This window comes from Siphateles boraxobius, unplaced genomic scaffold (genome assembly GCF_051911475.1).
Source record: "Siphateles boraxobius isolate OS27281-9 unplaced genomic scaffold, OSU_SipBor_1 7, whole genome shotgun sequence".
Classification (NCBI taxonomy): Eukaryota; Metazoa; Chordata; class Actinopteri; order Cypriniformes; family Leuciscidae; genus Siphateles; species Siphateles boraxobius.
In genome coordinates, this window is record NW_027509197.1 from 29,259,274 (window position 1) to 29,385,464 (window position 126,191).

General features: G+C 37.5%; 1 protein-coding gene, 2 long non-coding RNA genes and 1 pseudogene across 9 annotated transcripts in view; 2 read left to right on the forward strand and 2 right to left on the reverse strand.

The window, feature by feature from the left end:
- LOC143724035 (uncharacterized) overlaps nucleotides 1-498 on the forward strand; it is a 1,450-nt gene extending 952 nt beyond the window's left edge. For all 4 annotated transcript variants that reach the window (XR_013197278.1, XR_013197276.1, XR_013197275.1 and 1 more), the window contains exon 4: nucleotides 1-498. This exon is cut by the window's left edge. This is a non-coding gene — a long non-coding RNA (uncharacterized LOC143724035).
- A 28,364-nt stretch (nucleotides 499-28,862) lies between these two features.
- LOC143723650 (uncharacterized) lies at nucleotides 28,863-40,373 on the reverse strand. Its single transcript, XR_013197158.1, has 3 exons — nucleotides 40,297-40,373; nucleotides 29,410-29,504; nucleotides 28,863-28,915 (listed from the first exon to the last, which is right to left on the reverse strand). It is a non-coding gene; the product is annotated as an uncharacterized LOC143723650 (long non-coding RNA).
- Nucleotides 40,363-118,037, forward strand: gli2a (GLI family zinc finger 2a). 4 transcript variants are annotated; one of them, XM_077216322.1, is made up of 14 exons: nucleotides 40,363-40,769; nucleotides 56,279-56,400; nucleotides 84,335-84,437; nucleotides 92,452-92,654; nucleotides 95,385-95,561; nucleotides 105,065-105,266; nucleotides 105,384-105,585; nucleotides 107,457-107,567; nucleotides 108,904-109,032; nucleotides 111,207-111,356; nucleotides 112,337-112,501; nucleotides 112,623-112,904; nucleotides 114,123-114,459; nucleotides 114,573-118,037. In XM_077216322.1, the coding sequence occupies exons 2-14, from the start codon at nucleotides 56,286-56,288 to the stop codon at nucleotides 116,693-116,695; spliced, it is 4,299 nt and encodes a 1,432-aa protein (XP_077072437.1). In that variant the 5' UTR covers nucleotides 40,363-40,769; nucleotides 56,279-56,285; the 3' UTR covers nucleotides 116,696-118,037. The 4 variants fall into 4 exon arrangements, with proteins under 4 accessions (XP_077072437.1, XP_077072436.1, XP_077072438.1 ...); XM_077216321.1 differs by having other exon boundaries at nucleotides 40,479-40,769; nucleotides 95,382-95,561; XM_077216323.1 differs by lacking the exons at nucleotides 40,363-40,769; nucleotides 56,279-56,400; nucleotides 84,335-84,437 and adding an exon at nucleotides 88,320-88,803 and having other exon boundaries at nucleotides 95,382-95,561.
- Nucleotides 118,038-119,610: 1,573 nt separating this feature from the next.
- Nucleotides 119,611-120,659, reverse strand: LOC143723140 (general transcription factor II-I repeat domain-containing protein 2-like; annotated as a pseudogene).
- Nucleotides 120,660-126,191: the final 5,532 nt, after the last annotated feature.

Genomic DNA, 126,191 nt, shown 5'->3' on the forward strand with positions numbered 1-126,191 from the left:
TAAACTGCACTTCACCATATATTGATTGAATCACTATTTGCAGTGGTGGTGCCCATGTATGTGTGCGTGTGGTTAACTTTAGGCATCAGAGTTCAGAGCACGGTTGGTGAGTTTCACACTATTTCTGGACAGGTAACCTACCCTGACAGCAAACCAACATTTTTCTATTAATTCATATATCATTGCTGGTAACAGCCAACACCAGTCTGGGTCTTCCTCGTTTGCGGTCAAGCCTCTCTGCTTGTACTTACCATGCCCATGGGATGATGCTGATGCTGTTGATGATTTTATTTTTTATATGATGGCTCAATAAAGCATTGTTATCTTTTGTACGCAAAGCACGTCTCTGTATAGTTTCATCTTGGGTGCATAACCACGAACCTGTTTGCCTTATGTTAGAGATTCCGCAGTTAAGTATAAATATACATAAATCTTGGTGTGAGAGGCACCAGGTGGCGTAGTCGATTCGGTCCGGAGTCAGCCACGCTCGGGTCACATATAGATCGATCATTTAGCTTCAGTGTATCATCTGGAGCCGCAGGTATTAATTTTGTTTTGTCTGCATGTTTATATGAATCTCAAAGTGATGGCACCCATTGACTTCCATTAAATGAAGAGGACCTGCTAAAAATCTTGATTACTGTTCTAGTTTTCATTTAAATAATTTTCTAAAACAGCACATTGTGAGAGACGAGATCTATGGACTAAATATACTCCGCTCCCCAGTGTTTGATCCAAGATCCAAAAACAGAGCAGCAGCCACTGCAATGCAGGGGAAAAGGACAGGACAAGCAAACACTAGCTAATTGCTCTAACTTGGCTTTGACTCTGATTCCATTGGTGTGAGCTGTTTTTTCAGTGGTAAATAGATAATGTTCACATTGTTTGGGAAAGACCCATCAGTCATGCTTGAGAATCTGATTGAACCATTGCCATGAGGTAACTGAAGATGGGACAGTATCATACACTGAATTAGTTCTTTTGTCAAGGGATTTTTTTAACTATTGCTCAAGCCATTAAGAACACTTCTTATATAGCGTGTCTGTGCAGATGGATAACAAAACATGTATGTGCACAGGGCCGTCCATAGGGGCGGTGCAACGATACATCGCACCAGGCCCCACGATCAAGAGGTCCCCGTGGCGAAAGGACCGAGGGTGAAAGGAAAGCGATCGAGACCGAGGAGGGAACAACACAACATTTTTAGCATGCAGAACAACTGTTTTCAACTGATAATAAGAAATGTTTCTTGAGCACCAAATCAGATTTCTGAAGGATCATGTCACAATGAAGAATTCAGCTTTGCCATCACAGGAATAAATTACAATTTAAACTGTATTAAATTTATTATTAAATTGTAATATATCACAATATTACTGTATTTTACTTTATTTTTTATAGAATAAATGCAGTACTGGTGGGTAAGAGACTTCTTTCAAAACCATTATAAAATTTTTATATTGAAATTCTATATTGTATTGTATTGTATTATACCCTAAAGACACACATCTAAAATAAAGTACAGGATCAAACCTAGCAAAACAACGCAAAAGAAGTATTCATAAAAATGCACTGCCAGCTCCAAGGCTTCTACTTGGTCTTAAAGTCATAATATTACAGGACCAGCAACATTTCTTAATTTGCCCTGCAGCCAAGCAAAACGAAACTCTTAAATATAATTGATTATCCCCTTCAAAGTAGGAGGGATGAACTAAGACATTTCTAAAAGCGGCTATAATGGTTGCTACGCCCTTGCGTTCTCTACGTCCCAAACACACATGACAGAGCATCTCACATTACCAGAAGAGTGACGCTTTTCTGTTTCAAGACATGCACAAACATGTATGAAAGTCATGAACACATGCTCACACTTACATGTGCACACACGCACACCCACATACTTTGACAAGCTCCAGATGTGTCAGCATTGAATTACATCATTGAGATGTGATGGGTGACCTTTCAATGGACTTTGCTGCTCAAGCTGCGCTGGTTTCATCAAAGTTATGTGAGGAGAGCCATCAAACTGGATATAGACCAAAATGGCACTGAACATTACTGTCAATGGCTCATTCCCCAAGTGCTACTCGTTGTTGGGTTTTTGCCTTAGCAAACAATGAACCATCCATGGTGGATTGGTCTTTGTTTGAGATTTATGAGACTCATGAGACAGATCAAGGATTAAAGGAATTGGTCACCCAAAAATTAAAATTCTGTCATCTTCACTAAATAGACCATGGATCACTAAAATAGATTATGGCATTGGCTGTACATCAGCACAGATCAGACTCAAAGTTGTCAAATATGTGCTTGAAGGGTTCAATTAACACAGTGTCATGTGACTTTTACAAGCACAAGAGAATGAACCAACTTGGCTTTTGTTCACCTTTTTATCACAAAGACAGCATAAGTACCCTGAAGCTAAGAAATCAAAGGGAAAAGTAGTTATCCAAGGTTATGTGCTCTAAAAACAGGAATAGTGCTGCTGAAAACAAAACACGCTACATGCATGCACATGCATAAACACCCAGCAACACGGACACATGAAATAAATGCTACAAACACAGAGCAAGGGAAGGAATTCGAATACAAGGAAAGAATGTTTGTGGGATAAATACATTTTATCATTTTAATGGGCCTTTTACATGCAGCTGTGTTTAAAGACACTAAACAAAATTGAAAAATAAAGACTGTTTACAATGTTTCTACCCACTGTCATTGGTCGGCCAAACAGATAGCCCCGCCCACAAATCATCTCATTGGGTACACAGTGTATACAAATTTTGTATAATCAATCTACAAATAGCTTACTTACAGTTATCTCTGCATATTAAGCTGGGAGGAAAAAGTGTGTTAGCACTGAAAAACTTTTTAAGAAGCTATTTCATTTATTGCTGCACAGGAAACACTTATATGTATACTTAAGCAATTATTAAAGTAGCTTATCCCTTTAAAGTGCAACACCACAAGTGTGGGATAATCATAATGCCATTAGTTCTAGTTTGCTAACTTTAAATAAAGGGCATTGGTATAAACAGTTCATCACGGTTGCTTTCAGTTTAAGAAAATAAACCCTATACATTTCTATAGGCAATTTGTAAATCTTATAGACCTTAGGGTAGTGCCATATTTGATTGCATTAATGAAAACGAGGCTGTGAGGTACAGTGTGTTCAATGGGTTGGACTGTTGTTTACCAACATGCCAATTGTTCAGCTGATAAAACATCTTTCCAAAAGAACTTTCAGTAGACAAAAACTCCATAAAACCATTTCAAAAGTTGTAAACTTAGAAAATGACAAGATGTAGCATATTTATACAGTGCATGCTATTGTAAAGACTATCCCTCACAGCCTTGTTTTCATTCCTGTCAAACAAATAAATACGGCCCAACCCTGATCAAGGTCTATAGGAATTAAAAAAGAGACTTTATAGAAATCAATTTATTGTTTATTTTATGATAATGAACTTACAACTGTCATAGCATAAAACATGTATTTGGCATAAGGTCTATTCAGCTCCAGTGTCTTCATTTGGGTGCTTTTTTAAGCACTGCTGATAAGCAGTTCATCTAATAAATCAACTAAGATAGCATATTGTCAAATTTGATTCAATCAATTGAAAGCGCTGTGGGGTAAAACGGAGGCAGAATGGTTTGTTTTTACAGAGTAGCATTTGGCTCTCAACGGGACTTTGTTGTGTATTTTTGTAGCTGGTTTTTTTTCCACACGTGAGAAGGGTGTTAGACATTAAATATTTAACAGCTCTGGGCCATTTGCACTTGGCGTTTGACTGTGTTCTAGGTCCTGCTGTGCTTCTCTGCTCTCAGCGCTGACTGTGGTGAACCGCCACTCTGAGCTCCTGCCAGTGTGACTCAGTCAGGCTCTGCCCACAACCTCAGCTGCCACACAACACTCAACACAGAGTGCAGAATAGAAAATGATGTTGACTAATTAAAAATGCCTTGCTTTTAAAAATCACTTGCTTGAGCCCAGTGTTTTCTGAACAAATGACTAACATAACACATTGTTACTCTGTGCTAAACTTGGACAGGAGAAAGTATTTTGCCATCGTAAAAAAGATAATGATGAAGAGATCACCTTCAACAGGGGAACAGGACAGAGTTACTTCGAAATTACAATGTTAAAATCCATAGCATATCAATCTTATCTTAACTCCACATATTGTGAAGGGTCCAACAAGATGTGTTGAAACGTGCTTGTTCTGACGTGTTACTTCTGTTGTTCTGCTTAGCAACCTGCATCACACATGTTCACCCTGATAGAGATACATAAGCTACAGACTTGAAATGTCTTCAGAGATAAATTACAAACTTCTCTTGCTGAATTAATGAGCCATGAAAAGGTTTGACTGATCTGAACTGATGTTGATTTCATCCTGTTTCATGAGTATGAAATGCCAAAATGGCATATTTCATTTAATTCCTTTCAAATATTGTAAATTATGTGTTAAAGCAATTTTTTTACTGACAATGATGCATTAGCAAAACCATGAAAGTACTGAATATAAATAAACAATAAATAAAAAATAAAAAATAAAAATAAATATATATACACACACAGGTGAAACTTGAAAAATTCGAATATCGTACAAAAGTTATAATTTTGATTTTTATAGCTTACAGCTTATGAAAACCCCAAATTCAAAATCTCAGAAAATTAGAATATTGCATGAAATCAATCAATAAATAAAAAATTAAATACAGAAATGTCAGCCCTCTGAAAAGTATAATCATGCATATTTATATAGTTATATATACTAGGTATATTAGTTTCACCTTTTAATTTGAATTACTGGAATACATTAACTGTTGCACGATATTATATATATATATATATATATACACACACACACACTTTCATTATCTATTTATGAATATACGTTGTTCAAAAGTTTGGGATCAGTAAGATTTTTAATGTTTTAAAAAAAAAAGTATCTTATGCTTACCAAGATTGCATTTATTTGATTAAAAAAAAAATTTAAAAAAATTTGTAATATTGTGTACTATATTATTAACATTATTTGTAGAGCTGCATGCTTTACAGCTGAATTGAACTCTGTTTGCATTATTGAATCATTACTTTCCTCTTTATTCCTGTAAAGCTGCTTTGACTATCTCTACAAAGCGCTATATAAATAAAGGTAACCGTATGTACAACAGCTCTGGATTGACAATATTAATTTAAAGTCTTAGAAATTCTGTGGATTTTATTATGAAATTCAACAAAAATTCAACAAAAAATTTATTTGGGCGATTTTTAATATGGCGTGACAGCACAAAATAAACATGAGTAAACCAGATGTTGAAAGACCCATTAACTTACCGAAATGAATCCAATCTCATGTAATCACTCGATCAGTGATTCAACCGGGGAAAGACATCAATGAAACTGCTTGTAGGCATACAATGTAATTTAACGTTACATTTACCTCAAGAAAGCTATTTAATATCCATAAAGTCATTAGTTAGCAAGAAGAAAATAACATTAGAGAAGAGAATTTTGCTAATATGCACTGACATATTCATTATATTTTGACTTAACTTGTGATGTCTTATTTAATGTAATGTTTGAATAAATCTGTCATGAAGACAAGTCATTATGGTTTATTGTTGTTTAAATGTTCATATTTCCCCCAACAAATTGGAGTAAAAACAATTCAGTAATTATAAAGTTGATGCAGCCTCTCTCACAGCCAGTGTCATTGCAGAGGAGCAAACCCACCATAAGTTTACAAATACTAATGTTGTTGTGTCACGGAATGTAGTTTTAAGAGGGGTTTTTTTTAGGAGAGAATGTAGTTGATTAAACTTCAAATATGCAGTTTATTTATAAAGATCACTTCCAATACCTTTGGAATTCTAATCATTTCTTCCTATACCTTTTTAATGTGTACAATATAATCTTGGTAGAAACTAGTTAGATTAGTCAGCTGCAGTAACAACAGATTGCAAAACATGCCCTCGTCTTTAAAAACCATAAATAAACTACACAATGTAAAAGAAAATACTTATTCACCCTTGCTACATCAGACTTTCCAAATTTATGAGGGAAGTAAGATGAACATAATGAGAGTTTCACATGTGTAGCCAAATCTCAGAAAGTCTGAAATGAGTGAGAGTAAAATGACCATCTCAGAAGACATATATCAGCCTGTGTGTAATTCACACTCAGCCATTGACTCCACATCTGCTGTGCACTGGTTCTGGTAATGTTCCAGTTAGTGTAAGAAAAGTCGTATAGGACATCTTGTGGGGAAAAAACAAAACAAAAAAACAATCTGTTTATTGTCAATTAAGCTAGTCAAACAGCCAAGTATACTTCCCAGCATTCCAGCATAAAAACCAGGCAGCAGAGAAAAGTACATCGCAATTGTGGTGTCTACAAATGTTTGAGACGTATCCGAGGCTTTGAAGTTGTTTCCTGCTCTCAGGCAGTTCCCGTTCTTAAGGGCAATTTGGGTTTCAATCCAACAGGTCCAAATTCTTACTCCCCTTTCCCTCCTTCCTCTACCCAAATATCTTATTTTTTGCTCCTCACTTTACTGTAAAGTACTCCACAATCTCCCCAAACATGAGCAAAACCACCATCCATTGAACCAATTTGATAAATCACAGTTATTTATCGGAATTGGCTTTCAAAAATGTGCTTTTTTTTTCTTTTTATAGGCCACCGGCAACCTCACAGTCCAGTTACAGGAAACGCAACAACATGAAACCATTTTAAGATGTTTGACTCAATTGCAGAACGTAGAGTGTAAACCATCTGGTATATTCGATTATATTCTATAAACAGCAGAAACTTGCGTCTTGCCGTGTACTCATTAAAATGTCAAAGCAAAGTGGCATGTTTACGAGGTAATTTTCTGTTTACATGTTTAATAAAATACTGATGGCTGATTTCAGTCTGAGAACAGCTGCAGAGCAAATTTTGACTACTTAATCAGGAAAAACAATGTTGTGAAGACCAGTTATCAAAATAGTTATTAAAAATGTCTGACATGAGAATGTAAATTCTGCAGTACAGAGACAGAATGTGCCGGGATAGAAAGTGATTAAAGGAGTGAATGCAAAACTAGGTAGCAGGGACCATGATTGCATGGTAAGCCCTTTTTGGGTGCCTTTAATGTTTTGCAAAACAAGAAGGATGAACTGTATAGTTCATTTTCAGAGGGTGCGTCAGAGAGGAAGGACAGAACAGCACATGATGTTCCTACAGTCGGTGTTACAATTACAATCTCACTGTGCATTAAAATAGAAAGCCAAATTTAATGAGCAGATTCATAACCTTTCAATTAACCAACACGTGACTTATAGCTAATGAACTTGTTCTCAAGCACTTATCGGACTAAATTTGTTTTCCAAATGCTGTTTGATGGTTACAGTTATTAACATTGGATGCCTGTGATTTTATGTACTTATTTGAATGGGATTGGAATATCTGATGTTTTTATTAACATGGGGGTTGTCTGTGAGACCTTGATGTGGGTGTTACGGAAAGCCATGTGTTCTGGATGCGTGCGCCAACTGGACCCAATGAAACAAATGACACTTACAAGAAATAATTCGAAAAATTCACATGTAATTAAGAAAAGGAATTAAGGAGTTATATCATATCTGACACAGCCACTACAGATCCAATTTTCCATTGGATTCTCTTTAATCATTTCTTTTAATCATAAGGGAGAGTTTTAAACCACAAATTGTAAAAAAAAAAAAAAAAAAAAAACTACTGTACATCCACTATGAAGGCACACCAGGAAGCACAAAAATGTAGGATGAGTAATATCTAATAGAGCTTATTTTTTAAATATGATTAAATTAGAACGTAATTAGGACAAAAGATACTTCAATAGATTCACAATTGAAAGTATACCATTCAAACCTTTGAGATTGGTAAGATTTTGTAAGTGTTTTTGAAAGAACTCTCAGAATTTACCAATGCTGCATTTATTTGATCAGAAATACAGTAAAACTATTCAAAGCTGAATTTTCAGCAGCCATTACTCCACTAGCACAGCTCAATATTTTTGTTGAAACTGTGATAGATTTTTTTTTCAAGATTCTCTGATGAATAGAAAGTTCAAAAGAACATTTGAATAAAGAATATTTTACAAAAGAATATTTTAAGTCTTTACTGTCACTTTTGATCAATTTAATGCATCCTTGCTAAATAAAAATATGAATTTATTTTCTTACTTTAAAAAAAAAAATCTTTCTGACCCAAAACTTTTAAACAATAGTTTAGTTACAAAATGCAAACGGATGAAGGGATCAGTGCAAACACAGACAGGTGGAATGCAACAGTGTTAGAAAGATCAGCACTATATATTGCCAACTGTCTAATCAAAATATAGGATCAGAACTAACAGATTATGCATGGAGCATGTAAATTGTGTAACATAATAAAATGTCTAACCCTAAAACTAATAAAAGCGGTGCCAATAATATTAAAGTAAAATTTGTAAAATTAAGTAAATTGAACATTAATTATTTAAAAAAAACAATAATGTGATAAAAAAAGCAAGTAATCAATGCTCATGGCATTAATTTGGCATTATGGCATTAAATGCAGAAAAGCAGTGACGAGACCAAAAGTCATCAATCGACAAGTGTAAATAGACCAAACAAATATATGACAAAAATATATGACAAAAACAATACAAGAACGCCTCCTGTTAGAACAGCCCTCCAGTCTACATTTACATTTAATTGTATTAATTTAGCAGGTGCTTTTAACTTTTGAACGACAAAAGAAATATGTCATTGGAGCCAAAAATATTTGCAGAAGACTATGCTGCTACATCAGACAGATTAACAAACTGAATTGGAAAAAATAATTGATGTGGACTGCAGGCCAGTGATAGGCTGATTAAAAAAAACTAAATTCTGACCTAAATTTTAAATAATTTACATATCATCTAAGTCAATTAAAGTTTAAACGATTTACAGTCCTAATATAAATAGACTAAAAAGCATCATGTGCCACCCTAAACGGAGGCATCAATGAGAGATGAATGGCAGCTGCTTAGACTGATAAGAGCAGAGAGAAAAGGAGGGAAGCGGAGTGACTGCAGCGGGTGAGCTGGGGCCGGCCTGGCGTACGAGAGCCCCAGCTGCCCGGGTGTCAGGGTTAGTGGGACTTGGAAGCGGAGAGATAATCAGCTTTATTAGTGCTGCTAAAACCAATTTAGGAGCAGACTCAGGGGATCAGACGGGCCAGCTGTCCACACCACCCCCACTCACTTCTCATTTCCACCCCGTTTCAGTTCATTAAGTGGGGCGGGACAAAACACAACCCAAAACAACAGGTATTATAATTCAGTTGACACGCCTCAGTTCGTTCTTAATCATTTCATAATTAAGCAAGAACCCATTTATTGCATTCTTTCCACGAACAATTCTTGCACAATTATTATTACAAAATCATTACAATTAATAAAGCAGTTACATAACGAGAAAAATTGTGATTTTGTGAGCCAAAAACAATGAACAACAAAAAACAAATATATATTCAAGGATTTAACATTGCCTGTATGTTGATCATTGTAAACCCCAATCAATGTCCAAACAATATGTAGAGGCAACGCATGCATAACCAACAGTGAGTGTGATGACATCATCGCATTTCCTTGACTGGAGTCTTGTAATTACACATTGGAAAGCAAAGCGCAAGAAGAGGAAGAGGAGGGAGGAGTGATGATGGGGGGGGGGGGGGGGGGTTCGATGAACTCAGAATGAGGCCATAGTAGTCTTAGAAACAGAGGCTGAATTTCCGAGTCTCGTCACGAGGTTGCCCAGATAGACAACTTCTAGATAGAAAAAGTCTCACCTAAATCACTTTCCAGTCGGCAAGAGAAAGAGATCAGTCTTCCCCAACTCACTCTCAGCCACAAAACACTCCGACTGGGAATGAGAGCACTGTCTACCTGCAAGTGGAAGTGAGGTAATTAGCTAATGTAAATAAGTTTGCAAGAATTACATGCTGTCAAATACATGCAGGTAGCACTACCAAGCAGTGCAATTATTTTAGTAAATTTGGATTAAGGGAAAATAAATCTTGCAGCCTTCAAAAGAAAAGTATTAACTTTTAAACTACTGGCTTAAAAACGTATACACAGGGTCAGACAACAGTGGGTAAATGATGCACAGACTGATTAGTGTGCATAACCTGCCGCCACTCTCTAGATCAGCATACTGACACAATCAACTCATGACTAAAAGTGGAAAGCTCGTGCCCAAAAAGCTGCCTTTCAGACAGAGCGTGAATAGCCCTACTGAATTGAGTTTTCTTTCACATCTTCTTGCGTTTGAACAGACAAATTCACAAAGAAATATGTCAAAATGCACATAGGAGTGAGTATACTTCCTTGTGAAACATAGTCGGCTATGTCTTCAGTGAACAGAAACATTTTTGAAAGAAAACGTGTGTGTAACAGTGTTTTGGGTACGTGCAGCTCTTAAAGTGACAGCAGACTAATAACCCTACTACTTTTAAGTCCACAGATCAGCAACATTCACCATGGATTTAATGTAGTAACACTCACTGTAACCATGAAAGTTTGGCAGAAATAGTAAAATGCTTTAAAGAATCACACATCTTTTTCCAGCTCTTCAAAACTCAAATATTATCATATTTAAATGTTATTTTTAATGTGATGACCGAAGCATTATTTGTTCATCATCCAAAGATTACCCCCATTTATAAAACTAAAAGTTTCAAGATGGAGGAAAACTCACAATTATGTAAAAATATTTTTTCTTTTAATAAATAGTAAATTTCTCTGGCATTTCTTTCTTTTGCTGTATCGAAAATGTACCGAACCCTGACACCATTGTATCGTATCGACCGAACCGTGAATTTTGTGAACCGTTACACCCCTAGGATTTTTATTTAATTTATACAGTGAGTGTAATTTTACATTTGATTCTTTTATTCAATTTCTGTACGTGAAAATTTCGATGTTTAATGATATCTAAAAATTTAACCACAAGCCCAACCGGGCTAGGGTGACCACCCGTCCCACTTTGCGTTGTAGCGCACAGCATTTTCACCCCTTGTCCCGCACGTCGCATATTGAGAAAATTACCTGCATTTTCATCAGTCTGTTGGTTTTTAATTATCATAAAATTAAGAAAACGTGCATGCATTCTTTTGCCTTTTTAAGAAAGCATTTTATTTATTATTTTTGCGGCGTAGTTTTTCACCTACTGTATATTCAACAGCGCTTCGTCAGAAGTACAAATACAACAGCGGTTTTTAAAATCCTATCCAATGGTTGAAAGCAAAGGAGTAAACTCGGTCACTAGTAGGTTGTGACGGCTGTCGATCAAAATGTGTAGCAATGATTCCTTCCATGTGTTCCCTGTCAGAAAACAAATGGATAATTCAGTAAATTAAATTTAACAGAATTTATCAACTTGTTTCCTGTTGTGGTTGTCTTAATTCACATCCTTTCTAAAAAAAAAAAAATATGAACGTTTTTGGTTTAATACATTCTTAATAGACTGTCAGTGATCTAAATTCATGATGGTTTATATATTTTATTTGTTCATTATTTATTTGGACTTGGTCAGAACTGTTTCAAAAATAATGATCTGCATGATGCCTGCTGTCTTTGGGCTCAGTGATGTTGAATTTAAATGTCATGTAAAATAAAGACATGTTATTTTATATTGTGATGTAATGGTGTTTTATGTAAGGGACTAAAGAACAAATAATTTTTATTAGCTGAAAGGCAGAATACAAATGTTTTTATTAAGTTAGATAAACATTATATAACAGTTTCAGGTTATGTTTTAGTGTTGGTAACATATCCCCCATTGTCCCACATTTGGTTTGTTTGATGGTGGTCACCCTAACCGGGACAGTAGAAAAAAAATCCTTCTGAGAAAAGTTATCTTAAAAAAAAAGTTATAGTTTGCATTCCATTTGTATATTTATAGTCTAATGCCATTTGTTTCTAATACAATGATAAAAAAAATTCAGACAAAACCTAAAGATTTTGGAATATTTCTGAAATCTGATCAGAAACATAAAAATGAAATTAAAAAGATGTTTTATTATAATTAGACTTAAACATGAGAAACAGGTTTATTGACAATATGAAGCAAATAGCAGTTGCAGGAACCTTTAAAGGTAAATGTCTATGAGTAATGATGAACGGAGATACTGACAGTCTTTTCTGTTTAGATGGTTGAGGATGTCGTGGATGATGGAGCGGAGGATGGTGGAAGCACACACCAGTGCGGGAAGAGAGGTAAGTGATTGCAGGAAGATGAAAACGACGACGACGACCACGAAGAACTGGAAGAGACTAGGAGACACACTCTGGGAGATGAAGATACTTTGCCAATGATGCATGGAAGGTATAATATATATATACAGTGATAAATGACAATGAGGTGAGTCCTTACTCATGTACGAGACCAGACAAAGTGCCAGAGTGAGGTGTGTGCTTATAAGTGTTTGTTGGTGATGGTGTGCAGGTGCTGGTGATTAATACTCAGGTAATTGTGATTGGATGGTGATGGAGCCTGGCTGATCCCTGATACCATGTGGAAGCTAAAAGCCTTAGTTTTATTGATACGTGTTTGGGTGACCTCATGTAGTATATCCTGACTTTTGCCATCCTAAGCTCTTGTCTACCTGCATAGCGTGTCAGCCTGCACGTATGTGTGTGTGTGAGGGAAAACACAGCTCCCTCAAGTCTGCTTGAGCCAAATCCAACTTAATCTACTCTTGAACAGTTGTTTAAATAATGCCCATTAACATTAAATGGGCTGCTGAATGGGGGGGCATTTACCTCACACAAAAACAGACAGTGTGGCCTAGAGGGACGCCCAGAGCAGCAATTAATTTGAACAAGAAAGCAGTCATTCTCCACGCTTGTTATCCAATTCTATTCATATCAGCTGAGGAGAGCCGATAATATCTGTCTGCTGGCTGTCCATTGTTTGTTCAGAAATGTGCCATCTGATGATATGAATTCCATTAAAATTCATCCCACAATATATATGTACCAATGTCAGAAATAAATGTGGGCTTGGGGATAAAATGCGACTAAAATTAACAAAAATACGCCCAAATTCAAGATAAGGAGGCAAAATAAATAAATAAATACCTTGTACTATTACTTACGACTGCAGTAATGTGAAATGAGAATTAATTTTAAAAAAAAAGGTGTTGATTGCAATATTACATTTAGATCTGCTCACATTGAATGAAAGATTTCTTTACGTTTTTTGCAACATTGAGTATTATAACAAATCACCCAACATTGAGTATACCAAAAATTTCTGATTTACTGGGATTTTCATGCATATCTATCTCAAGGGTTCACAGATTATGGTCCGAAAAATAGAAAATACCCAGTGAGCTCCAGTTCTGTGGGAGAAAATGCCTTGTTGATGCCAGAGGAGAATGGCTAGACTAGTATGAGCTGATAAAAAAGGCAACAGTAATTCAAATAACAACCGAGGTCTGCAGAAGAGCATCTCTGAACTACATGAAAGCATGGATCCATCCTGTCCTGCATCAACGGTTTAGACTGGTGGTGTAATTGTGTGAGGGATATTTCCTTGGCACAGTTTGGGTCCCTTAGTTCAAACTGAGTGTAAGTGATGGCCAAATTGTCTGAATTTACAAGGTCATTATCAATTTATTTGTACAGCTATTTTGAAGGACTTTTATTTTGATACGGCCTTAATGTGTGCCATCATGGGTGTTTAAAGCGCGCTCTGTTTCCGCTATGTGCATGTGCGCAAACTTCTGTGAAGGACGCAGCTTGTATACACAACGGTTTTCTCTCCCCATGAAGTTTTTGTGCATCCCACTTGAGGGTTATAAGGTAACTAAGTTTAATGTTTATCATTTTTGTAATTGTATCGTTTTATTGTGATGTTGGTTAACGGGTTTGAGTGATACAGTGTTTGTTTGTATTGTTTGTTTTGCTGTAGCTCTTACGGTGTCTTCATGAGTGTCACGAATAAAACGCCAATGGAAACATCAGTTTAAGGAGTACTTGACCATCATTCCAGTGGGGTAGCTAAAGTAAGAGCTTGAACATTCGTCGTTCGAGTCTGCTGTGTTAATGACTGGTGTCCATGCCGAAGGGTCTGTGATAAGTGGATGTTCACGGGCAGCAGGTCGATTTCCGATGGTCAAATGTGGTTAGTTTATGGATAACTACGGCTGAAAACGAGGATTAAACTTACACTACGGATTGAGAAAGACTGTGTTCTTCTTCAGGTGACATTTATCCTTTGACGCACTTCTACAGCAGTAAAAGGACATTAAGCTTAAAACAGAGGTTTGAAATGTTTAAAGCATTTTGAAAGACCAAATAATTTATTGTGTTTGAAGAAGTGATATATATATATATATATATATATATATATATATATATATATATATATATATATACATACATACATACACACACAAGTTTTGAAAGGAAATATTTGTCTTTAAAAAAGGGTTGTTTTAAAAACACAAAAACACTTGGTATTAATGTTTGAGGCTACATGATTACGGTTTGTGAATTTGAATAACTTTTTAACTGTGCTGAACATTTTTTACTGCGTGTGTTAATCTGGTAATTTTAAAATGATTGAGTCAAATTGTTCTTTTGATAATGTTGAATGTGAAGGGCTGATTAATAGTCTCCAACACGATATTGAAACCCTTAATAATGAGTATCAAACATCAACAGAGAGTTTAAAGCGACAACAGATAATAGAGACAATTGAGGCTAAAGAACAATCTTTGAGTGAACTTAAACGTAAACTCCGAGAAGATTTAGCAGAATCTCAAGGTCCCCGACATTCCATTCGTCCACAAAATCCCACAGAAAAAATGCTTGCATTTCAAAAAGATGAAATTCAGAAGAAAGAAAGAAAGATAATTTCCATGTACGAACAATGAAAAATGTTGGCACGAAAGGCTAGAGATCAACTCAAGTCTGATATTACTGAGAGCCAGCTAGCAACTCTTATTGATACCTTGGAAGAGGAAAAGGAGAAAGTTAAGCGTATCTATGTTGAAGTTCGAAATTATGTCACGCCATCTACTGAATTGAGACGTCGTATTGATGCTTGTGAGGCGGTGACAACAGAAATAATAAAAGTTGCTTATGAAAGAATATCAGGCATTGATGAATTCGATGTAGAACAAGTAAAACATCGCTTAAAAGATTTACTTGAATCTAGCCATGCTCGTTCTATGGCTCCACTGTTTCTCGAATTAGCCATAAGTTTAGTGCTCAATTAAGTCATCGTACTGCATCTTCATGTGTAGCATCAAAACATGCTGAAGCAGCCGCAGAATTGGCGGCTAAGGAAGTAGAGTACAAAATGTTAATGGAGGAAAATAAACGGAAGGAGAAAATTCAAGAATTGCAAGAAAGGCAAGAAAGAACCTTAGATGCTCAAAAATGTGAACTAGAGCAGTTACAGGCAGAAAATGATTTAAAAGTAGCACAGGCAAGGTTCGAGGCCTATAATCGGATAGCAGTGCAAGAAGTTGCTGATCCTTTAACAAACCATGTTATCAGAGAACAACATTGCCTACCTCCAAGCCTTTCTAGCCAACCTGCTAATTATATATCTCAATCTCAAAATTAGCTGCTTTTTCTTGTTCAAGCCTTACAAGACAGTATAAATTTGAACAGATTGCCAGCTCCAGAGCCCTTTGTGTTTAATGGTGATCCAATTCAGTATGTTGAGTGGAAGGCTTCCTTCATGTCCTTGATTGATCGAAAGAGTATATCTGCTGCTGACAAACTGTATTATCTAAAAAGGTATGTGGGTGGATCGGCACGCAAAACCTTGGATGGTACCTTCTACAGGAGTGACGACGAAGCTTATAAGGAAGCCTGGAGTAAATTGGATCAAAGGTATGGTCAACCATTTGTGATTCAACGTGCTTTTCGCCAGAAGCTTGCAAATTGGCCAAAAATTCAATCAAAGGATGCTATTGGACTTAGAGAATTTTCGGATTTTCTTAATGCCTGCCAAGATGCCATACCTCATGTTGCAAGTCTACAAATCTTAAATGACTGTGACGAAAACCAAAAGTTAGTTCAAAAACTACCTGAATGGGCTGCTTCACGTTGGAATCGACAAGTTACACAAGCCTTGAGAGACAATAATGATTTTCCTGACTTTAAGACCTTTACAGCATTCGTTTCATTAGAAGCAGAGATTGGTTGTAATCCAGTCACGTCATCTAATGCTCTCAGTTTAACATCTGTTAACAAATAAAATCTCAGAGAGTCTAAAGGAAATAAGCCTAATGTCCTTAATACTCAGACTGATTTGGGTTTTAATAGAACAAAGATCATCAAGAAAACTGTCAAACCTTCCTGTGTATTTTGTCAAGATCCTAAACATCAGCTCTATGATTGTTCCAAACTGATGACCAAGACACTAGCAGAACGACGGGCATACATAAAGGAAAATAATCTGTTATGGATGTTTGAAAACTGGCCATAGAGCAAGAGACTGTCGTCATCGTCATTCTTGTAACTCATGTAAAAGGAAACATCCTACTTGCCTTCATGATGATAACTTCACCAAAAGAGAAAGGCTAGTTCCATTAACGGCATCTGCTCCAAGGTCAGAAGATGAGTCAACAGCTGTTCTGTCTCTGAGTGTGGCCGGAAAGGGATCATCTTATACATCGATGGTTGTGCCAGTATGGTTATCAAGCAACAATGCAAGTACGGAAAAACTAGTTTATGCCTTGCTCGATTCACAGAGTGATACAACCTTTATCGACCAAGAAGTTAGCAATGTCTTCCAAGTAGATAAACTTCCTGCCAAGTTAAAACTGACCACTATGACTGGAAAGGATACCATAGTGAAGAGTGAAAGGATTTCAGGACTTCGTGTAAGGGGTTATAGTTCTGCCACTTATATTGAACTCCCCCCTGTCTATACTAAAGACTGTATTCCTGTCAACCATGCACATATACCTACGTGTGAAACCGCTTGACTTTGGAATCATCTTTCTGCAATTGTTGAAGAGATACCTTCTTTGAAGGACTGTGAAGCTGGTCTTTTGATTGGCTATAATTGTGCTAGAGCACTGGCACCAAGACAAGTGATTTTAGGAGAGAACGATGAACCTTATGCTGTCAAGACTGATTTGGGTTGGAGCATTGTTGGACCTTCATTACCCAGGCTTGACTCTTCAGGTATCACTAGTCTCTGTCATAGACTTTCTGTTAAAGAAATTCCTCCGTTGACTCCAGAAGATGCCATAGGCATTTTAGAATCTGATTTTAAGGATGCTAATGATGATGACAAAACTCTTTCCCAAGATGACATCACCTTTTTGAACAAGTTAAGTGATGGTATAAGGAGAAAGTTCTGGACACTATGAAATGCCTCTACCTTTTAAAGAGACCTAATTTGGCAGACAACAGACAACTTGCTCTTGTGAGACTTAACCATCTAAAGAGAAAATTGTTAAAGGACCAAAGGTACAAAGAGCATTATGTTTAATTTATGGAGGAGGTCATTGACAGAGGAGAGGCAGAGGAAGTTAAGGATGGAGGGAGTGAAGGTGGAAAATGGTATGTTCCTCATCGCGGTGTTTATCACCCGAAAAAAACAGACAAGCTGAGAGTTGTTTTCGATTGTTCTGCGAGGTATGACAGAATGAGTTTAAATGATCATCTCCTTCAAGGACCCGATTTGATGAACAATTTGATCGGGGTTCTTCTCAGATTTCGCCAGCACCCTGTTGCCTTAATATGTGATATTGAGAAAATGTTTCATCAGTTCCACATGCCCGAAGCAGACAGAGACTTTCTGCGTTTCTTGTGGTGGAAAAATGGAGGCTTGAAAGAACAACCTCGAGAGTACAGAATGCAGTTCATCTCTTTGGAGTGTCTTCATCTCCAGGATGTGTGAACTACGGATTGAAGCATTTTGCTGAAGGTAACAAGGATCAGTACCCTTTGGGATTTCAGTTTGTAATGAATGATTTCTATGTAGATGATGGTGTTACAAGTGTACAAACAACAGAGGATGCAATTCAACTTGCTCAAGAAGCACGGGACCTTTGTGCCATTGGTGGCCATAGACTTCACAAATTTGTGTCCAAGTATAATGCTGTGCTGGAAAGTATTCATCCCTCAGAACGAGCAATAAATGTAAAATAACCTGATCTCTCATTTGATTCCTTGACAGAGCGAACATTGGGGATTCAGTGGAACATGGAACTTGATTGTTTTAAGTTTGATATTTCTCTCAAGGAACAGCCAGAAACTCGACATGGAATCTTATCTACGATTGCATCATTGTGTAACCCACTAGGTTTCTTAGCTCCATTCATTCTTCATGGAAAGAAAATACTTCAGGAAGTATGCAGACCTGGTATAGGTTGGGATGAGACACTGAGAAATGAGTTGCAGCCAAGTTGGGAGTGCTGGAGAAGAGATTTGGTCAACTTGAAGAAAGTGAATATTCCCCGCTCATATGCTCCTCCTGGGTTTGGAAAGGTAAAGGAAGTAGAGCTGCATCATTTTTCAGATGCTAGTACTAGTGGCTATGGACAGTGCTCATATCTGAGATTGAAAAATTAAAGGGAAGATGGCCATGTTGCTCTTGTCATGGGGAAGTCTTGTGTTTCTCCTTTAAAGATTACAACTATTCCAAGGTTGAAGTTGACGGCTGCAGTAGTTTCAGTGAATTTCAGTAAAATCCTTAAGCAAGAACTTCGGTATATTGACATCACAGAGTTTTTCTGGACTGACTCCAAGGTTGTTCTAGGATACATTAATGATGAGGCCAGACGATTTCATACGTTTGTTGCTAACAGAGTTCAAAGGATTCACTTGAGTACAGTTCCGCAGCAATGACGGTTTGTTCCAACAAAGGAGAATCCTGCGGATCATGTCTCAAGATGTCTTACCGTTGATGAAATGATTTCATCTGACTGGTTCACAGGGCCAAGGTTCCTATGGAATAAGGAAATGGTTATTCCTGCCAATGATATTCCAGAATTACAACCAAGTGACTCAGAAGTCAGATGTTTTCAAACACTTTACACAAAGTTAGCAGAACAGGAAATTATTGTAAATCGCCTGTCGAAGTTCTCATCTTGGTCTCGGGTAATAGGAGCAATCGCACGCATTCAACGATGGATTCGTAAGGATAAGTCAAACAGACTTTCTACGGTTGAAGAAAGAGAAAAGGCTGAGTGCCTCATAATCAAACTTCTGCAAAGAAATGTGTTTGAAATTGAATTGAAGGCATTAGGTAAAGGTATCCAATTGTCATCACACAGTGAATTGTACAACCTTGATCCATTTCTTGATAGTGATGGTGTGCTTAAGGTGGGAGGAAGACTTCGCAATTCTTCTCTTTGTAGTCGACTCAAACATCCTACAATTATCCCTAAAGACCATCACGTTACTAAGATGATCATTGTTGACTGCCATGAAAGACTTAAACATCAAGGCAAAGGATTTCCTATCAATGAAATTCGTTCAAAGGGGTTTTGGATCCCAGGCATCAATCAGAATCTGAATGAGCTTTATTGCCAAGTGTGCTTGCACACACAAGGAATTTTCCTTGGTACTGAGGCTTCCAGTGCACATAAACAAATACAGATACAACAAGTAATAGTAATACAAATAGTAATACAAATTCTACAAATAAAATTATAAAAAATATGAAAATACTATAAAACTATATGGTCACAGTTGGGTTTTGTCCGAATAAACATTTACAGATAATGAGCATATTTACAGTATTTTGTATAGTATGAATAAATATAAATATCACCTGAATTTTTAAGATATTGCACTAAACAGTGGGAGTATTGCACTTACAGGCATATGCCTTGGGAGATATGTTAACTGTTCAGAAGGGAGATGGCCTGTGGGAAGAAACTGTTCCTGTGCCGAGATGTTCTAGTGGCCAGTGATCTGAGTCGCCGTCGTGACGGTAACAGTTCAAACAGGTGGTGTCCAGGGTGAGTGGAGTCTGTGATGATTTTACCTGCTCTCTTCCTCACTCTGGAAGAGTACAGGTCCTGGAGGGATGGCAGGGGGGCACCAATAATCCTCTCCGCAGTCCGGACTGTCCGTTGTAGTCTCCTGATGTCTGATTTTTGGATGCCTGAATGACTCCACTGCTTCCACAGTGCTGTTCATGATGGTGAGTGGGGGGAGTGCTGGGCTGTTCCTCCTGAAGTCCACGATCATCTCCACTGTTTTGAGTGTCTTCAGCTCAAGGTTGTTATAACTGCACCAGACAGCCAGCTGTTCAACCTCCAGTCTGTAAGCAGACTCGTCACCGTTTTGGATGAGACCGATGACAGTGGTGTCGTCTGCAAATTTCAGGAGCTTGACAGCTTGTCAGTTTATGAAATGTGCCTCTAAATTAGGAGAGCACATCTTCTTCAGTGTTGTCACATCTGAACACCAACTTTCGTTAATGTAGAAACACAATCCACCACCTCTCGTTTTCCCCGTTAGCTCCCAGATGCGATCCGCTCGGAACAGCTGGAAGCCCGGCATATGTATTGCGTTTTCTGGTATGGCTTCACTCAGCCAGGTTTCAGTGAAGCACAAAGCAGCAGAGTTTAAAAAATCCTTGTTAGTGTGGGTGAGGAGAAGAAGTTCATCCGTTTTGTTAGGAAGGGATCGGAGATTCGCGAGATGAATACTGGGGAGTGCCGTGCACAGGCCGAGCTCGCGGAGTTTAACCAGCGCGCCGGCCCGCTTCCTGCGTTTGCGTCTGAACGCGCGTTTGAACAACACCGCTGCCCCTCCGACGAGAATGTCCAGCAAAACGTCTGAATAATCAAAAACTGTAGAAAAGGTTTCTGGTGTGTGTTTCCTAATGTCCAGTAGTTCGTCTTTGGTGAAACTGATAGGAAAAGAATGACTAAACGCAGAACAAACGAACAAAAACAACACAATAGCTGGAGAGCTCCACACCGAGGCAGCCATCCGCGGCGCCATCTTTAATCGAAAAATCGTATTGTAGCATCTCATGTGCGTAATTGTGTTACCTGTAGAAAACACAGGCGTCCACTAGAAGAGCAAAAGATGGCTGACTTGCCTTCAGAGGGAGTGAATCCCTCTCCACCATTCACTTACTGTGGTATGGATTGTTTTGGCCCATTTTCTGTGAAACAAGGACGAAAGGTGCAGAAAAGATATGGATTGATCCTTACCTGTCTGTCTTCCCGTGCCATTCACATTGAGATGCTTGATCAGGACTGTCAGAAGTGTCCTCCAGTCAACACTTTTAATTGCCTCTGAAAGGATTGACGATTCATCTTTAAGAGCGTTCCTTTACGAAGCCATGTCAATTGTAAACAGTCGTCCACTTACTGTCAATAATTTAGCGACCCAAATAGCCTTGAACCCATAACGCCGAATCGCTTTCTTACCATGAAATCCACCATTGCTTTACCTCCGCCAGGCAAGTTCACTAGAGAAGATCTTTATGCCAGAAAAAGGTGGCGCCATGTCCAATATCTTGCTGAACAATTCTGGAGTCGCTGGCGCAAAGAGTATCTCTCAAATATTGCAGTTAGACAGTGTTGGCACACCTCTAGGAGAAATCTGTTAATAGGGGACGTGGTGATCGTCAAGGACAATGATCTACCTAGACATAAATGGTCATTAGGTAGGATTGCAGAAACGACTATGGACTCGGATGGACTTGTGCAGATATTGGTCCTGTTCAGATATTGGTTTTACTGTTGGAGACTTGTTAAAGTTTTTTTTTGATGTTTGTTTGTTTCTTTATTATTATTATTATTATATTTTTTTTTGGGTTGTATTGTTTGCAGTGTCATTGTAATTTTGAAATCAGTCGTTTTTTATAACTCATGATTTGGTGGGAGTGTAAGTGATGGGCAAATTGTCTGAATTTACATGGTCATTATCAATTTATTTGTATAGCTATTTTGAAGGACTTTTATTTTGATATGGCCTTAATGTGTGCCATCATGGGTGTTTAAAGCGCGCTCTGTTTCCGCTATGTGCATGTGCGCACACTTCTGTGAAGGACACAGCTTGTATACACGACGGTTTTCTCTCCCCATGAAGTTTTTGTGCATCCCACTTGAGGGTTATAAGGTAACTAAGTTTAATGTTTATAATTTTTGTAATTGTATCGTTTTATTGTGATGTTGGTTAACGGGTTTGAGTGATACAGTGTTTGTTTGTATTGTTTGTTTTGCTGTAGCTCTTACGGTGTCTTCATGAGTGTCACGAATAAAACGCCAATGGAAACATCAGTTTAAGGAGTACTTGACCATCATTCCAGTGGGGTAGCTAAACTGAGCATTGTTTAAAAGCCACAGCCTGCCTGAGTATTGTTGATGACCATGTTCAATCCTTTATGACCACAGTGTATACTCATTTTCTCATGACTACTTCCAAGAGGATAATGCGGCATGTCACAAAGCTCCAATCATCTCAAACTGGTTTCTTGAACATGACAATGAGTTCACTATACTCAAATGTCATCCACATTCACCAGATCTCAATCCAGTAGTAGAGCACCTTTTGGATGTGGTGGAACGGAAGATTTGCGTCATGGATGTGCATGCAGCCGACAAATCTGCAACAACTGCATCATGCTATTTTGTCAATATGGAACAAAATCTCAGAGGAAAGTTTCCAGCAACTTGTTCAATCTATGTAACGAAGAATTAAGGCAGTTCTGAAAACAATAGGGGGTCCAACCCAGTACTAGCAAGGTGTACCTAGTAAAAAGTCTGGAGATTGTATATTATATCAATTCTTGCAGGCAAATATTGCCCCAAATGGAAAAGTTCATTTCTGACCCTGTTCTGTGCAAATGGTTCTGTGTAACTGTGTGTTGGCAGACCGCACGTCTGTAAGAGAGAAAGGAAAGCGAGCTGAATGCATCCTTCTGTTCCAATGGCTGCTTTCAGCGGTAATGTGGCAGCAGGTCTGACAGCAGTGGGTTAGAGGTGTGGCACATTAATTCGTGAGAGGGCAAACACGGCTAAAAAAGGCTGCCTTTCTAACAGGGCTTTAGGGGAAAGAGTGATTTACTATGCCTCTACTGCATTATAAATGCCTCTCGGCTTTAATGAGCTCTTGACAAGCAGCGTGTTTGCACAGCATTTTCTTTTATTTTGAGAGCATGACTTTCTGATTGCAGAACATTAGGTGAGTATTCATTCTCGTGCCTGAACGCAACCCTTTCAACACTGCACATGTTACGAGAAGGCTATTTACAGCTCAGCCACAAATGTATAAAACAATACTTTGGTCCTGATGAATGTATAATAAACAGAAGATTTAGAAAGGAATGTAGCATAGTAGACATAACGGTCTCTTACCGTATTATTTCAAGGTAAATCAAAAAGTGCAGTTTCATATCCAAACACCTTATCCAATGTTCAAGATCCACTTGAATGTTTCATTCTCTAATCACAGCTAGATACACATACATGTATCTTATCAAACAGGTCATTTTCACTGTGACTGTACCGTGATTTGATTCAAATAGCATAATGGTTAGGGTTGGATATGTACCAAGAGCCAAGGACTTTTGTAGTCTGGGCCAAGAAAAAATAGGGCAGATGGCATTTGGTACACTAACGTGGAAGTCCTCCAGGTCTGCTCATAAGGTCAAATCCTTCAGTCTGGACTTGGTGACCATGCAGACCCTGGAGATAGATAACTGCACTGAAAAAGATATCTGTTGTAGGAGTTACTTTGAAACAACTTTCACACAGAAATTGCTAATAAATGAATATCACAAATAATTACAAAGAAACAGCAAGTAACTCATTGAATTAAACATGACCCCTTTGAAGTAGAAAGACTGAAATTGTGAAACGCACTCCATTAATATTTTATTTACAACTTAACAAAAAAAACTCTACAAAACAAATTACAGTGTGAAAGGCCACAAAAGTCACTTAACTGAGGTAAGGAGGATTATTTTGTTTTATCTGGATGTAAGTAATGGCAGAAGATTATTCCAGATTCTCCATCCCTTACAGCACTACCTTATGGAAAACATAGAATCAAAAATAGTTTATATTAAGTCAATATTTTAAAATTGGTAAAATTAACGAAACAATAGCCACAATATTTGCCCACACCACCTCTGCTGCCAGAGGTCATCACCACATAATCATGCTTCTCGACTTAAAACCTACACAGCCTAAAGTAGGGTGTGACTCCTGTGTAAGTGTGTCACCCACATCCCGAATCAAAACAAAACAGACTGAGCCATAGCTTTACTTGAGGTAACCAGACACCTCCTTAAAGGGGTGGTTGATTAGGATTGCACTTTTTTAACTTTAATTTGTGTATAATGTTGCTGTTTGAGCATAAACAAAATCTGCAAAGTTCCAACGCTCAAAGTTCAAAGCAAAGGAAGATATTTGCTTTAAAAAAAATGTTGTTTAAGGGCTATAGAAAAGGCAGTTCGGGACTACACCACATTCCTGCCGGGTCAGTGACATCACCAACCCTACAATTTACATAAACCCCGCCCCCGGGAACGCATTTATAGATAACCATGACAAAATATGCTAATCAATGACTAGAAGATAGTTAACTCCACATCAGCTGCATAAATTCTTCAACTAACCATTCAGAAATGTCCTGTAGCTTTCTACATGTTGTCACTTCTTCTTGAGTCTCTCCATCATTGTCTGACTCCGGTTTGAACATAAAAGGCTAAAAGTTTTGAAATTTTCAGTGCATAGCCGTTTCTCAATGTCAAGGATACTTCCTTGGCAGGATTAATCCTTCCAAGTCCTTTCCTTCAGAGGCTAGGCGAGGCTCCTCTTTAGCATTCGGAGAGCACGTAAATGGAACAGGCTAGCAAGTGCACGTCATTCCGTCATTACGTCAGTGAAAAAGTCCGCTTTTGGCGCTGCAAAAATTCAAAAAGATCAAAAAATTTTGATGTACACTACCGTTCAAAAGTTTGGGGCCAGTACGATTTTAAATGCTTTTAAAAGAATTCTCTTCAGCTAATCATGTTAAATTACTTTGTACAACTTAACTAGTTATTTATAAAAGAAATGCCGGTGACGGCAACCAAGCTAAATGACAGGTCCGGTTCAGTTAGCCATCAATAACGTAATTTGTATATATTTGTATAATTTGTAATATCAATACGGTAGTAATTTGTACTGGCATTTAAACGTTAAACTTTACTTATATGTACAACGGTTATAACAAATGTATGGTAACTTACATGTACAAGCATAGTGCCCCGTTATTGCTCCGACTCCGCTAATGTCTGACATTTTTTATTTTTTGAACCAGATAGCAAAGCTGGCGCATAGGATTGTGGGTCATTTGAGAGCGCGAAGGCTACACAAATGCATAATTTCCTGTGTATGGGATATTTTTCGAACGAAGGACTCAGTCCTTGGTTGAAATTCTGAGGATCCTCGATATTGGAACAGTCCTTCGACGGACGTCGATGACGTAGCATCCTCGAAATAACGGCTTCCGAGGATCCTTCCTTGACATTGAGAAACACCTCATGTCTGTGTGAGGTAAAAGGACACAAGCTGTTGAAGCTCCACCTTCTGTGACAGAAGCAGCAGCTCATTTGCATTTAAAGGGACAGGCACAAAAAAGGTGCGTTTTTGCTAACCCTTTAAAAAGTTAAAATTTTAACATGCTAAATAAAAATATCTGTGGGGTATTTTGAGCTAAAACTTCACATACAAACTAAGGACATCAAAGACTTATTTTACATCTTGTGAAAAGGGCATTATACCACCCCTTTAAAGGAGAAAAGTTGGCCTCAAAGTATTTGTCAGGAAGAGCATTTAAGCCTGAGAAACAGTAAATAAGGGCATCACTATGTAAGAGAGACTACATACTAATACTTAAGTATACAAATACGGGGGATAGACAACTTCAAAAAATTACAGGCCTGTTTTTCAACTTCCACAATTTTCCAAAATTTGGGGACTTTTTTTTTTACCAACAGATTAGACAAATTTTTAGATAAACATAATTACTTTCTGACAGTCAATACGGATTCAGATCAAACAGTTCAACATCACTGGCCATAATTGATTAAATTATAAAGCTAGAGATCACAAACAGTATGCAATTGGAGTTTTCATAGATCTTAAAAAAACTTTTGACACAATCAATCATAACAATCAATAAACTGGAATGGTATGGGATCGGGGGGTATTATTGCACTGGGTGAAATGTTATTTAAGAGACAGGAAACAATTTGTGAAGTTGGGGGAATATTCATTGCTGTGCTTGGACAATCTTTGTGGTGACATCCCCCAAGGTTCAGAACTGGGTCCATAATTATTTCTGCGTTATATAAACGATATTTTCAAAGTATCAAAAATAGTCAAATTAGTTTTTCATGGACGACACAAATATTTTTGTTCTGGGGGGAATTTAAAGGAGCTACCGGAGACCATTAATCCAGAAATCTGTACATTAAAAAGGTGGTTTGACAGAAATGTTAAAAGAGTACACGTATCTGTAAAAAGAGTACACAAGTCCAGATACAGGTAGATGGTGTGGACATAGAAAGGGTTATTGAAAATAAGTTTCTTAGGGTGATAATAGATGACAAAATAAGCTGGATATCTCACCTAAAACATGTACACAATAAACTTTCAAGAAGCATTTCAGTATTGAATAAAGCAAAGCATGTTCTGGACCACAAATCCCTCCACATTCTTTATTGCGTACTGATGTCACCACATTCATATTACTGTGTGGAGGTTTGAGGTAATACTTATAAATGCAGATTACCATCACTATCTATGTTGAAAAAAGAGCAATGAGAATAATTCTTAATACTATAGAGATCACACAAATTCATTATTTTTTTTAAATCAAAGACATTGAAAACAAAAAACCTACTCCCTGGCAAAAAAAAAAAACTGTTAGAAGGGAGATATAATTTTAGGGGGGAGTGCAACTTAAAAACATCTTTTTGTCCATATACCATTAAAATTTTTTTTTATATATATATATATATATATTTGGAGTGAAGCTGTAGAACTGATTAAGTTCAGTGCTCAAGCAATGTCCAAGCAAGCATGACCCAGTTCAAAAAGCGGTACAAAAATATGTTTTTCACAAGGTACAAGGAGGAAGAAGGGCTTTGACTAGGTGTTCTCACAGATTTTTTTTCCTTTTCTTTTTTTTTACACTATTCTCTACGGTGGATTTATACATATGTAAATATTTAGATTTTCTTAGTATTTTTTGGTGTGTGGGGATAAACATAAATATATGTAGTAAATTGTAAATAATGTATTAAGATAGGATTAGGGTTATATAATTATGAAGCCAATCTGATGATTATTAAAAAGTAGTGGAGAAGGGGTTGTATTAAATAAGTTTATGCTTCTTCCTACTCCTTTTCAGACATAAGTTAATATTGATTGTTTTTTGTTTTGTCTTTGTTTTTGTCTATTAGCTTGTATTGTATTATTTTAACATATTCGAAATAAAGCAATTCATTCATTCAATTGATGGAGTGTGTAGCTTTTCATTTCTTAAACAACCATATTGGAACACACATCATGGCCATATTAAAGGATGACAATTCATCAGGGTCAAATTGTGAAAGAATGGTTGGGAAGGAGCATAAAGATTAATTTTCACACATGAATAGTAGACTTTATAGAGTGCTCGACTCTTGCATTTTCAAAAGAAGATTGATGCACCTCTTGATGGAAATAAATGTGTTGATGTTATTTCCACCAAAAGGTGCATCTAGTTTTGGACACGATCTTGTATTGACAATGCAAGATTCAAGCATTCTGAAAAGTCTACTCCAGCACATCCCAAAGACTTTCAATGCATTTAAGGTCTGGACTCAGGTGCCAATTCATGTGTGGAAATGATTCTTCATGCTCCCTTCCCAACCATTTTCTGATGAATCTTGACATTGCCATCCTGGAATATGGCCATGTCTTCCTACTAACAATTTTTGAAATTGTTAGTCGTTTGCTGTAGGCATTCCTGTGACAGACTTCCCAGAACTCTGAATAAACAACACCCCACCTTTTCCAGTATCTCTTGCTACTCATGGTAAATAAATACCATACGGATGTTCAGGAAGGAGGAAGAGTCTTTGGGAGAAAAAAGTCAATAGGTAAAATATTCAAAATTGTGCATATCCTTAAACAAACAAACGTTAAAACAAATATAAGGTGAAAAAACTAGCTTGTTCATATTTCCCAGTTATAATATAATCAAGGGGTGGGGGTGGGGGGGGGGGGGGGTGGAGTCACTTAGGCCTCCAAGCCCTTCTAACAATAAACTCAAGAGACACAATAATACATGTGACTCACTATTTGTGAATGAAAGCAATATCAAATGATGCAGTGTGCACTAATATGATATTAATCTTCCTGAGGTAACAAAGAATCGAAGTCTGGAAAACGCAGTCGGCCGCAGCTCACACACAGTCTTTATGAGATAACACAGAGAATTATAATTTACTATATCCTTAAAAACAGAAACATATAAAGCTATGTGCTATCCACCTATACTGAAAGCACAATCCACAGAAAAGGCAGGAACTATGTGAAGAAATTCCAGAGCTTTTTTTCACTATCAGAAACAGGGCTAATAGATGTGTCAACACCGCAATCAGAACCAACCACTGGCCCTTCTCCAAAACGCCACTTGACAAATAAAGTTTAATACTTGCGTCAATAGTTTGAAATGCCAAAACAAGCTAGAAAAAGGCTAATTAGTCATTTTTGTTAAAAAAAACTTTCCATAGTCCAAAAGAATGTTTCATTTACAAATAGTAACTGATTATGGAACGTAATATGTTTTGTGATAGGTAATGTTGTAGTAGTTACCTGTAGCGGTATACATGTTCCCTCTTCCAGAAGATCTTATACTTGGCAAGTCTATAAAATCAAAATCAAACTTGTTTATTTTCTTAATGGATTTTTTATGGTTTGTTATGCAAAAAATAAATAAACTGTCCGCACACTTGAATCCTTAAAGCAAATTTAATTACCAAGCTTTCGGTCAACAGACCATCCTCAGGCCCTGAGGATGGTCTGTTGACCGAAAGCTTGGTAATTAAATTTGCTTTAAGGATTCAAGTGTGCGGACAGTTTATTTATTTTCTGAGTTTTCTGGTCATGCCTGTCTGGCACCTTGTTCATCGTGAATGCGGTGAAACTCCTTCTACACTATGGTTTGTTATGCAGAATTCAACAATGCAAATTCCTCATAGTTTCAACGGACAACATAGACAACACAGACAGTTGGTTAATGTTGACCAGTTGCCAAAAAACTATTGGCTAAGACTTCTGTTGTAGGTAACAAACTGAATTTAATTTAATTAAAGAGGTTTTAACAAGCATAAATATGAAAGACTTGAAAAATAAGTTACCACTGGGAAACATTCAGATGCTCTCAAGGATGAACTTGATCTTCAACCTTCACATCTCTGGTCAAAAAGTGGATGTCAGGTGTGTTACCCAACCCCTACACACAACAGAAAATAAGAGCTGATTGTCACTCATCAAAATGTGAAAATTGCCTTTTTTAAATACAGTGAAAATGCATAATGATCACTGGCTGTCAAGTTCAGTTGAAACACTGCTTAGTTAATTTAAAAATATAATTTTTCTTTGTTCATGTATTGAACGTGTGTCAGGACCACCAGTGGAGCCCCTTGATTTGCTTGCTGGGGATTGTAAGGTACTATTCTTTGTAAAATAAATGACTTATTGTTCTATTGCAGCTTCTGTGTTCTGATATGAAAACATGATGTTCAGTGCGTTTGTTTATTTAATCCTTTTGACTGTCTGGAACATAACAGAACAAAACAAGTATAAATAGGAAAAACAGCTTTCTCCCTGGATTAAAGTTTCTAGCTCCTACTTTTCCCCCCCTAGCAGATCACAGGTCATTGTCTGGCTGATGTTACGTGACCTCAGTGGGGGTTTTTGTTTCCTGGATTAAGCCAGTCCTTCTGAAATGGGGACGGATGGAGTAAGTGCCCTGGTGATGTTAGTTTGTGTTGCCAAGGCTGCTGTGTGTGCTCATAGAGACAGTCTAGACTCCGGTAGCGTTTTAATGAGATTTGCTGTGATTAAGTTAGTGCTCATAATACAGGCCAACCTTAGTCATCAAAACAACAAGTTTAATCGTTTTTCTTAAACATACCATAATAGAAGTAAGCAGACAAATAAAATGTAGCTTGATCAAGCTAAACATTAGACACACTGCCATTTGAAAATGAAGACATCATAACTTTCACCACGTTTGAAAGTAAGGAAGGTAATTCAAGGCTTCTGGAAGGCATTTCGATGGGCCCAGGTGGACTGCAGTGGTTTGAGGTGTTAAGTGACATGCAGAAATGAGAGGAATGACTGCAGCTGGTGGGGGGCTTTAAGACTCGCAAGAGGCCAAAGGACATTCTCAGATGGACTGTCCAGTTTACAGCCCATGTTTATGACAGGTATTCTGAAATACCCAGAATTCTTGGCTCTCCCCTCTAGTAGATAGTAGAAAGAAGCCTACAGACCTCAGACACTGTTCAGATCGTATCAGAGACTTATGATCAATATCAGTGAGTATGATCAATATAAGTTGCATTGCATTTTCAAAAAAATAGGTAAACTTATAGAAGACAGTTTTAGGCTGTTTTTTTTAGACTTGTTTTAATTGGTCCGAATCAGAGTTTGAAATTTAATCATGCTGGTCTCTTTTCACAATGTAACTTTGGCTCCGCGGGTGGATTGCATTCAAATACATGAAAAATAAAACGACAAAAACTACTCTACAGAGAGTTAAGCTAAGCACAACATAGAGATACCCTATCATTCCCAACAATCTGTAGGGAACTATTTCAATTACATAAAAAATGGCCTATTATACTATTATGAGATCTATTTGAGACATGCCAGTTTGGTTAGAGAAGTCACCACCTGCTACCCCGAAGATGGATGTAACAACATTGTGGAAAAAGGAATGTTGATTATGGAAAATAGGTATGAGAAAAAAAACTGAGGAGGTGGGATGTTTTACACAGAGTTAGTGAACCGTGAGAAGCTACATCCCTGAGAATCTCAGTGAGTGGGTAGATCGGCATAGAAATGGGAAAGTAACGTCAGAAGCAAAACAGCCAGAATAAAGATGTTATCAGCTGGTTTTGTTCACATCATGCACCTTGACACCAAAAGAGATGCAAAAGCTTTGTTGAGGGAATAATCTTTTTTTATCCAGTAAACATGCAACTTTTTCTTATGCAATTGCTTCGTTGTCCATCAAACGCCCACAAAACCACAGTGGTAACATGAGTAGTCATTTGATCGCTGATGGGATGACTATGAAAATTTGTTGAAGTGCTTAAAGTACTTTTTTTTTTTTTAAACATATCGAGGAACATTTGAGGTTCATTTTCCCCTCCATTCTAAATTCTCAAATGCCTAAAATAATTCTTGATTTCAATGGCTCTGAAATTTCATCAAGCCTACCTGCCAAAAGAACAATCGCCCTTACCCTTTGGCAAAAGGACATCAAAGAAGCCACAAAGCATGTGTGGAAAGGCAAGTAGTGAAGAGTTAATTCACTGCTCTAACAGTGAAGCAATGGAAGGGATACAAAAGCACAACAGGGCAACCCAACAACCTCTGACCTCCTCTTCCTGCGGTGCTCCCAAGAGGAATCAAGTAACTCTGATGAAGCTTATATGATCCCAAAAGTGATCCACACACCATTGTAGCTTAACCTTAGCTTGGGGGACTTGGTTAAGTGATCTCAATTCGTCATATGCAAAACAAAGATCTGGAAAAGATCTTGAAAACCAGAGAAGCTTCAACTAAAATGTTTTGTGCAAAAACACACTGAATATTGACAAAGCAGCTAGACACAGGATAGGTAGATGTTCTCACTTTGATCCTTAAACAACACAGCTACACTCTCTGTCATTATCAGGCACATACTTTTCTGGGTGGCAGAATCCAGAAGCATGAAAGTGTCGTCAAGGCTTTGCAGAGAGACAGTATTGGATAGCCTCACCCAAGTGACCGGCGAGCAGGAGGGTTTCCTCTTTTTATGCATACCCGAATGATATCATATCTTGCATATCCAAACTCATATCAAGATGTAGCCTCACCCGAGAATCCTTACAACTCTCCCTGGTGTTTGGGATTGAAAGGGAGAAGATAGCATTCAAAGCACTATACCCAGAGAGTGACGCACGAAACTTCGGCATTTTATCGGAACATCAGACACAATCCTGTCAGTTCACGTTTTGACAGCACCAACACTGAGAAAAGAACCATGAGCGCCACGATTCATCCAATATTAGACAATGCAACTCATAGACAATATAGCTAGATATCAGATGCCAAGAAAAAAGATGATTGACGTGGAAAGAAATATCGGCAGTAAATCTTCATTACGTCAAACATTACAACTCAAGAATAGAGACATTGTGACTCTTACCCTCAAGAAAACCTGGTAAATATTGTTTCTGACTAGGGAAGGATGCATGATATTTATACACAGGTACTAGTAAGCAACAGATGTTACAGATTTTTTTATCATAACATAACTCAGCCGGTCTGAGTATTTCACAATCTGCTCAGTTACTGGGATTTTCACGCACAACCATTTCTAGGGTTTACAAAGAATGGTGTGAAAAGGGAAAAACATCCAGTATGCGGCAGTCCTCTGGGCGAAAATGCCTTGTTGATGCTAGAGGTCAGAGGAGAATGGGCCGACTGATTCAAGCTGGTAGAAGAGCAACTTTGACTGAAATAACCACTCGTTACAACCGAGGTATGCAGCGAAGCATTTGTGAAGCCACAACATGCACAACCTTGAGGCGGATGGGCTACAACAGCAGAAGACCCCACCGGGTACCACTCATCTCCACAACAAATAGGAAAAAGGGGCTACAATTTGCAAGAGCTCACCAAAATTAGACAGTTGAAGACTAGAAAAATGTTGCCTGGTCTGATGAGTCTCGATTTCTGTTGAGACATTCAGATGGTAGAGTCAGAATTTGGCGTAAAAAGAATGAGAACATGGATCCATCATGCCTTGTTACCACTGTGCAGGCTGGTTTGTGGTGGTGTAATGTGGGGGATGTTTTCTTGGCACACTTTAGGCCCCTTAGTGTCAATTGGGAATTGTTTAAATGCCACGGCCTACCTGAGCATTGTTTCTGATCATGTCATCCCTTAATGGCCACCATGTACCCATCCTCTGATGGCTACTTCCAGCAGGATAATGCACCATGTCACAAAGCTCGAATCATTTCAAATTGGTTTCTTGAACATGACAATGAGTTCACTGTACTAAAATGGCTCCCACAGTCACCAGATCTCAACCCAATAGAGCATCTTTGGGATGTGGTGGAACGGGAGCTTCGTACCCTGGATGTGCATCCCACAAATCTCCATCAACTGCAAGATGCCATTCTGTCAATATGGGCCAACATTTCTAAAGAATGCTTTCAGCACCTTGTTGAATCAATGCCACGTAGAATTAAGGCAGTTCTGAAGGCGAAAGGGGGTCAAACACAGTATTAGTATGGTGTTCCTAATAATCCTTTAGGTGAGGGTATAGTGCAAGGTCATTTTTATATTAAAGGTAATTTAAAGTTAAACTTTTAAAACACTAATTTTAAAATATTTAATTTTAAGTTTCACTTGCAGCATTTAAATTAATTGGTTTTGTGTCTTAAATTAACAGATTTTTTTAGGCAAAGTACTACAGATTTTTTTATATCAGCTATTACATAAAAAATAAAAATAAAATATCCAAAACTTATCAGTACTGGACAGAATTTCTTTAATCAGCGTTTATGAATTTCAGACATATTTCAGAACATCCAGCCAAAAGCCAAAAGTGTGGAAATCTTTTGGAGTCAGTTATCAATAATGAACTAGCTTAAAGAACTTGATTATTAACAGATTTCAGTGATAAAACAACATGAGATTTCCTTGAATAGATCATACCAAAGGCTATTTCTGTGGTATCTTTTAGGACACACAGCTGCTCAAACCACCTGTTAAAAACCACAGTATCATTGGAATGTCACAGGAAAAAAGCTGTTTGTGCTAAAACGTAAAGGCTTGTTCTTCCTCTCCTCCCTCTCCTCCTTGTAAAATAGGGTAGGATACACCAGCACAAGGGACATGGCACAATTTAACACACAAAAAGTGTGGAGTTCAAGGAGAATTAGGGGTCAGAGGTGAACTCCTCCCATGAAGAGGTTCTCACATAGAAGGTGGGGGTAGAGGGGGTCCGGGGCATGTAATCAGAAGGGTGGAGGAGACCAGGCTATAAGTTACACACCTGTCAAGCTTTTACATGGAGAGGTGAAAGAGGGTCACCATGCAATTTGTTTGCCCACTGGATTTTCTAAAAATACTGTGGCGAAGTTGCTGGGTGATTCTTCTCGGTGTCAGTGCTTAAACAAGGTCACACGCTAAGTTTAATGTGTGTGTGAATGCGTGCAAGCGGACTGACACACGTAAATATCCAAGTGACTTCTGGGAAAATATATAAGATAACATGCGGTAAACGAATTACTGTCTTGGCATTATTTGCACGGACTGGTAATTCACACAGAATCCATTCTTGCGGTTTAGTGTGTTAGATGATCTTTGACCGCTGTGAAACACTTCACTTGCTATTCAACATTTCACGCCATTAGACACAGTTTTATTCTTTTCCATAAGAAATCATAATTAAATTCAGCCCATGCTTATGATGCATACGAATTGTGATCTCTCATAGACATGGGTTTGAACCTGGCCAGCGTCATATCCCTTCAATGTCCTCACTTTACTATCCTTTCAAATAAAGACAAAAATCACAAAACAATATGAGATAAAGAGTAATCACTGGCAAAATTCCACTCCCCTGAATGATTCTATAATGATTCAAACCCTTTTATCATAATGCATTTACAGATTATAGGCAATTTGGAACCATTTAGTAATCTAATTTGAAGCAGAACTGTCTGCACCGCACCCAGACACCCAAAAATGTGATTTTGTATTTCTTAATAAAAAAACCACCCTATAAAATCAGAATCAGTCCGAAAAGAAAATAATTACGTGTTTAAAAAAAAAAAACTACAAAATTTGGAAAGGAGTATGTGAACAAACCTGCAATCAAGAGTTCACTGCTGCCCTCTAGTGCCCAAATTAAGAACTTTTCATTATCAGCTTCCCAAACTATGGCACTCTCTTCTTCCAGGTTTTCAAACTAGTGATACAGCATCTCTATCATTAAAGTAAAAAGCAGGCCAAACCGCACAGAACCACACATTACGGGAAACCCGGAGGCGTTTTTCCAGGTCACCGTCCCACTTCAGAGGCCTTTAATTTTTTTTTCTCTGGAAGCGCAAGTTTGTCATTAGCAAGGAGGATATATGGTCGGGTCGCGTGCTCTGGCTCAGGCACTGCAAGCATGACATGGAGGAAAGAGTCGTTTATGAGTCACAGATGAGTGTCGCCTGCCTGGTACAAACATATTTAGCACTAGATTAGCATCTAGGGTCAGACAACATCCATGATCGGCCCCACACTCAGTTTGGCCCTCAGACAAGATCAGCATCAGTACACTGTCTGGAAAACAATGTATACTTCCTTAAAGTCAACATGAAATGAAAATGACCTATATATGTTTTATGAATGCATGTTATTGTGAACAATTCATCAGTCCATGTTTAATTTTCAGGTTTTTTTTGACATCATAATGTGCAGTCAAAATGTCATAACTGGATCTTCTGTTGAAAGGAATTCAGGAAATTTGGAAGAAAATTTAAAGGAAATTTTATTTTTTAAAAGAAGATTTTAATAACAAGAAAAAGATTTATATTAGATTTAACGGGATTACCCAAAAAAGTTCTGTCACTGTTTACTCACCTTCTTGTCGTTTCAAACCTGTATACTGTTTTTGTCCATAATAATGAAAGCCAATGGGGTCCAAAACAACACTGTACCCCAATTACTTTCCTAGGCAAAAATGTCTTCTTTTGTGTTGTGTTTTCAAGGATTGTAACAAGATGAGGGTGAGTAAATGGTGACTGAATTATATACGTTTTGGGTGAACAATTCCTTTAAAAAAAATTATTGAACCATCTTTTGACATTTATATAGATGGCAGACATATAATCTGCCTAAAATAAATGAGTAAGCCACAATCTAAACCATGGGCATGAGTCAGTGGAGGGCACAGTATTCCCCCACCACCAACAACAACTTTCCTGTTCTTTGAAGTGGTGACACTGGTCAAAACAAAATAAACCTTCCCACGACAAACCAGCTCAATAACCACCTCCTGAATGGCCTTTCCGTTAGTTTCATGGAAACTTTAGCATGAAAACGATAGACTTGCTTTGTGATAACATCTATAGGGCAGATAAACAATGGGTATTAATTTGGGGTTCAAAGAAAGTCTAGACATGATGGGCCTCTATCTCAATCCACCAGCATGACAAACCTCAAAATGCTTTCCTCCCCTTACTTATTTACATTAAAAAGCAAACAATGCTATTTCTAACATAAAGCTAAATTGGGATAAACAAAAGAGCACTAATTCTCCAAATAAATGGTTAAAAATACCAGATAAAAGACAAATAGTTCAAAAAAGCAATATTGCATTTGTTATATGAAGCAGTCTAATTTTCATGTAAATATTTAAACGATGCCCTTGAAAAGACAAAGGAAAGTAAACAGCATCTGGTTAGGCCCAACCAAAATGACAAACATGAGTTCTGATCACAGTGTTCTTGGTTTGACAACAATGCTTGGTCTTGACCAAGAGCTTTCAAATACAAAGAACCCTAAATAGTCATCAACAATCATTATCTAAAACACAGACTGACAACAAAACCATTCACTATTTTCAATTTTCCCGGTGTGTAACTCAAAATTTTCCACGAGTATATTTCAAACTATTACGCTGGAGATCATTTGAAACTTTTGTGAAACTAGTAGAACCATAGACTGTAAAGGGGGAAAAAACGACAATAACACAAACTTTTCATGTGGCATGTGGAGTTTCAAATATAAAACTGTATCTTAAATTGCACTGTTGACAACAACAGTGCTTCAGAATATAATAATAAAGTTAAAACAAAATGATACTATTTGTTGGATAGTATTTTAAGACTTTAGTTTTAAATCTAAATCTGGAAGTTAAAACCTGATATAAGACAGTAGTTTATATTTGGCGCTACCCAGCGACAAGGAGATGAACTGACGAAGTAATCTTGTAAAGTTGACGGACCTTCTCGTATTTCAGCGTACTAACGTCACTATAAACTGAATATGGCACTAATAAATACAACTATTAATTAAAAAGAGTGCTTATCGTCTATTCTTGTAAGAACACCTGGTTCCAATTGCATAAACAGCCACCACTAGTGTCTTAAGACTAACTACCATTAAACAAGGAGTAAACCGTCTTACTTTTCCAAATCAAATTATACCGATCTAACTGACTTAAAAGTTACTCGTGACTCGTCTTGAAGAAGAAAAAAATCGATTAAAATGTTTTAAGACTAGCAGATTATGCAACTGGCAGAGTTGGACTGAATTTGTGTCAGAGTCTGTACCACTAGATGGCGGTGTCTCCATTGGTCTGTTATTGGTTTCTACATACTTGACTGATAAAAAAGTGATGTGGTTCTACACATAGACATCATATAGATATAGATGCCCTATCGACCGCTACTGCATATTGGCGCGGACGAGCCGTGGGACCGCCATCTTAAACCGGTCACCCGCTCCGCTCAGTGTAATCTGTTTGGCAGGTGCAATGAGCTGCCAGCGCATTTAATTAATCATATCTCACTGATTACCGAGCTGATTTTCACGCGGGGGGTTTTTTTTTGCTGCAAAGGTCATACACATAGCTACGATACAGGACACATTGAATATTTTGTTCACAAAATACAACTAATAGTACGAAATGTTAAATCTTACTTGTGTAAAGTAATCCCCGAGCGATGGTCCGCCGATTTGAGCAGGAATATGCTGCACAGTGCTCTGGCATCTACGGCTGCTATGCAACGCAAATAGGAGTAGGCCTATGACCGGTTTAAGATGGCAGCCGCATTTCTTGCGCCACAGTGGCCAATAGGGAATCTCTCTATATATGTCTATGGTTCTACAGGTGTGAATCGACTGCAGTGGAATCGTCCAGATGGAATATCTCTGCCTTAGATTTTTTTCTAACACTCATTCAAAGCTTCTAATATAATGTAGGCTACAACAACGATTTTCTTTGCGGTATTTGATGTAGACTATGACATGTACTGTAATGTGAGTCAGGAGAAAGCCAGCCTGCATGCATTTTAGCACAAAAGGGTTTTGTCAATTAAGTTTTACGAGACATATCATGGAAGCTTTAGATAGTCTCAATGTAAATTCGAAACCCCAGTTTGATGTAAAGGGGATCATTTGATGTTAGTTAAAGGGATAGTTCACCCAAAAATGAAAATTCTGTCAGTATTTACCCACCCTCATGTTGCTCCAACCCCGTAAGACCTTTGTTCATCTTCGGAACACGAATTAAGATATTTTTGATAAAATCTGAGAGCTGGATCACTCCTCCATAGACTTCTTCAGGGATTGAACTTGCAGGCCCCGAAAAGTTATTAAAGACATCGTTAAAATAGTCCAAGTGACAACAGTGACTATCAAACGACGAGAATACTTTTTGTGCGCAAAAAAACCCTAAAATAACGACTTTATTTCAACTATTCATTTCCTTCTCTGTGGGCCTCGAGTCAGTTCACTAGTTTAACAGCATACGCTTCTGTTGTTGTATGTCACACGCATCACCCACATGACCAGCGTCGGCCAATAGTGAGCCTACGTGTGACGTAGCTCTACGGAATCACACTAAGTTAACTGACTCGAGGCCCACAGAGAAGGAAATGAATAGTTGAAATAAAGTCGTTATTATTATTTATTTATTTTTGCGCACAAAAAGTACTTTCGTCGCTAGATAAACTTAAGATTGAGCCACTGTAGTCACTTGGACTATTTTAACGATGTCTTTAATAACTTTTCGAGGCCGGCAAGTTCAATCCCAGAGGAAGCCTATGGACTTGTATGGAGGATTGATCCAGCTCTCAGATTTCATCCAACATATCTTAATTCGTGTTCTAAAGATGAACGAAGGTCTTACGGGGTTGGAAAAACATGAGGGTGAGTAAATACTGACAGAATTTTAATTTTTGGGTGAACTATCCCTTTAAAATGTATAGGCTTTTTTTAGACACACTTCTGTCTGTCTACCCAGCATAGCCTGCGAACATTTGTCTTATTCAATGTCCTTTAGTAGTATGCACTTCTTGAAAAACATATACTGTATATGGAAAAAAAAGATTTGCTTACTTTATGTATTATGTGTACAAATTAAATAGGTTGATTTCGCTTTTATTTCCTTTATTCTTTTAGTTTATATAATGTCTTAAGACATAAGTAGGATACATTAAAACAGAATTGTTTATAGGCCTAATCCTTAAGGTACAGATGATTTGGAATTATTTGGAAAGTGTAATAATGTCTCTTTAATTAGTTGCAAGTAGGCTACTTTAATCCCAACACTAATAGCACCACTCCAATACATAAACGTCCCCTACTTCTCCACTAGGTGGCGTTGTATTATGTTTATCGTTTGGTAAAATATATGCGTACTTGCTTTAAAAAAAAATCAAGAATTATGGATTTATAGTGGTTGTAAACCAGTTGAAGGCCAGCTTGGCGACCATCTTGAACCAGCTAAGACCAACAGACTAGTTTAGGCTGGTTCAAGCTATTTTTCCCCCTTTCTTTCAGGTGGTATCACAGGCTGTGATCATCTGCTATGTGGAGTGCATCAACCACAAAAACATTACGATTTTTATTTTTATGTCATGTTTTAATTGATAATCGAACTGAAGAGATCTCAACTAGACACATACACACACAAAACTTACAAACAGTCTAAAAACTTAAATCTCCATGTAATTTAGCCTAACCTATGAAAAAATCCGTTACAATTTACAATTCAACACACTTTTAATGTAACAAATGATTAGGAAAATCACGACATTTCTTTTTGATTTGTAGCTTATAGAGGTAGGCAAGGCATAGCCTATATTCAAGTTGCAAATTGCCAATTTAACAAATCTCAACCAAACTTAAACTGCTCATCGTTTTACTTTAAAACAAGTAAAATATTATTATGCAAAGGATTTGCAAATCTCCAGTGAAACTTGAAAGCAAACTTCTCTTAAGCTTCATGCAACTACCTTTGGTTTGATGTAACCCGGCCCATCTGGCGAAGAGAGTGAGTGGCCCAAAACTCAAAGAACTGGGGGGAGAAGTGGAGATAGAGGAGGGCAGATTGGATTGAAAACAAATCACGCCAACAGATCTCCCACCGCACATCACAACCGACGACTCAACAAACTTGCTTGGGGCAGCCTACATTTCTGCCGTGTTGATGGCTAAATTACTTTCTAATGTTCGAGTAGGCTAAGTACAGTCCTTTGAAGACGCGTGTGATGGATCGTCAAAGTTTGCGAGGTGCAAGTGTAGCGCTTCGTCGTCCCCAAATGATGTAGTTTTGCTAAAACATTTGCTCTTGCAAAACAAAATAAACCGCTGATGGAGTTTCGTGACAGAATCACTTTTAACATTTTTGTTTTAAGTACAATTGCGTTGTTTTTCGGATGCACGCTGGACAACTGAGCAACTGACGAACTTTACAACATCAAAAGAGGTAAATATGTATTTCGTTATGATTATTTACTCCTAGGTTTACTGATCACAATGTGTACGCAGCTTGAATGCGTTTTCAATTCATTAGGCTTCATCTTTCAGTTGTTACAAGTGTCGCGACATTAACTCGCTGTAGCTATTGAAAATTGTCATATTAAACTACATAGGCTATTATTGCTTTGCTGGCGAGAAGAGGTTTTGGCGCTTTACATTTCGTAACTTAGAGGCATATATTGTGACTTTTGCAAGCTCAAACTTTTGTCAACTTGTGTCCCAGGTAGGGATGGGAATGGTAAGGAATGTAGCGTTTCCGATTCGGATTCCTCTAAACGATTCCGGTTCTTAAATTGTTCTATTAAAGATTCGTTTAGTATTTTAACTAAGTAGCTAATATTTGGTTTGATTCCCGAACGAATAGCTGTTCTTTTAGATGTATCACAAACAAACAGCGTGAATAGCGTAGACCAAGTCATGAAGAGATGACATGATTCCAATTCTAAACGAATGACTCTTGTGAGCCGGTTCTTTTAGTGATTCAAAAACTACAACGCAATAAGTGAGGATATTTATTGTATTTGCTGTTCTCAACAGTCTGTTGCCCAATTACGAGATAATTTCAGATTTGAACTACCTACAACATATATTAGAAATCAGATAGTCTACAGACTTTTAAACATGTTTATAGGCTTTTGTGCAATAGGCTAATATATTAACAACAAAACATTAACGTTGTCAAACGAGCAGTCCCTCAGTAACTACTTTTAAGTTCTCAAAACCTTAAATACAACCCTAACATTTGGTTTATTTTATAAGCATGATAAAAGTAGTTGTAGGTCAGTATTAGATTTATTCAGTAATCGACTCATTTATAAGCCCATATAACCGATTGATAAGAGTCGTTGGTACTCGTATACCGGTAGGAAGCATGTTTAAGATTCAGTGAAAGTGTTTACCCGGAATAGTAGTTTAAAAAGTTGACAGAGCATTGTTGGTGAACCGAATGTCAAGAAAATCATTTAGTTCTTGTATGGAATTTATTTGACCGTTTCTGAATAAAAACTGGTTCTCAGTTTCTTCAAAATATTGTCTTTATCATTAGGGTTGTAAACTGAAAAGTTCCCAAAGAAGATTTTTTAATACGGTGTATGTCTATAATTTAGCTATCAAGAGCAACATCATCAGTACAGGCAATCCTAGGCTATAGGCTACTGGCTTTTCTTTGATTTTTCTGTTGACGAACTCAAGTTACTATAGTTGCCAGTAACTTTCTACAAAAATATTGCAAAGAATTTAATGTATTATGTAAATGTCATTTTTGTGTTTAAAGGATTGGCAAGCATAGTGGCAAGAGTGTGCCTTGTTTTCCTGAAAAACAGAAAAGTGTGTGCTTGTGTTAAATTTAATGTGATGCCCAGTTGAGAGCATTAGCATAAGAATAAAAGGTCTTAGTGAATTTCCCATTGTGTAGAATGAGAAGCGCCAGCAGTCAGAGGCAGAGCGAGTGAAAGGATTCAAAAAGGGGGGAAAAAATGATGGCCCATTCAGATTATTCAGCCTGGTTTGGGCTATGGTCATCAGCTTCTGAAACATGGGTCGACCGTGTCACTTTCATCTTCCCTTCCTGCATCTCTGCACATTTTCACACATTTCCCTCTTGTCCTGCTGCCTAAATCAGGCCTGTTCAGCCTTGGAATTCCGCGGGAGGTTTTAACAAACGCTCATAAAAAAGGAGGACCTTGAATGACATTGCACATGCACCGCACAAGGACGAGACAAGACAATGCAATGACAATCAAAGAAAAAGTTTTAAGAGTAACTCTACTGTTAGGAAGTAGAACATCATTGAATTTTCTATAAAGAAAATAGGATGTATTATAAATGTTTAGTCACAATTAAATCAAAAGTGAAAACACTTTGTTTTTATAAAATATTGCAGTATTTATTAAACATGTATTATCCATTGTACGATCTGTTTTTTTTTTATTCATGTGCCCTCGTGATCTTTAATCAAAATACTTATTTTCTCACATGAAATCACAGCAATGGCAAACAACAATTGTAATCAATTCCTGATAATCCTGATGGACAAAATCAAGTACCGTCCTATATTTTTTGTTTTGTTCAAGAAGCGTTTCGCTCTGATATACGCCAAAATAGGAAAGAAAAGACTATCGCAACTTCCTTTTCATGCTGACTTTTATGATAGAAATACAGTTATTTTCATTGTACATCCTCAGCAAAAACAAGAAATTAATTGTCAACAGGAAAAGCTGAAATTCTTTGGAATCTCAAAGAGATTAACTACAACTAGACTTTGTATCTTGGTCAATGTTGTGTGCCGGGCAAGACCATGATTCTCTTTATCGCTAAGAAAAAGCTTTGAGGAGTGCCTGAAGTACACTTGTGCCTCAAAGTGAATTGATGAGACTTTAATGGCCGTTTAAAGTGCTGTGAAAGACAGCTGTGTTTCAAGTTTGTGTGCTGCGTCTCTAGTGTCGGACTGAATTGAAGATGAGGGCAGTGTGGTGAGAAAACAGAGTGATGAGAGAAGTGGTAGCTGCTTACATTCGTTTGCCCTCTCAAAGGCTGTTCTTTGAAACCCATCTCCTCAGCTGTGGCCCGTAGGACACGGGACAATCCCTGCATTTTAGTAGTTTGTGTCGGACACCCCTCCAGACATCCGCCTCATTCTCTCACAAGTGTCTGGGGTTAATAAGGATCACATCACATCCGGTTTATGAGTGTGGTGAGGTCCTTCACAGCTTTTCCTCCCTCATTCTCATGCAACTATCAGGGCATTGTTAAAGGGTTAGTTTACCCAAAAATGAAAAATCTATCATTAATTACTCGCCCTCATGTCGTTCCAAACCCGTAAAAGTTTCGTTCATCTTCGGAACACAAATTAAGATATTTTTGATGAAAAAATACTTCCAAAAGTTCATAAAGAGATCGTAAAACTAATCCATATGAATTGAGCGGTTTAGTCAAAATTTTCTGAGTAAACTTGATCGCTTTATATGATGAACAGATTGAATTTAGGATTTTATTCACATATAAACATTGATCAGCGAATATAAACCAAAGCTCAACTGAACCTGCTTGACGCCTAAGAACAAATCTCATCGGTTCTTGCGGAAGCACAAGTTTACAAGTCTTCCGTTTACCACAACTGATGTGTGAGTTGATGAATGTTTATATATGAATAAAAAATGTATCAATTCAATATGTTCATCATATAAAGCGATCGTGTCTCTTCAGAAAAATCTGGACTACACCGCTCAATTCATATGGATTAGTTTTTCGGTCTCATTTTGAAGCGTCAAAGTGGTAGTTGCGTAGCTGTCAATGGAGGGACAGAAAGCTCTCAAGTTTTATTAAAATATCTTCATTTGTGTTCTGAAGATAAACAAAAGTCTTACGGGTTTGGAGTGTGAGAAGTCAAGAGGGTGAGTAATTAATGACAGAATTTTCCATTTTGGCTGAACTATCCCTTTAAATCTGTACAGATATAATCACAGAAACCACACACACACGCAAATTTATATAAAAATACTTTAATATGCCATTAAATGGCATACGGCAAATAAGTGAAAAGCCAGAATTGATTGACCTCATTAGTCATCAACTGTTGCCAAGCCTAAAGGAAATGACATATAGTTATTTTTTTAAAATTACTTTTACATATAGTGGAGACTCACCATATGTGTTTTTTTAATAATGCAGCAGTGCAGTTTTATATGAAATCCAGATCCCAGTGCATTGGGTAAAAGTTGTTGGTTTAATGCATGCGCATGTGTGTGGGTAAAGAAAGTAGACAAGCAGGAACGCTGTTCACCTTCCTCAAAGGCTTGTTAAGCTGTAAGCCTTCTGCTTTGTTCTCTTTCACAAAGTTTTATTTTATCATTATTATTTTTTTTATTTCATTTCTTTTGTGCTTTTGGCTGACGGGCCACCGTTTAAAGACAGCTGGAAAATGAACAGTTGAAATGTATACTGTTTACATTAAGTTATATTTGACTTGCCAGTGCTGTGACTCTATAAACAGTGAATGGCTAACGTTTCCCGAACCACACGTCCACCTGTGATTCATGCAAACCTCCAGACACAGTATGCGGAGGACGGACCTAAATTTATTTTATTAGCCGACCATGAATAAACATCTTCCTAGACCAAAATTACAAGTCTGTATTTGAATTTTAGATGAGGTGTAGTGACAGCTGAGTCTGTCGGAATATCCATAGAACATGAAAATGAGCTGTGGTGCTGGGAATTATATGTTGATAACTGTCAGAATTCAGTGGTTCTCAAACTGGGAGTTTCCCCGGGTGGTAGACGGCACAACTCAATATAGCTTTTTTTTTTTTTTACTTTATTTATTTTAGTTTATTTAAATGTGTTCAGTGTTTTATTTCTAATTTATGATCTGTACACCTGTATACAGGCGCAATCAAAGTCCATACACCACATTTATATTCTTGAACCAGAAAAAGTTCACTGAAGTGAATACAAATGTTATACAATACCACCAGCATAGTTTAATTTTCTAAAATATATGACTCTGAGTTGGTCCTTTTTTTAGGGAATCAAGAACTTACAATTCAACCAGTGTAGATTGATTCCCAAACGAATGACTGTATTCAGTCGATTCTTGTTAGTGAATCAAAAACAAATAGCACAACCAGTGTATTGATTCCCAACGAGTGACTAAAAGGAGTCGATTCGTATTAGTGAATCAAATACAAATAGCACAACAAGTGTATTGATTCCCAGACGAATGACTAAAAGGAGTCGATTCTTGTTAGTGAATCTAAAACAAATAGCACAACCAGTGTATTGATTCCCAGACGAATGACTGTAATGAGTCGATTTTTGTTAGTGAATCTAAAACAAATAGAACAACCAGTGTATTGATTCCCAAACGAATGACTCTGAATCGATTCTTCTTAGTGACTAAAAAACATATCCAACCAGTGCATCGTAGATTGATTTACACCAAATGATTCCAATAAGTATTTTTTTCAGTGGATCAAAAACAGTGCAATCAGCGTAGACTGATTCCTGAAACGAATGACTCTTTAATGAATGAATGAATGAATGAATGAATGAATGAAGTATGTTTCTGCATTTTTTGTTTGTTTAGTGCTGTTGTTATATATTAACGCCGTTATTGGATTGCATTTATGCTGTAGTCAGTGACAACTTGATACAAAGAGTGTGTTTAATTCATTTATTACTGAAAATATCTCACCCATTTTTGCAGTGGAATTGCATGTATTTTTATTTTTTTTATTTTTTCATCCTTAACACTACTTAAAGATTCATTGATGAAGCTGTTTAGCAACCGGAGTTGTTAAGATGAATCCGAACAGGAATCGATAAATTCTTTACATTTCCCATCCTTCCCATACTTATCCTGAAAAGTTAGTAGAAGTTTTACTTAAGAACCATCTTAATGTGAGAGGACAGAATATAAAGCAGTGAATGTCAGGATGGCATTATGTGCAGCTTACTATCAAGTCAACAGCCAGCGTTAAATCAGAGTACTGTGTGACACTGTGGCCTCTGAGGGTTAGCTTTGATGTGCTAGTTAATGAATTCCTGAAGGGCTGCTGACGGGCTATCCAGTTCTTCATTATGGGAACCTCTTCACACCGTCTGTCTGCATCGTTATTACAGTTATTGTATCATCTTCACAGCCTGCGAGTCGCAGTTTACCCTCTCACCCTCGTAGGCTCAAACAATAGCACACGCTGTTCCAAGTGTTTGTTGTCAGAGCTAATCGGATGCAGAAACCGAGTCTGAGCTGCACAGAGGCCACCAGCGGTTCAGCAGGGTAGTTTCTGTTTCCGGAGTTATTGGAAACGGAGAAGTCGATGCAAGGGAGTTGTGATTTATCAGGCGGCCTCTCAGCTCCTGACCAGACTTGCAAGGAATGGAGTGGGTAGATAGATCAGTCTCATTGCGTTCCATAGGATGAGCAGGGAGATCCAAAGAGGAGCGCTGAATTCCTGCCAGGCCACAGACTCCTCCAACAGACTGGAAGACGAGCTGGATGTGTTGAGCAAGGAGAAGCCATGTGGTAATCTTTAGCAATCAGCCCGCTTGTTCCCCCATCACACATGTCCACTCCCGCTCGTGGCCTCTCCCTGAACGCCGTGCTGGATCACGGCCAGGCTCACTGTGGAATTCTCTCACTACGTTATGCTGGATAAGGATCATGTGTGTCCCTGTCATCATCTCGCAGCGTATTTCCGTTGTAGCTTAAATGTATGAATCACTACATTGGGGTAGTTAGAACAGTGTGCATCTCAAAGACTAGAAACATTCATAAAAAGGGATGGGAAAATAGTTTTTTCATTGCACCACTTTTTTTTTGTTGAAAGAACCTTTACACAGCCCTTGCCATACAAAGAACGGTTCATATAGGTGCTGATAAAAAAAAGTACCATAAAAGTATTTTAAAAAATAAAGAGGCACTCTCAACGGAGTCTAGACGCAAGGATAACCAAGTCTTGGTCTATTCTCTACTCAAAACAATATAGTACTGGAAACAAATAAATGGCTGAATTAAGGTCTGTGGTAAGTTCAGGATATTTTATTTTTTTATTCTATGACATAAAAAAAAAATCAGTAATACCGTACTCCATGTTTTTAAGCTAGCAAGTGGCTAAATGGGACTACAGAGGTTGTTGGGGACATTAAACATCACACCGAACAGTAAAACTCAGATTAGTCTGCTTTTACAGTCTTGTTGTGTTGATACTTTTGCAAACTATTATAATTCAAACTTTTCAACTTAAAGATTTTAAATATTGCTTAAAAGTTTTGTCTGAAGTTTACCGGTGTTAACGTTGAAGTCATGCGACCATGACTAACTTATTTTTTTATACTTGTGAAGATTTTTGTATTTTGAATTCAAAATTCATATAATTTGTATTCGTTTATGAAGATTTTATTGATAAGCAAAGTATGTAAAAATTATAAACTTTTTTTGGTATTTTCTACAATAATCCAAAAGCCACTGGTAAAATCGTATTGGCTTTTTGTCAAGGGAACCAGAGTGATGCAAACTGATGGGCTGGCTTGTATAACTTCAGAAAACTTTAGTTTGGACCACTTTTACGATGCTTTTATGGTCCAGGAGCATAACAGCCCCTGGTCACTCACTATATAGACCTTATTCAAAGCAGTGTCACGAAAGCCAAGCTGTGAGGGATAGAATTGCTGTGTTTTCAATGGCATGTAATAAGCTCCTAGATCACTTATAATTTTCCAGAGCTCATTTTGTTTGGAGGTTTTTGTCTACTGCAATTTCTTGAACAGATTTTTTAGCAGTGTTTAGCTGTTGTTGTTGGGGAAGAACTAGATAAACAAGAAATAGAACAACATGCGGGTGAGTAAATAATAACTGAAATTCTGAATATGTATTTTTGGCTGATTTATTTGAAACAAATTCATAGTCGTATTAGTGCTGACTGGTAATCTGAATGTTTGTAATTGTCCAACACACAGATGGGTCAGGGTGTCAGGGTGTAAAGCAGCTGGTAGAGTTGGGAATCCACACAGACACCATCACACACGTTACAGATACCAGTGTTTCTCCACCCTCCGCACCCCTGCACAGCTGACAGACCCCTGACTTGCAAAACAGACAACAAAAAAAGCTGTTAAAAAAGATCACACATGCCGAAACCATGAAGAAATCATCAGCGAGATCTAGATAACAGAAGATTTAACTTTGAACTGAGAAGATGATCATACCTAAGGGTTCGGGTTTAGAATGACTTTATATGTGACCATGATGATGGACCGATATTTTCAAGTTTGTGCATGTATAAACCAAACAGTGAAATGATATTATCAAATGGACTCTGTGACTCTAAATTCTGATTGGATGAGCCGCGTTCTTTGCTGATACATTCTGTGTTCACTCCATTAATAAATAGTCAGTAAGCTAATAAACTACATTACTTGCTTTTGTTTATTCTGGTTATTAATTAATATTTAACAGTAAATACATTTAAACAAGATGAAAAATGTAAATATTGCCTTTTCTAATGTTGTATGAATGCAACCCACTTATACAGCAACTCTATTAGAAACAACGTTAAATACTTTTCTACACTGTAAAAAAAAAGTTTCTGCCGTAACAATCAACTTGTATGTTTAAGGCATTTCAACTTAAATTACATTAAACTGACTTTAAAAAAAATTGTTGAATCTTATATAACTTATAAAAAAGTTGAAGATTGCTTAACTTACTTTGAGTTAAAGCAATGTCAAAACATGTCGTCATAACTTATTGATCATATAAAATATTTTGCAGTGTATAGTGATTTTCCTATTTATTTTTTAATTTGGAGTAATTGACTTATTACAAAACGAGAAAAAACAATTGTTAAAATACATTGTATGTTTTAGAACATGCATAATCCCAAAAACAGTCATGTGCTGGTTATGCGGTCTGCATTCATAATGTTTCCTTACCTAAATGGTATTTACCCTTAATGATACAGTACACCCTCAAGCTGCCGAGCCAAACTGTACAATAAAATGCGTCCCATTCAGTAAGTTAGCTGCTAATTACGTTGAAACTGCATTACACCGCAACTACAATTGCTTTCACAAGCATGTAATTAACATTTGTGTCTGTTTCCTTCTGGGAGGACAGACGGAGGGATGACAGCTGGGCCTGTAGCGAGAGAGCGCTAACTACCCATTTGGTTTAGTAACCCGAGCAAATGGTGTGCAGAGAGAGCAAATTCTTTCATGAGATCTGTGATGTGACACGCAACAGCTGCACTACGCTCTGTTAAAGTATCCTCTCAGTAAGCCTCACCTTATTTATAAACACTTGTAGTATAAACACAGCTCTCATAACGATTTAATTAGGTGCACAAACATATACAACGACATTCTCAGCGCACTCAACGGAGCTTCGCTGAGACCCTCGCTGGGACAGTTTCTTAAACGATAGGCTTGGTTGTAAAGTAAACATCTGTTTCAGATTTTTAGGAGGACAAAGAGATCAAGCACAGGATATTGCATATATGCAGGGATTTAGGGTTGGGGGGGATGGGTAAGGTCATCCTCTGGACTTTTCCCTGCTGGTCAGTGCCAACTCATCAGGTCTGTCAGGGTTGAGAGGAGGATGTTATAGTTCTGCTGCTTTTCTATGAATAATCTCCATGCTCATTCATATCGATCTCTGTGTCAGGTTTGTTATGGAAGTCAGTAGTAAGATATTCTGATTCCAACATTGACTGGGTGCAGCATTGTCATATTCCAGAATATAACAAGCTTGTTATATTTAATGCCTGTTGATATGTTATATTGATACTGTTGATATATATGCTAGCTCTTGGAGCTAAAATGCTCACGAACAATAAACATCAAAGAAAAATTAAGAAGGAAAATGTAAAATATTTTTGTTTGGTAGTCAGCATTAGTTGAGAACAACATGTCAAGCAAAATTAAAAAGTTGGAAAAGATCAAAAATAGTGCATTTTTTTTAGAGGAACGCCATGAAAGCTAGACTTCAAATTATCAAGATCTACTGTAGGTAGAAATTTGCTGAACTGTGTTCTTTTGGGGTGGGTTCCTGGAGTTGAGGAGATTTTAAAATTTTAGTTCACCCCAAAATGAAGAAAAAAAAATCATCATTTACTCACCCTCATGTCGTTCCAAACCTGTAGACCGAAACACAAAAATTTTCAAAACACAAATGAAGATATTTTAAATGAATTCAGAGATTTTTGTCCCTTAAAAAAAGTTTGTGATGAAAAGATCGTAAAAACTAATCCATATGAATTGAGAGGTTTAGTACACATTTTCGGAAGAGACTCGATCAGTTTATTTGATGAACAGATTGAATTTAGGCTTACATATAAACATTGATCAGCGAATATAAACAGACGCTCAACAGAACCTGCTTGATGCGCAAGAACAAACTTCATTGTTTCTTGCACGTCAATCAAGCATGCTTGAGCTTCAGTTTACCATATCTGATGAATGTTTATATGTTAATAAAAACCTAAAACCAACCTTTTCATTATATAAACCGATCGTGTCTCAATGGATTAGTTTTACGATCTTTTTATGAACTTTTTTAATCGTCAATGTGGCAGTTGTGTTGCGTAGCTGTCAATGGAGGGACAGAAAGCTCTTAATTTGTGTGTCGAAGATGAACAAAAGTCTTATTAGTTCGGAACGACTTTAGGGTGAGTATTTAAGTACAGAATGTTTTTGGGGGGAACTATCCCTTTAAATGTCCTGTTTCAGTGACCCCCCTAGTGTTGCGTTAGAGTAGTGCATTAAACTTTTTCAATAAAATAGTAACTTTTTACTTTAATCATCATGTTTTTTTCTATTTGTACTGCAAGATATTACTATCTATTTTTCATTAATAAAATTACAGTTATTTTTCTTACTTCTATACATGCACTACCATTCAAAATGTTTAAGATCAGTAAGATTTTGTTAATGTTTTTTTAAACAGAAGTCTTATGCTCACCAAAGCTGCATTTATTTGATAAAAATTACAGTAAAACTGTAATATTGTGAAATAAAATATCTGCTTTCTATTTGAATATATTTCAAAAATAATGTATTCTTATGGTGCCAAATTCTTATTATTCATCAGCATCATTACTCCAGTCTTCAGTGTAACATGATCCTTCAGAAATCATTCTAATATGCGGATTTGGTGCTCAAGAAACATTTCTTTTTATTATCAATATTGAAAACAGTTGCATGGCTTATGTTGTTTTGGTGGAAAACGTGATACTTTATTTCCAGGATTCTTTGATGAATATAAAGTTCAAAAGAACAGCATTTATTTAATTAGAAACTTTTAACATTATAAATGTCTTTACTGTCACTTTTGATCAATTTAATTCATCCTTGCGGAATAAAATAATAAATCTCTTTAAAAAAATAAATAAAGATGGCATACGATAATATGTTATAGTGTGAGTTATCACTAAAAAGTGTTGTAATGAGTATTGTAATTTTATCTCAGTTGAAGTAATTAGAAAAGTGGCCACATTATAATGTAGAGAAAGCAATTAGTGATTTATTATTGATAACCGTTATGGAGTAACTTCCCTCACCCTGCTGACCTGGTGACATTAGATGCACCTCATGCTTGTAATGTTATCCATGTTCCTGGATTACAAGATTAAGGTTAAGTGTAATTAAATAATCTTGTCTAATCACTTTGTCTACTATTACACAAGAATGTTTCTTTTGAATATAACTCTCACTTGCATTTATAACTGTACAGTTAAAGAAGCAGTGATTTATGTCCTCACCATGGTTCTGTGCAAAAGACACGGTGCCACAGAAGACTAGAGAGATCCTCAAATAAGAGGTATTTTGCAGTCTATTGTGTTGTGTGAGAAGCAAGCTGTAACACAGTTGAAAATAAATGAAGCTCCAAGCCAAATATGTTCATGTCATTAAGTGTTTATTTGTCTGTTTATCCTTTGGATTGTTTTTCTGCTAAGAGCTTATGATGCTATTGGAGTGCTGATCAGAAGCGTGGGCTTCTGGAATTGCAGTCATATTTTATTGATAAAAAATGGTCAGCTCTATAAGATGGTACAAGGTGTTTCTTCAGCATCAGTTTGATTGTTCAGAAGGGCCACATGGTTTTCTCTCTCATTATCTCTGTTTTTGTCCTTCTTTTTTTTCACCCTCCCAGTCCTTTGGGGTGGATGGTCTTTTTCACACCTGTTGCTTCCTTTCAAACTGATGACAGGCACAGAAAGAAGCAGTCAAAGCTGCCTGTCATGTATTCAGGGAAAATGAAGAAAAGTTCATGGAGCTTCCTGGAAGAAAAACACTTTTGACACTTTTGGAGTCCACATAATTGCCGGTGTTAAGTAGTCGGTGTAATTGCTTTCCTAAAAATGGAGGGAAAGTTGTGTGAAGATAAAGTGGATTGTGTCCAGCTTTATTGCTTGACTTCACTTGCCTTTGTCAAACTATTGGCTGGAAGGGAAATCAAATTTACAAGAAGTATAAAGTTAATGAAATGTCCTCCTTCTGCTCTTCCCTTGCAGCTCACTTTCCGTGGAAACACAATCAGTTCTAATCATTATCTGTGGTTGTGAATTTGTGAAGGTGGTCTACACGGAGTGTTCAAAGGGGGGATTTTTGTGAGCGGTCACGGCTGAACTTTCTGTCCCAGCAGTAGGTGGGGTAATGCGGTAGGGGGCGGCTATGGAGGATTAGCCTGCAGGCCTGCGTGGTCTCACACCCCTCTGTCATGCGGACCTGAGATTCTGATCCTTTTCGCACGCTGCATTTGTCAAAGCAGCCACGCAGAAGAACAGAGTTGCTTTCTTGTCGTTTTTCCCCCTCACCGCCACCTGTCCACTCGGTTATGTACACCTGTACTGTCAGATTTTCTCATCAAAGGGTCAGAGTTAGGTTTAGACTACAGACCTTGACAAGAAAATGGCAATATGGGGTACTTATATGTTGACTATGCAAATCAAACCAGGTTAGCCTTTTAGCCTTAACTTTTGAACCAATAGCTAACAACCCTGCTATTTGAATAATGTGTGATTTTCAAATATTTGAAATTTTGAAATTGAATAAGTATTTTTTTTATTCCATACACAAATACACACACATGTATTATTGTTCTTTTATGCCAAAAATCATTAGGATATTAAGTAAAGATCATGTTCCATGAGGATATTTTGTAAATTTCCTCCTTTAAATATATAAAACTTTTAATTTTGTGAATGAATGCAGCACAGTCACAAACATAAATGGACAACTTTATAGGCGATTTTCTCAATGTTTCGATTTTTTTGCACCCTCAGATTCCAGATATTCAAATAGTTGTATCTCGGCCAAATATTGCCCTGTGCTAACAAACCATACATCAATGGAAAGCTTATTTATTCAGCTTTCGTGTGATGTATAAGTCTCAATTTACTGTTTTTTTTTTTTAAAAATGGTCAATGGTCACATGTGTGCGTGTATATACACACACACCGATCAAAGTTTGGAAACTTTACTATTTTTAATGTTTTTGAAAGAAGTCTCTTATCTTCAATAAGCCTGATTTATTTGGAAAAAAAATACAATAGTAATATTGTGAAATTATTACAATTAAAAATAATTCTTTTTTATTTATTTTTGTGATGCAAAGTTGAATTTTCATGCCCCATTACTCCAGTTTTCAGGGTCGCATGGTCCTTCAGAAATCATTCTAATATACTGATTTGTTATCAATGTTGAAAACCGTTGTGCTGTTTGATTTTTTTTTTATAACCTATGATACTTTTTTCAGGATTCTTTAATGGGAAAAAAGTAAAAAACGAACAAAAAGAACACACTACTGTTAAAAAGTTTGGGGTCAGTTGTTTTTTTAATCTTTTTTTTTAAGAAATGAATACACACACAAACATATATACAGTATATAATTGTTGCAGTATTGAAATGACTTGGATGTTATTGAAATAATAATGATTGATCATCTTTGACAGATGTTTATGAGTCATTTGTTACTGTGCGTCTATTCCAGGGCAGCGTTGGCTGCAGTAATAGGTGTTTCTGGCAAATAAAGTTGACCACTGCCAGTAATAGCTTGTTTGTGTTCGACTAATGTCCTCAAACAGGGATTCATTTCATTTAACATTCTCTTTTAACAATCGTGGTAATGATATGGAACAAGAAAAACTTTGAGTCCTGGAAGGTGGATTCCATAAGAGACGTATAGAAATGTCCCAGTTGTTATAATTGGCCTGTGTACATATGATGACAATACTGAGTTCACAAGCAGCAATAGGAGGCCTCATTATTAATGTATAAATGAATCCTTTGACAGCTACAATGTTTAGTTACATCTATGAAGAGGTGTCAGTGAGACAGGATGGCAAATGTACCCTCTTGGCTAACAAGTAGTGAGACAGATGCTGGCCAACTCCAACAGTCCACCTCTAATCGGCTTATCTTGGCAAAGGGATGTTTGACTGGCACGAGAAAAGGCTGATGAATGTGGCCACAGGTACTCTTACAGAAATACTGAACATAAGAAAATTACATTTTGAAATAGCATGTAGAAACAACATTCAAAAGGTCAAAAGGAAAGCAACATTTAGATTGCATGCATCATTTTCCTTTTGGTGCACACTGCAAATAAAATGCTAGTTATTTTCTCTAATGGGCTGTAAAAAAAATTAATTTGTTTGTTTTGGTAGAAGGAAAATATAAAGTCTATCACAATGTGACTTGTCTCACAATTATGACTTTATTTTAAAATGTTTATTTTTTTACAGGCTTCCAAATACCACAATCTATACCCAAGTGAAAAATAAATATACTAAAATGTATTTGAAATACATTTATTTTATGCTAAGTATACTACAAATACATTCACATATTCAATTTACTTAATATAAATACAATACAATTGTACTTTTAGTATACTAAATTGGTATTTAAAGTCTGCTAAATTGGAACCACCAATGTTGTTATCCGGAAATAGTGCTAAGGTCCTATTAAAAATATACTTAAGTATATTTGATTGTGCATCTTGCATTTAACAACTGATATTATCGATCATAACTATCCTTACTAATAGTGATAATAAAATATATTTAGGCTTAATATGAATCATTGTGCAATAAAGAAGTGCTCCAAATAAAGTTTAACTATAATATTAATGTCAGTAATTCTCAAGCGATATGTCAGTAAATATGTTAATGGTTTTTTTTTGTATTCTTAGTATGAAATAAATGTATTTTAAATACATTTTGATATAGATTTTTTTCTTCTTGATTGACAAAAATTATAATCATTATTATAATTAATAAAAATAAATGATTATTTTGGTCAGTATTGAGATCAGGATTATTTAACATAATTACTCACTGACTTCATGCATTTATTGAACTTTAAACCTAGTATAAACATACTTATTAATTTGCTGAAGAACAAACAACATGGGCAGTCACAATCAGAGACTGAATGGCCTCAGTTTGGATCTCTTTTCAGTCCTAAACCGCTCGCTGTTTGCTCTGAACCGAGGATAATCTTGTAGGTTACACAAAGTTAAACAAGCGGCGTGCTGCCAAGTCATCTGCCTTGAGCACAGGCACTTGAGCGCTCTGACAGAGCTGCCGTAGAGGAGGTACTCTGCACGCTCTCTGCTTTGTCTCTTCTGGTAACATGGCATTTCTGTAACTGCTCCTCTAAGCTCTCAAAACAAACAGACAATCATGAGACAGGGCAGAGGGAAGTGAAGGATTTTTCTGTAGAATTGTAGAATGGAAACATTTCAGTCACTCCCTCTGAATATTTCATGCATTTGTAGAACTTTCGAGGGAAGTGATAATATTACACTTTGCATCATCGTTGCGTATGTTTTTAAAAACCTAACAATGACAGGTTGCGACACCTCTATTTGTCCGCTAACCTACTCCGTAGCATGTTTCAGGTCATCTATTTGTGTGACTTAGAAGACAGTAAAAATCAGTTTTTCTCTTTCAGGCTCATCATGGAGACCACAAGTCCCAGCACCACAGAAAAGAAGGAATGCAAGGGGTCAGGCCTGGATGGCAGTAGTTTCTCAGACCTTCCCAAAAAGCCCTCACCGACGACAACATCTCGAGGTACTGTATTCTCAAATGGAAAAGGTGCATTGTCTTATTTTTACGATGTTTAACTACTTTCTTTCCTATCCCAGTAAATTGTGTAGAGGCAATTCGTGGCTTGACTTGTGAAGTGTGATTCTGGCGCTTTCAAAACTTTTTCTATATTTGTTTTTGTTGTCCTACTACCAAAGAGTTCCAGTTAGCTGCTTAGCATGGCTCAGTTTGCCCCTGGTGGTAAATGCTGAAACTCCATCGATGACTAGGAGTGTTTGGGAAACCAGTTTAGAACAGTGTTATTTTAGTATTATTTATATACAGTACTATTATAGTATGTATTCATATTTTTAACAAGCTTTTATTTTCAGTTTTCATTGTAATTTGTAATTTGTTTTATATTTCAACTTGGCTTTAATTTATTTTATTTTTAGTAATTCTGGTACTTCGATTAGTACCAATCAGTTAGATGCGATGGCACCATTGAACAACAAGTTTTTCATTTCATATTTATATTTTGTTTCTGTTTTATTTCAATGATTAAAAAACAGTTTTTAATGGTTTTAATTTTACTCAACAATAACTACACTGGTTAGGCTGCTACTATTATTATTATTATTATTATTATTATTATTATTTGTATTATTTTAAGTTAAATTTGGTATGCTTAGTAGTTTTTTAAATTATTTAATTAAAAAATATTCAAAATTACTATTGATAATTATTTTGACATTTTGTAAAAATATTAGTTTTAAAATATTGACACCCTAGAATACTAGAAAAGACGTGTTCATATATCGGCTGAGAGATGCATAGAAATTCATTGTGTGTCGGACCGGTTTGCTCATGTATCACTTGTTGACTCAAAGATGCAAAGGAAAGAGTGAAGAGAATGGACGAGATGCTGTACATGTTTAAAAGATGTCAGTGAATGTGAGATGAAAACCCTTCTCTAACTAGGTTGAAAGACCTTGTTCTTACCTCCAGAGTATAAATGTTATAAATTTCTTAAAGCTTCAGGGAGAGCAGTGGACTGCGCTGTCCATCTGACAAACATGAAGATGGTGAAAGACCTTTGAAATGCTAATGACCTGCTCATATTATGGCATCGCACTGTTTAATGAGGGGTTTGGTGGCCTGCCATAAGAAAGCAATGATCATAAATTGTTTAAGACAAAAGTAGAAATAGGGCATCGGTGTACCCGCTCTTCAGAAGGGTGTTATTTTTTGTCTCAGTGTATGATGTTGTGGGTTATTTTGAATGTGAAAATTAATATTTAAAACGTAAAAAATATGAGTATAGGAAATACTCAAAGAAGAGTTCTCCATTTTATCAGTTACCTGCTGAAAAGGCTTTTGAATACAAACTTCAGTGATGGTGAAGGACCTTGTTCTCACCACTAGCGACCAGAGGTTTTACAAGCATGTATAAAAAGATGTAGACAAGGAAGTTGGGATCTTCTCATGAATTTTGCTTTCAATTTAGTGTTAAACTGGAATGATTCTCTCAAAAATTACTCACTCTTACGTCATTCCTAACCTGTATGACTTTTTATTTCTTCTATGAATCATAAGGAAACATTTTAAAGAATGTCCTGGTCATTTTCTTTATATGCAGTTACAATAAATGGGTGATTTATTACTGTTGTTAAATACTGTTGATTGCCATGAATATAGCCATTGCTGCTGATATGGCTTTAAATCGTAAATTAAATAAATAAATGAAACAATAAATGGGTAAGGCTTTCAAAATGTATAATTTTAGTGGTCCATATGACTGAAAATTAAGTTGTTGTTCACTGAAAATCTTGTTATTCGCTCTAGTTCTCCTTAACATGTTCATAAGTGTTTATAAGAAAAGTAGCAATTCCCAATTCATAAACAAATGATTCTTATGAGTCAGATCTTTTCAATGTATCTCTGATCCAGTTCACAATATTGGTCTGAATGGTACGTTCACAAATCATATTTAACGGTTCCCAAGTTACTAAGTACTTACTGTAGTTGAATTTTATTTTGAATTCGTTTAAAATCTAGTGCACAATATGAACAACTTGGTGCTTTTGTGTCATATTTTTGTATTAATGCTTGAAAGCTTCCTACCCCATTCATTGCAATTGCACTGGGGGGAAAAACAACCAGTAGGCTATCATTTTGTGTTCAACAGAAGAAAGAAAGTCATACAGGTTTGGAACAAACGGACAGAAACTATCCCTTTAAAACTTTGAAAAGCATTTCTGTAAAAATATTTGGAAAGTTACATATACTCATTCCTGTCCCTGGAAATCTGCCTCCCTGTATGGTTTTTTCAAACCCTGCCTGTAATCGCCACTGAACCTGAAGACTTGGATTTGCTGGTTGAAGTGTGTTTGACTAGAGTTAGAGGATCTGAACCCTGTAGGGCGATATAGATCTCCTGGAGCAGGACTTATTTAAAGCATTGCTGAGCTATTCAATACCTTTTGTTTCATCTCACTTTTATGTCTATTTACAGCTTTTATGGTGCAGAGGTTTGTTTTATTGAGGTCAGTTTAGTGGTTACAGGGGATCTGCAGGATTTATTAGCTGCTCGGTCCAACTTTTGTTCGGTACCTCGAGACAACGTGTGCTCGGTGTAGGTACATGATATGAAGCAGGAACAAGGAAAGGTGTCAATGTTTCAAAGGAAAATCTGCAAAGAAAATTCTCCGACCACAACACATTCTTTCCCACCAGTTCAGGCCAAAATTTTAACCGGTGTTCTCAAATTTAATGTGTCCTGACATGATCCCGACCAAAGTCAGTCCAGTTGGCGGCCATCTTTGTAACACCCTTGGGCAGTTCTAATGATGCAAGCACAGCTACTGCTGTATGAACGGCAAAGACTGAAAACTGTTTGAAAAGCTTACGTTTTAATAACACACTACCGTTCAAAAGTTTGGGGTTGGTGAGATTTTTTAAAGTCTCGTTCTCAGTAAGGCTACATTTATTTAATCAAAAATACAGTTAAAACATTAATATTATCGATTTAAAATAACTGTCTATTCAACTCTTATGTAATTTATTACATTTTACAATGTAAAATTGTGGCTGCACCACTTCAGGCAGGCTTAATTATAAAGTTTGGTGCCAATTAGTTTTGTTTGGATACCTGTATGTGGTGAGGATATTATCACCATGTCAGTGAAAAAGAGGTATTTCTTTATCCCTTCTAAATAGTTCTCCGTAGAGACGGTGAAGAATGGGTAAGGAGGCTGGGTGGGAGGAGCAGAGAGCAGTACAGCGGGCAGCCCAGGGGAGAGAGGCAGTCCACCAGGGGTCAAGCCACTGGCAGAGAAAAATGTGGCTTAAAAAGCTGCTCTATCCACAGCCCACTCTAAAGGGACAGCCACTAATCTTCCTGAGAAAGGGATTTATTCTCTTTTTTTCCCTCCGCCTTTCCTTTCTGTTTTCTCTAAATGAGGCCCTTCCGCTGCAGTGGGTTTTCTGGTCCAAAGAAAGAGGATCTCTTGACAGGATAGCATGAGCATACTGCATTTATATTGGAGTTGAAGTTTTTCTGTCTTATGTTTACCAGTTTGTCGTGTCTTAGAACTATAACAAGTTGTATGCACATATGACTTTTCTATTTGCTGTGTGTGGAACACAATAAGTGATTATTTTTTCTGTAAAATTCTCCAAAATGGAAAAAAGCACCATAAAACTATCATAAATAGTAGTCTAGACAACTTAGTGCTTTGTTCCAATTTTTTTTAGCTTCACGATCATTTGTGTGACGGAGTTTAAGAGATTAATCTGTACGCCTGTACTTCGCACATTGGGTGACAAGCGCAGTTCTGTGTCTTCCAACATTTCTTTTTATATTAGTGTTTCAGTATATGTTTGTCTTTTTGTGGCTTGAATAAAGTCTATGCTTCTTATAGAGAAATATCATAATATAGATCACCCTTTTGCTTTCCTTTTACATTTAGTGCACTTTGTTCATTCTTTCATTCTGTACAGTGATTAGATTCACTTTTTTGGACTGCCGTCTTGTGTAACTGGCTTTAGTCACTATCCTAGAACCATTGGCGATGTGATTTGGCTAAACTAGCACAAACCCTACAAATTTAGGGCATGAAACGAATGGTTACTTTTTCTCTTGCTTTTGAAACTACCTCAGTCAATACTGACCCCACCATTGCCCGACACCCGAGAAGTCATGCAGGCAGCTTACAGGAAGGCCTATTGACTGAGTCTGATTTTTTTTTTTTTGTTCCTGTCAGATGAATGACCGCCCACTATCTGGAACAGGCTGCAGTCTTTGGAAAAGATTGATATAATTTTAGAGTGGGAAATACTTTAATTTCAGCTTCCCAAAAGGTGACCAAGACTGTGTAAAAGCACCTAGCCTTGATCCTTCCTCGACAAGAAAAACTAAAGGATAATTTTATTGCTGTCGGCGCATAATGTGCTTAATTTTTCTTCCCATTTTGTTATTTTGTGCTGCTTGTTCTCTCTGTGTGGAAACAAGCTCTTTCACCAGCGGTTAAAGGGATTTGTGCAAAGTTTCCTTCATGTGGCTTTTATAAACAGTTAAGTAAATGGCTTTCCAAGATCCCCCTGCTCTCCTCATCTTAAATTTCACATGGGGGACTGACCAGCCCCAAAAGGGGATTTAAAGATTAGATATGGTAAGTGAAAGCAGGGGGATGTCTTGATTTTTGTTTTTCTGAAGAGTCCACAGGCATTTGATTGTGGCATGAAGTCTACTTGAAAAACATGAGATTCTGATCAAGAAGTTAAAGAAGTAGCTCCGCTCCCTTCCACACTCATTAAAGAAAGTAAAAGTCAGAGAAGTGGTGCCCTACATACGGAATGAGACTGGAAAAAGGAAGTCCAGTGCGCTTTTCCTTCAAGTTTGCTTGAATTCGGTCACATGGGTTTTAGTCTTTTTACTTTTCGACAGTTTGATGTTAAAAAAATGTATGGTGTATTTCGAACATTAGTATGCTTGAAAATAAAGAATAATATATGTACACTGTTAACGTCTGAGTTCTGAGGAATATTAAAGTGCTCTGAAAATACTTTTCTTAAAACGGCCTTATACATAGCAAACTTTGAGAAGATTCGCTTTTACAAGGGAAGACAAACTCGTTTTGACCCATTTCTCAGATGTTGTATCTGCCAGACATAACGAATTGACAACGATACACCCACCACACAAAGATACAATGCATAACTGACTGAGAAATGAAAGAATGTGCCTCTGATATTACTTTAATGCTGAAAGGCTCCTTGCTTCAAAGCCCCTTGTTAAAAGTCAAAAAGAGGGAGCTTTAGGCAACGTCTGCGCACATAAATCTCTCCATACTGGAGACATCCACACACACAGGGTCCAAAGACAACATGTTACATTCCAGGGCGTTTACAAGCAGTGGGAGAGGAGTAAGGAGCAATATATGGATGCTTCGGGGGATTAGCCCACTCCCCTTCTCCTTCCCTGTTCATCTCTGCCTCCTTTTTTCTCCTTTTTTTTTAACAGCGTGCCATTCCCAGCATGAACCGTTTAGTCCTGACTTCAAACTCTGAGATAATTCCATCCATTTTATATTTCCTTGTGTGTATTCAAAGACTTTGGAGACTCGCTCACACACAGGTGTTTTTGGTGTCCCCTTTACTGTCATTTTTACTTTATTGAGAATGAAAGATTAGGATACATATATAAGGCTTGGGCTGAGGCAGTATACGATGAAATTAGGTCTGTACCTAACACATCTGTACTGTCGTTAATGAAAACCGGGTGTGAACCTCTACCCACACACAGTCCTGAGCCAGACCCGCATCCCAGTGAAGCATGACAGGAAGAGAATGTCTGAAGTCTTCCAGACATTTACAGAGGATAAACAAAGACAAAATTTGTAACTTTGCTTCATTACAGTACAAACAGAAAAAAAAATATTTTTAAGCATTTGTAATGATGCACTCTTTTCATGTATGTATTAATTCAGGTCATAGTACAGGCATTTAGGGATGCACAAGAATATTTGGGACCATATTAAAGATGTTTATTTATTATTTATTGTTGTCACTCAATATTGGATATTTAATTGCTAATTCTATCTCTATTTTTACATTCATATTGATTCATTTAGAGTTCATCTTTAACAACATTAACAATTTAATTACATTGTTAAATGTCATTTTTAGCAAATCAAAATGAGTATACATTTTTCATTCTGTACATTATAATGTTGCAATGATTAAATGTGACTAAAAATGGATTTTAGTTTTTATAGAATGCACTCGTAGCATTTAAAAGTCGTTTTTAAAGATGATTTTAGTTTTTGGTTACTTCATTTTCATTTATATAACAATTTAATTTTGGACATTTATTGGATACTGCCCATAACATAAAAACAATAATCAGTTAATCGCTACTGGCATCAATTTTATCCCTATAGGCGAAAGTAACTCACAGTACCATAGCGAGTATGCTGTACAAAAAAAAACATTAGCATTTTATTTTCTCTTACACTGTTATAACTTGTAAATGCTGTCTGGTGAGGCTTTTTTGTTTTTGTTTTGTAGACTGTGAAAGGCGTTAGAAACTGTAAACCAAGAGGGGCGGAGCCTAGCAAATGGTAATTTTTTTCAGAATACGGGGACCATTGTAGGAGGTCTGCACAGAAATGTATGTTAAATATAATATCTCGAAGCACATTTATTACTACAATCAAATGCACAGCTGCAGAACGCCTAGAATATGCTGCTTTCCAGGAACATTTTCCCACAGATTGGCCGTTGGTGTGTCAGCAGGTTGTCCTGCATTGAAGACAGTCGGAGGGGGGCCGGCAGCAGTAGTCATTTCTGGACACGCTCCAAGGACAGGGTCTAGATGCGCTATAGTAAACTGTGCGACCAGCAAAATAAGCAGAGGGGGTTGACTGTGTAAATGCAGTCAGTGATAACAAACAGAGGAATCCTCCGACCGCGGGTGGACAGACAGACGCACAGAAGCATGCGGCGGCTACTTTAGCCATTCATTAAAGTACTGAATGTCAGTGGCCAGTGCTGTAGTAGCTCTGTCATACACTTTTTCTTGCACAGTATTTAAGATAGATTGTCAAATTTACCATGTCAGGACTATATCAACACAATCCTGTGCTGTTATCTTTGTGCCCTTGATAGGATGGCAGTGACCTAGTGATGGAGCTGGGCTACTAACGTAACAGTTGCAGGAATAAATCCAGATAGTAGTAACCCATGATCACAGAGGTACTGAGATACTGTTGTCCCCTCCAGCAAAGCACTGAACCCAAGATTGCAAAGGGGAGACTGTGTCTGTTATTAATGTACTGTAGTCACTTTGGGTAAAATATTGATGCTTCCAAGTAACAAGTACTACTCCTGTTAAAATGGTCCTGCAGTTAGTATTGTAAATCAGTTGAGTGAAAAGGTCTACCAAATGGCACATAATCAATATATGAATGCAATATTTTATCTAAACAAAATACAATTATGTCATTATTTTACTCACCCCAAGCCTGTATGATGTGTTGTAATAGTGGTGGCTCTTTTCCACCATGCAATTACAATGAATGAGGAAATGGCTCAAAAGCATCATAAAAGTTGTCCAAAGCATTCATATGCTGTATTCCAGATGTTTTGAAATTATACTTTAGCTTTTGGTGAGAAATTATTCGGTAACAATTGTCCCCTCCAATGAGCTGTTAACTCGAGAACCACTGCGATTTAAATGAATGAGTCAGTGAGTTGTACTTGAGAACCTAATCAGTTTGATTCATGAATGAATCACTCATACTGGATTTGTGAACCAAATATCAGACTAAAAAGAAAGATTGGTTCACAAACCAAATAGCGACTTCTGTTGTGAACTTATAAACTCTCAGTGAACGAGTCAATGAGAGCTGGGATGAATGTGAAAACATTTGTAAATAATGGCATAAAATTCAGTCTGGTATCAGAAGATATTCAATATAAACGAATGTATTACATTTCTGAGGTGCTTTTGCACCATTTTTTGAAGAACAGTTCATTGTAATTGCATGGAAAAGGGCAACTAGTACAGTCTTGAAACATATTTTGTGTTTAACAGAAAAAAAATTACAAGTTTGGAATGACATAATGTTGAATAAATGATGACTTAACTATTTCTCAGAGACTTGGTTTTCAGCTAAGACTAATGAAACCAAAAATCATTCAGAGAGAAGATTGTCTAAAGAGGTAGGGGGAAAAAATCATCAGAAATGTCTGCTGTGCACTTTTCTTCATTTGTATGTAGAAATTTGAAGCCTTATGTGGGGCTTGCCATGTTAGCTAGCTGGCTCTTTGAATTTCCGCCTTGCAGATTTGATTGATTCGCAAAACAAGTGCCCGTAAACCTGCTGGTCGAAATGTCAGAGAAAACAGCACTAAGAAAATAATACATGGATAGCTATTTGCTCAGATTTGCTGAAGCATTGGCCTCAAGAGGAAGCCTCAGGATGTACAGTATCATATGTACTGCTCACTCCTCTCCTTCTGTGTGGCCTGTGGGCAGCAGAGAAAAGCTGCCAGAGACCAAAATCTTTTGGAATTTTGAAAGCTTGTACATGGGAAATGGAATCAAAATGTTTCCTTACTCATTTGCTTCTTGTAAAAGCCAGCTCACACTGCTGGCAGCAGCTTACAGTCTTAATCATTCTTAAAACAATTTTCCCAAAATAAGTCTGGCTTATGTTAAGAGAAGAAGTGAAAAAAATTGTAGCTTTCAGGAAAATGGACATCATTTCCAAATGAAATCCATGCCATCGGAATACTTATTCGGCTGGAACCACCGCCTACACACCCAAACGGTTCAGAAAGCAGGTTTTTGGTCAAGCAAAGTCCAAGTTTAAGGTCCGCCTGATTCTTCAGGTATAAATTGGTGTAAATTGAAACTCTGTTGTGGCTCAGGTAATTTCCCACAGTGTAAACTATGCATTCTTGGTCTGTGCTTCAAAGAGAAAAAAAAAAGGTCATTGCATGGCACCAGCAGATACGGACTTGTTCCCGCGGCCCCAGCGTTCCTTCTAACCCTCCTCCTCCTGGAGCCGAGCGGTTTAACATGGATCCAGTAAGATAGTATCTTATCTTTGACTCACACGGTATGAGACCGATGGAATAAACAAGACATGCACTTGACATGTTGTGGCATGGAGCCATGAAGGTATCAACAAAGGTATGAAAGATCAAAAAGTAACAGGAAGCAGAGTAAAATCTCAAACATTTCAGCATGTATTTGTGCTCAATCATAATGTTCAGATAATTTACAGGAAATTATGGGATTTAAAGGTTAGTAGAAGATACATTTCTTTACGTAGAAATCAAACGTAATAGTCAAGTCAAAGTCAAAGAGTTTTATTTGTCATTTCAACCATATACGGTACAGTACACAGTGGAACGAGACAACGTTCCTCCGGAGCCATGGTGCTACATAAGAACACATAGGACTAGTTAAAAAAATAAATATTATATAAAATATATAAAATAAAAATTCCTATATAAAGTGATGTGTGCAGAGTATGGGACAGTACAAAACATTTTTAAACAGTTGACACTACAGAAGTGACACTGAGACAATGCAGTGCCGACCAATACAGAGTAGTGCAAACAAATATTACAAATGTAAACAACATACTATGGGATAGTGTTCTATGCACATAGCAGTTACTGAGGTAGCAGACAGTTAAATTAAATTTAAATTTAATTTGTTATGTAATTTTTAACAGTATTTTATTACAGGGGTCGCTGCCATTTTTAATTGACGTCACATCGAAAATACACTACCATTCAAAAGTTTGGGGTCAGTACGTTTTTGGTAAACCATTTTTTTGTTCAATTTCAAATATTAATTAAAAAATGGCCACGGTTTCCACAAAATATTTAGTAGAACAACAGTTATCAACATTTATAAAAAAATAAGAAATAATTCTTGAGCAGCAAATGAATTCTGAAGGATCATGTGACACTGAAGACTGGAGTAATGATGCTGAAAATTCAGCTTTGCCACCACTGGAATAAATTACATTTTTAAATGTATTTAAATAGAAAATGTATTTGAAATAGTAATATTTCACAATATTATTGTTTTTAAACAAATAAATGCAGCCTTGATGTGCATAAGAGACTTCTTTGAAAAAACATTTAAAAAAAAAACCTTCAAACTTGCTGCTTAATGTTGCATGACTACAACATTAATTTATTTAATATTTGTTTTAATTCAATTTATTGATTAGTTATTGTAGTCCTACATTTTGCATTTTTAAATTATCACTTAAATTCTTATTTCTTAGTGGGGTTTTTTGTGTGTTTTTTTGTATAATACTGTATTTGTATTATAGAAGAGAGAACAAAGAATATAACTTTTTGTTCCCCTTCTGTAACTTTCAGTTAATTTGTTATGTATTCATTAGCTCTTCACTGGTGTTCGGGACATAGCCAATTAGCAGTCTGCTCCAGGTAACGCTTTATTCTGTCAAGCGAGTCTCGCCCTGCTGGCAGCGACATAGAGGCGTCTGGAGCCAGAGGGAGCTGTGCCGGCTTTGCCAAGAGCAGGAGGCCAATAAGGAACATAGTTTCTCCCACACAACCCACCACTTAATAGCATAAACATCATTGCCTTTATAATACCATTGTTTGCGCAACCACAGAATAGCTAAATGGATTGAGAGCAATGTTGACTGAGAACTTGTCACTGGCAGACTGAATTGTAGTGTTGAGCCAGTGTGTAAATATGCTTTCTGTTATCTAATTTAAGTAGTCAGAGAATACCGCAGGCATTCAGAGCAGGCCTCTGGTGTGTCAGCGCACAGATATCATCCAGCAGTGTTTTGATTTGCCTTTTTACTTTGCTGATAGATTTCAATGGAAAATTATGTTACAAAGCAAAGTATGTTCTCAAGAATTGATTTAAAATTCACACCCAAGGGAATATTATCTTATGTGCACACACACATTTATTTATTTGTTTATGTCAATTGATATTGGATATTTAATTGTGCATGGTCATTTACTCTTATTTTTACATTTAGATGACCTCACTTTAAATGAACCTTTAAAAAGATATTAATAATTTAATAACATACTCAGGTTTCATTTTTGCTTAATGAATACACATTTTTCATTCTGTACATTATAATGGTGTGATGCCTAAATTGTTGATTTTAGGTTTATTTATTTTTTTCATTAATGTACAGCAGTATAGATTAATTTCGGTCATTTACTTATTTTAATATTTACTGGCCTTTAAGGCTTTCCATTCAAAGCAGTAATGCTTACTGTTATTAAAGGCTATATTTTTTCCAGAATCAGGCATGTCTGATATCTGTTATTGCAGGTGGGTTCATGAAATGGAGCCTGCTTATCCCCCTAAATAGACCTTGTGTTCTCATCTGTTTGTGTAGCCCAATTCTGACACCTCAAGAAACCTCGAGCTGGCAGGTTGTCAAATGCTCTGAGACAGTGTAATTGGCATATAACTGCTAATGATAATGTGCTCAAACAGAAGAATACTCTGTGTGAACTGAACATGTGAGTGTGTCACACTAACTATATTTATATACATAGTTATGCATTAATCTATCTATCTATCTATCGTTCTGTCTATCTGTGTCTGTCTGTCATTCGATCTATCGTTCTGTCTGTCTATCGTTCTGTCTGGCGTTGTATCTATATTTCTATCATTCTGTCTGTCTATCGTTCAATCATTTTATCGTTCTATCATTCTCTGTCTGTCCTCTGTCTGTCATTCTATCTGTCTGACGTTCTATCTTTGTCTATATATTGTTCTGTCTGTCTATCTATCGTTCTATCATTCCCTGTCTACTAGCTGTCTTTCTGTCTATCGCTCTATATTTCTTTCTTTCTTTCGTCCATTCTATCTCTCTGTCTGTCATTCTCTGTCTATCGTTCTGTCTATCTATCATTCTATTTGTCTATTGTTCTATCATTCTATCTTCTTTCTATAATTCCTCTGTGTATCTTTCTATCAATCTATCTGTCTATTATTCTATCTGTCTATCGTTCTGTCTAAACTTGACATCTTTGTACCCATGTCATGTCAGCTTACTGTAAGTAAGTCTTTCAGAAACCAAACGCTGATGCAGGGCAGCATCTGATACCCATTGAAGGATCAGCTCGTGGATGTGAATACATCTGTGGCACATGTGTATCTTCATCAAGACGGCGGCAACTGTTAAACTTCAATGCACTTTGAGATTACTTTGCGAGAGAGGATAACTGCTTTTTAATCAGAATTCTCGGTAAAGCATGGTTCTGTTTTACGCCACAGTTTCTATCGCGACAGACGTTAGAAAACCAGATGTTTATTTTGTGTGCATGGATGTGCTACTCTAATTGCCGTCTCTGTTTACCTTTGTAAACATGCAATTGCATTTAATTTCTTTTTTGGGACATAAAAGAAGATATTTTGAGGAATGGTTTTGTTCAAACAATGAAAGTCAATGGGGTCCAAAACAACACCCCATGGTCTCAAAGACTTGAATTGTATGGACAAAAAAACATTGAAAAGGTGATTTTCAATGTACCTTTTTTTGTGTTCTACAGAGGGTGAATAATGTATACGTTTTGGGTGAGCTGCCCTGTTAAGATACAAAAGATAAAGATAACTAGAGTCAACACATCCTTCTTAGCAAACTCTAAATGGAAAACAGGAACATTTTGAGGTGCTTTGATTACTGTCTAAATATCTTTGTAAGAGAAACCTTCTGGCAGTCATTTCGATTTTTGGCCTTGTGACAAAAACTGATTTGGAACAAAAGCTTCATCAAAGGCATCATGAGCGATGATTGCAAAACTTGGGTTTCATGTTTTAAGAGTAAGACGCATTAAAAAATATTGAGACTCATGTGCTGCCCCGCAGGATAAATCCACAGTCTCCATGTGAGTCATTTTTATTCTGGAAAATCACTTGGTGTTGCATTTTGTGGTTTAGAGACTGTAGAACAGGCTGGCCGTTTCATTGTACCTTACTGGGCTGAAGGCACAGCAAACTTTTCTATCCCTTAGTCTGTCATCATTCAATAGTGTAATTTTACCTGTCAGTAATTATCAAATTAAGGTGTCTAAAGTGACACCCCTCTCTATTATGTGTTAATGACCTGCCTCTTAGCTCAGACAGAGTGTATTGTATTGCTCGTCCTGGCTGTCAGGATGTGACCAGTTAGCCACAGTGGCTCTTAGTCTCCACTTGTTTTAAGTATTCACAACACATATCTTGAAGCTTTTCGTCTTCTCTTTCTTTGCCTTGAGCTAATTGCTGACAATTATCAATCCTAATTTTACTCTATCGTCATTTCTGTGACCACAAGTAATGAGAACGGACTAATTCAGACAGGTCAGTACTCTTAAGTGGGTGCAGACTTTAACAGTCAAAAGAAACTTTAGGTGTTCTGATGGTCTTTATTGTCAGTTTTTTCTGCAGGTGTAAGGTTTGACCGTATAGAATGAAAAGACACTCATATATAAAATTCCAAGCTATCTTATCTTTGTAGTCTCCTTTCTCCTATTCGGCTGAACAGTATACAGGTGAATCTCATGCAAACCTGCAACAGATCACAACCAAATTTACCACAAAATAAGAAATACGTTTTTTAACTCAACTAATGTGCATGAAGCCTATTGTTAGGACCACTGCACTTTTTTACATTTTGATTTTTATGACAAATAAACACAATTCCTTTTCTAATGCATAGGCATTTTACTTCTCAGTTTTTAAAACTTCAGAAATTAAAGCCAGTACAAAAATACTGCCAGGAGTGTTATTTCAGTATTAATTATATAATATTAAAGTAATTATTAATATTTGTATTCACTTTTATTTTTATATTTTCAGTGTACACACACACACACACACACACACACATATATATATATATATATATATATATATTTGTTGTTGTACTTTGTTTTTTGATATTTCTGCACTGAACAAAATTATAAACGCAACACTTCTGTTTTTGCCCCTATTTTTCATGAGCTGAACTCAAAGATCTAAGACTTTTTCTATGCACACAAAAGTCCTATCTAAAAAGGCAAATCTGTCTAAATCTGTGTTAGTGAGTACTTCTCCTTTGCCGAGATAATCCATACACCTCACAGGTGTGGCATATCAAGATGCTGATTAGACAGCATGATTATGGCACAGGTGTGCCTTAGGCTGTCCACAATAAAAGGCCACTCTAAAATGTGCAGATTTACTGTATTGGGGGGGTTCGAATACCATCCAGTATCAGGTGTGACCACCATTTGCCTCACGCAGTGCAACATATCTCCTTCACATAGAGTTGATCAGGTTGTTGACTGTGGCCTGTGGAATGTTGGTCCACTCCTCTTCAATGGCTGTGCGAAGTTGCTGGATATTGGCGGGACCTGGAACACGCTGTCGTGTACGCCAGAGCATCCCAAACATGCTCAATGGGTGACATGTCCGGTGAGTATGCTGGCCATGCAAGAACTGGGATGTTTTTAGCTTCCAGGAATTGTGTACAGATTCTTGCAACATGGGGCCATGCATTATCATGCTGCAACATAAGGTGATGGTCGTGGATGAATGGCACAACAATGGGCCTCAGGATCTCTGCGTGGTGCGGTTGTGAGACCGGTTGGATGTACTGCCAAATTCTCTGAAACACCTTTGGAGACGACTTATGGTAGAGAAATGAACATTCAATTCACGGGCAATAGCTCTGGTGGACATTCATGCAGTCAGCATGCTATTTGCACGCTCCCTCAAAACTTGTGACATCTGTGGCATTGTGCTGTGCGATAAAACTGCACATTTTAGAGTGGCCTTTTATTGTGGCCAGCCTAAGGCACACCTGTGAAATAATCATGCTGTCTAAACAGCATCTTGATATGCCAACCCCTGTGAGGTGTATGGATTATCTTGGCAAAAAAAATGCTCACTAACAAAGATTTAGACAGATTTGTGAACAATATTTGAGAGAAATAGGTATTTTGTGTACATAGAAAAATTTTACTAAACTTAATTTTAATTCAACTTTTAGTACTTCAAGTTTTTAATCAAATATGTATGTTTTATTGTATTCCAACTATTTTAATAATCAAAAATAATTTTTAGTTTTATTTAGTAACAAAACTGCTACTAGGATCTAGGCTATGTATGAATATTTTGTTAAATATGATATCATTGGGTTTTCTTGTTTTTTAGCATTATGGTAATGGGTAAATGATGTAGTTAATTGTCTTGAAGCAACCATTATCCCTCTTATTAGATGGATACATAAATAATGAAGTAAATAAGTGTGAAATATTTTTTGATTAGTCATTATGCAAACATGTTTGAATACATAATGCCACAATTAACAAATCAGAATGAAGTATTTCAGAGAGCTGTTTTGTAGGCTGAAATATGACCTGGACATGTCATGACTATAACCACTGCATTAGAAGAAGCACAAGTTGTCTCAATGCTGCTCACTAATGCTGTAAATTACACCTCCAGTAGAGTTTTGGCATTGCCCCCATCCTCCCGTCCCCTATTTAGGACTGCAGGCTCTATCTTCAAACAATTGGCTGTTTGCCCACTTTGTCTCTGTCCTAGTTAGCACCGTGCCATTGAGCTGTGAGGTCAGTCACTGGCACTTTTCAGTAAAGTGTTGGAGGGCTGTCTCAGACCCCTCTGAAGTGTTTACCTAGACCCCTTTCTTCAGCTTTAGCCCTCCCTGCGGCCCGCACTAAGATAAATATTGCCCTGTGTAGAGAGCTCTCTGAGAGGCAGACAGAGGCAAGCTTCTGCTCGTCTGACAATATTTACAAGAGCTCTAAGAGGAGTTAAACGAGTGTGTGAACAAAACGTAGTAGACTCACAGTTGACTTTTGTCCCGACGTTAAAGAAAAGGATGTTTTGAACTTTTAGCTTTGATACAAGACGCCACTAAAAATGGCTCAGGCGTGTGCACAAAAATTAAGAGTAACTTTAGGCATATGTCATAGCAATAATTTTATTAAACAGTGACAATTTTACACAATAAAAATTGCTCTTATTCCCAGAGGGGAGCCCTGGTTGCTGTCTGACAGCAAATTTTGTTTTGGACCCCACTGACAATGAAAGTCATTGTTTCAAATCAGTTTTTTTTTTTATCAAGTTTTTATCTTATTTTCTATTTTATTTTCCTATCCTATCCTATCCTATCCTATGGGGAAATGCCTTAAAAAACAGTTCCCCACACAGTAGCAACATGTAGCATGGGTCTGTCCAGGGCAAATATTATTGGTCGTTCACAATGACGAGGCGCTCTCATTAATTTGTCTTGTTTGTGTTATTTAATTTAGACTTGAATGAAGAGAGACATATAAACTAACATTTGCCCACGTCTCCCCTCTCTGACCTCCCTACCAGTGTGGGTAGGGAAAAAAATCTACACGTGTTACTCAAGGGTTCTTGTTTATTTAGTTTTATGCTTTCATTGCCGCCAAGTAAACATTTCAGTTGCAGTCTGTTAGAAAGTCACTTTTGCAAACTGTGGTTTCAGAGGTATGGGGCAGGATAGCAGATTACTCTGTGTGCTGCATTCAGAAGACCCTTACATTAGAGCTGGTCTCTAGTGCCTCTTTACCTGGGTTCACCTCAGCAACCACCAAAACATAGGATTAGTTTATTTACAGGGAGATTTTTGACTGAAAATGAACAGGATTTAAAGCTGACACGTTTAAACATTAATTAAAATTTCAACTGGAATCATATTCATTCTGTACGTGGATATTAACGTAAAGCTCACACCAACCACTTTAATTACATGTTCAGCATTCAAAATATCTTGGTCAGGCTAGGTGAAGCCAACTGAAAAAATATGCTTACAGGATAAGGTCCTGTGTAAACATTTAGAGCACTAAAAGTAGTAAACAGGTGGGCTCCCAAATTGGAAACAATGGTGGGAAAAGCATGACTTGACTGAAAGGTTTCCCACAAGAAAGGACATTCACTGGATAGCACAGGACTACCACAATGATTTATGGGCACCAGGCGGCATGGCACAAAGAAACATGTAAGTTCCTTAAGTCTTACTCATCACCGGAAAGGAACAGGTCTGCTTCTTCTTTAGTTCCCTACTCAGCACTGTTTTTACCACTACTAGAGCCAACATTTTTGTGAAGCAGAGCTAGGCAGTATGACATTTGTCATTTATTAATGATTTGATTGTAGAAATGCTTCAACCAATAGAAATTCTGTTATATGTTCTTAAAAACCATACGGTGTAACTAAAGGTTGAATGGTTCCCAAGCAACACTGCAACTTTGTATGAACAGTGCAGAGCTTTGTACTGTTATGAGGTCACTAGCTACGTTTACATGGACGCATTTTGTTTCAATCGGAATGAATTAATTCTGATTGATGAATCCAAACATATTGTTTACATGAACGCTAAATAAAGTGATCGGGTTGATGTGCTTGTTTATGTCACAAGCTTCAAATCAGAATAGATTTTTTGAAATGCGCACACTGCAGGAATATACTCAGTTTCCTGCTGTTTGTTTACGCATGCTATTCTCCTACATTGCTTCTTTTCTTTGTTTTAAAGAGCAAACCACATTAGGAGACAACGAGCACATGAACCGTTGTGCCATGCTGCTTATATTTATCAACCAGTAAAATAAGCCCCTTCTCGCGCCCATAAAAAGGCGTCTGTGGATAAGAAAACAAGGACTGGTGGGACAGTTGTCCTACTCCACTTCACAGACGATGAGTCAAAGGAAACTTTTAGAATGTCACGACAGTCATTTATGACACTTCATTCAACAACAACAACAGCTCATTCCACGCGTCATACACCATTACACCATTTCTGCGTCATTGTACATGTACATTGTACAACTCTCCAATTTCAGTTTTCAATCCGTTAAAGTGTTTACATGTCAATTTGGATTTGGCCAATTCATTACCATTAATGTGGTTACATGTGACTTTTTTTTATTCCGACTGTGGTACTAGTCCGATTACAATCGGACTTTTAGGGTCCACGAAAACGCAACCACTGTTACAGGTGAGTAACTGTGTATATATGTTACTTGCATATTCCATGTCTCAGAAAAAAAATGTATTCATACTTTTTTAAAGGGGTGGTAAAATGCCCTTTTCACAAGATGTAAAATAAATCTCTGATGTCCCCAGAGTGTGTGTGTGAAGTTTTAGCACAAAATACCCCACAGATATTTTTATATAGCATGTTAAAGTTGTCACTTTTTGAGGGTTAGCAAAAACGCTCCGTTTTGTGCCTGGCCCTTTAAATGCAAAAGAGCTGCCTCAGAGGGTGGGGTTTCAAGAGCTCTTGTGTTAGCAGCTGAGATTACCTCACGCAGACACACTAAAATAACAGAAACTGTTCTGCCTTTAATGTTAAAACAGAGTCAGTCAAAGATGGAGAGACTAAAGAAGAAGTGACAACATGTAGAATGCAACAGGACGTCTCTAAATGGTTTGTTGATGAATTTATGTTGCTCATGTGGTGTTAACTATCTTCAATTAGCATATTCTGTCATGATAATCTATAAATCGCTCGTATAGGAACTGTTGTGAGATGCACACAGAGTGACTTTTTATTGCATGTGAAAAGAAGGATGCTAAAGTTTGAGCTGACTCACAAATGTACTCTTATACAACAAATTTTCCTCTTCTCGACATGGACTGCGTGTCCTGGGGGCGGGGTTTATGTACATTTTTGGGTTGCTGATGTCACTAACCCGTGAGGAATGTCGTGTAGTCCCTACCAGACGTTTGTTGTAGTCCTTTTCTTTAAAAGCAAATATCTCCCTTTGCTTTGAACTTTGAGCGTTGTAACTTTCCATATGTTGTTTATGCTCAAACAGCAACATTTCACACGAGCTAAAGTTAGAAAAGTGAAATCGTGTTTTACCACCCGTTTAAGCCTTATTTTAATTTTTTTATATATATTTTTACCTCAAGTATTACATAATGTTAATCTTTTGTATAGATGCCAATCTTATGTCTTATAAATAATCTTTTTGATTTTATATTTAAGTTAAAAAAATACAATTATATTATTTTTACATTTTTAACAAAAATGTATTTATACTCATTACCCCCATGACCTGCCTTAATGATGGGTCATCCAGAATTTGAGACTCTTGTGCACCCTTCTTCTAAAACTTTGTGAATCATGGTACAGGCGGAATGCACCCCTTTTGTCTGGAAGAAAGAAGCTCTCATCCTCCCATCCCCCTTTCCCTTCTCTAATGGGAGGCCCCCATTCCGGCCTGTTAGACATTTTCCTGCACCCCCCCCCCCCCCCCCCCCAGCACTCTGTTGCTATCCCGTAAATTGAGCTCTCCCTTTGGAGGCACTAATTAAGAGTCCTAATCCTCTCATCCGCAGAAAAGAGGAGGGCTGACGGGAAATGTTTCCTTGCAGTTCATTATCTATGTGTCCAATGGCGCTGATGCTGGCAGTGCCTCTCCTGGTCGTAAATGCAGTAAAAAATTGCAGCCGTCTGTAAATCATCTCACTTTCTCAGCATGATGGCATGAGATGGCTATCGCGAGCCAAGACGCTTCTGGTTAAAGTAAAGAATGCTGCCAATTTCGGCACTGGTGGTAATGACAGGACTCTTTGAAGCATGTAGGGTCCAAACGGCTGAGTAAAAAGTAATGGATGGCAATGAAAGGCATGAGCCACGGGGATATGGCAGCAAGAGGGGAAGTTTCATCCACGGGAAGTGATGCATTCACAATGGAAAAGAATTTTAATGAGGGGTCTTATTGTCTGTGGCATTGAGGCAAAGCATTTGTGACCTGGAATTGCACAAAAAGGATGTTAAATGCTGAGTAACAGGAATGAGTGCTTGCTGCGATTACTTACTTCATTCCAACCTGCCAGGAAGACCACTGCCTGGGTGTAGAAGAATAACAAAGAGACCAAAATGGAGAGTGAACCAAAGCTTCTTTGGTTTATGAAAAGCACAGAATTGCTTCGCGTTTGTGGCCAGAGGCATCTGAAGTAGGAGTACAAACAGAAAATGGAGGGCCCCCTAGAGAGGGCAAAGAAGAGGTACCGCAACCAGCCTGTCTGACCCCCAACTGAGGCATCCACAAGACCAATAACAGTGTGCCTTCACAGATGTTTTCAGTTTAAAGGGTTTACAACAAATTCTTTCACATAATTCCCCTGAGCATGTTGCAATCAGAGCCAACAGTCGGCTAGAAAAGTCAGGATCCTGTTTTATGTAAATGGCCTATTAGCTTAACTGTTTCTTATCGCACCTGGAAACCTCTCTCTGAGCTTGAAAGTCTTGTTTTAAAGCATTGTTCACCCAATAATGATTAACTCGCCCTCATGTTGTTCCAAACCTGAATGACTTTCTTTCTTCTGCATAACACAAAAGATGATATTTTAAACAACTAGTGTTGTCTATACAAAGAAAGTCAGTGGGGTCCAAAAAAACAATTGGACCCTTGATGGCTTTCATTGTATGAACGGCAACACCGTTTCACTGAATAAAGTAAGTCATACAGGCATTTTTGTTTATATATTAGATATATGTGATTTATTGTTTTATCACTCCATAAATCAGAAATTAATGTTAACAGCAAAAAAAATGAAATAAAACTGTAAAGTTTGGGATATGCAGTGTACAGTGGAGATTTCTGGCTCATTGCATGAAAACAAAAATCTTTTTGAGAAAACAGCCTTTAAAGATCTGTATTTTTATTGAAATCTACAGACCAAATAGAAAACATATGATAAAATGAACACGTATATGAGTGTTTTAGGGTGTTTTCATTACACTAGTCTGAAAGCAGACAATTAGCCCAAAATCTCACAATTTGATAAGTTTATGAAAAAACAATGTTTTTACCTGGTAGAAAGTTTTTGGTACTGTAGGTCTCACAGTGGGCCTTAGCGTGACACCTTTTGGAAACCACTGCTTTATGCAACACTGGGGAAAATATTATCTCACAATTTTGAGTGTTGACCTTTTCTAATCCACTCAGATAACAAGGTCTCACCCCCATGTGAACCCAAGCAGGGATTCCCTCAAATGAATCACTGTGGCTCTTGAGCTCTTGCTTTGTCTTGATGTGAGAATACTTCCTTCACGGCCATAGTTCCTGTTGTAAAAGATCTTTTGGTGGACCAGTAGTGCTGAAGCAGCACTGACCACTGTTAGTGCATCCATTGTGTTAATGGACATCCTTTGTATCAGCCGCAGTGCAGAGGCCAAAGGGCCTCGTGGAGCACCATAGAGACCAGCGTTCCCAAGAGAAGTTGAAGAAAATGAACTCCCTTTTCCGTTTTTAGATTTGTAGAGCTTAAGGGAGTGCATAACCATGAGCCTGTATTGGAAACCCTCAATCACGCTAAGCTGATGTTTTCTGGGTTTTCATGGGCAAGGAACGATAGTGTGTACTCTAAGGAGCAGTAAATCACTGATTCAAGCAAGCACCAAAGGCACAAAGTAGCTCTTAAAAGGGTGTCTAAGTGCCGTTTTCGAAACCACAAATATCAGTGCTGTGACCCCGCAACCAGTCATCCAATGAGATTTTGAGGCATGCTATATGGATGTCAGATCTTCAGTATGATTGTTTTAATCCACCCATTTTAAATGACTAACTTTGGTTTTGAGGGCTTTGGCATTCTGCAACCTCATAATATCTAGAGCGCTGGAGATAATCGACATCTTAGTGCAAAAGTATGTACTTAATCTTGAAAAAACACATGTGTTCAGTGTTCATTTATTGATTCAAATATCCTTTAAGTACAGTTCATATTTTGTAATTTCATATGAATTCATTGTAGTCCATTGTATTCTTGTATTCTCATTAATATATAAGGTAATACATTTTTTTTTAAATCACATTGTTATTAAGCAAGGATGAATTAAATTGATCAAAAGTAACAGTAAAACAGTTATAATGTTACAAAGATTTCTATTTAAAATCTGCATATTAAAATGATTTCTGAAGGATCGTGTGACACTGAAGACTGGACTAATTGCTGTTGATAATTGTAGTAATATTTATATGTAACAATATACATTGGAATAATATTTCTTAATAATACTGTTTTAGTGTATTTTGATCTAAACAATGCCGCCATGGTAAGTATTTACATATAAAACAATAATTGTTTCATCAGTAATTTTGATGACAAGATTGGCGACTCAAATGATAAATCAGGTGGGTGATTAGCTTTATGTGTAAGTAGTCTTTCTGAGACTTCTATCATCATCTAAGTGGCACTGTTACACCAAAAGCATGTTAATGTGTAGCATAACACCCACATAGTGGCAGCTCTATACCTTGTGCTGTGATACATTGGGCTTATTTGCTGGTGACCCCACTGCCATGATAGCTTTTGTCCAAGGTCTGAGACACTGTGGAAGTATCGAGACAATTAAGGTAACTAGTCCAGTGCCTCAGAGAGGCTTAATAAATCACATTCGCCTCTCAGGATATATAAGGGCCAGCAGCATGCTGGAAATTTTGTGAGTGATTGGATGGATTTTGCCAGTTGTTTGACATGGCCTTAGACTGCCGGAGAGAAGCCAGCGATTGTAAACATTAACAGGAAAGGCACATAAGGCCTGCCGAGGATCTGGGGCTACTGTATTTATGACAGGGCTTTGTAAACCTAGGACCTGCTATGAACTAAACTCTGTCATTAATGACATTAGGAAAACATTAGTAAAAAAAAAAAAAACCTCAAACATTAATTATGATACCTTGTGTCTTAACACATTTTAATGAAACTTTTAAGTCGACAAGCATTATATAACGCATGACAGTTCATTTACTGGTATCACTACCATTAAAAAGTTTACATTGTTTTCATCAACTGTTTCCAACATTGATGATAAATAATATTTTTTGAGCAGCAAATCAGCATACTAGAAGGATTACTGAAGGATCGTGTGACACTGGCTGTAAAACTATGGCCGTTAAAAAATTCATTTAAATTTAGATTTTTAAATCTATTAAATAAGAAAACCACTCATTTAAATTGTAATAATATTTCACAATTTTTGATCAAATATATGAGCACAATTTCATAAACATTAAAAAATCTCCCTTTTGAATATAGTATACGTTTAAAATTTTATGAAATGCTTCAAAGGTTTTGTTTAGGGCTGGTAAACAACAACAAAGCAATGCACTAAAACTACTCGGAACACCTGAAGGCCCGGGCGTACTTAATTTTCTGCATTCTGCTCCGTCTCTTGCACAGTTGAGCACGCGACCCTTTCAGAGTGTACTCCTTTGGCCATGAGTGCGGTAAGACACGAGCGGACTATGTTTTCAAGAGCTCAAGTCACTCGCACATGCACTGTTGTAAGCGCACCTGGGCTTTAGCATAGCAACACTCTGGCAATGACCAAAATTATTTATTTATTTTTGGGGGGGGGGCAAATTTTCTTTTCAATGTAAGAGGCAAACAAGCAACTCTTACAATATTCTAATTTGACACATCTTAAAGGATCTACAGTTAACAAGAGCTATATCAGTTATGGCTGTGGTATGGATGCCATAACTTAATCTACTTGGCCTTTGCCAGAAATCCTCTATTAATAAGAAATGTATCGTTTTACAAAGCCCCTGGGGTGTTAAAAGAAGAGTCATTCACTTAATACTTCCTTTCAGTGCTGGAAGCGGTTTTCGTGCTCTTCCCTAAACCCCTAATCCTTCTGCCGCCACAACTAACGCCTTGGGAAAAAACCATCAACACAGGCTAAATGGGAATGTTATACAGTGTGACATTTCCCAGGTGCAGGATGGATAGCGAAGACGAGCCTCCTTTTCCCCCCTGAGCATTTAAATGTTGCGTACTGCTGCACCAAGATGTGTGACATTAAGTCAAAAAAGGCCTCACTAGGTTGTTAAAAAATGGGAACAAATTGCATGCTACCATGATCGTCTGACTTCACTGGTGGCTACCACTCGGCCTGCGGCTTCCCAGGGTTCAAGGCAGCATAGGGATCTGGTGTGGAGCGGTTTGCATGGTGCTGTGTAGTTAGGCCCCTTGCCAGGCCATTCTGCTGGAATTTCCTGTCTGAATCGACTCCCTCCTCGTTCCTGGAGCGAGACAGAAAAGCCTTTTTAATTACACCGCTGCTGCCTGGCCTCTCAGGATATTATTATTGTTCTTGAGTGCTTCCTCTAAAGATGAGCTACTCTCAGTACAAAGCCGCCTGTCTCTCGGCTCCGTTCGGACATGAAAAGTGAATGTTTTTCCTCTACTTTGAGTACCCGTTGATAATGTCTACCACCTGCTATTGTCTTTAAAAGGATATAAATACCACAAGCTAATCCTGCAACAGAACATGGATGCCTGGTTCTCACCAGGTCCTGAGAGGATGTTTTGCACATTTAAAAAATTATAATGGGGGACTGAAACAATACTACTTTTTTTAACCTAAACATGGTGCTTATTTAAAATTTTTAATAGAGTATGCATACAAAAATAATAATAATAATAATATATTATTATTATGGGGGGGTGGGGGTATAGAATAAAATACAAATTTTACTTAAAAGTTTAATTTTAACTTAGTCAAGTCTAATTTAGATTCATTCATTATGATTGGATTGGATTGCAGCAAAAAAATCATGTCATGAGTATTTTGGTGAATTTTAAATTAATGTAATATTTTTAACCCTAAAATGTGCATAACAGAATATTTTTATATTAAAATAATTGAAATTTACTTTGAAGTCATCATGAAATCAAAATTGACCGTTCCTTTTTTTTATGGAATATTCAATCAGAAAATGTCAAAATATGTCATTTTATTCATAAGAATAAAATTAAGATGTTCTTAAAAATATATTTAAGTAACCATCAAAAGATTTAGAACATTCTTAAAAATATTCTTACAAACTTTTAATCTCAAATGTTCTGTAGTATTATTATTATTTTCATTAACCTGGCCACAGTCTGATTTAGGGAGAATTTTTTTGCTCAAACCTCTTGCCTTTGGTAGGAGCATATCATGTTATTCAATCTAGAGAAGAAAGTGGGTCAAACCATAAGATCACACCTGTGTATCTTCACGAGCGGTGGACTTTGGTCCTTTTTTTTGCTCCAAAAGCAATGGATGATGATGAAATAAGCCCTTCTCAGGCCACCCCTGCCTCATAAGTATTTGCCCTATCTCTTGTCAGAGTTAGTGCATCCAAGATTAGGTCATTCAGTGGTTGCTATTCAGAGAATGACTATTATATGATGTTTGGTCTTTTTTGCAGTGAATTTATGATGTTTAATGTGAAGCATTGCATTAGCTCAGTGAGAGAAAAAATGAAAAACTGCTCCTAGTAATGAACACTAAGCGTAGCTTTCTAAATGTTTTAGCTCATATATGATCCTCCACGCTTTACAGAACCAGTTCCCATCATTCTTAAACACACAGGAATCCCATGAGTTTCCAACGGCTTACTCAAGCGCTGACATGCTGCACACTTGGCCATAGCATCAAAAAGTATGTTATGTATATGCATGCTTATTCTCATACACGCAAGCCCTCATTACGTTGGCCTCTACACCAGGATTTGAGAAATGCCTCTCTATATCCAACTCACCAAGGAAAGGGAGTCCACCTAATTGGCAAGGAAAAATGTTCTATTACAGCCTGAAAGTATGCCGTCATTTTGAGCTTTTCAGATGGATTTAAGCCATCACACCATCATCCCTCCCTGCAGTTGTGAAGAAGGCTGCTTACCTGTCAGTTGTACTTTCCGATTTTGACAGTGTTGAAGGGGTTGAAGAGTTGATCATTTCTCCAGGACAAATTCCACTGGAAATACCAACATTTAAATCTAATGCAAGCTCACAAAGTACATTACCATACAGTGTTTTTTGTAAAGCTTTGGTTTAAAAAACGTGACTATTATTACAGCTCAAAATCTTTGAATTGAGCAGACATTATTTTTGGATGAAGAAATGATAAACGCCTGCAAAAACAAGAGAGAACCAACACAAAATGAACTGATTATGTTAGTCAATGTATGCATTTTCCTGTCAGCTTTTAGTTTTTCTTTGCAATGTTTTTCCTCATACTTAAACTATTTGAAAAATATATTTTTTAAAATCTTCATATTTTGGTTTAATCAAACTTGTAAGGTCATTAAAAAGACAAAACCCCTCTGGACATCACTTTTGGCCACCGTTGTATAATTTTATGTTTATACATATTAAATTACATATTTAATGTATTATTTATATTTATTATTATAATATTATTGATATAATAATTTTTATATTTGGTAGATTGATTGGTTGACTTCTAAATTAGTATGCATTTGGCAATGGAATTAAATAATATTTATATTAATAATAATTAAATTAAGGATACTCGGATTACAGCAGTTTTATAAAAGGGTCCATTTTTTTACCACTGGATTTGTTGTTTCTTGTACAGTATTGGTTTTTTGTTCATTTTCTGAAAGAAGAAAAAAGTGATTTTATTTGATAGGCCTCTTTTATACTTACAATTCCAGTAAATAACGTAAAATTATTGTGGTCTGAGTAGGCGTGTCCACATTTTTTACCGTTATTGGTCTCGTTCCCTGTGGTGTAAAATCTGCTCATACTAAATTATAAGAATAACTTAGATAGAAAGCTGCTTGCAGGTGAATAAAGTGCAGGTTTTTGCAATGAAAAATTGTGCAGAAAGCTTTTTAGTGAATTCGCCCCAGGTTGTTGGACACATTCTTTATAGTCTTGAATCGGGATAATGCATGCTTGAGAGTCACCATGATGATTGGAGTGAAAGCGGCAGCTCTGGAATGCTGACTCATATAGGTCTCCTCCTGATGGGCCCCTGAGAGGCTCCTGTGGCCCTTCCCCACCTTGATCTACCCTGATCTCCTCACAGGAGAAGATAATGATCTGAAGACTTTACCCCCATGTTCTCCATTCTCAGGTCAAGTCTGACTCACCGGTGCATGTTATGCCCAAGAATTTTTAATACAGGCGAGGAATGGGCACAGACAGACACGCACAGGAGATGAGATGATGAGTCGATCCAAAAATAGCTTCAGGAGCTCATTAAGAGCAAATAGTAATGACAAACACACATTTAAGACGCAGACAGTATACTCCATTTAGTGCTTACTCAAAGATCTATAACCACCACCTCAAGTGAGTTCCAGTCATTAATGAAAGCATTTTGGTTTTTAACAAGACCCCCTTAAAAGCAATCAACCTTTTTATGACAGGAAGAGCATGTTTCAGTCCTCTTTTTTTCTAGCCCAGACAAATAAAAACTTGTCATGAGAAACTGTAATTCACTCATTGCACATGTAAGACCACTAATATTAACGAATCATCTGTAAGTTTTCAAGCTCAGTTTTAAAATCAAACATAGTTTGGAATTAGCATGTTGCTAAGCTAACAACACCGTACATAGGCTTACAAATAGGCTACATAGCACTTTGTGAACAAATACATTTTGAATAAGAATTTGTTCCAAGACCATTTTTCTCCTTGTCGTCTTGTTTCTATGGTGTTATGCATAACGTGTTTGTGTTTAATGTGGTTTGAATCAGGGTTATTGTATTGTATTGTAAAACTAAAACCATAAAAAATTGAAATAATTGAATTTATTTAATTTCAGCTAGTTTCCAAAATCTGATTTTAGTTCAACTAGATATACTAATAACTAAAACTGAAATAAAAAAATAAATGAAACCCATATAGACATATGACAAAACGCAAAGCAAAATTACTAAAACTTTTACTAATATTAATAATTTAAGCTGTTAACAAAAACTATAATACTATTGCAATGATACTATACTAACACTGGATTTCACTTATATATATATATATATATATATATATATACTGTATATATTTATATATATATATATTAGGAACACCGGTCACAAACCGCACAAAACAACCATCTTGTATTTTGGCCTCTGTCTTATTTGTCTTTTTTCTCTTCTGTTCTTGACTCCATAGCACCTCATTTATTCTCAACCTTCCACACGCCGATCCCGATTGACATGCGACACCATGAGGGGAGGTACCATTACGAGCCACACCCTCTGCACTCTATGCACGGGTAAGTTTGCTTTGCACTTCGACATTCATTTTCCTCTGTCTGCACTGATGGAATCATCATTAATCAAGTCTCAAAGAAAACAATAACCTGTTGAGTCATCTTCCGTATAAAGCACGCAGATTCAGAACATGCTGTGGTCAGGTCAAGCCCAGTACAGCAGTTTGTCTTCTGCGTGAAAGATTGTTCAGCTCTAGTCGGAGATGTGCAACACAACACATGGAGAACAAATGTCCAAGTAGTGAGAAACAAATGCCAATGTCTCAAGCAGTTTCATATCACAGACAGAATATTAGCATCTCTCATCCTTGTAATATTTCATTGTTTTGGACAGCATCTGTGAGTCTGGCATTTACTGAAACCGTTTTGGAAGATTTTGACATTTAAACCTGGGAATAATAAGAAAGTCTTGGGTTTAAATATATTAAAAGCAAATAGACAAACCAAATAATAAGACATTTTTTTTAAGTATTTTTTTTATCAGGTTAAGCATTCACTCAAGTTATGTAAAAAATCATCATAAAAAATAATAAATGACAAAATAGGAGCATGTTCACATATATGAAGACTAACCTGAGAAACAATCGGTGCATTTGCATTGAAAATCCCAGATTTGATAGCGGTACATACTGTGAGCCCAGCGACACTAGAACAATTTATCACAGGATAGAACAGCCCGGGAAAGAGAATTCCTGGCCTCTCTCATTCTGTGTGCTTTGGCTTCTTTGATTAATGTGACTTGGCCTTGACAGAGGCCCCCTAATTCATCAAGACCTTGATTTAGCTGTCCTTTTCACTGCCTGTGCCCAGTTCACCTAATTACATGTATTGCAAAGCAAATTAGGCTCAATGTTATCTTTTGGAGAAGTAGTGGCAAGGGTCTGATTTAGTGATCGGATCATATAGAATGATTCATGATACATAGGTTTTATGCTCACCCCCTTAAGATATATATACATCTTTGCCATATGTAAGAGTAGTTGTAAGAGGAACATTTAGGGTGTGGTCACACTTATAGTTCGGTTCGCTTGGTTTGTTTGGTCCAGACCACAAAAAAAGAAACATTTCGTGGTTTCTTATGCAAGAAGAGTCCTGATCCTCTAAGCGTTCACATTGGCATTTTAGCACCGAACCTAAAGGGATAGGGATATGTTCACAACCTGATTGGTCAGCTTTTATTATGTAGACTTCACTTCAGAACTTACCGAACATCCAAAACAATGCTGTGTGCTGGGATAAATGCACTCGTTTTATGTGCATAGCCTCAGTACTGTATGATGGTATTTTGCCCTGATAAGAACTTGTGAAGAGCTTATAAAATGTATGAAGTAGTCAAAAAAATGGCAGTAAGTAATCCCTCCGTCCCACACACAAACGGAGGTCTTTTGCGAGGAGACGTCTGTACTTCCTGTACCGAACTGTAATGGGCAACATTGCGACTCACATATTCATAGCATTCACACTTATTCAAATGAACCGCACTAACAGAGCAATCGCACCAGGGTTCGTTTTAATCTAACCAAACATGCCAAGTGTGAACACACCCTTAGACAAACATTTACGAAACAAATAAATACAATTAGATCTGTGCATTGGTGGTAGGGATTTTTCAATGTCTCTTTCTGTATGTTACACCAATAGCTAATAGGAGTGAGTCATTAATTCAACTAATTTGTTCCAACATACTGATTAATTTATGAATGAAACTAGTGACTGTCTTAAAAAGTGATTAATTGATTTGCTCTCTTAAATGATTCATGCAATCACTGTTTCATTCCGGGATGCCATTACAGTGTTGCAGCGGTTGTAAGTTACTCAATATTAAAATCTTCATTTAATGTCATATAACACTGGCAATTGTGATTGTGATTTTGGCTTGTGACCTGCATTTTAAAAAAGTGTGTCTGCATATGCTGCAGATATGTGTTTGCCAAAGAATCTTCCAAAGCAATCAAATCTCTCCCCACACGCATAAATAGGAATAGTTGACAAGTCTTCAAGATGAATGTTTAAATGTTTGTAGAGTATTTCAACATGTAAACAAAGCAATTAGCATCCAGAATCTAGCTTTCATTCCCCAAACCTCAATGAGAGCAGAGTGAATGAGAAAAACACATCATTTGCTCAAAATAATTTTTCTTTTGGAAAACAGTTTCAGATTTCAGTGGTATCAAGCACCACCCAACCTTTTTCAAAACAATGAATGTACTACAAAGAAGTTGTCTAAAGTAATAAGTCTTTTTATATAGTGAAGGGAAACTTTGCACATATCTTTTGGTAAATGTTATGGTAGATAATGCATGTTTGTAAGTTTTGGACATACAGTAATATTGCAAAGAAAGAGAGTGACTGGAGAGCATGCATTGAGTTTGGAAAAGGTTCCCATGGCTGCCACAGTGGCAGTTACCTGCAGTCTCTGTGGGATAAGATGTGACTCATCTAAATCAGAGCAAGAGACCAGAGATGTGGCATACTGATATTCTCTCTGGAGTCAGCAGGGAATAGGCATATTCTGAATATTTCCACAGAGCCTGCGGAATGAAATAACACATATTGTCAAAATATGAGCATTTATGAAGTTCACATAAGCATTATATATTTATATATAAGATTATGGTTTTAAGTTATATATATATTATATGATGTATGTATATATATATATATATATATATATATATATATACATCATATAATATATATAATCTTTTTAGCTATTAAACTTGTCATGACCGTTTCAAGTTACATATCAATTCGGTGGTTTTTGCACAGGTGTTCTACAGCAGTTAGGTAACAAGGAACATTGCTAATGACTGCTGTAAGATGGTAACAGTACCTTCACGATATTGTTTCATCAGTCGCTGACTTTTTTTGTGTGTGTGGTAATAGAGACACTAAAAAGAATGTAAAATGGAGACAGTTATTGTGTTTTGGTACTATGGGCTGGTACCACCCATGGTGCTACGATGGAAGACTGCTAAAAATGACAGGTAGCTATTAAGAAGAAGCTCTCTAAATTCACCATGACATACCCTGTCTATGACTAAGGTCTCCTCAACTGTTCAAGTACCATCTTGTCAGAGAGAGGGCGTAACAACAAGACCTTGGCTATCATTCTTGTCAGTAGGGGCCCACTTTTTCTTATCCCCTGACAGGTAAAGTTGTAAATAATGGCTTATTATTGAGGGTTCAAACACCCAGAGCAGTTTTCCTGATTTATTAATGCGTTGACATGTTGTCTTGTCGATTTTGACTGTCTGGCGAACACTGAGAAATGTGGGAATGTACCCAAAAATGGGTTAATATGTGTTTATGTATATTTAAGCGTTGTCTCTCACTGTTGTTGACATACTTTCCCATAGTAGTTCAATTATGGCGGGCAAGACTTCAAAACAACTGTAAATATTACTCCAAATGTTTAATTATGTGCCAATAAGGCTGAGAATTCGTAATAACATCATGCTTAAAGTCAGCATGAAATCAAAATTAATCCTGTTTACTTTTTTAATGCAGATTGCTGGACTTCTTGTGCATGATTTGTTTTACAGAAGTAAAGAGGGTTGCAATTGGTGTTTCATGTTGGCTTTAAGCTTTAGTCTGAGGTTTTAAATAAAATTAAAAATGTGTAAAGAATTACATCAAGAAAGATTACTCTCCTACTAACAATAGAGTTTGTCAATGTAAAGAAGGCAATTTCTGTCAAGCTGTCTTCTGTATCAAATATATATATATATATATATATATATATATATATATATATATATATATATATATATATATATATATTTGTGTGTTTTTAATTAACCATTTTAATTGACAAATTTTGATGTTCAGTTTGGGACACTGAAACCAATGGTCACAATATTTACAATACAACCATCATGACATTTTCTGTGGCGATGCCATCTGTTGTCATACTGTTGTCAGTGGTCAAGATGATAACCAACATGTGCTTATGGCCACATACAGATAACACCCCTTTGCTGGCAGTTTGCAAAATCATAGCACTATAGCAGGGGAATATTAATTTTGAGCACTTGCTTCACCCCAACCCCCCCCCCAAAAAAACGGGGGGAGGGTTTGGTGGTTTGTGTATGGCAAGTCTGTTTTCTTTCAGCTCCTCAAGAACAGAGACGTCTTTATGGCTATCCTTTCAAGGAGGCTTATGGCAGAAAGTTGGCAACAGGACAAGCCTGGTAGTCTGCAGGCGTTTACTGGAAACTGAGCACGACTCCGGCTGGGTGCAGGTTGGCCTCCGAACAGAGATGGTATAAATGAGAGACTGAGATGAAGCCAGACTGTGCCAAGCATAATGCATCTGATACCTGCCATTCAGATAGTCACTGTAGGCCTTGCTCACATCTCATTAAAGGTACAAAAAACGGTTTATCCCTTTTTGAAAATTGCATGTATTAAAGCAATGGTTTCAAATTTTGTCATCATTTACTCACCCTCATGTCATGTTTAACCTCTAGTCTTTCTTCAGGTCTACGCAGAAGAAGATGTTAAGCAGAATGTTCACACTGCTTCATACAATGAAAGTGAATTGTAATCGGGGCCGGTCAAGCTACAAAACTACATCATAAGTGCAATAACTTCTTATGAAGTCATAATTAGCTTTGTGTGATAAGCAGACCAAAAATCAAGTTATTTACTGAAGGTAATTCCTTCCCTCGGTTCTCAAATGGTGTTTGCGCAATCTGAATGTACACATGCATCATAATAAATTACTAACCACACAATAACCAATGGTGTTTGGCATCATCAACATCAAACCATACTGTTACATGTCTTTACGTCATATTGGGAGATTTTTTTTTAAGTCCACCTGTGTTGAAAATCAAGCTTTTAATGTTGTTTATATGTCTGTGTTATTTTTAATATATTTTAAGACAAACCATGTGCAAAATCATAAGTCAACATCATTGCTGAGTATTTTCTCCTTAAAACTGCAGTGAACCAAAGACAGTCTCAAAAACGCGGCTTGAAATCGCTGATGTTTCTGACATCACAAACTTTGTAACCAATTACGTCAACGTGTGATCACCAACGAGTTGATCTCTGAGCTGGTGTGAGTGAGTGGAGGCAGGGCTAATTTGCATATTCATAGAACCTCATATAATATAAATATGTCATTTTGGTGATCAAAGATTAGTTTTAAGGGATAAAATGATTGACTACAAGGGGGGCTTTAAATAATTAGCTAATTACATTTCAGGTTGTTCCTCACACAAAGCTTAAGAAAATTTTGAATATATTTATTTTACATGTTTGGCTCTGTTTACCCTGAATGGCCCTGGTATTAAGATGCGTTTTGGTCGATCAGATCACCTTTGGACGACACTAAACACAGGTGTAAACGGGGTCTAAAACGTTTTGAGCTTGTCCAATTTTGACCACTTCCAGAGGTTGTTGAACCTCTTGAAACAGCGCCTATGATACGTTTAAAGTCTTTTACAAGTCAAATACTTTTTGGTCATTTTTTGCAACTTGACAATCCATGGTCACCATTCACTTTGATTGTATGTAAAGAGCAGGAGTGAACTTTCTCCTTGGTTTGGAAAAACATGACAGTGAGTAGATGATGACAGAACTGTTACTTTAAAGATTTGGCACATAACTAAATGCATTTTGATGGAGGTAATCTGTAATCCTCTTCATTCACATGCCAAAAAATTGTAAACAACGCACACTTTCATAAAAGAAACATTCCCCTTTCATTCAGGCAAAGGCTTTTTTTCTCCCCCATTGAGTATGGTCTAATTTTCCTGGATACAAAATGAATGTGTAGCTATAGTTGTAGCCTGCTTGCCATCAAATCCCCAGAAGAACCGACCATCCCCCCCCATAATTTGCAGCCCGAGCGCAGAACACACCCTTGTGGAACGCAGGCTCTGATTCATACGCATGGTCATTTCCTCTCCCAGTGGAAAGTGAAGTAGTATGGGGACATAGACAGGTCTGCTTTATTTAACACGATCTGACATTCCCTCTGTGTTCAAGAAAGCTCCATTTAGGGACTCAACTGTAACAGAGCTCTCTCGAATACTTAATTCTGATTGGTCAAACACAGCATAAGCCAGTCAGAATCAGTTTTACATTAGGTTCCAGATCATATAATTGGGTTTATTTTGCAATAATGACCAACTGTTTTTTTTTTCTTTCATGGCCTTCATGTATCTCAAACAGTAGATCATGGCAGTATAGGAACGGCAAGGTCATGGGTTCACTTTGAATAAAAGTGTGTGCCAAATGCGTAAATGTAAATGTGGGACATCAGGTTCTGATCTTGCTCTCGTCCAAGTGTTTAACCACTGTATACTAATATGTCATTTAGGGAACCACACGCAAACATCTCTTCAAAGTCCTCTTGCTACTGAAGATCAGAGATGTGTGCTCTACTTTCAGGAAATGTAAGAGTTACAGGTGCCTCCTGGCTGGTATTCTTTGGACTGGCGTGATATACCTGCCAAGACGTGACACATTTATATCCTCACCTTGACCTGTGGGCTATCTGTGAACTTCTGCCCCATTATCTTGTTCTAATCATCAGCCTCTTCAAACAGTGGCTGGGAAATGGGGAGGGAATATTAAGCAGTCTCATCATAACACTTCAGGCGTGTGTCTTCAGAGGCATCAATCCCACGCAAACATTACAACCAACCATGTACTACAGCTTTCTCAGTTTCGACTTGTTCAATGCCTCAGGCATAAAGGGAGGAGTAGCTTGTCTATGTTTGGGAGTTGTGAAAAAAAATATATGACCAGTTTGACAGTAAAGGTCTGAAGCCCAGACCCAAGGTCTGAAGCCAAAGACCCTTTTTGACCCAATTGGTGCTTTTAGATGTTACATCTGGACCTGGAGCATTTTTGAAGCACAAAAAGGGGGCTGAGCCGGCCGTCGATCCCGGATAATCGAAAATGGGCAAAAAGGCAGGATTAGCTGAGGTGTCGTGATGGCAAACAGACAGCAGACAAACGGCTAGTAGTGACAACAGCGCAATCCACCTGTCACTCAAGTGGCCATTCCCTTAATTATGCACAACTTTAAGGTTTGATATAATTTAAACGGATGAGTTATTTAAAAAAATCACCCCTCACAGTTGTCATGAAGTGTAAAGTTAGCTATATAGACCAAAACCATTTTTTGTACCAGGCTGTAAACATTTTTTTTCTACTGTAAAGTTGGGCGTATTAACATGGGGGTCTAGGGGATTGACTTTCTTTTGGAGTCTGTCTCTTGTGGCCAGTCAATGAATTGCAGTTGAAGTCACTCAAGAGAGAGATCGGAAGGTTGCCGCTTGGTGTATATATATATTTAGAAATCTTTAAACATCATTATAACATTAAAACAAGGAAAACAACAATTTGCCAATAAGGTAAGAAAAATAAACTGTTAGATAGATCAGCTCTATATGTTTTCTGATTTAATAAAAAAAAATCTGAATATTTATAATTTTGCTTCTCAGGTACACTTTTGTGAATGTTTAGACATTTTGAATGGAGGACAAGAAAAAGTTTTAGTCTTGATTGTCGAATCAAACTGTTTATGAACCATTTTATTTCTTTACTTTACTTTCCTAAATTTATTATGCAATATATTTCAAAGCTGAACTGGATATTCAAGAAGAAGAAAAATCTTGGATGAGATTTAATTGTATCCATCAGAAATGTGTTAAATTGTGAAAAGTGAGCGTTACATACCAGAAGGGAACCATGGATTTGTGATGTCATCTAAAAGGGAAAGTCAATAAATTGTGCACCATAAAATCAGGAATATGCATTAAGGAATTTAATGGTAATTTCCAGATGAGTTCTGAGCTTGTTTTAAGTGAAATAATTAAGATCTGTCACTGACACAGTGATAAAGATAGGGATGGTAAAAAGTATTTTTATGTGACCTTAAGACATGGATTTGCACAGAGGTTTCCTAATTACGCTTTAAGCGCTTAAACTATTTAGCAGCCTGTCTTTGTGCAAAAAACTAATTGCGGTCTTCTTTTTCTTTTTCATTTGCTAGACCTCATGGATTAGCTGGCAGTCCAGTTATCTCTGATATCTCTCTTATCCGACTATCGCCTCACGCTGCAACTACCGGAGAATCCCCCTTCAACCCCCCACACCCGTATGTCAACCCACACATGGAGCACTACCTGCGCTCAGTCCACAGCAGCCCCACTCTCTCCATGATCTCTGCAGCACGAGGACTGAGCCCTGCTGACGGTGAGTGTCATATTGTTCTCCATGTACCAGTGTGCTGTTGTCGCTGACAAATACACTACCGTTCATTAAGAAATTAATACTTTTATTCAGCAAGGACACTTTAAACTGATCAAAAGAGACATAGATTTGTATAGTGTTACAAAAGATTTCTATTCCACATAAATGCTGCTCTTTTGAACTTACTATTCATCAAAAACTCCTGATTTTCTTCTTTTTTTTTCATGGCTTCCACAAAAACATTAAGCAGCACAACTGTTTTCAACATTGATAATAATAATGAATGTTTCTTGAGCTGCAAATCATCATATTAGAATGATTTCTGAAGGATAATGTGACACTGAAGACGTCACAGGAATAAGTTGCATATTAAAATAGTAAACCGTTCTTTTAAACTGCAATAATATTTCACAATATTACTGTTTTTATTTAAAAAAACGCAGCTTTGTTATGTTTACCATAAGAGATTTCTTTCAAAAACATTTAAACCTCTTTCCAATCCCAAACTTTTGAACAGTGCTGTAAGTTCATCTGTAAATTCAAATTTTAATCTACTCACCCTCATGTATTTCTATATTCATATGACTTTCTTTCTTTTGTTAATAACAAAGAGATGTTTTGGTAAATGTTCACATTGCTTGTTTCTGTACAATGGATATGAATTGTGACCAAGCTTCAAAAATGAATTAAACCACCACACAAGTAATGTCATTCATGGGCTGTAATTCAAGTAGTCTGAAACCATATTGTGTGAGGAAAAACCGTAACGAAACACTTTTACGTTACTTTTATTGTGGGTTTTTTTTTTTTTGTGCTTTTTTTGTGCACTCGACAGCCCCTGGAAAACATTCACTTTCATTTTGTAAATATCCTGTCTAACATCTTATTGTGTGCTTAAAAAAGAAAGAAAGTCACCCAGGTACATTAACTTTGCTTAAAACAATAAAAAGTCTAACAGGTTTGGAATGACATTATTTTGTGTGTGCGTGTTAGTGTGTGTGTGTGTGTGTGTGTGTACCACCTAAAAATGGATTTTATGTCTAGGAGGAGTTCCTCCACAAACTTAAACATCACAGAAGCTCTCTACCATTGTTTATCTCCTTTATTGTGTCAATGACTTGGACATTTGGAATGCTAAAAACATTACTGTAGAGCTGCTCTTGCATGGTATGAAAGCCTGAATATGCAAATAGATAATATTGAGAAAGAAACAATTTCCCAGACATCATCTCCCTTGCCAAAAAGCATGGTCCTCTCAGCCCTGTTACTCTAACAGGTTGGGACGAGCACCCCAAAACCAGAGATAAGTCACCAAGCACATTCTCCTTCCAGTAATGGCTCTGCTTTCACACTTAAATAAGCCATGTGGAAAAGATTGTGTTGGTGATTAAATGGCGGCAGAGATAATGGAAGGAATTTGAATCCAAATAAAACCTAAAAAGTCTGTCTCATATACACAGTTCACCTACACTTTAAAAGGTCTCACATAAAATAATTACAGGTGATTAGTTCAATGATTTGCATAAAATACCATGCTAATCCTAGTCTAAATTGGATTTTTTTTTAGCTCTACACCCATTGTGTCCGCACATTATACAGTCAATTAACTTTGTGAACTTCAGTCTTGCAGAAGTCAATCATGTTCTCCAGATGGTCCTTAAAAATTGCTGATTAAGATCACTGAAGATGTCCCAAGCCCCAGAGCAGTGTTCTGACCGCTGATCTGCCTTCATTTGTCCACTGCCTCAAGGCTTTTTTAGCCCCAGCCTCTGCTGCACCCCTCCTTACACCGTTTCTGAGCCCCTCTAGGGACGCAGTTATACGATCCAGTGAGCGCGGAGAAAATAAACGGCCTTGTTCTGCCATGAATCCAGCACAAACACACGCCTGTTCTTTTTTAACCTCGCTGGGGCCTAATTGTTCCTGATAGAGCTGTTATGGTATGAATGGCCAAGCAAGCAAGAATGGGGTGGAAACCCTCCCCCCATCATGAGTGTCCCATAACTTAAGCAGCATGGGCGTGAATTGCTGTTATTTCTTCGTCGTAGGCGAGTGTTACGGAAATAACGTAGGAGGCACTAATGGTTATCTGACCTCAGCAGACAGAAAAATAAATATATCACTTGCATGTATTGCCTTTGACACCTTTAGATTAGCGTTTACTAGGTGCAGGTGTTAAAGTTTAGGCAAGGGGCTTAAGGGGAAGGGGAGAGCTGTGCCACTTTTTACTTTTAGGTATATTTCAAGATGTCTACTATGAACTATAAATTAAATAGAAAACCGTTATTTTAAATTGCAGTTTTTACTGTATTTTTGATCAATTAAATTAAGTTTTTTTTTTACTTTCAATGTTATTAAAGAGTTTATTACTCAGCATTTGTAATATTTAATATTTGAAGGCAAAGTTTACTATAAATATTAGTTAAGCCACTGGCACAACTTGCCCCAAATCATTTGGTACACAAAATGCTTCATTGAATAATTCATGGCTAGATAATTTACATTTTGTGTTTTTAGAATTAAAAGCTGGGAAGCATTTTCTTGACTAAAAATCAAAAAAAGTTTAAAACTTTTCTCATGTACATCTCTCATAAGCAGCGGTATACTGTATTTAAATACTGTATAAGGTCATGTGACAAACATTGTGCAGGGCACTATACATCCAACCCCACTTTTCTCTACCTATGTGTTTGTGTGACTCCTGAAATACTAAACTCTTCTCTGTCTTAGCAGTGACCCATGAACACCTGAAGGAGCGGAGCTTTTTTGGCCTGCCCCCTCCTCCCCCTGGGGCCAACCCCTCAGAGTACTATCACCTCATCACCAGTCACCGCAGCCCTTACGGAGACCTGCTCATGCAGACGGGGGCCGCGGCTGCTCATCTCCCTGACTACATGAGCCCAGTGGACAGTGAGTTATTCTCCACGAGTACAGCACTAATCAATATACTACATCCATCCTATCACCTTAAAGGGGTGGTTGATTACATTTTTCAAACTTTAGTTAGTGTGTAATGTTGCTTTTTGAGCATAAACAACATCTGCATCTTACAAAGTTCAAAGCAAAGGAAGATGTTTTCTTTTAAAGAAATTGCTTTTTTAAGGACTACAACAAACGGCTGGTAGGAACCACACGACATTCCTCCCGGGTTAGTGACATCATAAACCATAAAATTTACATAAACCCCACCCCCTGGAACGCCATTTATAGATTATCATGACAGAATATGCTAATTAATGACTAGAAGATAACTACACATAAGATACATAAATTCATCAACTAACCATTCAGAAATGTTGTCTACATGTTGTCACTTCTTCTTGAGTCTTTCCATCTTTTTCCGACTCCGGTTTGAACATAAAAGGCTAAAAATTTGAAAGTTTGAAATTTTCAGTGCATGTCTGTGTGAAGTAATCGTAGCTGTCAACACACGAGCTCTTGAAGCTCCGCCCTCTGTGCTGGGAGCAGCAGCTCATTTGCATTTAAAGGGACACACACAAAAACAGTGCATTTTTGCTCGCCCTCAAAAAGTGACAATTTTAACATGCTATATAAAAATATCTGTCGGTAGTTTGAGGTAAAACTTCACATACACACTCTGGGGACATCAAAGACTTATTTGACATCTTGTGAAAAGGGCATTATACCACCCCTTTAAAGAATGTGTGCAGCAATACCTCGTTTCATGTGAAGAGAGCTATAAGTAAACTTTGGGTTCCCAGGGTGCAACTTAAAAAAGTCGCAAATGTGACAAAATATACATTTGCGACAATAATGTCAGATCTAATATTAGAATGAAAGAATGAAAACTTTGTCAATTTGTGGCCTTGTCAGATTTCGTCTGATTAGCAGTCGTTAGTTTACATTAATTCAACTAATTAATGCAAGGCTTATTCCAATATCTATTATAGCGACCCTTCAATGGCTGTCTAAAACATTTCGGAATGCAACAATGCACAAAAATATGTTAGTGTAGCCAGAAGTGTTTGCATTCACATACTTCTGTCAAATATTTTGTGGGCTTTAAATCAATCTGATAACCAACTCATGCATCTTTAACTGCATGTTGCCATATAAACAGCATGTTTTTTACACTGAAAATTGTATTGTAATATTTCAACAATTAAAATTCTAATATTTCAACAATTAAAATAAGTAAGGAAAAAATGAAATTGCAGTTTTGTAAAATAAACAAAGTCATTTGGCTCCTAAAAGTAAAAATTTATGAGCCACTGTCTCCCGAAGGGCTCTGGGTTTTTTTCTCTCCAAGAGTGTAAACACTGTGGCTCTGTGGTGCTTTCAAAATATTGTTCTGTAGGTTTAAATGGGCTGACATGTCAATTTCTATCTCAACCAATGGTGTTTTGACTTACTGTATATCGAGCCGGACAAACAGGGGGAGTATGGAAAACCTGTTTAAAGATGATCTTTATTTTACCAATTCTGTTTAATGCCACCATTAGCGCTGAAACTTTAGACATCTTCACAAAAAAAAATCAGTCTTACTTACAGGACCAAATTTAGTGTTATTTTAGTATGATATACTATGATAGATTTTTATTGAGGTTTTAGTAATTTTGTTATGTGCTTTTGTCATTTTTTTAAATGTCTATATAGATTTTATTAATACATATTTATTGATTTATTTCTTTAGCTTATAAAGTTTTATTTTAATACTTTAAGTTAGACTAAACAAAAATGGGAGGGGGGAATTGCCCTGGTAATTAGCTGAAATAAAATAAGTTTAAGGTTTTTTTTTATATTTTATTTCAGTCAACATTTAATTTATTTGATTTTAAATAACAAAAAAAAAATTTTTTTAATGGTTTTAGGTTTAGTTAACGATAATAACCCTGCCCAGTACGAATAGCTAACTAATTTGTTACACTCTGCAAAAAATTGTGTAAAAAATAATAGATTAGAAGCTTTCCACATCAAAGAATAAGTCTTTCGATCTTCACCTGTGTATAAAACATGACTCACATGGCAATTGGCTGTAAACATGAGCCATCTCAACAATTTACGAGGCGTTTCTGTTACGGCCTCTAATTCAGATTGGGCTGCAGGTGTGATGTGTTATTATAAGTAACATTCGACTTCCCTCCAACATCACCTTAAAAGGGAAATACAGTGTTTGGAGGAGACATATTTTTTTGCTGTGTCTGTAATGCCAGGTCTTTCATCTCTGCTCTTTGTTTTCAAGGATGTGTTATGGCAGCTATGTACCCCCTTCTGCTTCTTTGTAATGTGATCCAATTAGTCATGTAATGGACGGGTGTATGTTCTTGATCTTGTAAGGTACAGATTACTCCTGGCTCAATAATGTACCATTGTTAAAAGGTGCCCAGAGGATCACGATTGCATGTCGTTGCGTAATCTTTAGGGGTGAACCAGGGCGAGTAGGTTGCAGGTCTCACGGTGCCAAGCAGGTTTTCGTCTCTCATCCAGAGTTTAGGGGAGAAATACAGTGTTGTGAATGGGTAACTCTGTGAGAGAGGATGAGGGGGAAGTCAGTGTAGGGTGTCTGCTCAGGAAACTTGCGATTGTAAATAATCAAGCTGGCACGCACTCTTGCCTTGATCCAGTCCAGCCACCCACAGTAACTCTTAGTGCCACAAATCCACCCTTTTTCAAGTTTTCAATATTTTATATCAACGTACGTTTATTTTATTTCAAGTAACAAAAATGTTTTTTATGGTTTTAATTTTAGTTAACTGTAATTACCCTGGCCAGTACAAGTAGCTAATTTGAAAGTATTCAGGCTGGCACTCACTCTTTCTATGATCCAGTCCAGCCACACACAGTAACTCTTAAGGCCCCAATGTACTACAAATGAAATCAAAGAGCGAACTGGTGTGACGTCATTTCGGACAAAATCAGGTTTGGAGTTTGTTTTCTGGAGTTCAAAACAGCTTCCCAAAGTGAACTTTATCGAAAAGTTTGCCCTGGCTGATGAACACCATTGGTCCGTGCCTATTACGTAATAGGTAATATTCAGGTAAAAACATGAACGCACTGGAGAGCTGCTTTATAGTAGAAACTGAAATTGTAATTCAAACTGAAAGTGATACTAACACTGTTTTTTTCATGTTTAATGCTGTAAAGCTGCTTGATTTGAAGCAATCTATTGTATAAAGTGCTTCATAAATGAACGTGACGTGACTTGACTAGAATTGCAGAGCTTGTGCAGACATATCTACATCGCTATGATCGGATGCTTTTTTTACTGCTGTTTTCTCACTATTGTCATTTTTGTTTTTTTATTGAAAGGAAAGTGCACAGCACATCTTTACATATTAATTTAAGCCCTGCTCCAAACAGTGTGGTATTTCGAGCTTATGGTTACCCCTAAGCGAAGAACAAAAAAAAAACTATGAATATATTGGGGCCATTGTGCCACAAATCCACGGTTTTCCAAGTTTTTTATATTTTATTTTATTTCAGTTTACATTTATTTTATTGCATGTAACAGAAATGTTTTTAGTTTTAGCTAATGATAATAACCCAGGCAAGTACAAATAGCTAACTAATTTACTGCACTTAGTGAAAAATTGTGTAAAAAAGCTTTCCACATCAAAAAAAATGTGACTTTCAATCCACACCTGTGTATAGAACAGTCCAGCCACCCACAGTAACTTTTAGTGGCACAAATCCACGCACCCTCTCACATCACATGCACCAATTACTTCCAATCAAAAATCAAACACAGACCTTTGCGTTTTTCTGACTGTAATGAGTCGGTCATGAGAGTTCCTGCATCTCTGACTGCTAACGCTGGCCGCAGCGGAGCTGACTGCCCACAGTTTGTTTAGTGAGGCTTGTTAGCTCAACACATCATGGGGCTTTCCCCTTCCCGGCTTGTGTCTTTGGCCTTCTCGTCCGCCTGGCTTGATGTGGTCTCACTCTGGGCACTCAGGTGTTCACGGCTCTCCACACCAACCCACAGACACAGGGCTTTCATTGATGGCCGATGTCAGCTCATGGCATGGTGGCATAAAGCAAGCCCTTCAGTAGAGCAAAGTCCTGATAAATATGCATTGCAGAGCCTAGCGTTTGTCTTGGAATGGTGTGCAGATAAAATGTGTATGCGTATTTAAAAATCAATTTATGTTCTAATAAATTCAGCAGACCCACCACTAGAGTGAGTGTTCAGCATGCACAAAGTGGCCCTCTTGTTTTTCCCTTCATGATTCCCATTTGCCCATTAGCTGACTTGGAGAGAGAAGGTTCAGGTTTTCCTGTAAATGGTGATCGTTGTTGTAAAAAATGAAAACTGTGCACATGGAAAATCTGTCCAGATTGTCATTAGAGCCAACATGTGCAGCACTGTAAATTTATTTGGACATTCGGTAGTTTTACACGCACCACTGGGTCAAACCAAGACACTAAATAGAGTCATGTGGCATTGAATAGGTTGTTATAGACTTCACTGTGCGGCGAAATAAGCATTTTGACATTTCATATAGCTGTAAACCTCAGCTGTATTTTCTACAAACTATAAAATCCACCTATAAGGCCCTATTACAATACATGATGAGTTGAAAAACTGAAATGCTATTTTATATATATATAATTATTATTTTTTTATATTTATAAATATTAGATTTAATTATATTATTTTATCAATTTTTGCATTTTATTTCATTTGTTATATTATGTATTTATTATTTTAACAAGAAAACTTAAATAAATATGCTATAGTGCAGTGAATACTGCTATTTTTCACTCATGCAGTGGCTCACATGCACATGACTTTGGTGCATAAAGTAGTATTTAAAACAAATCTCTCGTCTTTAAATATGATTAGTATGTAACCCCACATCAGTCATCCATGACTTATAAAGGTAAGAGTAAACTCTTAAGACGCAAGAATGATGGATCATCACCCCCTCTTGAATTTAAACCCAAAAAGCTTTGAATACATGTAGCTCACTCCTGCAGATCACTTTCCTCCTGCCAACGATGTGAATGCCAAACGCATTTGCCCCAACAGGCCCCAAAATAACAAATAGAGGAAAACAATGAAAGGAGACGGCGTCGGCTATGAGTGCACGTCTTGCTGAAATGCTCCATTAATGAGCCAAGTGCATGTGCATGCCAATGGCGTGCACTTTACATGTTAATTATGGTCTACGTCTGACAGGGAGACACGCCAATTGAAAGCACAGTCGCCACTAAAAACAACACAGCCGCATTTCCCCATCACACTCAGACGGGTTTTTACTCTATGGGCACGTTCCTTAGGCCCTTTTTGTGTACTTTCAGTGAATCTATTGCGCATGGAATGTTATGAGAAGTCTCAGTCAATGCTTCTCAATGGTTGAGATGGGAAATGCTGGCCTTACGCCCTCTGGATGGATGAAAGTGAATAAATAAATCACCACAGCCTCCGGCTCACAGTCAGACTCTGCCTGATGCCTGAAACAGCAGGATAATAGGTTGAACAGACCTCTGTTTTATCGATGGCTCAATTCAGCTCTGCTTCTTGACTCTACGTTGAAGTGAAGAGGTTTGCAGCCTCTAATTGAGTTGCTTACACAGGAATGCTTCAAGATTATGAATGGAAAGAGGGGGAAACAAGTGCTGAACTCATTTGTATGGCATAGCCTGAGGGAACAGTTTAAAGTCCCGTGATAATAGCTACTGCCAAAGCAAATGTCTGCTGTCCGGCTACAGGCAGGACTCTGGTGTTTTGGAACTGAGGTTTTTGGGTGTATACAGGAATTGAGTCTTGTCACCACTGCAGCTCAGTCCAACATACTCACACATACATATGCCTGCACAACAGACACTAACACAAGACACTCCCATTTTGCACTTCAACATTTTACTATTTTTTTAAATTGTAATGTACACTTGTTCAAAAGTTGTTGTTTTTTATCCTGAAAAGATGTACTGTATATTTATCGCGGTTTCCACAAAAGTATTAAACAACACACCTGTTTTCTAGATTGATAATATTAAAAAATGTTTCTTGAGCACTGAGACATCTGTAAATTAGAACGATTTCTGAAGGATCATGTGACTGAAGTCATTTCTGCTGAAAATTCAGCTTTGACATTACAGGAATAAATAAAATTTTAAAATATAATAAAATAGAAACCGTTATTTTAGATTGAATACAATAATACTGTTTTTACAGTTTTTTAATCAAATAAATGCAGATTTGGACTTCTTTCAAAAACAAAATCGGTACTGATTGCATAATTTTTATTTTTTATTTACTTGTTTCATTTTTATATTCAAGTATTTATGATTTATACGATTAGTTGATTTTTATTATTTGATAATGGTTAAATGATAGATTGTCATTGATCCCCGAAAGGAAATTAAAGCTGAGAAGGAACTTATGAATAACACCATCGAAATACATTTTTCTGGCATCCCAATAAAAACATCAGAGCAGATGCCTAATATAATTGCCTCTTCTGTATACGTGCAAAGAGCACATGTAATTATAAAGCTATATATCAGGCCAGATCCTCAATTAGAAGCACCTCCTCCTACCCACCATTCCCCATCCCTCAGGGTCGACAGGACTGCCTGAGCCAGCCTCTGCCACCACCGCCTCACAGCACTGCACATCTGGTTTAGCTCTCTCCCAGGAACCTGTGCACCCCTAAATTAGAGACGCTGCCTATAAAAACAGACCATTGCAGAGTGTGTGGGACTCAGCAACTGAGGGCAGGCCAGGCGCTGCTACCCCCTGCTGTTCTCTTTGCTCTGCGGGCAGCGGCCTGCTAAGTGCTGCCACACGTCGTCCCATCAACGTGGCAGTCGCACAGCATACTGGAAAAGTTCTTAGACAGAATCTATTAGGGGTTTTAGGTATTTTTAGACATTGATTTTTTTATTGTTTTATTTTTATATATAACTAAATGAAAAACTAATTTCAAGTTTCTTGTTTTTGTCATCCTGTCGCAAACTATTGCTGCTCCACTCCAACCAAAGCCAACCTCCCAATCTTAAAAACACTGAATGAAATGATACATTTATTTAGTCTTGCAAAAAAAAAAAAAACTTTCCTCAAGGGCTGTGCGATTTAATCGTAATTGATTTTGATTCTGACTTCCAACGATTATGAAAACCAGATAATCGAGGTAAAGCGATTATTGTGCCACTGCCGCATTCCGTCAAGCGCACATTCCTTTCCTTCACAGTGGTGTGCCTTTGTTCCTCTGTAAAAGCCCAAACTTGACATCTAAATCAGATGTTAACATTAAACATTAAACACATTCTATTGTTGCTAAACTGCGGACGCGTTTGATATTAAACAGTGTTATTAAAAGCGCATCCAATAATAAGTCACAAAAGATACACTGTTACCCAGGCAGCTTTCTGTGCGCGTGCTCCGAGTCTGAGCTAAACACGAATCAGCAAATGTACTTCGGATACCCACCTAAACAAGTACACACAAAAATGTCAAAATGGCTTTTTGGAGAGTATTCACATAAACAGTGGGTTTTGTCTGATGTAAACGTACACAGTTAAAAAAAGAAAACGCTTGTGTAACAGTGCTGTATATTGGATCCGTGCATTAGCTCTTAAAGTGACAGCAGCCTAATAAATCTGCTGTAATCTGTCATGAATAATCAAACAAAAAAATGTCAAAGGAAAATCACTCACTAATCTTGACTGAATAACTTATGTGGCTTATATAAGGATTAATCTATATTTGATATTTACAGTAAGACAATGCAGTGTTCTATGCAGTGTTATTCGATTGATTATTAATTTTTTTGTTGTAGGCTACTTGCCTGAATACCACTGTTAGTACATCTTCCTGAAAAACTTAAAAAACTGTTTATTTAATTAGAATTTTCGTTCTGTTGTATTTATTTGTCAGTTTTGTTTGTAATTAGCTTTTAGTTACAAATTAGTTTTTATTGTATTGCTGACTGTTAATTTGTCATATGTAATTGTTTTGAGCACCTTTTTCTTACATTAGTTAGTATTAGTTTTTAATTAAGTTTCTATAATTGTGAAATTTCGCTAGTATATTAAAATTATTAAATTTCCGTTTGATGTAATGGTGCAGAATGACACACTTTACCTTTTAAATGAAGTATTGAGGGATCAAAATGTCAAAATCTCATTCTTTTATATTTAGTGTAACAACCTATAATAGTTGCTGTTTGCAGTGCACATCAAAACTGTTGCTTAAAGAATGACAGGGTTGTAATTAACTGGTTGGAGGCTGTGGATTTGTGAGAGTTTGACAGGCGTCTGTTTGAAATGTCAGTTAAAGGTTTTTTGTCAGGGGCTTGTGTTTGTGTGTAGTTTAATGGACCCATTACATGTTTCCTGTTGTAGCACCTTTGCTGTTGTAGCACCGACTGCTGTTCTCTGTCCGCTTACACCAGTGCTTAATGCACAGCACCTGTTTACTACAGTTCAGAGCACGTGCACATAGAAACATGGCCTTTAAGTCAACACTCACTCAGCAAATGGAAATGCAAATTATACAGTTAAAATGTATACTTTTTGTGGAAGGGTACTTTTGTAATTTTCCATGTTTATAATTATCAAGTGTGAATGTGGATATGATTGTTACATAACTTTTGACATCAGCATTTGCAGCTTCGTTTCAATTTTTGGGGGGAAATATTTTTTCTAAAGAAATTAATACTTTTATTTAGTAAGGGAGACTTTAAAGTACAGTACAGAATATATATATTTTTTAAAAGACTGTAATTTTAAATACTGTAAGTGCTGTTCTTTTACATCAGTTTACAATATTAAGCAGAACAACCGCTTGTAACATTAATAATACTAAGAAATGTTTCTTGAGCTCCAAATCAGCATAATTATTAGAATGATTTCTGAAGGATCACGTGACACTAAAGACTGGAGTAATGATGCTGAAAATCCAGCTTTGCCATCACCGGAAAAATTTACATTTTATGTTTTTTTAAGTAACTTTTAAATAAGTAATTTTTGTATTATTATTATTGTTATAATACTTTACAGTAGTAAAATAATAAATAGTATATACTGTATATATTTTAATCATACCAACCCCAAACTTTGTACGGAATTGTAAACAAATCTAACTTTGCTATTTTTTGAAGATGATTAACATACACAGATATATATATTCTTGGAGATAATTATCAACGGAAAGGCACTCCTAAAGAATCTAACTCAAATCTCCTCTAAATTAAATATAGACTGTTCAGCATTCCAAACATTATTTGCTTGCTTGTTTGCCTAATTTTACTCTCTGGTCAATGTTGTTAAATAGCATCTGTTTGGCATTCTGCAGAACACCTCATTGGGTGAGATTAGTATGATTAGGCTGTTAAATTATTCATAGTGAGTTGTATGCGAGCCAACATAGGAGTGATTCTGGAGATAAAGTGAATTGAACGGATCTCTTTAAGGTGAGAGTGAAAAAACTCTTTTCTCTCCAGTGTCCCGTTTCCCCAGTCCCAGACTGACGCCGAGGGTGAGCAGGAAGCGAGCACTGTCTATCTCTCCAGTCTCGGATGCCAGCATCGACCTGCAGACCATGATCCGCACCTCGCCCAACTCTCTGGTGGCCTACATCAATAACTCCCGTTCCAGCTCGGCTGCCAGCAGCTCTTACGGCCACCTCTCCGTCGGGGCCATCAGGTACAGGAATGACCATTCTCCCCTTCTGTGTTGATTTCTCCTTGTAAATGTTTTTGCAGGTTGCCCATTGTTTGAACTCACACTAAATGTGACTATTTCCTTTTTCTCACATCTCAGTCCGTCCTTCACATTCCCACATCCTATCACACCAGTTGCATACCACCAGCTGCTGTCCCAACAGAGAAGTCTGAATGCATTTGGACACACTCCCCCCCTCCTACAGCCTTCTCCATCCCTCAGTTCCAGGCAGCAGACGTTGGTGGCAGCTGCTGCACTGACCAACAGCAACAACGCCGACACCAACACAGAGTCCAGCCAGGTGATTTTACATGTTTCCAAACGTGTTTTCAGGATTCCAATGGTCTTGGTTTGAGAAACCTGGAAATTTCATGTTCATTATATGCACTACTATTCAAAAGTTTGGGGTCAGTAAGTTTTTTTTTTTAAAGAAATAAATACTTTTGTTTTAGCTAGGAAGCTAATTCTGAAAATCAAGTAAAATATTAAGCAGCAAGACTGTTCAACATTGATAAGAAGAAGAAATGTTCCTTGAGCAGCAAATCAGCATATTAGAATGATTTCTGAAGGATCATGTTACTGAAGACTGGCTGCTGCAAATTTAGCTTTGCCATCACAGGAATTAATACAATTTTAAAATAGATTTAAATTGTAATATTTCCCAACATTGCTGTTTTGACTATTTTTGATAAAAATAAATGCCACCTTGGTGAGCATAAGAGACTTATGATATTAAAAAATATTTAAAAAATCCAACTGACCCCAAACTTTTGAACAGTAGTGTATAGTTTAAGGCCTTGTCCACACTGACACGGGTATTTTTATAACCATGACTTTTTTTACGCGGTTCAGCCGTTCGTCCACACGGAAACGCAGTATCAGGTCACTGAAACCGAACATATTTGAATACCCCTGCCAGGGTGAGGATTTTCAGAAACGGTGGTTGCAGTGTCTTCGGGTAGACAGTAAAACCGGGGGTTTTGCCTTGCGACGTCAGAGTGTGCGCCGTTATCCGCTGTGTTTGACGTCAGAATGTGCGCCGCTGTGTACGTCTTGACAACGCTTTATAGCGTGTTTTTGCGTTTTCATGTAGACGGAGATTTTTTTGAAACCGAGCATGTGTGGACGGGATTTTTTTTTTAAACGCAGGAGGAAAAGCTCTGGTTATAAAAAATACCCCTGTCCGTGTAGACTAGGCCTAAGGATGAACCAATAAATAATTATTTCCAATACAGATAGGCCAATAATTATTTTTATCTTAAGGCCAATAATCAATAATTGCATATGTTGAAATTCTATACTGTTGTTTTTAATTTAATTAAAAACATGAACTAACAACAAAAATAAATCATCAAACGTTATAAGTGAATTAAGGGATCACAATATTATAATGTACTGCAGGAAAAATGGATATTCATTTTGGTATCTAAGATTTAATTGTTAGTGTTCTTAAAGATTAACGTTAACATTAAATAATGACAAAGGTGTATAGCATTGCTAAAGTGGTACACCATCACTACCCAACATAAAGAAACCAGGGAATTCAGGCTAATCTGAACTAATCTTTTCATTCATCCCCATTTTTTCATTCATCAGCTTCTATAGAAGGCTGTGTAATGTTCATCGACCAAGGATCCACTCCCATGTAAACACTGTGGTCATCCAGAATATAAACTTCCTCTAACCTTCTCTCACTCTATCCAGACACTCACCAAATCAGTTTTCATTCCAGCTTTATTGCTGATCTCCAAACCACATACACTCACTATAGTTATGAGAAACACATTTTCCTCACTTCTGAGCAAACTATGTCAGGGTTATTGAGTTAATAGAAAACATGGGCCTCTGCCATACTATAGTGGTTGGAAGAAAAAGCACCCCCACTTCAACGAAGAGCCTGCATGTTCACAGAGACTGTCTGTTGAATTATGAATCCATCTGAGGATCAAAGTCTGTAGTCGCTCTCTGGGCGTAATACTTTCTTCCTTTTTATATTTCCATCTGACAGATGCTCATAGTGCAGTCTAAACTGTTTAGTCTCTGTGGAAAGTTGCTTTGTGAAATATGGCATCTGGAGCCATGGTGCCTTTGTAGGCGTGAAATCACCACTCATGCCAGAAGCCAAACCGTCGACATGGTGTCTCCAATGACTCTTTCCTTGCTCTCTTGCAGAATGCTGGTGGAGATCCTGCTGTCAGCAGTACTGTCAACCCTATGATATTCAAGAGGTCAAAGGTGAAGTCTGAAGCAGATGGACCCCACCCCATCTCACCTGGTTCTCAGGTTTGTGGGATCATGTTCATTATCACTTTAGGTCATCTTAAGGTTTTCGAGCTTCAAAATGGACTCAAAATAACTATTAAAGTTTCATTACATAGTCCATATGATTTCTTTTTTCAAGATTGAAGTCTTCTGAAGCTAAACAATGGCTTTATGAGTCAAACAGCCCTACATTTAAGTAAAAAATTTTTTATAAAAAAATCATCAATGAACAAATCGTACTTTTTTTCTAATCTTTTCAATAAATGATTGATCCACTTCACAAAAATGTCCCAGACCGCTTTATATGTATCTCTCTGTTCATCTCTGCTCCCCTCTTTGAAGTATCTCTTGTATCTTACTGTTTTGATGAATTCTCGGCTCATTTCCAGTTCTGTGACAGTGTGCTGGTAAGATACATGAGGAGAGGTGTGGAGTGTGATCAGGGCAGATGTGAATTGATGAGCACACAATAGTGGGCCAAATATAAACATGCTGTAGTCAGCATGGACCTCTTTCAAAACCCTTCATATTTGAGGTTTCAACACTTGGAATGAAAAAAAAACAAACTCTGGATAGTTTCAAAGGAACCATTATCAGTTGTTGCTTTAGTGCTCTTAACAGCATAGCACTCGCTGGTAGACATACCCTTGACTTTTGACTGGATATCACACAAATTAGCATGTGGGAGGTGACATTAGATGTGGCCATGAAGCATTCCGTTCTCTCACCACATAATAGAGGTTTCGAACCATTTAGCTTCAAACTTCATTAAAGCTCAAAAGCATTCTTAACATTCCCTAACCTTAAGAGAAATAAGGGTTGCAAAATCGACATGACGACCAAAAATAGTTCCTATCTGATTCTCAATAACTCAAGACCTGGATCAGTTCCCATAAGAAATACAAAACACTAATGAGATCTCTTTAATATCTTTTTTTTCTTCTAGACCACAGTGAGAGCAAATGGTTCCTTAGGTACCCTGCTTGTCTTCTGAGAAAAATAGCCTATTAACTTATCATGTCTCTTTTAGAGTATCAGACAAGCATATCTCAGGCTTTGCCCGGATTTCCCATGTTAACAAAGTCTAGAATCAGAAGTCAGATTCACAATATGAACTCAAACAGTTCTCATCAAATTGTTCATAGACCAAATAATCAAAGCTACACTATCCATATCAGTCAATGGCTTATAGCTTATAGCTCTATGCTTTTACAATATATCAACTGTATATAACATTCAGTTTCACAAGCTAAAAAGCAAACACTGAGCAACAACATTTTCTCTTGACTGACATGTATGATAGGCTTAATAAAATAAAGTATACAAATAAAGTTTACCAGTGTTGTCTCCTCAACAGGATCATATGGAGTTACGGGAGGAACTTGATAAAGACGAATGCAAGCAAGAACCTGAGGCTGTCTATGAGACCAACTGCCACTGGGAAGGATGTTCTAAAGAGTATGACACCCAGGACCAGCTAGTTCATGTTAGTCACACTGTTCTATCAAACTCCTTTGATTTTGAAATGTATTCTAACTCTAAACACTATTAACTTCCACAGCACAAAGGCTCTTTTTCAAAACCTAGTGAGCTGCCTTTTCTGTCTCCTGCCAACATTCTGTAGCAGTATCCTAACTGTTATGGAACTTCATTAGTTTCACTATCGATTGAGAATATTGTTAATGTTTTTTTTAAAGTGTCTTATGTCATGGATTGTAATTTATTCCTTTGATGGTAAAGCTGAATTGTCAGCAGCCATTACTCCAGTCTTCGGTGTAACATGATCCGTCAGAATTCGTTCTAATATGCTGATTTGGTGCTCAAGAAACTAATCTCATTATTATCAAAGTTGTTTTTTTAAGGATTACTGTCACTTTTAATCAATTTATTGCATCCTTGCAGAATAAAAGTGTTAATTTCTTAAAAAAAAAAAAAAAAAAAACTTTTAAACAGTAGTACATATTATAAACTTGAAATTTCCAGGTTTCTCCATACCTTTGTAAACTCTGATTCTTGGAGTCAGGGCTATTTTTATAGATATGTTTTAAAGGATTATTTGATGAAAAGAAAAGTCAAAAGAACAGCAATTAATTTAAATACAACTCTTTTGTAAAATTGTATAATGTCTTTACTATCACTGTTGAGCAATTTAATGGATCTATGTTAGAAGAGTAGTCTTATAAAGCATCTTAATTAATAAAAAAATAAAAGAGCCTTCATGTTAGGGGTGTGCATATGATGCCTTAAAATGCTGTCAAGCTAGACAGCTTACTATGTTTTGGAACAGAGCTATTTTCTTGTAATGGTCATTTTGACGAACCAAAACAAACACAAGTTGCAAACATCTTATCTGCCTTTTTAAAGCAGAAACAACTGTAAATAATTAGAAACACTACACACGTTGGACAAGTTTCTCATCGACATCTTTAGCCAGAGCTGTAACTGATCCTTTCCTGTCACTGACACGTGTAAGGTTAATGAGCATGTTGATACCCGCAGAGGTGCAGAACACATTCACTTACACACATGCTCTCGTATGTATGGCTCCTGTCTCTGTGCACCCTCTGACCTTTTAACTTCCCTGAGGCCATATAGTAAATCCGTCATCATGCCAGCAGCTCTGGAGTGGCCCTTTCCACCTCTGACACCTCAGCCCCTCTGCTGGGTGTTATTAACAATCTGAAAGCCACAATGTGACGGATACACTTGGGCCCAGAGTCAGACTCGCTGCTCACTGACAGGAACACAACGAGCCAGTCTGGCTCCTTATGAGACCTTTACCTGGAGCTTTGGAATTCTCTGGGGTTCTGGATCAGTGGAATTAGGTTCCTGCCATTCTCCAATTCCAGAACAAGCCCAAACCAGTCTAAGCTGAGCCTAGTGTGTTGTTTTGTTTTGTTTTCTAAAAACCCACACCTAGACTAATATAAAGGCACAAATAAACATATGGTCTTAAGTAGTTGAAAGTGAATTGTTGTTGGGGATTACAAGATTGCTGTCCGTCATATTCGGATTTCAAAGAAATACGATAAAATGGTTTTGAAAAGTGAGACCAAGTGTAAGGTATAATTACAGAAAGAGAAGACAAGGAAGAGGAATCAGAAGTGGAAACAAAGAAATGTTTAGAGACCAGAGCAAAACTGAGAGCCTGGACTTCCTTCCTACACACCCTTTTTTAGTCCCAATGCTATAGTCTGTGCTCTCTGCTTGTGATCTAAATTATATACCTCAAGAAACAAAATAATGGCATGGTTTGATTTTATTTCATGCAATCCTTCCCTGAAGAACTACATTCAGGGTTAGGTTAGGTGCTGTTAGAAGAATACAAAGCAAATACTGTTCAAACTACACAGAATACAGTTATTTGTATGTGTGTGTATATATATATATATACAGTATATATATATATATATATATATATATATATATATATATATATATATATATATATATATATATATATATATATATATATATATATATATATATATAGAATCATTGCCGATCTATTCCGCCAAGACCAAACATATTACGTTGTCATATCTATTACCTTGACAAGCACTCAAGAGAGTTTTCATGACAGAAATATATATAATTTGCTGTTCATTGCGAATTAAGGCCATTGTTGACATTCATGTTGTCACTTTTCTCTACCTGCAGCATATCAACAATGACCACATCCATGGAGAGAAGAAGGAGTTTGTGTGCCGATGGGAGGAGTGCTCGCGAGAACAGAAGCCTTTTAAAGCCCAGTACATGCTTGTGGTTCACATGCGTCGACACACTGGGGAGAAGCCCCATAAGTGCACAGTAAGTTATGCACCACTGCTTATCGGGCCTTCATTTCTTTGATGGTCCCCCAAAAGACATTCTGACTATCTTTGCAAGTACATGTTAGTTTATTCTACTAACCTTAACCCTAATTCTAACCTAATAGTGTATTAATACTCTAAAGAGAGTTAGTTGACATGTAGTTGCAAACTAATGAGAGTTAGTTGACACATATTTGCAAAGTTACTTATAGTTAGGAGAATGTCTAAAGTGGACTATCGAAATAAAGTGTAACCACACTTACTACCTCCCCCTCACTATTCAAAAACCTCCTTTACTTTTAATTGCAAGAATACACACATCTATTTCTGGACCCACAAGTAGAGCAAGCTATTGCTTTACAGAAATAGGCTTGTTTCTTATTTTAGCAGAACATATGATTTTAAACAGGACACAATTTCATCTTGGCTACTTTATTTTCCTAAAACATCATGAAGGCACTCTGATCTGCTGTCTTACGTTTCTAGCCAATTTTAATGGCTTGAGGTCCTATTAAAAAGTGAACTTCTGAGCGTGCTGATTGACAGGATGGAGACATAATTAAAGTCTGAGGAGAGGAAGGTGCCACGGGTCTTAAATTTTACTGAAGTTTCCACACACCTTCAGTGTATGTGTGTACATATATATATATACACACACACATATACATATATAACCCAGTAGATTGATCATAATAACTAAGGTTGAATCTCTTAAACATATCCAGGTCACATTTTTTTTTTTAACTATTGTAATGAGAATTGTATAGAAAATATGCTTTATAGTCCAATAGACTACATTGTCTTTTAATAAAAATATAATTTCTTATTTTATTTTTGATTTAGGGGTGCAATATAACCCAGACATATTCTTGACAGGTTTTATGAGATACACTCATAAAGCTGTTTGATTTTGGGTTCAGACTGAAGAGGGCTGATGTAATGACTTGCTTTTCTCTTTCTCTTTCTCTCTCTGTCTAGTTTGAAGGTTGCTTGAAAGCTTACTCTCGACTGGAAAACCTCAAAACTCACTTGAGGTCCCACACAGGGGAGAAGCCTTACGTATGCGAGCATGAGGGTTGCAACAAGGCGTTTTCCAATGCTTCAGACCGAGCCAAGCACCAGAACCGAACACACTCAAATGAGGTTCGAGCATTCAACATCTGTTTCATTATGTGCATCTTGTTTCCAATCTCATTGAGACCAAGATATTTGATTCAAGTCAGATTTGATTGCCCTCTGAAAGCTATCTGTCACTCCTTTCCAGAAACCATATGTGTGTAAGATCCCAGGCTGCACAAAACGCTATACAGACCCCAGTTCTCTCAGGAAACATGTGAAGACAGTTCATGGTCCAGAAGCACATGTCACTAAGAAGCAGCGTGGTGATGTGCCACCTAAACCTCATCCCCCTAAAGGGAATGGAGAAAATGAGGCCCACACAAAGCATGCAAGGGGAAGAGAAGACGGGTTAGGGGAGGCCAACAGCACAACCCGAGGAGTGGAGGATTGCCAACATGTCAAGTCTATCAAGACGGAAAACACAGTGGTAAGAATAGTCAGTTTCGTTCTTGACAAATGATTACATCATTGATAAGAGGTTCTATCAAAGTTTAACTAAACTTAACAAAGTTAAGTTTTACACGGTGCATGGTAAGCACAAGCTCCCAAATTATTTTCCAATGGGAGAGAGGTAGTACAAGATTTATTACTTTGGTATGTTATTGAACAATCGAAGGTGATGTTATTCACAACCAGTACAATCAATTTATTATTTAGCTTTTATCTGGTCAAATAACACGGAAGAGAAAACAATGTCCATTGTTGTGGCTCCATGTTGGCTCCATTTTAAAGGCTGGCTGCTATTTAAAATTTAAGATTGTGTCTATTCTATTTTATGGAGGGATAAATGCCATAACTACTTATTTTTGTTGACTAAGATATTCGTTTTTAGCATGTAAGATATGCAGTATTTACAGTAATCACCTCATGCAGAAATGCAGCATGTGCAGAGCTTGCTGTTTTATCTTGTACTGTGTAGAATGCTCTTAATGAAGAATTCAAACTAATGTACTAACCATTTCCTCTGCTAATATATACTAACACTGTCCTTTCTTCTTAACTAACTTGCTTCTCTTTTCAAATAATGGACAGACTGTACTAAGGTGAGCACTGTAGAAATCTCTTTTTAATGCATGGCAAAGTCAATATTTAAAAAAAAAAACTTCAGTAATGTTTAATTTAGTTGTACTGTAACAAATCTTTGTAACGGAAACTAAATAAAAGTTGTAAAAAGTGATTTAATTCATTAACTTCGTGGCATGCTACGATAGAGGCCAACACTTTCGCCCCAATCACATCCTGCTTTTAGTGTAAAAAGTTAATTCTCTGTAGAACTATTAAAGAACTATCAATTCAGTTTATTGTAGACTATCAGTAAAAACATTTTAAAAAGAAAAACAATATTTAAACATGTTCCCTCATATGCAAGTAAGCTGGATAGGAGAGACACAAGGAGAAACCCAAAGGAATTTGCCCTTACACAAGTTTGTATCTAACATTAATGAAGAACTAATCTTAATACAAATATATAAAAGTATTAGTTTTATTTCAAGATTTCATTAACTAGACAAAAAATACAAGGCAGCAAACATCTGAATGTTTCAATTTCACATAACCATTTTTTCCTTAATTCCACAAATGTCACTGATTCTGTGATTAAATGGAACTGTGGAACTGACCTTTGCTTATTACTGTCCCTCTGTAGATGTATCAGTCCAGCCCTGGTGGTCAGTCATCATGTAGCAGTGAGCCATCGCCACTTGGCAGTGCCACCAACAATGACAGTGGAGTAGAGATGGCCATGCACAGTGGAGGCAGTTTGGGGGACCTGAATGCTTTAGATGACACACCTGTAGTAGATTCTACCGGTTCTCCAGGTTCTTCTTCAGGAGTAGGTCTTCAGCTGCGTAAAAACAGGGGAGGACTACTACATCTTGATCACATCAAGAAGGAAAAACTAAAAACTGTAAGAGACTCCTGCTCTTGGACGAATGCTTCACCTCAAGTCCGAAATACCAAGCTGCCTCCAATACCCACTATTGGTGAGTACTGCAACCAAAAAATGTATGATTTATTACTTTGAAAATTGAGTTCCATGTTTGCATTCTCATGCTTTGTGAGAAAGTAACATTACCCTCATTACTCTGTTTTTTAGACTCATTGCTGGAGACTTCAAATATGGGGACTCAGATGCCTGGACCTCCAACCCACCATTCAGGAGATTTGTCTTCGTATGAGATGACAATCCTAAATCAGCTGCATGAGCGCAGAGACAGCTCCACCAGCACGATGAGCTCAGCATATACACCAAGTCGTCGGTCCTCTGGTATTTCACCCTGCTACTCCAGTCGTCGCTCTAGCGAGACTTCGCAATTTGGAGTCCGCAACTACAACGTCAGCTCAGCAGATTCCTATGACCCCATCTCCACAGATATGTCGCGGCGCTCCAGTGAAGCTAGCCACTGTGGTTTACTAAATCTCACACCGGCACAACACTACCGTCTCAAGGCGAAATACGCTGCAGCCACAGGGGGTGCGCCACCGACACCTCTACCGAACATGGATCGCATGAGTCTTAGAACTAGAATGGCCCTGTACAATGACTCGCAAGAAAGTTCAACACATTTGCACCATTCCCAAGGTGTAGTCAACTCAAGACGCTGCAGTGACACCGGCTACAGTGCCCCTGGCATTATGCCTCGTGAAGTTCAGGCTAATCTTCTGCGACGAGCAAGTGATCCTGTTCGTCGTACAACTTTTGACCCGCTCTCCTTGCCAAGGGTTCAGCGATTCAACAGTATCAGCAACATGAACTTTTCTCGTCTACCTGCATTAGATCGACGTGCTTTCAACTTGCAGAGCAACGCTTGTTCTGATGGAAGCTTGCACCGTCATCCCTTCAGCCAAAGGCCTCCTAGTATTTCAGAGAACGTTTTAATGGAGAATATGGCCAGTGATGGAGGTGATCAGCAAGAGGATGATTTGGTGCTTCCGGATGACATGGTACAGTACCTCAGGTCCCAGAATGGTAGCTCAAATCAGGACCCAGGGATTTCTTTCAATGGTGGTCATGCACTAGACTTCCATGGTAATATGACCTCTCAACAACAACAGTTCTACGGGCAACGGAGAATTAGCATAACAAGCAACAATGGAAGCAATGTAGAGCCTATTTGCTCACATCCAGAGCAAATGGCCAATACGCAAGACATGAACAAAAACAACATGCCTGTGCAATGGAACGAGGTCAGTTCTGGTTCTGTAGAAACTAATGCAAGGCTTCCAAAGCAGCAACAACTCAGAGGGAACTTGGCAGTGGTTCAGCAGAAGCAGAATTTTGGCCCTTACCAGGGCTTTGGCTTAAATCAACAGATTGTACCAATGAGCCAGAATCTGGCTAACATGCAACAGGGTTATCCACAGAGAACCATCCAGAGGATGAACTCTGTCCAGCTGTGTCGGCAGTCTATTACCAATCCATGTCAGAATCTCAGCGAGCAAGTAAACCCTCAACCGGTATATCGGCAGGACCTCAATTTCAACTCCAGTCAGCATTTAACATGCAACAGCATGGGTCCACATAATGGAAGAGCGCTGCAAAACCAACAGATGCAGAATTTCAGATCAAACTTTACACATTTGAATAACGCCAACCAGCAAAGTTATGTTCCCCTTACTCAGACTGCCGGTCAAAATGCAGGCAGAGGACTGATACAGCCCAGACCTCCATCCGAGCCCAAACCTTTGAATAGGCAACACTCAGGTTCAGGTATGGTTCAGCAGAATGGTTGCTCCCTGTCTAACGCCAACTCCTCAGAAGCTATCCCAAAGAGACCAGGTGACTTTGGTCAACACAGCAATGGGAACGGCACTGTGTACTATTCAGGAGAGATTCATATGTTGGACCCCAGTGTGGATTACGGTACACCCATGTCCCCGTGTGCAAACCAAGCCCCTGTTGCTTCAGTGTCTACAATGGCGTCTCCTGGGGTTAATCAGGTCACCAGCACAGTGGACTCCACTCAAACCCTTGAGCACACTCAAATAGACTTTGATGCCATTTTGGATGATGGAGACCATTCAAGCCTAATGTCCGGCACATTAAGTCCGGGCATTCTGCAGAGTCTTTCACAGAATTCGTCACGGCTCACCACCCCTCGTAACTCTGTTACTTTAGCCTCGATACCGGCAGGTATTGGCAACATGGCCATTGGTGACATGAGCTCAATGTTAACAGCCCTTGCAGAGGAAAACAAATTCTTAAACATGATGGCTTGAGAATTAAAGAATTTATTCAAAAATCAGGGGTGGCTTTTAATGTTCTTTAAATGTAAAGACATTGAACAATAAAGTGACAAGAATAAAAATGAACACTAATTTGTTCTCTAAAGGGGAGAAAAACATGTTTATGCATTATTTCATGAACAAAGGCACTGAAATACAGTATCTTGCTAAAGTTAAACTTGCAGCATTCAGGTGGAAACTGTCAATTACATTATCAGACATTTGCTAACACAACTGTTGTATGCAACCAGGCTGGCAAAAACCTCAATATGATGTTTCACAAAGCCATATATGTTTTATGTAAGTTTGTTTTTTAATGCTTATTAGTGTACATCAGGGTAATGGTTATTGGACTTGTTTAAGTCCAGACATCCCAAGTCTCCCGGAAGTTCCGGGAGTCTCCCGCATATTGATAGCGGCTCCCTGATGCCCGCAAATTAGTTCAAATTTTCCCGGAATCTAGAGCGAGCAAGCAAGAGCTCGCACATACTGTGCTCCAAGCTGTGTAGCGCGCGCATGGCAGAGAGGGAGAGACCTTGCGTGTGTGTGCTAGTGTGCCTCATGAAGCGCATGTAAGAGAGCATCCTGATTGTGCACTGAATTCAGTGCACTGAAATTCACTAAGTGCCTCACATAAAAGAAGTAATAAGATTTAAACTCATATAATGCTATGTAATCTGGTATGTAGCTAAACTAATAGAGTTATGGAAATTTGTATTGCATTTTGCTGTTTTGTTTATAGTTATTCCATATCCTTCATGCTTTAAATTATGTGTACTGCATATTAACTGCACATGCTTCTTCATAATGTGCACAATGCTCTGATGTACCCCCTTGTCACTCCTAAGTGGAATTATAAGAAACTGATGGACATAAATGTCTGCACATTTCCTCGGAGCTGGTCAATTTCATCTGTATTGACAGATTCCCTCGAAGCATGCTCCAGGAGTTTCAGATCTCTGTAGTTGCTTCTCATCTGTCTGTGTGATGTTGAAGGGCAGCATTACGTCCATGGACTGCAACCGGTGGTCCATTTGAGATATCTTTAAAGGAATATGCAAGTACTCTGTATGCTCTCAGTGGACATCACATCCCAATTAACAGGTCAATCGCCCTCTTGAGCTTGTGATTAACCACAGGCATATACTAAAATTACTTCTGCCTTTGATTTAGGACCGTTACAAGAAATTCCCACCCAGGACAGAGCGATTCTGAAGTCCTATTGGAAATCTCAGAACTATCGGAGTTGGTTGGTATTTTGTGATGCCATTTGCAGAACTTAGCATATGTATAGCTTTTGTACATTTTCAATACAGCATCTTAATTTTTCTGTTTACTGGGTTTGTTTTGTCTCTTCTTCCATCTGCTCCTTATGGAGAGGGTATTGTTTCAGAAGCTCTCTAGCGCACCCTTTTGAATTTAAGAAATAAGTGTGGAAAAAGTGCAAAGTGAGCATTTTCATTAAAATGCAGTGGCAAAAAGTAATAATATTACCATGAGCTTGTCATAACACAGATATAGTATATCTGTCCATTTGTATAGGTTTAGGTATTTTGTAGATGTGTACTGTAAGAGGGCATTGCACTCTATTAACTGCCTTAATGGACTACTTGCACTGAGCTTCGTGACGCACTTCCATTTTGAAATAGTACGTCTCACTTATTTCTTATGTTTACTTTCAATGTGCTGTGGTCAATGAGTTGAACAAACGCCACCTAAAATGAGTGTCCGCAATAAGATTACATTATCAATTTTTATTGACACGAGAAGATATATTCTCATGTTTACTGTGTGCAGAATTTTCCAAACTTCGGAACATTACGTTTTTAATCCAACCCAAGCCGATCTGGGAAAGCAGCGGGTGTTAAAAATACGCCATTATTTCACCAAAGGGTGTCAGTGTTCATCTAAACTATAGTGACCACGACGCTGAAGTGTATGAGAACAGATGAATAACATCAGTACGGACCACAAACATTTATTTATTTGGATTAAATATTTGAATCATTCTGTGCCATTTTTCAATGTCAATATTTTCGCTATTTACATGTTTATGCCCAAAATGCTATAATATTCAAAGTAGTTGACTGTCATTCTCCTCTACGCTGTGTACGTTATTGATTAAATAGCCTAGCCTATCTAACATCGTTATAGGCACCCAGCGAGCATTCATTCATTCAACTATTTAAAAAGCCTCGAAAAACACCAGCGCACACAAGCAATCCTTTTAATAGTCAATTTCATCTAAAAAGAGAACAGGTATGTAATGTCTGAAAGAGAAAAAAACTGTTAATGCAATGACGAGCATGCAGGGTTCTCAAACTCAACTTACCTGGGGGCCGCTGGAGGTAGAGTCTGGGTCAGGCTGAGTCCCATCAAGTATTCCACAAAAAGTGTTTTAAGTATTCCAAAATAATTCTCAATCTTTATTATTAACAGTTCTTCAACATGAATGCTTCCTCTGAACATGAACTGTTCCTCTGAATTTGAACATTCCTTTCTGAACATGAACGGTTCTTCATGAACTGTGCTTCTGAACATGAACTTTCCTTCTGAACATGAACGGTTCTTCAGAACATAGGCTTGTCTTACCTACTCCTTGCTACCAGAGACTTGGCAGCGCTTCCTCTCACACAGCTGAGACACATTTGGCTTGAGGGGGAAACAGTTGAAACCCTCAGTATGGCTTGAAGATGCTCATCAGTAAGTCTGGACCTGCACTTTGACTTATAGAAGTTCATGGTGGAGAAGAGCTTTTCACATAGATATGTGCTCCCAAAAAGGCACATGGTCTGGTTGAACATCCTGGAGAGCTCAGGGAAGGTTGGTGGCAATTCTCTCAAAAATTGTCCAAGCTTGTCTGCGTTTCCACTCACTTCCCTGATCTTGGCTTGAAGTAGAGCACATCCTCATATTCTGACTATTTCCTCCAAAAAGGTGCGGAACTGCCGGTGCTTTAAGCCCCTAGATCTGATATGGTTGATGCATTTCACAACAACAGACATCACATTGTCAAACCTCAGGCATTTGCCGCAAAGGGCCTGCTGATGGATAATGCAGTGCAGAGCAATGGCCTCCTCCACATTCTCCTCTTCCAGTTTTCTTTGAACAAATGCCACCAGTCCATTTTTCCTTCCTGTTACTGATGGCGCTCCATCGGTTGTTATTCCAGCAAACCTCTTCCATGGCAAACCGGCATCCTGAATAGCACCACACAGCTGGTAGAATATCACCTGAGCGGTGGTCTGACCATGCATTGGAATCACAGCGAGGAACTCCTCGATCACTTCAAAATTGTCGTCAACACCAAGGACATATACTGCGAGCTGCGCAGTGTCAGTGTTGTCCGTTCTCTCTTTAAGAGCGACTGAGTATGTACAAAAACATTTGGCTTTCTCACGCAGTTGACCATATATGTTTTCTGACAGGTCAGAAATGCGCTCTGTCACTGTGTTAGCTGAAAGGCTGATGTTGCTAAACTGACCCTTCTTTTCAGGACAGACTTTACTTGCAGCTAGTAACATGCACTTTTTGATGAACTCGCCTTCCTTGAACAGCTTTCCGGGCTTAGCAATCATCTCACTCACCACGTAGCTAGCTTTGACTGATGCTTCATTCTCTTTGTTTGCTTTCTTGAATAAATCTTGCTGCCTCAATAGACATTTTTTAAGATTGGCGACCAGGTTCTTTCTCTCATCTCCCTGGTATTGTGTATACTCCTCAGCATGTCTAGTTGAGTAATGACGTCTGATGTTATATTCCTTGTACACCGCAACTTTCTTTGTGCATATGAGACACGTAGAGGTGCCCCTGTGCTTGACAAAAAAAATATTCCATTTCCCACTTTTCCTGAAATTGCCTGTGCTCGTCACCAACCTTTCTCTTCATGGCACGTTTTGAGAGAGACATGACTGGAACTGGGTGATGGCATATATTTTCCGTCCACTTGGTGTCACTCCGGAACACGTTTTAAGGTACCAAAGTACTAATGTTCGATACGTCCCCAGGTATTTCGTGGTTGGCTAGCTGGACAACCGTGGACAACAAACACCGCCGGAAGCTGTCACAAGACTATCTATGGTAGATAGTCCATACTATGCATACTAAACTATCATTTCAATAACCATAAGTGATTAAAAAAAAAGCGTGGGAACCGCAGCACACGCAACGACTCAGCAAAAAGTTGCGTTTCAGAACAACGCGGGCCGCACTAACACTAAACTTTGATGTCAAGTAGAGGGCCACAAAATATCATACCGTGGGCCTCAGTTGGCCCCCGGGCCTGCGAATGTGACGTCACGCATTTCACTCCGCGTTGCACTGAGGCGCCGCCATCTTGGCAGGATACGCTATCCGTTGCCATGGTTACTCCGACAAATAGCGGCAGAGAGAGCAGCTTGATATTTGTTCGTTTTTTTGCTATACGGTGCAGTTTCTTTGGAATAGATGGAGAAGGTGGAAGCGAAAGGAAATGGGCTCTATCGGGAGAGACTAAATAAAAATGCCAGGCAGCTTTATTTAGAGAAACTGCTTGACATCAACAACATGGACCCATACAACCTACAGCTACAGAATGGACGAAAGCACTACAACCTTTCACATACCCTGACATTGTCAATTACCTGGTTTATGATATCAGTGTCTACACAATGCAAGAGTTCAGAAGCTTTAAGTCATTAGAAGCTTATGAACAATTCTGCAAGACTTACAAACCCACAAACCTGTAAACTGCGAGAGCTCAGTCATACTTGAGGTTTCAAGCCTCATTCATATGTGGAAATAAATGTGATATGAATCGGATACGTGCATTTGCACCTGCCGTGAAAACAAACAGATCGGATATTCCCCTGTCAATTCGAGTGGTACGTCATTAAAAAAGTGTCTTTTTGAAACATTTCGCGGTACAGATATATCTATAACAAATTAAACAACTCTAGTTGACTAACAGAGTATTAATTTCATTCGTTCGTGTTAAATAAAAGGCTATCTGGCACTGAAATGTGTTGCTTTTGAAATCATGAGTGCTTGTTGTCGCTGGTGTTAGTTTAGTGACAAGCAGTTTCTCTAAATAAAGCTGCCTGCATGGCGTTGTTATTTAGTCCTGATAGAGCCCCTTTCCTTTCGCTTCCTCATCCTCCATTTATTCCCAAGAAACTGCGCCGTATTGCAAAAAAGCAAACACATATCAAGCTTCTCCCTCTCTCTGCTGCTATTTCTCTGGGTCTCACTGTCGAAGTAACCATGGCAACGGATAGCATATCCTGCCAAGATGGCGGCACCGCCCCAGCATGCAATACAGCATAACGTTGGTTCACATTATCTATAGAACTGCTGCAGCTTCGATAAATATATTTAGCCTATTTATTATTCAGAATGGACAGTTGGAAAGAAAATATATTTATAGGAACATTTCAGCCGGCTCAAGATAATTAATACAGAGATCATTATTCATTGTTTTAATCAATTGGCAGCCATAAAACATAGATATAATCTGCATTCTCGTGAATGTGGGTGCACTGAACGCTCTAACCGGAAACTCCAGATGTACTAACTAGAACGTGGAAGTAGTTGTGCAAGTAGTTGTGTAACATTGTGTAGCAGCATTTAGTTCTAAATTTGTATGCATGACAACAAATTTGAATGCTTTTCTTCAAATAGCATAAACCCTAGTTTGAAAATGAACAAAAACTAAATGCATACTAAGCACTTCCTATAGTTTGAATTATTGATTTTAGTTGAATAGCTGCGAATCGTGGGGACTGGGTGATATGCATAGGGAGCAAACTATTTAATTCCAGCCTTACAGAAAAATTGTTGAGGATTTATTTGATCCACATCCAAATAATCTCTCTTGCCTTGTAATTCTTTATTCTCTCAGAGAAATGATGGAGGAAAAATTGCCCCAGGGTAAATCTCAGAAGCATGAAGAACAGGAGGATAGCATGAAAGTGGAGTTGACTACCAACTGATAAGGCACCACGCTAACGATTCCAGAAAAGTTTGTTCAACAGTACAATGACATGGTATCGGTACATGTTTCCAAAGTTTGGGTTTGGTTAGGTCTTTTTTTCATGTTTTTTGGAATGCTCACATGTAGTGTCATATGCTCACCAAAGCTGCATTTGTAATATTTTTGTGGAAACCATGATATTCTTTATCATGATTGTGTGATGAATAAAAAATCTCAAAGAACAGGGTTGATTTGTAATCAAAATATTTTTTAATATTGTAAAAGTCTTTACTGTCACTTTGTTTTAATCAATTTAATGCACCCTTGCTGAATAGAAGTATTAATTTATTTTCTTCTTTCAAATCGTACTGACCCCAAACTTTCCCATGGACATTGTGCAGTGGTCCCATCTTAGGAAGACATCGAACAGCTGAGAAAAGGTCAGTTGCCCGGTTAAGGGGTTTCATTTTTAGGCCAAGATGAAAAAGTATTTCAGGGATGAACAAAATATGCAAACTACATATTTATTCTAGGAATAACTCCCAACTTGTACCGGCTTTTATGATATATCATATCATCATATATCCCTAGTGCTGGGCGGTTTGACCAAAAATTTATATCACGTTTTTTTTCCAAATTATGAAGCTGCAGACTCGGAGTCTGCAGCTACAGTCCCCACCCAGGGTCCCGCATTGTCAGACCCCTTGTTTATCGAGACAGCGCCTCCTGCTGTTCGGAAGATCGTATAACACCCTTATCCAAATGTAGGATGCAATATTATGGTCTCATTTTTTTTAAAAGTTATCCAAATAAATATTTGTCTTCCCTGCTTAATGCATGTGCCAAAAAAACTCATTGTGTTCTCTGACTAACAAATTACCCAGTAGTTATTTTTTGAGCGTGGGTGTAATTGAAAGAAAATTACTGATGGAAGGGATACAATTACAGATTGAACTATCTTCTACAAAAAAAATATTATGTGATATTATATTGCTACAATGTTGTTTTTAATTCAAATTCCATTTTTTCTTTCAGTTCAACCTATAATGGTCTAATAATTAACATTATGCCATGCTAACATTACAGAACCTGTTTTTTGATATTTTGAATGCGAAGCAAAACTCAAATAAGAATAGAAAAAACACCAATAATAAACAATTCTGTACTTTATTTAACGATCACCTAAACATGCTGTAAACAGGACAAAGCAAAGAAACAAGGAAGAATTGTGTTAGTGACTTTACTTTTCATCTTCAATTGCATTAAAAAAAACTCCTCATTTATAAGTCACTTTGGATAAAAATGTCTGCTAAATGAATACATTTAAAATGTAATGTAAATGCATTAGGTAAAATAATTATATTCTGGTAGGCGAATGTTCCTTCCTTTTTCATTCTTTTTGCAATCGCTCTGTCAAATAAACTTGAACTCGACTTCACTAAAATAAAAGATGAATGCCGTTGTCAAAAACATTGTGTAATAATAAATAATATATATTTTTTGCAAATGCAAATTACAAGCATACCTATGACACATTTTAGCTCACATGTTATTAGCATAGACTGGTTAATACATAGTGAAGGCATAGTAAATTTGATTACTAGGCAATTGTATGAGTTGTAAATGTCTGGCAAGAACTTCATATCACAGTTAAATTATTATTGATTCATTTTAATACTTACGTTTTATAAGAACTAATTTAAGTAGTTTACATAAATTATATAAAGTAAAATAATTACTCCGGCATTAATTATTTCAATTTATAGTTTTAGGAGAAAAGGTCCGGTAATTAAAAAAAGGTTAAACGGTAAATCTGATTAAATAATGATAACATTCTTTGATATTAACACACTTAATGTATTTAATTGGTCTACTTTAATGTCAACTAATTTTAATCAATTTTTTACAATGGCTTGTCTACAAAAAGTCCAAGGTTAAAGGCTAACGTTAGCTATCAAAATATTTTAGGGGAAAAAAGGCGAAAAAGCATATAACGGCTCAAAATTTGTTACAAACTATCTTTACAAATATTAAATGGGAAATGTTGGTGTTTCGATGAGCTATAAAGTAGTTTGATTAAAAAAGAAATCGAATGAGTCTGATTTGCTAAATAAAATTGACGATAGTCACGTTTTGGCTTAAGTTCTTCACATCCGATCCGATTTGATAGGAGGCGCTGCCTCGAAAAACGAGGGGTCAGAAAATGCGGGACTCTGGGTTGGGGACTGTAGCTGCAGGCTGCATACTACTCGTTTTCCGGTTTATGACGTTTTTTTCATGCATAATCAGGTGTTCAAAGCATTTTCTACTGGTTGAGAGAGGAATAACTGCAGTAAATTGACGTAGGATGGTCTATTTTACAGTCATTATTGAATATTGTAGAATAGAATAGCGCCCAACCTAAAATTGTTATTTCTTAACGTTCTAATAACGTTCTTATAACCAGGAAATAACGTTAATACAACGTTTATATAACGGGAGAATTTAACGTTCTAATGACGTTTGAATGATGTTCTTATAACCAAGCAAGAACGTTACTACAACGTTTATATAACGGGAGAATTGAACGTTCTTACAACGTTTTGAATAGAGTTCTTATAACCAAGAAATAACGTTAACACAACGTCTAAAAAACTGGACGTTTTGAATGTTCCTAGAACATTCCGAAATAACGTTTTTATAACTTAATGGGAACGTTATGAAAATGTTCTTATAACCTAAAATTGTTAGCTGGGGAAGCGGGGGGATTCACGATTGCACTGAACACGTTTTAAGTGCAGGATTCTCTGAGCGAGCCCAGAGAAATTAGACCTATTCTAAAAATAGCAGCGTGTATCTGAGAGCGCGGCACATATTCCGCGCGCGAGCAGAGAGATTCGCATTATATTAAATCTCCAGTAGGTAACTTTTGTAAACAAATATTTGTTAAAACTGTCATTATGTCCTGGCAGTAGAATATGAGCAGATAATCTGTGAAAAAATCAAGCTCCTTTGGCTCCTCCCTGTGGTCCTATTGCCATTTGCAGAAATACACCGCTCCCGGTCAGAAACAATCAATCAGAGCCAGGAGGAATGTCTTACTGTGCGTTCACACCGGACGCGAATAGCGCGTCAAATTCGCGTCTACCGCGTCTAGTTTGACGCTTGACCACTTTGTGTTAATTCGCGTGTCAAGAGAGAAACTGACGCGCGTAAAAACAAAAGTTTGAAGCGAAATTTACGCGCGTCACGCGCGTCAGAATCGAAACCCGTTGGCGGCCATCTTTTTTATGTTGATCGAGCATTCATCGGAGACTCACCCCTCTGTATTTGCTCTGGAGAGCAGAACGGCGGCGTAGGGGTAATCGTCGCCGTATTTGTGTCCATCAGACCCTTCGAAGGCGAACCCAGTGTGGCGAGTTTCACCATTGGCTCGCTCCAGGAGCTGCGCCTGGACGACGGCGGCTTTCAGCGGTACTTCCGCCTGTCCCGCGCCCAGCTTGATGACCTGTTGTCCCGCATCGGAGCGAGGAGCACCCTCGCCCTCATCCACCTAATCTG

Coding starts and splice junctions, on each gene's coding strand:
- gli2a (XM_077216321.1), top strand. CDS start 56,286: ATGGAGACCACAAGTCCCAGCACCACAGAAAAGAAGGAATGCAAGGGG. Junction 56,401..84,334: donor ACCGACGACAACATCTCGAG/GTACTGTATTCT, acceptor TTGACTCCATAG/CACCTCATTTATTCTCAACC. Junction 84,438..92,451: donor CCTCTGCACTCTATGCACGG/GTAAGTTTGCTT, acceptor TTCATTTGCTAG/ACCTCATGGATTAGCTGGCA.